Here is a 108,818-nt window from a genome sequence, read left to right as displayed (position 1 = left end):
GGCGGTGCCACCCGAGGTCAGGGGTCAGGTCATCCAGAATTCTCCAGAGGGTCGTGGGGGGGGGGGGGGGCGGGGAGGGAAGCACGTGCAAAGACACTGAGGCCCGGGATCAGGCTGGGGCTATGGTGGCTCCAGGCAGCGGGGGGAGCTCCGTGTGGGGCCCAGGTGGGGGTGGGACTGGCGAGCTGGGCGACCCTCCGTGGTGGCTGTGGCTGTGTGGGGGTGGGGGGGGGGACACACGGGGTGCCCCGCTGAGCAGCTGTGGGCTGGTGGGGGATGGGGTGCAGAGCAGCTCCGTTCCCCCCCCACCCCAGGCCCCGAGTTAGAGGTGGCGGGGGAGGGGGGGACACCCCCATGGGAACACGGCCTGGAGTCCCCGCGAGTCCCCCAGAGCCCGGAGTAGGGCGCTGCTCGCGGGATCCCATTCGCTGACAAAAGCCGAGTTCACGCGAGCCGTTTGTTTTCCTTCCTGACAGTTTCCTGTTTATCCAGCGCGGTCTGAACACGTTCCGCACATGCGCGTTGTCAGGATCCGAGATGCGCTCCTCCCCTCCTGCTCCCTCCAAAGTCCGCTCGGGGAGCCCTCTCAGGCCCCCTGCTCATCCTGAGCATCTTCTGGCTTCCAGAACCTTCCTGCTGAAACAGGCTGACCTGTGGCCACACCCCTCCACACATGTTCCCCCACACAGACCCCTCCACACACACCCCTCCACACATAGCCCTCCATGCACACCCTTCCACACCGCACCCCTCCACACACACCCCTCCACATCCCACCCCTCCACGATGCACCCTTCCACACATGACCTTCCACATCCCACCCCTCCACACATACCCCTCCAAGCACACCCCTCCACACACACCCCTCCACCCCGCACCCCTCCACACACCCCCCTCCACATCCTACCCCTGCACACATGCCCATCCACACACACCCCTCCACATCGCACCCCCTCCACAAGTGCCCCCCCTCACACACCCCTCCATACATACCCCTCCATGCACACCCCTCCACACGCACCCTTCCACCCCGCACCCCTCCACATGTACCCCTCCACATCCCACCCTTCCACACATGCCCCTCCACACTGCACCCCTCCAAACAGGCCCTTCCAGACACACTGCCCCTCCACATCCCACCCCTCTACATAGCACCCCTCTACACCCCACCCCTCCACACACACCCCTCCACATCCCACCCCTCCACGCTGCACCCTTCCACACACGACCTTCCACATCCCACACCTCCACAAATGCCCCTCCACACACACCCCTCCATACATACCCCTCCACGCACACCCTTCCACCCCACACCCCTCCACACATGCCCCTCCACACTGCACCCCTCCAAACAGGCCCCTCCAGACACACCGCCCCTCCACATCCCACCCCTCTACATCGCACCCCTCCACACCCCACCCCTCCACACGCACCCCTCCACACCCGCTCACACGCACTGACAATTTAACACGTGCGCTGGGATTCCTCGATCAGAATAGGGTATGTCCGGAATCCAGGTCACGCGAGTGACGTTCAGAAGGGCCGAAGGTGCTCGCTGTGCAGAAGGCAAGCCGGGGAGGTGGAGACAAGCCGGGCCGGCCGCCTCATGGGGGACTCCCACCGTCTCCTCAGTGTTCGGTTCTGAGGGATCCACAGGGACTGATGGGCAGCTGTTACCGGAAAGTAGGGGCGGCTCAGCCAACCCGTCTCTAGCAGGTCGTCGAGTCCCGCAGAGGAAGGAGGCGGCGAGTCCTGGTCACTGGAGGAGTTACATGGAAGCTTCCTGACCACTTACCTGCGAGACGGTGGAGGTGGTCACAGAGAAGGGCGTCATGCCCTTGAGATTTCGTGGTTCCTCAGGAGAGCCGTTTAGGAAGTGATTTTCAGTCCACACACACGCTTGTTTTTCAAAAATTTTAAATGATTTTTATTTATTTTTTGGGGGGGGCGGGGGCAGAGAGAGAGAGGGAGACCCAGAATCCGAAGCAGGCCCCGGGCTCCGAGCTGTCAGCGCAGAGCCCGACGCGGGGCTCGAACCCACGAACCGTGAGATCATCACCTGAGCCGAAGTCGGATGCTTAACCGACTGAGCCCCCCCCCCCACCGGGCGCCCCAGAATCTTCCAGAATGTTTTAATGGACACATGATGGCTCCCACGGTGAAAAGGAGCCCAAGTTTACTGTATCAGATTCTGCAAAACCAGACGGGCCGCCGGGGTCTTGAGGAGGGGAGACCGGCCGCAGAACTGATGGGAAATGAGCCTGGAAAGCGAGCTGGGGGGCTGGAGGGCGTCGACCCTCCCCACCGCGTCAGACCAGACTACTGTGGGCTGGAGAGAGAACCTGAGATTGACTCTGACCGCACGCTCGGGGCAGGGGTCCCCGCCGGGGCAGGCCAGCCAGAGTCCCTCACCTCCAGCCCCCACGGTTGAGGGAGGAACCTTTGCAGGCCGGACCTGGAGGCCGAGGAGGCAGGGAGGCCCACGCTCACGGTCCTGGCGTCTCTGCGAGGTGCGGCTCGGGCACAGCCCTGCCCCCCCTCCCCCGAACCACGTGGGGCCCCAGGACTCGGGGACCACCACGTGGCCACACCAAACAACGCCTCTTGAAGTCAGAGCTGAGCGGGAAGTGAAAAGCTTTCACGGAACTCGCGAGGCGCTCTGGAACCCCGTCGAGCCTCCGAAGTCCCGCCACCCCTGCTGAGGTTTGATGCTCATTTTTCCAAGCGTTGCTCTCTTTCTGCCCGGCTGGCTTCTCTCCGATCTGAAATCCTTCGAGCCCGCAGGCCTGTCGGCTCAGGCTTCTTTGCGCGGCTAAGCAACCAACCCTCCAGACGGGCCGGAAGCCAACGGAAACAAATCCTGCCTCTGCACTGGGTGCGGAGGACTCACTGCATAAAACAGTTTCCATTTTAGGTAGGAGGGGGCAGGTGCACTCCGTTAGCCGCTTACCACGTCGAATTCCACCCTTCCTGCGCCAAGAGGTTTGCCTGGAACGGGACCCGGGTGGCACAAGAGAAAGAAAAGCGTTAAAGGACCCTGCACGATGTGGAGGAGGCGTCTCGTGTCTGAGAAACCTGGTTCCCTCTGTCAAGGGACTTGGGCCTTGCTGTGCGGCCGGTCCGGCAGGTCTGGGCGGCTGGACGCCCCGAGGATCCCGGATGGCGGAGAATTCATGCAAGGACTTCAGACCGCCAACCTCTGGGTGCGGTTTTTCACGTGGGCTCAGAAAGGAGACACTGATCCTGGTCCTGGGACCCCAGCCCTGGTTTCGTACGCTGTAACTGACCCTCATTAAACAGGCGGTGCCCCCAGCCCGCTGAGATGTCCTGCCTGGCCCTCACCCGCCTGGACATCCACACGTGCCGTCAGCTCGATGGGAAAAGAAAGGATTTGTACATGTGGCTTAACATTTTCTGGACCTTTTGTTTATTTACTTGGAGAGAGACAGAGAAAGCTTGAGTCAGGGAGGGGCAGAGAGAGAGAGAGAGACAGAGACACAGAATCCCAAGCAGGCTCCAGGCTCCGAGCTGTCAGCACAGAGCCCGATGCGGGGCTCGAACGCACGAGCTGTGAGATCATGACCTGAGCCAAAGTCGCTCAACAGACTGAGCCACCCAGGCGCCCCAACTTTTTCTTTACGTATTGTGACCTTTACAGGAGGGGATGGTGGAGCGGGAGGTGGGTGGTGCCAGCGGGGACAGAAGCCTGTGTTACATCAACGCGAAAGGCTTCGCCGATCACCTGCCCGGGCCTGGCGCGTGTGCATGCGAACGTGCGTCCGCGGTTGGTGAAGGCCAGGGCTCCTTTTGTTATTAGTGAGAGAAGCTCAACTTGAGCCGGTTCACAGGAAGGAAGGAGCATCAAGAGAGGCAGGAAGGGCGGGGAGCACCGTGGCCCGGGATGGGAGGGGCGAGGCTAGCACCGGCCTTGGGGACCCCCTCCTCCGTCTCCCTGCGTGCCGCTGTCTAGTCCAGCCTCAGGCCCGATGTGGCTTCAGGCTTGCAAACACAGCCTCAGGACCAAGGAGGAAAGATCCCAAGGATCTCAGGAAAGACCCTCGATCGTTGCAGGTTAGCTGAGCAGGAGGGCTGGGTGGGCTGAGTGGAGGGACGGGCGGCCTCCCCCTGCATCACGTGGGTGGTGTGGGTTGTGGGGGGGAACGGCTGGCCCGGGAGCAGAGGGGTGGAGGGCAGGGCCACAGGACCAGTCTGGTCTCACTCGGCGGTTACAGTTCTGGAGCTGGGCCTGGGGCGCCAGGGAGGATTTGGATGGGGGTGGGGGGAAGCTTCTGAGTGTTTGCAAAGTGCTTGCCTCCTCCACCAACGACATCCCCAGTTTTAAAAGTTTCTTTGCTTTCTAGAGGGGTGTGTGTGCGTGTGTGTGTGTTAAGCGTGGCTATTTTTGGGGAAAAGAGAAACGTGCGCCGCTCTGACCGCTCGTCTCAGAGCCTGATCCCTTCTGGGGTCCCAAACCTAGTCAGTGGAAAGAGGAATGGCCCACCCAGGGGCCATTCAGGCCGCCCGTCTCCGCAAGGACACGGGCCCCGGAGCCGCGGTGTCTTGATGGGATGGGGACGCCCAAGCTCCCCCAGGCCCCGGAGGTCCCGCTGCCCGGGAGGCTGTCAAAGTGTGCCCCATTCACACGAGCGGCCACTGCCCCGTCCCCGCTTCTCCTCGGCAATTCCTGGTTTCTGTCACTGTGTGAGGTCTCAGCGACCCGGCTGGCCAGGCCCGGTCCACAAACCCCAGCGCGGCCCTTCTCGTGCCCGGGCCCTGTGTGTCCCTCCCTGTGACGGGCCTCTCCCAGAGGCTGGGGGCTGGGGATGTGGGGCATTCTGGGGCACAGACGCCTTCACGTGGCCCAACGTGCCCCCCCACGCCCGGAAGGGGGTCCCTCTGATGCTGCACTGCTCCGCGGGGCCTTCCCGGCGTGATCTGAGCCCAGTGAGTATTTGGAAGATGCACCTGATCAGGAAAGGCTCCCTGGGGTGTATCTCGGGTCATCGCCAGCCTTAGGCCCGGGTTTAGCAGAGACTGAGCCAACCCGAGGCCCATTTCTGGGGCCTTGGAGGGTCGCCCCGCTTGAGCCCGGAGTCTCACGGACTGACGGGACTTTGAAGCAGTCCCGTCCTAAACACTCAAGGGCACTGTGGCCGACAGGCCAGAGAAGCCCCAGCACGCGACACCTGGAGACTCGCCTTCCCCGGTGCCGGGCGCTGCCTGCGACTCTACAGACGAGGCATTCCAGAACCCCCTCCTGCTCCTAGTGCACCTGACTCACGGCGTGAGGGACGGCGAGGGGCGCTCGCTCCCCGGGACAGCTCTGTCGCTGAGCCCTTAGCGTCAGCTCACAGATCTGGGGCCTGCCCGTCAGGGGCTTTCTGAATCCCGGTTTGTTCGTCCGCTTGCTCCTCTTCGTCCACAAACTCGATAAGCTCTCCAGGCCTTGACCCCGTCGGTGAAGAAAATGCCGGCGGGGCCCTGGACCGTGCCCTGCCCTTCCTCCCAAGTAGTTCAACCGGTCCCTTGTTAGGGCTGAACAGCTCATTAGAAGTGTTCCTAACCGCTTCCGAACACGCCCCCGAACGTCTACGTCACACACGTTTCCCCCACCAGGCGTCTATAGGGATGAATCCCGTCTGTACCTTATTCCTGGAGATCCCGGGGGTGGGGGGGGGGGCGATGCCCAGGGTGGCGGGTGAATTCCCAGTTCCAAAGGGATCAGATCACCAAAGATCTACCCCCAGGAGAAGGGGAGGGTGGGAAACGAAGCCCTGCCCTCAGAAGGACAGACAGCCTTCGTGCCGAGAGAACAGCATCAGCAGGTTTGGCGGAGCGAGCGCGGGAGGCACTGGGGACCAAGTCTGGGTCCATCCAGCCGGAAAAATGAGAGCACACGGGGTTGAGAAGCCACCAGAAAGGTCACATGAACGTTTATTACATAGAAAAGAGAAACAGGAAGAAAAGGTGTCTAAAGTTGTATTTCCAGGATTTAAAAAAAACACAGATTTGGAATGCCAAAGGATTGCCATGCTTTGTGTATTTATAATAGGAATATATAAATATGTACACGGGGCTATGTATACAGGTTCCTAGCGTCATGCACGCTGTCTGCCATGACGTATACGGCATGGCGTTTGGGCTGTGACTTCTGAAGCTGGCGGGGCGCTGGGGAAGTCGGGGCCCTGCTCGGCGCCTCGAGGGGCGTGGGGCCCCGGGCAGCAGAGGGGCCTCGGGCAGTGGCGGGCGGGCCTGCCGAGGGCTCCATCCTGAGGACACTGGGAAGGCAAAGCTGCAGGCCTGGGCCCCAGGCTGCAAGTCTGGAAGCTTCCCCAGGTCCCCAACCTGAGACTTTCTCCCTCTCGTAGAACCGAGGAAGGCTCCCGTCCACGGAATGCGCCGGAAAACCCCCTTGGCAGGCTCGTAGGACCCCAAGGGAAGTGGCCGCGGGTGGGGTGAAGCCGCTGTGGGTCTAGGCAGGAGTAGAAAGAAAGAGCCCTGGGAGACCGGGCAGCAGGTCTTGCCAGAGAACCACGGAAACGAACAGGGATTCGCTTAACAGAAGGAAGAGAGACCCAAACAGTCAATCACGGGTCAAAAACTCCAAGTCTCAACACAGCACTCGTCCAAATATAAATTCGGCTAATATGCACACACCCAGGCTTGTGTTTATGTATGTTGTTTAAAAAAGTTTGGCACCAGCTACGACAGGCCTATCACTCGGCCTGTGCAGAGGGCCAGCCAAGTGCTCCCACAGGGTGCCCGGGCCAGTTACGGCCACCATCGCCTGCTCCCCGGTGGGGACGCCCAGCCAGGCGCTGACCCAGAAGGTGGGGTGGGCCTGACCTCCGTCCCCTTCTCTCCCCGCTGCGTCCCGTCCTGGGGCCGGTGGGAGGGTTGTGGGAAAAGGAGCCTCAGAGGAGAGGACCGTCTAGCCCCAGAAGGGCCCAGAAAGGGATCACGGTCCCCGCCGCTCTGGGCAGACCCACGCTGTCCCTCCCACAAGCCAGGCGTGGGGGACGAGCACAGCTGGGTTTGGTGGGTGGGGGTATTGAGCCAAGGGTCCCCAGGAGGAAGAGCTCCAGGCCCAGGGCCCTGCAAATGATAAAAGGGAACTGCGCCCGCCAGAGCCACGCTGGAGGGACGGCTCCCGGGGGGTGTGAGAGGCCCCTCTGCGGACGTGAAGCACCCAGTCCTAAGTCCCCAGACAGTCCTGTCCTCACCCAGCAGCCAAAGGGGCTGTGAGCACACGTGTATGTGCGTGGGGTGTTGCACGCATGTGTGACAGAGCGTGCATGTGTCTGTGCGCCTCACCTACGGTGACAGTGGCCCGGGCTGGACTGCGGGTGGCTGGCATTTTGGCAAATCCAGGCAGGAAGGGAGGGGGCGGGGATCAAATCCGAGGAGAGAGACAAGCTGTACTGGAAACAGGACCCGTACTCGTGCGACCCTGTCCTCTGCCTCCCGCTGTGACAGGATCGGGACGGGACCGTGGAATCGAGGGTCGCCCGGGCTGGGCTCATCCTCCAGGCCCTTGGCTCGGAGAGAAAAGGGACCGACCGGCGTTGGCTGCCCAGCCCCTCCTTGTCCCCAGCCTACAGATGGTCAAACGGAGGCACGAGCCGGGAGGAGAGACGAACGGCACGGAAGCTGGAAGTCACCCCCGAGGTGCCCCACGCATCACCACAGGGAGGGTCCCACGTGGCTTGCACGCCTGCGACCCCGTGAGCGTTCTGAAGCCCTAGGAGCCCGGCGGGTGAAGAACGCGGGAGCCCGAACATGGCCTACCTGCTCAGGCCGCTCCCGGCCTCCCCTCCCACTGCCTGGCCTCCTCGCCATCCCGACACACACACAGCGCCCTCCGCGGAAAGAGGCGCCCCTCCTGCCTCCACTCACTTTGCTGTTCCCCCCCGAGGGCGGGAAGGGCAGGGCGTGGCAGCCAGGGCACCGGGAGACCCCTGTCAGTCCACACCAGCGTCCACGGAGTGCTCTCTGGATACAAACGCAGGGCAGGGAGCCCCGCCTTCGAGAACCGCCTGCCGCCAGCACAGGGGGGACCGTTGAGAAGAAGGAAGCCCGTCTCTGCTCAGCCCCGGGGCAGGTTCGCAGTCAGCAGCGGCTCCAGACGGCTCCCGCACGTGCAAAGTCACAGTCTCCAGGGAGGGTCACAGTGCAGCTGGGACCCACCTGCGGTCCCTCTGAGGAAAGCCCTCCGAACCAACCACCAAGCGGGAGTAATAAATACGCTGAACAAGGTCTGCGGCCACCACCTGGGGGGCTTGGGTCTAAGTTCCGGGTCCCTAAGCGGTTGACGCGACACACACGGGCTTTCTTTGCCAATGCCACCAACGGGGTGAAAACAGCGAGTGTCGTGGCAGCCGGAGGGGCTCGGGGCGCAGGATCCAGGCAAAACCAAAGTAACCCTTGCAAACTCACCCCTCTGTGCAGGGATGGGGGTTCGGGAAGAAAGCATTTGAGACTTACTTTTGCATTTTAAAGAGCTGAGCTGTGGCAAAAGGGACAGCCTTCCCCCTGGAGAGCCCCAGGCCTCCGGAAGGCCTTCTCTCTTCCTGGGGACTCAGCCCCACCTTGCGCTGGCCTCAGGGCTCAGTGTTGGGATTTTCCTTCTGACGCCTGGGTCCCTGTTCTTCCTGGGCGAATGGTGACCGTGTGGCTTCCGCCACTGTCTCTGCATGTCCTGCCCGCTGCTCCTCGGCCCTCGGGGCGTCTGCATGAAGCTGAAGTCACGGCCCTGCCTCTGGGAGTGGTGGTCAGAGCGCCCGGAGCCCCCAGGCGGGGACAGCGGGGGGCCTGGTCCTCCGTGTTAGGACCAGGCAGCTCCCCCGTCGTCGGGGCTGACACACGGCTCTGGGGCCACACAGGGAAGGCATCTTGCTCCTGGTCCCTTCTTTACGCCCCCTCAAGTGCAGCCGGGGACCGGCTCCAAGGCCAGGCCTGCCGCTTCTGAAGCCGGGGCAGAGGGGCAGCTGGAGCGTGTCGGCCCCACCATGGCCCCCGCCCCACAGCGGCCAGAAGGGTGCAGGGACCGGGGCCCGACGTCCCCCGTCCCCCGCCGCTCCCACGGGGCCTGGGCCTCCCGGCCGGAGGTCCTCGGCTCTACCGCGGACTCGGAACTGAACAGTCTCCACCATGCACGGGACGCCCCCAGGTCCCGGTGGCTCCTTCTTGCCCCAGGAACTGCCGCTCAGGTCCGAGGGCCACCGCAGGGTCCTGGGTGTATCCCGTGTGCTGCGACCTTCTCTGCGTGCCTGAAGTCCCTGCCCCAGACACCCGCGGCTGGGGGGCATCCTGCAGAAGCGTGAGCACCGAGAGGCCGCACCTGGGGTGAGCCCGGGACCTCGGGGCCATCGCCCGTGTGCCGCGTCACTTGCTCACGGGAACCCTACTTTGCAGCTGGCTGCCGTTTAATGAATCGGCTGAACTTCCAACAGCCCGAGCGGCCACCTCAGACTCCTTGGAGGCCACTGGCCACTGGCCATCACCTGATGACGGTGACACTCAGGCCACAGTGGGCTGCTCCCCGGTGAGGCGATCCTCACGGACTCTCCAGTTCGGAAGCAGGTGGCCGCGGAGGGGAGCCTCGGAGGCGGGGGTGCCCAGGGGAATGGGCCTTCCGAGCCCACCGAGCCCTGTAGTAGGCCGCCCCCACCGGGCTCAGGGTGACACTTGTCACCCAGGCAAACCCCGCCTGTGTCTGGACTGCCACTAAACGTGCCACAGAGACTGCTCTTTCCTCTCTGCCCCTCCGCAGCCGGAAGGCAAGATCCTCTGCTCCCAGCAGCCTCCTGGTCTCTTCCTGGCCCAGACGACCCCGTCTTCACCCACCGGAAGGTTCTGCCTTTCTGCAGAAAACCAAGCCTGGTCCCACGCGTTGAAAACACACAGGATCGCAAACACGGAAGCAGCAGCAGAGAGGCCTGGCTGGGTCAGGGGGGAAAGGACAGGAAGACGGATACAGCCAGGGGTTTAGGAAGTGCAGCCCGGCCCCGGGCGGCCACGGGAGCGGACCGGGTGTTGGTCAAAGCCAAGCGGCTGGCAGAGGGGCCGGATCGGGCCACCTCCGACTCGGGGCTGGGGGTGGTGGGTAGGGGCTGCGGCCGGGGGGTGGGGGGTTCCACTTCTCCACGGGGAGCCCCAGGCCCGCAAACAGCTTGGAGCCAGACCCGCGGTTTAGCAATTCCCGCGAGACGAAAACAGGCATGCAGATGTCCACCTGTCACATGACCTTGGATCTCCTTTCTCTTAACCTCAGATCAACACTCGACCCGCAGTGGCCCGAACAACTTCCGTGAGCTCCTGCCCCCCTCCCCCTCCAGGATCCAACTCACAATCTTTACGCAGGTGCCGCAAAGGCCCCGACTGTCCCTTTGCAGTGGGAGGAACCCCCGTCACAACAGCAACGTCCCCAGGGACTCGTGCGCAAGAGGGGTTTCCGGAGAGAAGGGCACGACTCCTACGGTTTTCTTTTTTTTGCCACTCTATATCCCTGAACGCTCTCGAATGCTGGGTTCCCTTCCGTCGCTTCCTGAGGCCCAAATCTAACCTGAACCAACAAGGTGACGCTATTTGGCGTTTTTATTGATCCCAATCGGCCCGACTGTTCACACGTCTCTCCGCAGAAACGGTCCTGTGCTTGACGGTGGGGAGCTGGTCCCAACTGGGCAGCAGGAAACGGGCGGTAAACGTCTCTCGTTCTTTCTCGGATCCGGGTTTTTGGAATTCCGAGACCCGTCCAGCCCCGAGGATTTCCGGAGGGCCGCGGGCCAGAAGCGGAGTTAAGTGTAACGAGAAAGCTTCTGGCCTTCGTTGGGGATTCTGGTCTGGGGGGGTGGGGGTCACTGGCCTCCTTCCAGGGAAGCAAAGATCGAAACACAACCAGGCCCAGAGATTTCAGGCGTGAGGAAGGGAGTGGGCGAAGCATGGGCTGCAGAAGGGAGAGGCAGGGTCAGGAGACGCTTAGGGGGACCCAGGGAGCCGTGCAAGGCAGGGGTGAGCCCAGAATGCCAGCTTCGCTGTCAGCAACCCTGACCCCACTCCCTACCCCACTTGAGATGCTCGGGGCTCCCGCATCTTTCTGGAGCAGGGGGAGGGGTGGGCAGCCTCACAGCCTGCCAAGAAAAGCAGATGTGTTTTCGAAATAAATATCTTTCTAAATCGCCCCGACTTGGCGCTCCAAACCCAGGACACGGCAGAAGAGAAGACGTAAGGGTCCTTGTGCCCGCCGCTGCCTGGTGTGCCCCTCACGGACCACCCCGGAGTTCTTGGCGGCTCCTTCGGGCTCACAGCTGCTGTGGGATGCCCTGCTCCTTGTAGCCTGCGAGGAAGAAGCAGAGAGACGGGGTGAGACGCTAGCTTCCTCCGGGATTTCCCCAGGAGGTGCCTGCGAACCGGAATATGTTCGTGAGGTCTTATTCTCACTGAAGTAGAAATGACTGCTATGCTTGAGGGAGGCGGGGGGTCCGACTTTTCCCAGGGGCATGCACTTTTTAATGGGAAACAGAAGGATGAATGGAGAGCCATGGAAATTTGGGTTTACTGGGGGTATCGGAGAGGGGGGTGTCCGGGTGGGGGCGGTAAGGTATTCAACGAATTCAAGGTATTCAAGCCACACCCCAGAAGTCACTGCCTGGTGTGACTTCCCAGGGCAGAGCCGTGGGAGGCAGTGGCAGTGTGACAGGCACCTGGGACGTGTGGATGGACAGGAGGACGGAAAGCAAAACAGAAGACAGGACGCAAAAGACCGTCACCGCATGTGTGAGCTCAAGCAGCCGGACGTGTGGGACACAAAGGGCTCCAAGCCTTTAAAACACCGTTAATCATTTTGAGGCCGTTGGGAAAATTCAGCCACTGGAATCTGCTGAAAGGTTCCCCCCGTTAGCTGGTCACTCAGCCCCCAGAGGCAACGTCTGTGGACTTGACTGCTTTTTGTCTATTTCCCAAATTATTCACCAATTTTGAGTCCTAATTATGGGGGGGGAGGGCGGAAATGTAGGAAAGAGAGAAGACGTCCCAGATGACACAGGAGTGACCGTGAGTTGGCAGCTGTTGAAGCCGGTGTGGGCGCTGAGGGGCTCAGTATACCAGGCCCTCGGCTTTTGTCTATGTTTCAACGTTGTCCAAAGCAAAAAGCTAAAAATCGAAACAAAGAGAAAACAAAAGCAAAACCCGGGATACACAAAAGACGCAAAAATAAATACAAACAGATCTAAAAAACAAAAACAAAATAAAAGCCTGATGGCCAAGTTGGTGGCGGGGGGGGGGGTTGCGGGGAGCATCCGTGTTCTGGGGACGGTGAGGCCAGTGGCGGGTTCGAGGCCGCCCATCGCCCATCGGCAGACTCACCTTGGGAAACTTGGGGGCGACACAAGATGTGAGGCCGCAGGAGGGAGCGGAGAGAAAGAAAGAAAGAAAACAGGGTGAAAACAGGGTAAAAACAGAGGCCACGGGGGCTGAGGAGGAGGCTGTAGAAGGACTGTGCCCCGGTCCAGGGACCAGCAGGTGCGTGCTGGGCTGCAGGGGCTCACGGGAGGCTCCCATGGGGCCACCCCCAGCCCCACAGCTCAACCAAGCCCACTCCTCCGTCCGGGACCACCCCCTGCCCCTCACTCTCTCCTCGCCGCCCCGCATGGGCGCCTGGAGATGAATTCCAGGTGGGCCCAAGGAGAGATGCCTGCAGGACAGACTGAAGATTTGGAAGCGACCCATCCTGGCCCCAGCCTGGCTACGCCTGAGCCACACGGTCACCCTTTATAGGGACAGGAGCCACACGCAGAAAACCTAGCGCCTCGGGAAAGCCCGAGGCCGGGTGGGGGGATGGCCAACAGATTTTGTCTTGTCGACTCTCCGGATCAGCGGGCAGCGGTTGTCCAAAGCCGTGTATCGAGAACACACACGACTCATCAGCAGGAAGCGTCCTGAATCCGATCCGCAGCGTCTGCCGCGGGTGCAGCGGCAGAGGGAGAATGCCAGAGAACTGCCGAGGACGAATGGACCCGCGACCAGGACGGGCTGTCGTGGGCCGTACTTTGTCGTTATTCACATCAGCAGAGCAGCAAGCTCCTACGTCCTCGGTTTTAACGTCTACTTAGATCCGGGTTTAACCTGGTGGTCCTCTTGCTGGGGGGGTGTCTCTTGGGGGTATGTTTGTCGACGACGCTCTGGACAGGGCTGTGTGAAAATCATCCTGCTCTGTTCCGACCGAGAAGTTTCCTTCTTTTTTGCGGCGAGGGGCGGGATGACCCCAGAAAGGACAGCCCCCGTCCACCTGTTGATTCGGGCAGACAAGCCAACTGTGGGTCCTCCCCTCAGAGTGTCCATCCTGGGTGGTTTCCTCCTGCAGCCAAGTCTAAAGACTCTGGCGCAAAACGAGCATCCCCAGAGCCAGTGTGGGGACATCCAAGGAGCCGAGTGACCACAGCGAAGGCCTGGGGAGGGGTGGAAATGGGGGCTCTCGCACTGGTATCCCGTGGCCCACCCAGAGCGGCCACCCGGACATGGGAGGGGTTTCCGGCTAAGACCACAGTCTGGGGTGATGGAAAGAGAGGATGTGACCAGGTTTCCCCCCATCTTCTTGGGGTCTGGGCGGGGGGTGGGGCTTTCAATTATGTCTGAGATACAGACCCCGTGGTCCCTGGATTTTAAGGGTGACCCAGATAAAAATAACCAGAAAGCTCTAGGGATTAGGCGCCACCTCACTTTTACTGAGACAGGCCGGTGACACGACACGTTCCGCTCCAGTGGAAGGTTTCCTTCCTAGATGCCCAAGTGCCCCGCCGGCCATCGGCGCGATGGCAAAAAAGGCAGTCGAGGGGTCAGGCTTTGCCACTGAGGCTGAGGACGCTTCCCAGAGCAGACACACCTCCCAGGTCCCAACTGGGGAAGGGTCAGGAGCCTGTGGGCCGTCCCATAGGCCCCTAGGGAAGCGGCCAGTTCCCTCTGGGGAACCGTCAGCCTCGCTGCACCGCCTACGATCGATCGATCGATCGATCGCACCCTCCCCCCGAATGCCTGCGATGGCCCGCACCCTCCCCCGAGCACACAGGGGGAGGCTCCCATGACGGGCCTGCCTCGGTCTCTGTCTCCTTGCCCACCTCCACCCTGACTTCCTGAGGGGGGCGGTGTCTGCCCTGAGAACGGCCCTCCCCAGCCTCCCGACCACTCCCCTGCTCATCCCTCCCACTGCTGGCCTGGCTTGGTGCTCCCCTCCTGTTTCTCTGGCTGTCCCTGTCTGCCAGGGTCTGCCTGGTTTGCCCTGACTCTGGGACCCCCTGGCAGAACAGCCACCCCACGTCTTCCCTGGCCTCTGCTGCCGGACGACCTCCTTCCCGGAAGCCAGTCTGACCGATCAACCACTGGTTCTGCTGAATCCCACTCGGGCTCCGGTGCCTGCATTTTCTCTGGCCGGGTGGCCTGCCCGGTCGCTGACCCACGGCCCCGCCTGGCCCCAGCATGTATGTGTGCCCCAGAGCCTGGACCCTCGGGGGACCCCGAACCCAGGCACGACAGTTGTTCCCGATCCTTCTAGGGCTCCCGAATTCCCCTCCTGCCTCTGCCGTCCCTACCTCTGACACTGAGAGTCGCACCCACGAATGGTTTGCTGTGTGCAGGACACCACGAGGAGCCTAGGGTGTGAAGAGAGGGGCAAGGTGGCGCCTTGTCCTCGAGAATCCGTGGCCCCAGTGAGGTAGACGGAACGCGTGGAAACAGCAAACCCGCACGGGGGCACCCGGCGACGAGTGTGGCTGCTTTCAGGCACGCGCGGTGTCTGTTCTGAGGTCTCGCTAAGGTGATTATTATTCTTTAATCCTTTCACTTTTCAGGGTGATGGAATTTCAGATTTTGGGCGGTTTGCAAAAATAGCACAAAAACATTCCTAGGTACCCTTGAGCCATGTTCTCCCAATGTTAGCCTCACACATAAGCACGGGGCAGTTATCAGGGAAACTGTGCGATCCGCGGACTTCGTTCTGTTTTCACGAACTGGTCTCCTAATGCCCCTTGACTGTCCAAGGATCCAGTGCCCGAGCACAGACCGCACTTAGTGAATGCGTCTCTTTCGCCCAAACCGGTCCAGTCTGGAAGTTCTCCACTCTTTCCTCCTGAGCCGAAATCAAGAGTCAGGCGCTCAACGGACTGAGCCACCCCGGCGCTGTGAGAACAGCTAGTTTTAAATTGAAAAGTGTGAAAGAGAATTCCCCTCTGATACACATTAAAAGTAAAGTCGTTTCAGGGGCGCCTGGGTGGCGCAGTCGGTTAAGCGTCCGACTTCAGCCAGGTCACGATCTCGCGGTCCGTGAGTTCGAGCCCCGCGTCAGGCTCTGGGCTGATGGCTCGGAGCCTGGAGCCTGTTTCCGATTCTGTGTCTCCCTCTCTCTCTGCCCCTCCCCCGTTCATGCTCTGTCTCTCTCTGTCCCAAAAATAAAAAAAAAAAAAAAAAAAAAAAGTTGAAAAAAAAAGTAAAGTCGTTTCCCCTTGAAGTGATGGCCAAGGAAACTGAACAGAAGCGCAAACTCAGATTTTAACGGCGGCCTTTCCTGGTTTCAAGGTCAACAACAGCCCCCCCCCACCCCCCCGGAGTGGGAACCCAGCGGGGAACCCACCGCAGGGACGGACGGACAGGTGCCCTTCTCCCACCGGTGGTTTTCGTCACCAGAAAGCGTTTATCGAACATCTAGTTGCAAAAGGTTTTTTCAACTATGTTCTGCAAAGGGAAAAACTTAATCGTGACATCCAAAGGAGATCCTGAAAGTAATTAAAATTCCATATATTTCTAGACATGGAAATGCGAAACAAACAAACAAAAAAAACCTCACCAAATTTCAAACACGAACGATATCCATAAAATAATCCAAATTTTAAAAACTGCGTAAGATACATTTGAATATATTCTGTAAAGGCTCTGGAATGATGACCCAAATGTTGCCAGGGGTTCCTTCTGAATATCTTTAAATATTTCCTTATTCGTGCTGCTATTTTTTTTTCACTCTCTTCCTCATTTTCTGCATTTTTTTAAATAATAATAAGCAGTGGTTTTACGCTTAGAGAACATTAAGCCATTTTCATTTTACTGAAAAAATTTCCCCTGAGGATGTTTTGTACTTCTGAGAAGTATTAGTCACTAAGGTTACTAACACGGTTCCACATAGAACTTTTTTTTTTTAATTGCCCTGGACGTCTTTGCAAGAAAGTCGCAAATATCTGGAGGCCTGCTTGTGTTCTTACCTTGAGGGGATATTTGTGAAACCACTGGAAACACGCCAAAGCGTTCTTAAATGAAACAAAATGGCTCCCTCCATGTCTCTGCAGAAAGACCCCGCGTGAAACCTCAGTAACACCTTCTCCTGCTCTGTCCAAACCACGACAGGAGACGCCTAGAGCTTAAAACACATCATGCTATTCTGCACTCGTGAGAATTCCTTAATGCACCGAGGGCGGTCGGCCTCGTAGAGATCTCTCCTCTACTTGGCCAAAACCGTCTGCTTAGAAAGTTCAGGAAAGTCCCGGGAAAAGCAGACGTTGGGTGTTACCACCTCACCCTTCAGTCCATTTTTGGCAAGTATGGTTGTTGTTTCTTTACAAGTCATTTTGGAAGATCTCTTTTTATCGTTGTAGAGCCAAACAGCGGTGAGTGGTTTTAGTTCTTTGTGTGTGGGGGGGGGAGGGGGGGATGTTATCATTTATTTACTTATTTATTTTTAATCAAAATATCTTTTTTTTCCAGGAATAGAATAGTGATTCATCACTTCCACAGAACACCCAGTGCTCATCCCAACCAGTGCCCCTCCCTAACACCCATCACATCACCCCTCAGCCCTTCTCCTCGCTCAACACCCCACCGGCAACCCTCAGTTTGTTCTCTGTATTTAAGAGTCTCTTACGGTTGGTCTCCTTCTCTGTTTTTATATTATTTTTGCTTCCCTTTCCCTTATGTTCATCTGTTGTGTATCTTAAATGCCACACGTGAGTGAAGTCACGATATTTGTCTTTCTCTGACTTATTTCACTTAGCATGATACCCTCTAATTCCATCCACGTAGTTGCAAATGGCAAGATTTCATTCTTTTTGATTGCCGAGTAATACTCCATTGTGTGTGTGTATATATATACTCCATTGTGTGTGTGTGTGTGTGTGTGTGTGTGTGTGTATACACACACACACACACCCCGCTTCTTTATCCATTCATCCACCGATGGACATTTGGGCTCTTTCCATACTTTGGCTCTTGTCGATAGTGCTGCTATAAACTTTGGGGGTGCATGTGCCCCTACAAATTACACATCTGTATCCCTTGGGTAAATTCCTAGCAGTGCTATTGCTGGGTCATAGGGTAGGGCTATTTTTAAGTTTTTGAGGAACCTCCACACTGTTTTCCAGAGTGGCTGCACCAGTTTGCATTTCCGCCAACAGTGCAAAAGAGACCCTCTTTCTCCGCATCCTCACCAACATCTGCTGTTCCTGAGTTGTTAACGTTAGCCATTCTGACAGGTGCCAGGTGATATCTCATTGTGGTTTTGATGTGTATTTCCCTGATGATGAGTGACGTTGAGCATTTTTTCATGGGTCGGTTGGCCATCTGGATGTCTCCTTGGAAGAAGTGCCTATTCATGTCTTTTGCCCGTTTCTTCACTGGATTCTTTGTTTTTTGGCTGTTGAGTTTGATAAGTTCTTTGTAGGTGTTGGATACTAACCCTTTATCTGATATGTCGTTTGCAAATATCTTCTCCCAGTCCGTCGGTTGCCTTTTAGTTTTGCTGATTGTTTCCTTCGCTGTGCAGAAGCCTTTTATTTCGATGAGGTCCCAGTAGTTCATTTTTGCTTTTGTTTCCCTTGCCTCCGGAGACGTGTTGAGTAAGAAGTTGCTGCGGCCAAGATCAAAGAGGTTTTTTGCCTGCTTTCTCCTCGAGGATTCTGATGGCTTTCTGTCTTACATTGAGGTCTTTCATCCATTTTGAGTTTATCATTGTGCATGATGTGAGAAAGTGGCCCAGGTTCATTTTTCTTTGTGTCGCTGTCCAGTTTTCCCAGCACCACTTGCTGAAGAGACTGTCTTTTTTCCATTGGATGTTCTTTCCTGCTTTGTCAAAGATTAGTTGGCCATAGGTTTGTGGGTTCGTTTCTGCGTTCTCTATTCTGTTCCACTGATCTGTGTGTCTCTTTTTGTGCCAGTGTCTTGATGATGACAGCTTTGTAACACAGCTTGAAGTCCGGGATTGTGATGCCTCCTGCTTTGGTTTTCTTTTTCAAGGTTGCTTTCTCTACTTGGGGTCTTTTCTGGTTCCATACACATTTTAGGATTGTTTGTTCTAGCTCTGTGCAGAATGCTGGTGTTACTTTGATAGGGATCGCATTGAATATGTAGATTGCTCTGGGGAGTATCGACATTTTAACAATATTTGTTCTTCTAATCCAGGAGCATGGAACGTTTTTCCATTTTGGGGGGGGTGTGTCGTTTTCGATTTCTTTCATAAGCTTTCTATAGTTTTCAGCATATCGATTTTTCACCTCTTCGGTTAGGTTTATCTCCAGGTATACTGCCAGGTTATTTTTTAAAGGTTCATCAAGTCATTTTTGGTAAACTTGACTTTGTAACATTAAGCACTCGCACAGAACAATTTTGTGTCTGCACCAAGTGTGGGCCAAATGATCGGCAAGGGTTCACGCAGCACAACGAACAACGTTGAGATCCCAAGGAGGAGGCAAATCGTGCTGTCCTGGCTGTCCAACGAAACAAAACACACGCCACAGTCACAGGGCGTCCCGTGGGCAGAGATACCAGTAGGCTTTCCTTCTTTCTGGAAAACTGCAGGATGGAGACAAGGGATGCCAGGCACGGGGACCTCAGCTCACGCGGGCCACGCCCCGGCCACTCAGGGTCCTCGGGGGCTGCCTCCTTGATAAAGAGGAGGCCGATGCGTCTGAGCTGATGAGCAGCTCTGTCTTTCTGGCTCATGCCCTCTGGTTCAGGTCTCTGCCTGTTTGCACTCAGGATTCCCTGCAGGCATTGGGCCGGGCGCGTGGGGAGGGTCCCCTGTGCCAAGGGGCTGCAGACTCCAGTGACGAGGACACCCGTGAGCCCTCCTGAGCCCCGGGCTCCAGGGAGGGGCGGGCCTGCCTGCAAAGCGCCAACACCCCGCAGGATCACAGCCGCCCAGACCATTCGGCGCCTGCCCCCTCCCCCCGAATCCCGGCCCCCGCCCCAGAAAGCAGGGTGCTGGCGGGCTACTCACTGGCGAGGATGACCATGTCCATGCCCCAGAAGATGCTCATGATCCAGCCCACCATGACGATGGCCGTGAGGGTCTGGATGAGGGCCGCCGCGATGTTCAGCCAGAAGACGCAGCACACGTGCCTGTCCGGGAGGTCGGTGCGGGCTCCGCAGAGGACGGCGAAGGCCGAGACGAACGTCCCTGTGAGAGGCCAGAGGGGACAGCTTTCGGAGGGTGCCGGGGACACGGTGGCCTGCGTGCTGACGGCCGGCCAGGGGCCCGGCTGCCCAACCCCCCAGGAGCTCGGAGAGGAGCGGCCGGCATCCAGCACCTTCCCACTCCGGCCCGGCCCGCCTCTTAGCCCCACGCCGGCGAGGCCCATGTGGCAGCCTGAGGGGGTGCACGGTCCTGGGGCCACGACGAGCCGTCCCTGCAAGTGGGGGAGGGGACGGGGAGCCTGAGATTTACCGAACATCCACGGGCACACAGAGCAAGGTTGTGCATGTGTCCAGGGCCCTTACCGGGTATGACTTCCCAGGTCCCTACGGGAAATGTCGCGACGCAGCTGTCATTTGCCTGGAGCCAGGCTGCCTTCCTACTGGGCCCTGGGCCTCGCGGCGGCCCACAGCAGGACGAGTGGCCGTCCCCTGTCTGCAGCAGCCACCACAACCTCAGCGGCTTCGAGCAGCGGGTACCTCTTACAGCTCGGGAGGTCGCGAGTCTGGAACGTCCTCAGGGCTGGGTCCTTCCGGAGGCTCTCCGGCTGCCGCGTTTATGGGCTCCCGGCCCCTCCCACACCAGCCCAGCCAGCGCCCACATCCCTCCTCTGCGACCCCTGCTCCCACACCCCACACCTTCACGTCTCTCCCTGACTCTGACCCTCCCGCCTCCCTCCTGTAAGACCCGTGATGACGCTGGGCCCACCCGATCAGCCAAGGAGACCCCCCACCCCCCCGTCGCAAGGTCCTGCCCGTAGTCACGTCTGCAGAGCCCCCTACGCTGTGGAAGGGAACATTTTCCCAGGCTCTGGGGGTCAGGGTGTGCACATCTCTGGGGGGCATCATTCCGCCTTCCACGCTAAGCAGGTGTCAGCCAGGAGTCCCTCGAGCTTTGACACCTGGTGTCCTGCCCCCTGCCCTGAGAGACTGCCCCCCCCCCCAGAGACTGCCCCTCCCCCCAGAGACTGCCCCCCCAGGGCCAGTGATGGACTTTCATCTGCAAACCAACCAGTCCACAGCCCACACGCCAATCCCCTCCTTCACAGGCTCTCACACTCCGGGCCACCAGGTTCACACCCAGCACGGAGCCCAAAGTGGGGCTCGATCCCATGACCCCGGGATCATGACCTGAGCCAAATTCAAGAGTTGGATGTGCAACTGACTGAGCCACCCAGGCCCCCCTAAAACCTAGGGGGTGTCTTTAAAGGGGCTGCCGACTCCCACTGCCTCGCAGGCGGGGGTGACGTGCCATAGCAGGTCCAGACGAGAGAGCAGGCCATTCCGGAAACGAGCCAGGAGACCGGTGAGCTCCCTCACCCCCTTCCTCCTCACGGTTCCCACGCCTCAGGGAAGCTTCCCCGGGGGCCCATTTCCTCCCTTTCTGCACCCTGGCTTCTGGCCTGTCCCTGCCCAATCTCGGTGGCCCACGCTGGCTTCCCGAGGTGGCCTTTCCCACGGGCCCGCCCCTTGGTGCCTCAGATCCAAGGCTGACCCGAGTCCACGTGCTGATTCCTGATCCCGACCCCTGCCCACGCTCCTCCTCTTAACAACTGCCACCGACTGTGTTTCTGCCGCCTGAAGGGCTGACAGTCCCTCTGGGACCCCAGGTGGCATCCCATTCACCTTACTGTCCCCAGCCCCCAGCGCAGCGCCTGAATACGGGAGGTGGAATTCGAGGGTCCAAATGCACCCAGCGTCCCGTGTGTGTGCTCTGTGTGCTAAACCTGCAGACGCCTGGAGGGAGTGACGTCACCAAGACGGCACCAGAGGTCCTTGCTGACGTCACTGCCTTTCCCCAAAAGGAGAGCCAACAAGTATTCATTAGCAAAACACCACCGAAGACTCCAAGAATGGGGGCATTGAGGCGAGAGCACCGTCACACCGCAGAGACCAACACAGGCCACGCCGGACGGATAAGAGCAGCGGCTACACCCTGACCCCCCAGCCCCTTCCCCGGGCCAGCGCGCCACCACCAGAGGTCCCCCCGAGTCCCTTCTGGGCGCCCTCCCTCTGATCTCCTTCCACGGGACTGCAGGCACATCTCCGGCTCTGACGGGGGCGCGGGCGATCCAAAGCACCCAGCACAGATCGGGGCACGCGGGCCACACCCACAGGGCCCACGTCGCAATCCCCAAAGCCGGTGACACACGCTCACCAGGGGTCGGTGCAGAATCAGATCTGCCTGCTCTGAATCCCCAAACAAAGGATTCTGCTGGCCTTACAGCCCGGCTTGCCCAGGGAGGGAGCTGCGTCCCAGCCCCACATGCTGTGCAGGGGACTTCCCAGCCACTTGGAACCCCGCAACCCTCCAGGCCAGAGGCCGGGCAGGCTAATCAACCCGGGGGGGGGGGGGGGGGGGCAAAGCCAGTCCCAACTGGAGGGTTTCCCTGCTGTGCATAGGCAAGAGGATTAATCCACAGCCAACCCCAAGGCCAGCTCCAGCCCCTCCCAATGGAAGGTGTGTTTGGAAAATTGAGAGTTGCTCTAAGCTGCCCTCCCTAGCCCCACCTGCTGCCCCATCTGATGAGCCCGGCCGGAGGCTCTGTGTGGGTGCTCCCGCCGGGACAAGGGCAGGCAAAGCCAGCAGAGGGAAACCAGTGCACCTGCTCACCCAGGGAACTAGGGACATGGCTTGGCCAGAGTTAAGACAACAAGGAATGAGTTTTACCAGCCTCAGAGCTGCTTCTCCCGCCACACCAGGCCAGGACACTAGTTTGTAGCCCCGCTCACTGTGGAACACGCCTCCAGCATGCCAGGTACACGGGACACTGTGCGGCCCACCCAACAGCCCCGCTTATGGCAGCACCTGGACACAGAGCACAGCCTGTGGCTCTGCCCATCTGCAAAGCAAAAGTGGTGACCTCAGCTGACCCGGGAACTCAGGGAAAGGAGAATGAAGTGGGAAGCGTCACACTTCCTGATTGCAAGCTGTACTGTAAAGCTACGATCGTCAAACCAATATGGTACCGGCATAAAAACAAACAGACCAATGGGACAGAACTGAGAGCCCAGAAAGGAACCCAGGCGTAGAGAGTCGACTGCTCTTTGACAAGGGAGCCAAGAATACTTGACAGGGAGAAGACAGTCTCTTCAATAAATGGCGCTGGGATAAGTGGATATTTGCATAGAAAATAACGAGACTAGACCCCTACCTCACACCACTCACAAAGAGTAACTTGAAATGGACCAAGAACTTAAATGTAAGATCTGAAACCAAGAAACTCCTGGAAGGAAACAGACACAGAGCTCTCTGACGTGGGGCTTGGTGATGGTTTCTCGGAGAGGACACTTAAAGCTCAAGTAACTAATGCAAAAATAAACACGTGGGGCTACATCCAACCTAAAGGCTTCTGCACAGCAAAGGAAACCATCGACAAAGCAAAAAGACCACCTGTGGAATGGGAGAAACTATCTGCACACCATACATCTGATAAGGGGTCAGTATCCAATATACATAAAGAACTCCTACGACTCAATAGCAGAAAAACAAGGGCACCTGGCTGGCTCAGTCAGTTAAGCGTCCGACTCTCGGTTTTGGCTCAGGTCGCCATCTCACGGTTTCTTGGGTTTGAGCCCTGCGTCGGGCTCTGTGCTGGCAATGTGGAGCCTGCTTTGGGATTCTTTCTCTCTTCCACTCTCTCTGCCCTTCCCCCACTTCAACTATCTTGGGGTCTCTCTCAAAATAAATAAATAAACCTAAATTTTTTTTTTTTAAATAGCAGAAAAACAAATAACTCAATTAAAAAATGGGCAAAGGCAGGGGCGCCTGGGTGGCTCCGTTGCTTAAGTGTCTGCCTTCGGCTCAGGCCATGAGCTCATGAGAGCCTTGCGTCGGGCTCTGTACTGACAGCTCAGAGTCTGGAACCTGCCTCAGATTCTGTGTCTCCCTTTCTCTCTGCCCCTCCCCCACTCGCACTCCATGCATCTCTCTCTCTCTCTCTCTCTCTCTCTCTCTCTCTCGCTCACTCTCAAAAATAAACATTAAATTTTTTTTTTAAATGGACAAAGGACCTGAACAGACACTTCTCCCAAGAAGACAACCAGATGGCCAACAGGCACATGAAAAGATGCTCAACACCGCCCATCATCAGGGAAATGCAAATCAAAACCACACTCAGATTCCACCTCACGCCCGTCAGAACGGCTAGAATCAAAAAGACAAGAAACAACAGGTGTGTTGGCGAGGACGTGGAGAAAAAGGGACCCCGTGCCCTGTTGGTGGGAAGGCAAACTGGTGCAGCCACTGTGGGAAACAGGAGGGAGCTTCTTCAAAGAGTTAAAAACAGAACGACCGTACGGTCCCGCATTTCCATTTTGATCCAAAGATACCTGCACCCCCACGTTCACTGCAGAATTTACCAAGCAGGTGGCCGAGATACGGAGGCAACCCACGTGTCCGTGGTGGATGAATGAAGAGGATGAGGTATACACACAATGGAATATTATTCAGCCTGAAAAAGCGAAGAAATTCTCCCATTTGTGCCAACGTGGGTGGACCCTGAAGGCACTGCGCTAAGTGAAACACGCCAGAGACAGAAAAAAGACAAATACCGCGTGATCTCATTTATGTGTGGGATCTAAAACGAAACGAAAGCCGAAATCGTAGAAAAAAGAGACCAGAGGAGGGGTGGGGGCGGGGGAGCTGGAGGGAGGGGTCAGAAGGTGCACACCCCAGGTCGAGGTGAGCCCTGGGGGCGTCCGTCCAGCCTGGTGACGGGAGCTGGCGCTGCTGTGGGTACGTAGGGAGGTTCAGGGTAAGTCCTGAGAGCTCAACACGGGGAGAGGAGTTTGTTCTCTCCCTGTATCGTCTCTGCAGGAGAAGCTGGATGTGAGCTGAACCCCCCCCCACACCCCCTCTCCCCCCACCCAGGCGATCACTTCACAGCAGATGTCAATCAAACCATCACGCCCCACGCCTCACGCTTACCCGGTGACGGGCGTCAGTTACTTCTCAGCAGAACTGGAAACAATGCAGATGCCTAGGTCCCCCCCCACCCCTGCCTTGGATCTGATTTTAGATCTGGGGGAGGGAGGCAGGCGAACCTGCATTTCTAAGCAAGTTCCTCGCTCTGCGCAAATGCCCACTGAAGTGTGACAACCGCGGACTTAAGATCAACCCAGGAAACGGCCCAGAGCGGGCAGACCCTCCTCTCTCAGCCAAGGACAGCCCGGCAGGGGGTGCCTTGCTGGACCCCCCACTTCTGTGGGATGTGGCCAGATACACTACTCAGGTCTCACAGCGGCTCATCCAGAAACCTGACTCAGTCCCTGCCCTTGGGAGCCCCCAGATGAGTGAGCAGGTCCCTCATCCTCCACCCCAACCCCCACCCCCGCCCCGGGTGTGCCCCAGTTTACAGAGGTAGGGCACTTGAACTCCAGCCTCCTCCCGCAGGCAGGAGCAGCGCGGGGTCCTGTGGGGGCAGGTGACATGGGGTGGGGGTGCTGCTGGGGCACTGGCCAAGGGCTTGGAATGCCTGGAGAGGGCGCACGCCCCTGAGCGGAGGGAAACAGAGCTCGGCCAGCACTGGGAGCAGGAGAGTGATCTAACGGGAGCAGTGATTCAGGACAATTAATGTCAGCAGGCGCTGTGGGTTGCGAGTGTCCAAGACCGGAAGGCAGCGGCTGAGGAGCGATGGGGACACAGACCCAGGGCTCGGCAGTGGACACAGGATGAGACGGGGGACTTAGGGACTCTCGGGAAGCGTGCGCCCCCAGCATGTGGCACGTGGTGGGAAATGAGACAGACCCGCGTGGACAGTAGGGAAAAGAGAACGCTACAGGAACAGCAAGAGAGCAGACGCTGAACATGGGCACGTGGGGGGAAAATCAGGGAAAAATGACACAGATGCCACCCCCCCACACACACACACGTACGGTGCGCTAGACCGCGCTACCCTCCCCCTGCCTACCGCACCTCTAACCCTTACAACCGTCGGAGGGAGTTATTACTAACCCCACGTCTCCGAGAGCCTAGGTGATTTGGCCACACAGCCGAGCCAAGATTTAAGCCCGGAGCTGTCTAGTTTAGAAGCCTGAGCTCTTTGTGTTACATCCTTAGGGTAAAAAAAAAAATAATAATAAGGTAAATTAGGTCAGCTGCTGTGGGAAACATACGGAGGCTTCCTCAAAAAATTAAAAATAGAATTACCACATAAGCCAGCCACTTCACTTCTGGGTATACACCCAAAAGAACTGAACGCAGAGTCACAAATAGATATTTGCACACCCATGGTCACGGCAGCGTTGTGCACAATGGCTAGAGCCTCGGACCCCTAGGGGCGCCTGGGTGGCGCAGTCGGTTAAGCGTCCGACTTCAGCTCAGGTCACGATCTCGCGGTCCGTGAGTTCGAGCCCCGCGTCGGGCTCTGGGCTGATGGCTCGGAGCCCGGAGCCTGCTTCGGATTCCGTGTCTCCCTCTCTCCCTGCCCCTCCCCCACTTGCTCTCTCTCTGTCTCAAAATAAATAAACACTTTTGGGGCCCTTGGGTGGCTCCGTCAGTTAAGCGTCGGACTTTGGCTCTGGTCACACAGTCTCACGTGGATCTCACAGTCCGTGGGTTCAAGCCCCACCTCAGGCTCTGTGCTGACAGCTCGGAGCCTGGAGCCTGCTTCGGATTCTGTGTCTCCCTCTCTCTCTGCCCCTCCCCTGCTCATGCTCTGTCTCTGTCTCTCTCTCAAAAATACACATTAAAAAAAAAATTTTTTTTAAACACGTGACTGCCCCAAGTGTCTACAGGTAGATGAATAGATAAGCAAACTGTGGTGCATAATACACTGGAATGTCATTCATCCTTAAAAAGGAATGAAATCTGACCCCTGCTACGACATGGATGAACCTGGAGGAGGTCATGCAGAGTGAAATAAGCCAGTCACAGAAGGACAAGGACTGTGTGACCCCATTTACGTGACCAGAACGCTCAAACTTCTAGAGACAGAAAATAGGATGGTGATGGCCAGGGCCTGGGGGAGAGGAGAAGGGGGCTTAGTGTTTAATGAGGACAGAGTTTCAGTTTTGCAGAACAACAAAAGTTCTGGGGACGGGTGGCGGTGGTGGCTAGGAAACAATTACGAACTCTCCTAATCCCACTGGACTGTGTGCTTAAAAACGGCTGGGGCGGTAAATTTCTTGCTGTGCGAATTTTAACGCAATAAAAAAAAAAAAAAAAACAAGTAAAGAACCCTCATCCTTCGTGATTTGCAAAATATCCTTGAAGCTCTCCCCACCACCACCCTGCCCGGGGCCAGAGTCCTTCATGGGAGACCCCGAAGCAGAGGGTCTCTGTGACCTGTGGCCGCAGTGCCCGGACTCGGTGGGATCTGGCTGAATTCCTGTGACCCTCTGTTCTGTAGCTGTGGCCAAGCCTCAGGCTCCTGGCCTGTTTTCCTTGGGCCAGACCACGTGAGATTACCACGTTCATGGGTCAAGAATAGCCGGGGAAGGGGCGCCTGGGTGGCGCAGTCGGTTAAGCGTCCGACTTCAACCAGGTCACGATCTCGCGGTCCGTGAGTTCGAGCCCCGCGTCAGGCTCTGGGCTGGCGGCTCAGAGCCTGGAGCCTGTTTCCGATTCTGTGTCTCCCTCTCTCTCTGCCCCTTCCCCCATTCATGCTCTGTCTCTCTCTGTCCCAAAAATAAATAAACGTTGAAAAATAAATTTTTTTTTTAAAAAATTTAAAAAAAAGAATAGCCGGGGAACAGCGATTTCATACGGCTCAGCCTGCTATATACACGGACGTCTTGAGCATCAGGCAACTGTCCCTGAGCTCAGAGGTTGTTAGAGTTCAAAAGGCACCCGTCCATCAGCTGCCCAAAGAGGGAACCTGGCCAGAATCACCAAGCCCATCAGAGGCCTCTGGGCCTCTACGTACCCCCACCCGCCCGCCACGGAACCGGCTGCTCCGTGGGCACGCGGGGCGGTGCGAAATGGCGACGCTGGCCAAGACACTGGCTCGTCTGCCAGGAGGAGACGGGCTGGCCACGTTTTGTCTGAAAGAGGAGGCGACCTTCCGTGCGTGAGGTGTGGGAGGGGCGCCCAGCCACTGCCCTCTGACCCGCGTTGACGTGCTCGCGATAACTCTTGGGCGCAAAAACACAAGCGCCTCGCGCACGCGCTGACTTGTACGACACGTTACGTATGTCACCAGCAGCTGCGTCCGTGTGGATAAATGAAGAATCCATCATTGGGGCGCCTGGGTGGCGCAGTCGGTTAAGCGTCCGACTTCAGCCAGGTCACGATCTCGCGGTCAGTGAGTTCGAGCCCCGCGTCGGGCTCTGGGCTGATGGCTCGGAGCCTGGAGCCTGTTTCCGATTCTGTGTCTCCCTCTCTCTCTGCCCCTCCCCCGTTCATGCTCTGTCTCTCTCTGTCCCAAAAATAAATAAAAAACGTTGAAAAAAAAATTAAAAAAAAAAAAAGAATCCATCATTGACTGGGACCAATAACTTCGCTAATTAGGAAATGACGGTCAGAGGTCCCTTTTGCCATTATAAGCTTACAGGTGCCACAGGAAGGTTAGGGGTAAGGGCCTAGCTTCACAGTATGAAAACATCGTTTTAATCTTTTCAGCAGTGAGTTTGAAAAACAGCTTTAGCACATTTTCGTACAAAGAGGTGTTAATCGTCTTCAATGAGTCTCACCCGCTAAATAAAGAGCGGTACCCAACGGTAACGTGTTAGTTCTAATTTATTCCACTTGAGCGCCAGCCGTGGGCCAGTGCCGGGTCCAGGGAATGTGGAGCCCAGGAGGGAGGGGGCTTGGCCCACCGCCGTCTGGGGAGCTCACACCCTCGCGGGCACACGGTGCCTCGAAAGGAGCGGCAACACAGGGTGCACACAGGGGAACGAGGGAGACAAGGCCGGCTCACGCTTCAGTAGAAAAAAAATAGCGGCGCCTGGGTGGCTCAGTCGGTTGAGCGTCTGACTCTTGATCTGGGCTCAGATCATAATCCCAGGGTCGTGGGATCGAGCCCCGAGGTGGGATCGAGCCCCGAGGTGGGATCGAGCCCCGAGTCGGGCTCTGCGCTGAGCGCAGAACCTGCTTGGGATTCTTTCTTTCTCTCTCCCTCTGCCCCTCCCCACTCTTGCACTCTCTCTCTCTCTAAAAAAAAAATAATAATAATTTAAAAATAATAGAGTGGGGCCCAGGGGGGCAGTGGTCAGACTGGAGAGGCCCTGAGGCCTGGCTTCCCTCTCCAGCCGCTGGCAGCTGCTGGGAAGGGATTCGACAGGGGACTGATTATACGGTCGGGTTTTAATTACAGAGCACACGCTGTGACCCCGAGGGGAGAACGGGGCGGAAGGGGTGAGGCAGGAGGCTGCGAGGAGAGAGGGTGCCAAGATCCCGGTGACGGGTCAGAGGCGGGAAGCCAGGGTGGCCGCGGGGACAAGGCAGGAAGACCCGAGGAGGTGGTGTCCCCGGGACCCAGTGAGCGGCTGCACAGAAGGAGGGGAAGAGGGCGCAGCCGGGCCTGGGTTCAGTTTTCCGCTCTACAAGGTGACCCGGGGACCCATGGTCGGGAGAGCGTAAACAGGGACTCGGGATGCTGGGCTGCGGGCCCAGGGACCGGGTGGGAGCAGGGGCGCATCCGGCCACGAGTGGCCTCTGCAGGGGGAGGTCTGACAGGGTGACAAGGCGGAAGCAGGGGGTCAGAGGTCTGGGAGAGAACGAGGTGCGGGATTGCGGGACAAGGGCGAGGACCACGCTTTCAACAAGCACATTCAAGAAACGTAAGCTTGTTTACCTGCTGAGAGGACGCTGCTTGGCGGGGCGGGAGTCGTGGGCCGTGGGGAGTGGGGGGGTGGAAGGAGGGGTGAGGGCACCCGATAAGATGAGGCGGGGAGCGCGGGGGAGGGGTCTATAGCAGTTTCCAAACCAATCTGCCCATCAGAATCCTCTAACTGACCATGAAAAGGCAGGTCAAGGGCCCCGCCTCCAGACCACCGACGGCACAGGGATCCAGCCAGGAATTTCTTGCTTAAAAAATGAAAACAAACACGCCCCATCGGGCGCTAACGTACAATCAGGTGTAAGAGCCCTTCTCTGAGGGGGCCCCCCGGGGGGGCTCAGTCGGTTGAGCGTCTGACTCCTGGTTTTCGGCTCAGGTCGCGATCTCACGGTTCGTGGGATGGAGCCCGGTGTCGGGCTCCGTGCTGATGGAGCAGAGCCTGCTTGGGATTCTCTGTCTCCCTCTCTCTCCTCCCCTGCCCCGCGCTCACTCTCTCTCTCTCTCTCTCTCTCTCAAAATAAATAAATTTGAAAAAAGAAAAAAGAACCCTCCCCCGAGGGGAGGAGAGGGCGGCCTCAGAGATACGGAACGAAAGCGTCACACACCCTGGTGGGAAACTAGCACAAGACTCTGATCAGCCCCCCACGACGCGGAGCTGGGGCGGGGAGGTCACCCTCTGCGGCACAGCCGGGGGACAGGAGCCTGGGGCCCGGCCCCGCTCCTGCCCAGAAGTGACTGGCACGTGCTCCCCACGAGGGGCGGCTCTGCTCCCTGCGGACAGGGTGCGGGGACAGAGAACGGGGGGCCAATGATCTGTTCCTGCAGCCCTACAGGTTCACCTGGGTGCTGCGGAGGGCGCTGGGTTTGGAGCGGGGTCCCAGGGCCTCTTGGAACTCGGAGAAGGCCAGGGCTGTCTTCCGAAGTAACTGCTCCTGACAAAGGTGACCCCCAGCCCTGGGCCGGCCGGTCAGGCAAGTCTGATCCCGGACGCGGGCTCTGCGGTCATCGGTCATCGAGCCGTGCTGCTGTCAGCGGCCGAGGCTCGCTCCCGGACACTCTCCGTCACCCTCCGGGGACGGCTGCCTGTGCACAGCCCTGTCAGGGGCACAACCTTGAACCTGAGCTTCGGGGAGCACGGGGGAATGTAAATGGGAGGGTGACCACACCCGAGGACAGAGGTCCCTCCTCACTGCGGTCTGGTCCGGCCGGAACCAGATGAATGGAAGGTCACAGTGGGCCCTAAGAAGCTGCGACTCTCAGGCCTCGGGGGCGGGGGGCATCAGAAGCAACAGAGAGGGTGCAAAAACACGGTCCAGGGTCCCAGCCCCAGAAAGGCCAAGACAGCTCGTCTGGCTGTCGGCTTCTCATTAACGTCACTAAGCCCACCCAGAAGCGGGAGGGAAGGTCTGCAGGTTCACAAACGATTCGGGCCAAAAGTCCTGGCAAGGAAGGTCAGGGAGGCTTGAACTAGGTGCCCGCGGCCTCGGTGAGCCAGGGGGCCGGGCCTCCACAGGGCTCGGCGCGTCCCTCCCTCACGCACACACCTCGCTTCTGGTTTCGGGGGGGACAGAAGCGGGGGACCTGGGCCACCTGCGTTCACACCCTTCCATCTGGTGACCCCAGAGCAGAGTGCAAGGTCACGGTAGGGGAAGCGGGAGAGGAAGGGGTGTCTGGACCGCATCCAGTGGGACCGTGTGTGTCGCGCAGGGTGAAGGCAGTCCCCAGGAGCCAGAGGACAGCCGCCCAGGGTTCGAGGCTGCGGAGGTCGGTGGGGACGCTGTGTCCTCGTGGGTCCCGTCAACCCAGCACCGGCCTGTGCCTCACACACTGCTCGACGGGGAACTTGCAAAGAGGTAGACTCTAAAAGCTTGAGACAGGAGAGCAGGGCAAACACAGTGCTCCAGCTCCCGACCACGCTCCACGTTCCGGAAAACCCACCCGCCGGCGGCTTCCACCCGTAAATGTCGGACCCGTGGTGAAGGGATCTGTGGACGGTTTTCCACACCCCGACAGCACACGAGCTCCTTAATGGGGGGCCCCGGCCCGTCGCACGCTGGAAACACGTCAGTGCGGTGATCAGGCTGTCGCCTGCGACCCTTCTGTCCCCCTCGACCACTCAGAGACGGGGAAGTGAATTCATCGTGACTTAAATCTTTCCGAGCACAGGTTTCAAAGGAGAAAAGGAATGAAGAGTGGCCGGGGTGCCTGTGTCCCTCCACAGGGACGGGGTGTCCTCGGCCTCAGCTGCTGCCTGCGCCCGGCGCCCTCCCCGCCGACCCCCGAGTCAGAAAGCGCCAGCTCGGGGTACATGCTCGTGTTCTCCCCTGGGACGCACGCACAACAGAGGGCGGCTGGGGGACCTGCGGGCGGGACGGCTTGGGGACAGGAGGGGGCTTACAGGTGAGACCCTGGGGATAACGGCCCTTAGCGGCTACCACTCCCTCCCAACAAGGAGGACAGCGAGCCCCCCCCCCCGCCCCGCCCCGGGCTGCCACAAAGAAATCTGGCGTCCTTCTCGAGGACAGAGAAAATGAGATCAGCTCCCTCTGTCCTTCTTTGTGCCCCCACCGTGACAGGCTGATCACCCCGCTGGAGGCGAGGAGGCGAGGTCGACCGGAACCGCTAATTGATTTTAGTGGCCCTGGTGCTGAATCGGCCTCCCCGGGCTTGTCCGCAAACCTCCTCTGCGAGCCCCCCAGATCCACGACACGCTCCCTGCCCTGGACGGACGGCGAACAGAACTGAACATTTTAGGTCTATCTGGGGGGGGGGGGGGGGGAGAGAGACCGGGAGGGGAGCCCGGGATCTCCCCAGGATGTTGAGCCTGAGCAGAAATTCAACCACATGGAATTCTGGGTTCCCCAGCTCTGAGCCCTAGTCACGACAGAGTCTGGGCTTAAATGCCAGAGGGTGAGCTGGGGGGTGGAGGGCGGGGGCAGGAAGGGGCTGCAAGGGCGCTGAGGCCCTGGGGGCTGGGCTTTGTCCTCCCCGCCTTCCAGCCGGCCCGGTGTTACAGCTGGCTGGTCAGGTGCAAGGGCAGCAGAGGACACGTGTTGGAGGGGACGGCACACTTCCGTCTGTTCAGGATCCGCAGCCTGACAAGATGAAGTTTCCACGGATGGGCAGACACGGCGATTGGAAACAGAGAGGGGCTCGGGGCCAAGGTCACAGCCGCCGGGAGCCTCTGTGAGATGAACGCAGTGAAAACTGAAACCCTCTTCTGGGGCCACTGGCCTCAGTGGCTCTTTTATCCACAGGGGCGCCGCTGAGACTTGCGGGCTCGTGGCCGAGCCTCATTCAACCACTCAAGCCCCCGGGGAACACCTGTCAGGTACGACACACCTACTGTGTGCTCAGCCCCCGGCTTGTGAAACGGGGTCACGGGCCCCGGTCCTCTCAAGCCGTGGAGGCAAGATGCCCTGGGCCTCCAGCGCCAAGTGTGAGTGGGGCCCGGCGTGCCACGCACCGGGGACCTTCACAGCCTGGCGGACCACTGCTGGGGGTCCAGGGGCGAGCGGTCCCCAGGCACCCCAAGTTGTGCCACACCCCCTGGCATCGGGAAGATGCTACACCCCGCATCCTGCCCCTGAGCCCCCGGCAGTGCAGGCCTGCTGAGCCTCCCACGTGCATCGCGGGCAGAGGAAACATTCGCAACCACACGGCCCGGGCCTGGAGGCCTGCACTTCTGGGCACGAAGCCGCCTCTTGCTTAAAATCGATACGATTCGTTTCGTCCATTCTGTTCCCCCTTGTATCCAGGTAGCACTTATGAAGCCCTTGCTGGGAGCCAAGACCTGAGCTGAAGCCACGTGTGCCCCCACAGAGAGGAAGCGTCCCGGCCCTCGAGACCCTCAGAGTAGTGACGGACGCATAAGCCACGGAACGCAGGGCCATGTGGTCAGTGCTGTGACGGGGGCGGCAGCAGGATGATGCTGTGGGTACAGAGGTGGCCGGGCACCAGAAGGCCAAGGGCCCGAACCCCAGCGTGACCACCCACAAGACACGAGGTCTGGACAAGTGATGTAACTTCTCCAGGCCTCAGTTTCCCCCTGTGCAATCACGGTAATGACAGCAGCCCCTCTCACGGACGTGCGGACCAGAGAACACAGGGTGCACTCGGTAAGGGGTATGTGGGAGCATGGGGGGGGGCTGCCACCCAGACTGCGGGGCGGGGGGGGGGGGGTCAGGTGACCCGAAAAGTCTTTCCCAGGGGCCAATGCCAGAGCAGAACCTTGAGGAATAAGGTTATTTGCTGGGAATTCGCTGGGATTTGACGATCCCAGTGAAGCCCGTTCTTACAGCGTTTTGTGGCCACTGGTGGTACCCCTCACCCTACCGTCGAAAGAAACGTATCCTAACTGCTAGGTTCAGGATGTCCCAGCCTCTCGAAGCCCGAGGCCCGGTGCCCATCCACGTGCCACGGCCTGAGGCAACCGGAAAAGTGGCAATCAGGAAGGCTACGCGGCCCGACACGCGAGTCTTTTCAGGACAGTTAGGACCACGGTGTGCGCGCTGTTCAGGGGACCATCCAACAGTGTGTTCACGCTTGCGGACAAGGACCGCAGGGTGTGACGCTGCTTTTCTTTCAAAACGAGATTCTCTTCCCACTTTGACGGAAGTGCCCGGCACCTGTCAAGTGCATCTCAGTGGCCACAGAGAGGCCCACACGGTGGCCAAGCAAGTCGGGGGACAGAAGCCCACAGGCACCCGACACAGAAAACAAAGGATGCCGTGTGACTGTCCTGCTGCCGTGACAAAAGCCCCCGAACTTCCAGGAAGGGCTCTGGGACGCGGCCCCCATCCAAGGGCATCCTTCCCACTTAACCAGACAAAGCGAGGCTCTCGGCTAAACAGACGGTCTGAGCTCACCTGCCGGGGCGGGGGAGGACGCCGAGGGTTCCTGTTTAGAAGCCAGGGAAGGACTCCAGTCCCCAGAAACCACGAGGAACCACCGCGTACCATCTAGATGGGCTCCAGCCCACACAACTAGAACCAGCGGCCTGGACAAGAGGGGCTGGGCCACTCCGACTTCCGTGCCTCCTGGACACAGAACCTCATCCCCTCGAGGGACGGCGGCTGGCTGGGGCGGGGGGGGGGGGCGCAGAGCAGGACTGCAGCAGACCTAGAGGCCGTGGGGAGGCAGGGGAGGGGCTCCCCGAGGACCCTTCTAGGTGCACAGGGACAGACTAATAAGCCACCGAGGTGGGAAAACAGAGACCGGCTTTACGCTGTCTTCTGGGCTGACCTGTGCACCTGTCAACCGCCAGTGCCATGGGGACCAGCGGCCCCGGGATTAGGACTACGAATCTGCGGGGTACGGAGCACTCAGGAGACGTCACTGTGTCACTGTGTGGCCCTGCCCGGTGGCCGCAGCAACCTCGTCTTTACTCCCCCTTCGAACAGACAAGACCCAGGACAAAAGGCGCCTCAGCCGGCGGAGCCGACTGCACAAGTGGCCCCAGTTCTGGAGAACTCTCCCTGCGCCCATGCCCTTCGACACGCGACTCCGCACGGCCTCTCGTTACAGGACGGGGTCTGGTTCCCCGCTCTTGGAATCTGGGCTGACCGCGACTCTCGCGGGCAGACGTAACGTGGCGAAAGAGGCATGCTCCGAGCCGAGGCCACCGGGACCACGCGGGCCTCCACCCGCTCTCGCCCTCTGTCCGGCCGCCACGCGACGAGTCCGGGCAGCTTTGCTGGAGGAGGAGGAGGCCACCCTGGCTGAGCCCAAATTTCAACCCGCAGCATGCGGACTAAATAAACGGCTGTTGTTCTAGGCCACGAAGCTTGAGAGGGGGGTGGTCGTTACACAGCAAAGCTGACTGAGACACCAGCACACGCCCATCTGCACAAACCCGTGGCCGCCAGCAAAGGGGAAGGAGAGGCTGGGCACTGGGGCTTCTGCCGGGACCCCTTACCCTGGGGCTGGAGGACGCCTTTCCGGAAAACAACAGCCCAACAAACTCAGTCCAGCTTCCCACGGACCCCCAAGGCCCCCTTGCTTGTTTCCTAAAGGGGCAAAGAACGGAACGGATTTGAGAACCCCTCTTCCCGCCCGGAAACTTCTGTCAGGAAAGGACTGAGAATTACAACCAGCTGTCCTGATGACGGAGGCCTTCCCTCCGCGAATCCAGGCAGCCCGGACTCGACCTCCACCGGCGCGGGGCCACGCGGCCATCCCAGTGCCGGCCTCGCCACCGCGGAGCTGTGGGCAGGACCCCCGGGACGGCAGCTTCCAAGGGGAGGCTGGAGGCGCTGGGGCCAACGAGGCTGCAGGGGGTAGGCCAAGGGACAAGGCCAGGCTGGCTCAGAAAGGGGCTCGCCAGTGGGGTGGCAGGGCAGCGGGCCCACAAGCACCAGCTACAAGTCCCTGAGGAATCTGAATTGACTCGAATCGCTGCGTGTCACCCATGTGAGGACAAGTGCCGGGTGGGAGGGGGCCCCAAGAGCTTACGCCTCGTCCTCTGCACAAGCCATGAGCCCCTTGAGGCTGTGCAGCCGAGGGCGGGGGTGCCCTGGGGGGCTCCGTCGGCTGACCGTCCGACTCTTGGTTTCAGCTCAGGTCACGATCTCACGGTTCGTGGGTTCGAGCCCCACGTCGGGCTCTGTGCTGACAGCACGGAGCCAGCTTGGGATTCTCTCTTTCTCTGCCCTCCCCTGCTCACTCTCTGTCTCTCAAGGTAAATATAAACATTAAAAAAAAAAAGAGGGGTGACTGGGTGGCTCAGCCGGTTAAGCATCCGACTTCGGCTCAGCTCACAATCTCACAGCTCTTGGGTTCGAGCCCCGTGTCGGGCTCTGTGCTGACAGATCAGAGCCTGGAACTTGCTTCAGATTCGGTGTCTCCCTCTCTCTCTGCCCCCCTCCCCTGCTTGTGCTCTGTCTCCCTCTCTGTCTTTCTCTCTCAAAAATAAAGAAATAAACATTAAAAAAAAAATTAAAGAAGAAAAGGATACAGACTCTGAACACAGGCTGCTTGGGGTTGAGCCCCAACCCTGCCACTCATCAGCGTCCTGTGTGACTCTGGACGGGTCACTTAACCTTCCCGTGCCTCGGTTTGCTCCCCTGAGAATGGCAGCAATCATGTCCACCTCTCCGCGTTGCCCTGAGCGGAAGAGGACGGGTAGGGGGTTAGACAGCACAGGGCACCGGTGCCCTCGCGGACCATCCCAGCTGAGAAGCCAAGGAGACTGATCGGCCCCTCCTGGTCCCTGCAGGAGAGGGACGGGCTGGGTCCCACCGAGACAAGCAGACTCCCTGCACACCCTCCAACCTCAGGGCTGCTTAGTGTCGGCCGCGCGGTAAAGGGACGTGGAGCCGTGATCCTGGCCTCCAGACCGCCTCGGGCCCCTGCCACCCAGGACCTCGGCCATCACTCCCCCTCCTGTATTTCTTAGCTAGATTTTGTTTTAAAGTTTATTTATTCATTTTGAGAGAGAGAGCATGAGCAGGGGGAGTGGCAGAGAGAGAGGGAGAGAGAGAATCCCGAGCAGGTTCCACACTGTCAGCACGGAGCCCGGCTGGGGCTCGACCTGTCATGAACCGTGAGACGGTGACCTGAGCCGACATCAAGACTGACGCTCAACGGACTGAGCCACCCAGGCGCCCCCACCATCACCCGCCCTCCTGAGCACCGCCTCCTGGGACGGTTATCACGGATGTCATTACTCCTGGCACCAGCAAAATTCAGTGAGGGGGGATGCTGGGCTGGGCATCACTTTGCCTTCTGACCATGAACGTGGCCGTGCAGGTCAGTAAGTAGGTTCCTCTCCCTCCCACAGGCCTGGCAGGGCCTGGGGAGGGGGCAGGAGAGGGACAGAAGCCTGACGAGACCCAAAAGCCCTGCAGAGAAGGGACTATGAACAGCGTAAGGACTTTATGTTCCAGAGCGTCACAAACAGACCCACACACAAATCAGGGGGAAGGTCCCCAAAGGGTCTGGGGACCAAGCCACAACCCCGCCCCCAGGGAGAGGTCAGAAACAACTCTGTGACCTGCCCCTCACATCGACAGGGGGCCGCACCGTAGGCAGATTCCCTCTCTGACCTGCTTCCTATTCACACTTGCTCGATCAGAACCCAAACCCCGCACAGCGGCCCCAGGACCCACGTCGGGATTCAGACGCGGGTCTGGGTCGAGGCTCTCCATCCACAGAAGTCAGATGACTCGGCTCGATCGCCACCGCGGTCACCTCGCTCGGCTGCAAACATCTTCGGCCGTTTCCAGAAATTAGTTTCCCCCTCCTTGGATGCATTCTGGAACAATCTAGAATTCTCAAAAGAAGGCGCTGCTGATCCTGACGGCGGATCCCCGGAGGGGGCTCAGCTTGCTCTGAGCCAACAGCGGCCCCGGCCGGGGCCAAGAACACTCAGGACAAGAGCATCTCCATAAATGTGCATCTCGTAAACGGGAGCAGATTTCATGCCTGAGTCACCCCTTCAAAGGTAACGGTGTTCAAAGGCAGTTCTGTTCTCTTTCGTGCCTTTCCTGGCGCATCAGCGGTGGGGATGGGCGCCCAGGAGGCCTGGAGGGGGGGTCAGCACGGAGTCAGGCCTCCCCATTGCTGCCAGACTCAGCACGTCACCTGCTGACGTGCCCCGGGCCACCTCCACGGGGCTTGAGAAGGTGCAGGGAGAGAGAGGCATCTGGCGTTCACGCTGTAAACCCGGGTGGGATGCCAGCTACGCCCACCGAGGTCCTGGCGATATAGGAGTGTATACGTAGCGACTGGCTGATGAACCAACCCAAACAGGTCATTTGTTCCATTTTGTCTATATTTACACTTACTGGCGGGTGTAGGTCAACATCGCGGCTGGTGAGTTGCCCCTGTTCTTACACACTCTTTCCAAAGATAACCCACGGAAGGATCCAGCCAAGGAATCTAGCTACTCAGGGATGAGATCTCTTAGGATGCTCTGGGCTGGACGGGACACAAAAGCAAGCCACACGAGCTTACCTGGCACGAGGCATTATGACCGGCAGCTCGGAAGTGGGCTCGTTGAGCAGTGCCACTGTCACCGAGGGTCCGTGTCTCTGTGCTGCCTCTCCTACAGACGGCCTCACCTTCGGGCTGGTCCCCAGATGGCTGCAGCCGTTCCGGGAGCCTCGATCCAGACGTGACGATGTCAGGAAGGCAGGGAACAGACACTTCCCTGATGAATGACAACCAGGTCACCTGTCCCACGTCCACACCGGTCACCCACGAGAGGGGTACGGTGACAAGACCGGTGTGGACGAGCCGTCTGGGTTGGGGAAGATGTCGACCTTCAATCTGGCTCCCGCCACCCAGGCCGCTTACCAGGGTGGGGCTCCCCTCTCTCTCCTCTGGGCACCCCCTCCCAGGCAACCAGATGTTCCAAGTCAACCCTGGAGCCACTGCACTGAGATGTCCCAGCTGGGTATCTGGAGGCCCTGAGAACAGCTGTTGCATTTTTTTTTTTTAAATACTTCCAGATCCTTTTTTAAATATTTATTTTGAGAGAGACAGAGAGCGTGCGCAAGTGGGGGAGGGGCAGAGAGCGAGAGCGAGAGCGAGAGAGAGAGAGAGAGAGAGAGAGAGAATCCCAAGCAGGCTCCGAGCTGTCAGCGCAGAATGCGAAGCGGGCCTCGAACCCACGAACCGTGAGATCGTGACCTGAGCTGAAACCAAGAGTCGGATGCTCAGCCGACGGAGCCCCCCAGGTGCCCCCGGCCACTTCATTTTAAAGACGCCCAAACGGCCATCAACAGATGAAGGGATGCGACGCAATACTCTTCAGCCTCAACAAGGAAAGAAATTCTGACACGTGCTACCACGTGTGTGAAGACCAAGTCAGAAAAAAATTCACCGCCGTGTGACTGCACTTGAGGAAGAGCCCAGAGGAGTCAGAATCACAGACACAGAAAGGGGAATGTGGTTGCCACAGGACAGGGAGGAGAGAACGGACAGCTGCTGCTTAACCATTCTAGAGCCCCTGTATGGGAGAGAAAGTTCCGGAATGGATGGCGGTGGTCGCACAGCGCTGTGCATGTGCTTAACCCCGCTGAGCCGCACGCTGAAGAATGTCGAGAACGGTAAGTTTCACGTCACGTAGATTTGACCACGGTATGAAAAGAGCCCTTCGGGGACATCCGCGGACTCGCCAGATCGTGGCAACCCCACTCTGGCCCCGGGACGCACACGCTGCCCTCAGCAGCCCTGGGGAGCCTTGCTCATGCGGGATCTCCCCACGACGGGATCCGGAATCCCCTCTTCTTCCCCGAACGCCAACCTGATCAGAGAGGCCCAATGTGTAGGGGCCGCGGGGTGTGCACGCCAAATCGGGGCGCCCGGCCGTCGAGGGGCACCCCAGCTGGGAAGCCCAGAACGCGCACTCGTGGCACCGTCCCTCTAACGCGGCTTCTGCAGCCATGCCGGCCAGCAGCTCCAGGAGACGGTGCGTCACCCGCTTTAACGAGGTCCCTGAGCCCCGGAGGAGGGACGAGCCATCCATCCACCTGCCAGGGAGCCACTGGGAAACGCCAGCTCCTCCTGGCCACCGTCCGATTACTGAGCTCAGCAGGGACTCACGGGGCCGCGGCGGCAGCCGACGGACGGGCTTCTCGAGGCAGAGCTCATCAGGTGCAGGCAGACGAATCTGGGGCCCTGCAACCCCGGGCAGTACATTCTGGAGCCGGGGGGGCAGGACTCGGCCCCGGGCCGGGCGCCAAGGCAGGCCCTGGGGAGCCGCTCACCAGCAGACATTTCCTATTAGGGCAAGAAGACTCTGCAGCGTGACAGGTTGAATTTGTGTGCGGAGCGTGGCTCCCTTTGATGTTCTGGGAGTGGAAACCAGCCACCGCAGGCTCCAGGCCGCCGAAAGCGGGGCTGAAACACCGCTGCCGTTTCTTCCTCTCGGAGGTGGCCCCGGGACGTCCTGTCCCCTGCCGGCCTCCCGGGGGCACCCCCAAGTTTTCCCCGGCGGCCACGGTGTAGGCGGAGGCTGGCCCATTCACCGCCCCCCACCGTCCCTGCCATCCCCTGGACGCTTCCCCTGAGCTCCCCACCCCCGGACCCCAGCCTGGTCCACCCGCCAGGCTTGGGGACCTGCTCTCCGGCGTCCTGCCTGCCTCTCAACGTCACCCACCCGGCCACCCCCCCCCCCCCCCCCGCTGCCCGTCTTTCCAGGAGCCCTCGGCACCCCGCTGGGGGTGGTTCCAACCGCGGCCCCCTTGCTTCGTGCCCACGTCCTCAGGTGCCCAGGAGAGCAGAGCGACCGTGCTCACTGCCACCGCTGGCTGGCTCGGTGCTGGGCCTGGTCACGTGCTCTGCCTCGTTCAGGCCTCAAAGCCCAAGAGCCGGATGCCGCTTGCAAGGGAGCAGGGCGTCCGTGTCGACCTGGCTCTGCCCCCCTCTGACCCGGAGCGGGTCGATCGGGGGCTCGGCATCTCCGGTCCTCCTTCCGCACGACGGGGCTGACGTCACTGGCACCTGCTTCACGGGGCACCCGACGGGCCCGTTAAACAACAGCCATTCATATCTCACGGTTCTGGAAGCTGAAAGCCCGTGATCGAGGCGCCAGCCGGTGCGGTGTCTGGGGGGAGCTCTCATCTGGCCTGGTAGACGACTTCTCCGTGGGCTCCCATCTGGCAGAGCGAGGGAGCGAGCGAGCCGTCTGTGGTCTCTTCTGCCCGGGGCGCCGACCCCATCGGAGCAGAGCCCCGTACTTCTGACCTCCCGTAACCCTACTTCCTAAAAGCCTCGTCTCCAGACACAGACACACGGAAGGCTAAGGCGTCAACATGCGACCCTGATGGAGACACAGTTCAGTCCGCGGCAATGGGGCTGGTGTGACAAACGAGGGAGTGAATACACGCAGGGCTCCTGCCATGGAGCTGGACACACGGCCAGCGGGGCCTCCAGGCGTGGGACCCGGACCCCTGCCCTTCACCATGATACTGGGGTCACCCAGTCTCGTAACTGAGGATGGGGACAGGAGCAGTGGTCCACACCTGCTCTCTCTGCTCGTCCCCCGTGAGTGCTGGACACGACTTTCCCTGGGGGGTTGTGAGACCCTCCGCCCTGGGCCCCTGAGCCCTGGCCCGTGCCCCGTTCCATTCCTCTGGCTCGGTCACTCGCACCCCCTTCTGGGGCCCGGCCGCAGCCCTGGGGACGCTGAGATTCCTCCACAAGGAGTCCCACACCTCCTCCCTCAGAACGGCACCAGCTGCTCACACACAGCGAAGACCGGTGGCCAGGAACCAGGCTCACGGGCCCAGGTCTGTTACCTGACGTAAGTCCCCAAGGAAACTCCTCAGTGGTGCCCTGGGTGTGTCAGGGATGGACAGTCTGTCCAATACCGTGTTCCCATTCCAGGCCTGCGGGACAGTCACCTCGTCCCTCTCCTGTGCTCTGCTCTCTCCTGAGAGCTGCTAACAGGGACACTGGCACCCTTGGCTCCCCGAGATGTGCATTCTGTGATGCCACCACAACCCCGTGCCCTGTCTGGTCATCTGTTACTTCTCTCCAACTCCTAAGGTGGGCACTTCGGTCCCTGGGCCACAGTGACCGGCTCAGAGATGGGCTGAGGACCAAAGCCAGGTCAGTGTCAGCAGTTTCGCTGAACCAATGGGGCGGGGGGTGGGGGGAAAGGGGGGAAGCTCTCTTTTCACTGGGATTGCTCATTTAAAAGACAGAGTCACCACGGAGCACCTGGGAGCCACCACGTACAGGGAACTCAAACCACATACGGGACTGAAAGTAGGGTCAAGAGCTGGGAAGAGAAACTGAGTCCTGAGGACATCCCTGAGCGCCTGGATCCAGCAAGACCTGAAATCCAGCAGATCAGTGAAGCAATACATTCCCTTGTCTTTTTTTTTTTTTCCAACATTTATTTATTTTTGAGAGACAGAGAGAGATAGAGCATGAGTGGGATAGGAGCAGAGAGAGAGGGAGACACAGAATCTGAGCAGGCTCCAGGCTCCGAGCTGTCAGCACAGAGCCCGACGCGGGGCTCGAACTCAAGAACCGCGAGATCGTGACCTGAGCCCGAGTTGGACGCTCAACCGCCTGAGCCCCGCGGGCGCCCGTCCCTCTTCGGTTTAAGACGGTAGAGCTGGTGTCCTCATGCTCCTACCGGAAAGACGCTCAGCGGGCACCTCCGAGAGTTCCGCGTGCATTAACTCGCATGTGGTGAAAAGCCTGTGAAGTCGGTACAGCAGCTGCAAAGAGCCTACCCGGCCTGGCTGAGGTTAAAACGGGCGGCACCAAGTACCCGGCTCCGGAAACCAGACGCGTGTAGTGCCTCACCTGTGTGGGCACCCGGGTCACCGGCGCCGGGACTGCCCGGATGACACCTGTGGTTGCCGGACTGACTCAGCCGCTTGTATGTAACACGCGACCCGCACCTGGCCCAGGCCTCGGGCGCGACCTCCAGCCCGCCTCCCCGGCTCTCGCCCGGTGACCTGGCAGCTCCTCTCTTGCCTCTGAGCCTGGCCGCCCACGTCTGTGAAACGAGACACGTGGATGGCACGTTCCCCAAGAAGCCTCCCAGCTCTAAGCTCCTGTGACCCTGGTCCCGCAGGACAGAAGAAAGCCGTTCGGGCAGAACCAGAGCCGGGGGGGGGGGGGGGGGGGGTCCTCGACCTTCCTGCTCAGCGACGCACGTGCCCAGAGGCCGTCCCAGCAGCCCGCAGGTGGTCGTGCCCCAGGGCAGGCAGCCAGGGAGCCTGGTTCCCAGACCCAGGGACTGCGGGCACTCCGGGCGGCTTGTCCCCATCCACCTGACCCGCCTGCAGGAGAAGGGCACCGTGGCCCGGACTTAGCCCAGCACCCACTGGAGGCACTTCATGAAACGCTTACCAAGAGCTGTTCGTGAATATAGTAGACGTTAGAACAACAGGGGGGTCTGGGGGGCTCGGGCGGTTACATGTCCAACTCCAGGTTTCGGTTCATGTCACGATCTCTCAGCTTCGTGGCTTTGAGCCCCACGTCGGGCTCTGAGCTGACAGCGTGGAGCCCGCATGGGATTCTCCCTCTCCCCCCTCTCCCTCTGCCGTTCCCCACTCAACCTGTCCCTGTCTCTCTCAAAATAAATAAACTTAAAAAAATAAATATTAAAAAGAAAGGAAAGGAAAGGGAAGGGAAAGGGAAAGGGAAAGGGAAAGGGAAAGGGAAAGGAAGGGAAGGGAAGGGAAGGGAAGGGAAGGGAAGGGAAGGGAAGGGAAGGGAAGGGAAGGGAAGGGAAGGGAAGGGAAGGGAAGGGAAGGAAAGGAAAGGAAAGGAAAGGAAAGGAAAGGAAAGGAAAGGAAAGGAAAGGAAAGGAAAGGAAAGGAAAGGAAAGCAAAGCAAAGGAAAGGAAAGCTGACCGAGGAAGGCCCCCATTCATGCTTCCCGAGGAACTCACAGGTAAGGGCTCTCATGCTTCCAAGATCGAAGGACATCGCGATGGCCCTGACCTTGGACATCTGTGCCGTAAATGTCCCTCTGTGGAGGGAGGCAGGCGACTGCACGGGCCTCTCTGCCAACCGGGGTCACCGGGTCTCACAGCAGCACGACACCACGCTGTCCCGTAGTCTTTACACATTGGCCGTGCTCGTTCAGGAGTGCCTCACTGTCTCTCTGTTCTGCCCGTCTGTCTGTCCGTGCCCGCGTAGCAGCTCCAACAACGTGGGTTTTTAAGCAACTTTGTTAACAGGCCTCGGGGGCCACAGAAGTAGGATAGAGCAGGGGGCTGCCCAAGGGACCTCTGGGTCAGGGTCTGACAGCACAGAGCCGGACGCGGGGCTTGAACCCACCAACCGCGAGATCACGACCTGAGCCCCTGGGGATCCGTGAGCTGGGACTGAAAACACTGCTTCCGTGTTTACACTAACCTCTAACTCAATTTCAGCATTTCCGTTCATTATCAGATGCAGGCAACAGCCACAATAACATTAGGAGAACCTGGCCTTCATCATCAGTAGAAATCACAGATATTTCCGGACCCCGGTGCAGCCGAAGAGCTTTCTCCAAACATCATCGACACTAATCTCTAAAACATTTCAAAGTTAAGGCACTTGTGAGACCCACTGCTGGATCTTATTTAACGCATGAATACAGAAACAGAGCATCTCTGCGCACAAAGCTGGCTTTTAAATATGTCGATGATTATTTTTTAGTATCTTTGGTGGTCTTTGTGAGTCTGTATTAAAGGCATTTATATATGTTTAAGTTTATTTACTTTAAGAGAGAGAGAGAGAGAGCAGGCAGCAGGGCGGAAAGAGAGAGAATCCAAAGCAGGCTCTGAGCTGTCAGCACGGAGCCCGAGGCGGGGCTCGAACTCACGAACCGTGAGATCACGACCTGCGCCGAAATCAAGAGTCAGATGCTTAACCGACTGAACCACCCGGGCACCCCCGTATCAAAAGCATTTAAGAGGGGTGCCCAAGTGGCTCAGTCGGTTAAGCGTCCGACTTCAGCTCAGGTCGTGATCTCACGGTTCGTGAGTTCGAGCCCCGCCTCGGGCTCTGTGCTGACAGCTCAGAGCCTGCTTTGGATTCTCTCTCTCCCTCTCTCTGACCCTCCCTGCTGGTTCTCTCTCTCTTTCTCTCTCCAAGAAATGAGTAAAATTTAAAAAAAAAAAAATCTTAGTATCAATTTAAAAATAAATAAAGTTTTAATAATAAAGGCATGTAAGATGCATTTTTAAGAAACCCAGTATTCTGGGAAGGGGTCCGACTCCATCAGACAGCTAACGGGTCCAACGGCACCACAACAAGGTTTGGAACCTCTGGGTCAGGGCCTGATGTCTCCTCCGGGGCTCAAGCCTGCCATCTTCCAGCTGAGGCTCGGGAGGGAGGAGGCGTGACCAGGGCAGAGCCCCCCAGGGATGCTGGTCGGAGAACGGGAGCCCCGTGGGGGCAGGTGGCTTAGCAGGTGGGTTGGGCCACTCTGGTCTACACCCCGTCTCTGGTCTACACCTGTGGCTGCTACCTCTGCTCCGGGCTCTGAGCATCCCTCCCGCCGGAGGCACTCTGCTTCGGTCTCTCCCCCTCTCCGGATTTTGTCGCATTTTACAGGGTGCTGGCGGGCACGGCCGGATGTCCCGACGCTGCTGGCATGCTTGGCGGGAGCCCCGCTGCTAAGACGCAAACCCCAGCTGTACCTCCAAGCACGGCGCCCCATCAAAGCCCATTCCTCCCCCCTCAGCGGCACTCTGTCCCGTCCTGGGGCCACTTGGGTTAACCCGGCAGCTGTTCTCCGAAAGGTCTCACTCGGAGCCTTCAGGAAAACCCGATGCACTGCTCTAAGTATCCAGAGAGGCCACTCGCGGAGCTCAGGGTGACGGCCACGGCAGAAAGGATGCCACCGTCCTGGCCCCAGCCGCCTGCAGACTCCAGGCAGGGGAGCTCGTGAGGGATGGCCCCCCCCCAGAAGGGGCCCGCCTGGGCAGAGGGGGCAGGAGGGGGCCCTGAGACGTGGGGGGCCACCTCAAGGGACCAGCGAGCCACCGCCCTGTCCCGGGCTGTCCTGTCCTTTCAGTAGTTCCAGGAGCCACTGGCCTCACTGCTCCCTGCTGCAGAAGGTTTCAAGTTAAACATGCTTTAGACCAAATCCGACCACAGCCTCTCTCCCTGGGAGGCCCCAGTCTTCCCTGCTGTTTCTTTTCTCTTCTTTAAATATTTTAAAAAATGTTTACTTATTTTTTGAGAGAGACAGAGACCGAGAGACAGAGCGCGAGCGGGGGAGGGGCAGAGAGAGAGGGAGACACAGAACCCGAAGGAGGCTCCGGGCTCCGAGCTGTGGGCACAGAGCCCGATGCGGGGCTCGAACTCACGGACCGCGAGATCGTGACCTGAGCCGAAGCTGGACGCTCAACCGGCTGAGACCCCAGGCGCCCCTTCCCTGGTGTTTCTACCAGATCGCCCCAGGCATGGGCCACCCCACTCCCCTCCCAGCCCCTCAGGGCTGGCCCTGCCACCCTGGTTTCCTCCTCCTCCCCCGGCCAGGCTTCAGCAGCATGTTAGGGTGCCATGGACTGAGGCTCCCCAGCAGTATTTCTCAAATGGGGTTCTTCTCCAGAAATGCAAGTTCCTCGGCCCCTCCCCGCTCCTCCTCCTACTAAATCAGACCCTCTGAGGGCGGCAGCTGGAATGTGACATCTCACAAGCTTCCCCAGGGGATTCGGAGGCGCCTTGAGGTTAGAAAACCACGGTGAGGGACCACACCCATATTGGCCACGTCCCCAACCGGTTACTCTGTTCCAGAATTTCTGAGCACCCGCCGGGAGCCAGGCAGTGTCCCATGTCCCTGGTGGAACAGAGGTGAGTGTGCCCACGGCCCACCGTCCAGGGGCCCTGGTGGCTCACACGGCATCCGTTCTCTTACAGCTAGACCCCCCCCCCAACATGTTCCAAGATGACAATAATATTTAATCGGGAAAAAAAATAATCATACAACGGGCAGAGGACCTGAACGGACACCTCTCCAGAGAGGACACACAAGTGGCCAACAGGTGCTCAACATCACTCATCCCCGGGGAAACGCAAATCGAAACCACAGGAGGCGTCAGAACGGCCATCGGGCGACAGACGACAGGTGTCGGCGAGGATGCGGCGGGCGGGGAACCCTGGTGCACCCTTGGTGGGAACAGCGTGGAGCCTCCTGAAAAAAGAGAACCGTGATCCCGCGATTTCGCTCCTGGGTACGGATCCACAGGAAACAAAAATCACGGTCCCAAAGAGACACCTGCACCCCCACGCGCATCGCCACATGATAGCCGAGATCTGGAAACAACCTACATGCCCCTCGATGGACGGATGGACGGATGGACGGACGGGCAGATAAAGAAAACGCGGTCTGTGCACCGTGGAACGTTATTCCGCCTGAACACTGGAATGGAACCTTGCCATTTGCCAACGACGTGAATGAAACTTGAGGAAGTAACGCTAAGTGAAATAAGCCAGACGCGAAAGGACACACGCCGCACGATCTCACATGCCACAGCTTAAAAAAAAAAAAAAAAAAAAAAAAAACCCTCCAAGCTCAGAGTAACGGCCGGTAGAACGGTGGTTGCCAGAGGCTGGGGCATGGGGCGGGGAAAGGGGAGGCAAAAATAAATTCCTTTAGAGCCTGGAAAGGAAATGTGACCCTCCCCGTGTGCCAAGCACTATTCCGGGCGGTTTGTGGAACAGCCTGTTTAACCTTCCAAAGAGCCCCGCGAGGCAGGTACTATCGGTATCCCCACTCTGCAGACGAAGAAGCATCCACAGGCGTGAGGCTTGAGGACAAGACCATGCGGGGTGCAGCTGGCACTCTGCGCCTTTCCGGCGAACCTGAGAGCACACCCTTGCCCAGTGCACATGCCGGGCAACGGCGTGCCGGCCCACACGCGCACAACACACTCTCCCGGACACCTCGGCTTGGCTTTCAAGGAACCAAGATCAGCCCTCTGCCAGGCAGAGGAGTCTGGCACATTCTCCTCTGGGGGGCCCTATTCGGGTTTCTGGTCTTACGTGAATAAAAACAGTCAACACAAGGGCTTTCTAGTAATTCATAATTCCTTATGATTCATGGTTCCGTAGGATTCAAACCCTTCGGCTGCGCCCCGACTCTCAGTTAGGCAGCGCCTGCCATCACGTGCCCGGCGTGACACTGGAGAGCCTCGTGGATCATCTCGTGCTGACACGTTTCCACCTGTAGCTCCTTTTACCGGCTGTTGCTTTCCCAAAACATTCTGCGTTGTTAGGAATTTCTCTCTTATTTATTCTGCTTCTCCCTTGATCTCTCCGTATATTCCTTTCTCCGTGAAATAAAGCTTAATGGCGAAGCCTCCCCGTGAGCCGAAACAAATGTCCAGCGTCATTGATAAAAAGTTTGGTGCCACTGGGACCATCTAACTCTTCTTCTAATTAAACCGGCTCCTTCTCAACTGCTGGCATTCAAGAGGAACTTAACACAAGAATTTCTCACACAATGTCTTCTTGTTTTAACAGCTAACATTTGTTACGTTTTCACTTGCTATTATCTTCCGTTGCAAACGTTCAGCATTTCAGCAGTACCGTGCATGATGTGGGAAGTTGTTTTTTCTTTTTGGATGAATCTGGTTCAAAGGCAAAAAGAGGCGTCAGGCTCTTTACCACCCCTCGGGCAGCTCCGAGGTCGGATCCCCGCCAAAGCTTTGTGGGTTGCTCTGACCTGGGCAGAACCACTGATAAGCCAAGGGGATGCCCGTGACCCATCAGCCAGCCGGCTGGGCCCCTTGTCCCCTGACCAGGCCCACTCCCCAGAAGCCTTGGGTGTTAGGTTTAGGGGCTCGGGGCTCTGCCGGGGTGCGGATCCTTGGAATCAGATTTGCAGTGTTTGAGGGAGGCAGCACTGGACCGACTGCTAGATTCGCCACCTACCTCCCCCCTCCCCCCACCAACACTGCCTTCAGTATCAACCTCAGCCTTCAATGTGCAAAAACCCCCACCAAAATCATGTTTATGGAAATTATATCACCATGGCAACCGTAAAGGTCTCACAAGTATTTTTAAAATAGCAAGTTAACAAAACCCACTTACAAAAACCTAAAATCTGTTCCTTGATGAGCATTAGCGAACATACGGATGGAACAAACACAAAATGCGTTTCGTGGCCCGAGGGCCCAGCCGTCCGTAAAAAAGGGCTCCTGTCCTGGGGGGGGGGGGGGGGGGCGGGCAGGGGGTTTGAATCTGGGAAAGCAAAGTTTTATTTTCCTAATGAGAGACTGCACTTTGGAGTTATTCTGGAAAATGACACCAAGATCTTCTGGTGCCGAAAAATGCGGGTAAGAGACCTGAACGGCTGAAAAGACTAATTTCTTACTTTCTATTTTCACATCACTGATATTATTACCTTCTCCACTCTGCAAGACAATTCCATTTTTAACTCACAGGCTCTTAGCAATTGCATAAGCTTCTGCCGCTGCGATTTAGCCTGGCTGAATCTCTATTATAAAACCCGCTTCTCAGAAGTCTGCACACAAATCACACAGGAGGGGGAGAAAGCCGGATTCCGAAGTACCCGACTAGAACCTTTCTGCTTTTTCAAAACGTAATTGGCATGGCTATCGCAGGGGATCCTTTCAAGCAGACGACGCACCGCTTTGGGGCGTCTTTTGTGAAGACTTAAAACATAATAAGCGTGTTTTGATGACTCTGCTCCTAACAAGGAATCACCGGGGGCTTTAGACAACTCAAACAGCGGAGGCTCTCGCTGTGCATGGAGGAAGAAAAATCAAGCCACGCGATGACGATTTCACGGTGTTCCTGGCCCCGGGCTCCGAAGGGGGCGGGTGGGCGACAGAAGGGAAGCGGGGGGCTAGAGAGCAAAATGGTGGGTCTTTGGGAGTGGACAGTGCACCGGACGGAGGAGGTGACTGGCTTTTAATGGCCCGTGGTTATCTCAGGGAGCCAAAGAGGAGTAGCTGTGCCAGGCACGAACAGGGGCCAGACGGTGGCTCTTCCAAAGTGATGACAAAGCTGGAGAAGTGTCCCTGAGGATTGCCGATGGACGGGGAGTTGGCGAAAGGCGGACGTCTGCGGACTATGGGGAAGGGGAGAGGCGGAGCGGGTGGTGGCCCAGAGGCAAAGGCAGGAGGAGGGGAGGGTGCTCCCGGCACAGCGGAGCCTCCAGAGCCCAGCTTCTCTGGGAGGAGAGGTCGGCCCTGAGCTCCGTGAGCCGAGCGCCGGGCCCAGAGCCCCCCCAGGGAGCCCGGCCGGGGCTGGCGGCAAAACAAGAAGGCGAAAACCGTGGAGGAAACCCAGAAGGGGACCCCTGATGTGCAAGCCGGGGAGTCACGCTGCCCTGTGCCCCCCCCCCCCCCCGGCCCACTTGGGAGCATGGCATCTCACGAGCACGGGAGCCGTTTGGCAGCCGGACGCCCACGACCGTCCACGGGCAGGAGGCTCCGGCTCAGGGTACTGGCTGTTCCAGAACTTCCACGAGGAAGACCGTGTTAGAACCGGCTTCTGCAGGACCACGGGGGAAGTGGGGGGGCGGTGGTGGGGCCAAGCTGGCGGGCCAGGATCCCCCTGCCCGGTGGAGGGGGACGCGCTGGAAACAGCCATCTCTGCGCCAGAGGGTCCCAGCAGGAAACAGGCTGGGGCTGGGGTGGCAGAAGGGGGCTGCGGGGCAGAAGCCACGGCCACAGGAGGAGCTGACAGCCAGCCTCCGTCCCTCTCTTCCGTCCCCTGCCAGTGCCTCCCAGTGCCCAACACCCCTGGTGAGGCAGGCCACGGAGGCCAGCGCCCCGGGGCCCAGAGCAAGTCAGAGAAGGGATGGGGCGCCAGGGAGACAGGCGGTGGAGGCCTCCCCTCCTGCCCCCACCTCCGCAAGGGCAGGGCTCACCCCTTCGGGAAACAAAAGCACAAAACCAACCAGGGCCAGCAGGACAGGCAGCCGGAGTGGGGCCCCCATTCGCCTCCTGACAAAGGTACAGGCTGCCGTGGTCCTGCTCGGAGATCTTCGTCGAAGATCTCAGCATAAACATCTCAGCATAAACACAGAGGCGGGACTGCTCGCCACCCGGGCTGTGGACAGGCACACGGTGGGGCCCAGACGGGGGCGGTGAGCACCATTCAGGGCCCGGGGCCCTCATGGCGGGGCTGGAAGGAGAGGCTGGGAGGCGGGCTGTCGTGATAAACGGAAGCAGAGTGGCAGGTAGGCCAGAGAGCCCAAGACAACGGCTGCTCGGTTTTAAGGGACGTTCTGCCCATCGGTCCGCCTCCCACCCCCGGTCAGCGTTCGCGATCTTCAGACTTGTGTTGACAGTCACGTGCACTTCCCCTCCCAGGCGGTGACAGTGCCCGTCCCCCCCGGCGGCCGGGAGCCCCAAACGGAACACGAAATGACAGGAGGCAGACAGCACTGCGGAGACCCGCCTGCCTTTCCCCTGGTCTCTCCGAGCATCCCCGAGTCCCCGCGTCCTGACACAGGGGAGAGCTGGCCCTGGGTCCTCGGGGGGCCCCACACGGGGAGATCCAGAACATCCCGTGACGTGAGCTGCATTGAGCTGAGGTGAGAGCTGGCGGGGAAAATAAAGCGCACGGCGGAGGGTCGTCCAAGAGCGGGCCCAAGCCACGGGCCCCTGTGGCTTCTCCCCGCTTTCGTTAAAATCATTTCTGAAGCACCGAGGCCCCGCTCCTTGACGTGCGTCAGACTCAGAGTCAAGCCACGGACGCTGAAGCCCAAGACCAACCGAACCTTCTGACCTCAGAACCCCAGCTCTCTGGGCCAAAGACGGTTACGTTTCCATCCGCTTCCGAGCCGGGCCACAGAGTGATTCCTGGGAAGATTCCATTTGTACGTTCAACCCCAGGGCCCCCCTCCCCGCCGGAGCAGCCAAGGCCGAGGGGAAGTTCTGTGCTTGGCGTGATGACGTGATGCGCTCACTGGCCGTTGGCTGGAGGTTGGTTTCTCTGAGGTCCACGGAGGATTCTCTGACTCCACACGGAGATGCCAAACAGGAATAAACAAGAAAAGACCTCTCCAAAATAGATCTGGAGCCCTGGGATCCGCTCCAGCTCTGGCTGGGGCGTTCAGATTCTTGGTGCGCCCCAAAGGCAGGCTGCACACGCAGCGGGTTTAGTCCCAGCCGGCCGCTGCAGAGGAAGCTGCCTATGTCGCCCGGCCTCCTGGGAAACTCATTTCTGTGACGCTCAAGCCTGCGCGGATCACACACGCCCACAGGACTGCGCCAAACTTGCGTGTGACCTCGGGGGTTTCAACAGGGGGAGTTCCTGGGAAAATCTCTTAAGGGCGTCTGGGCCCTACAGGCCAATGCCACCTGCACCACGACTCCCCTCCTGTGGCCCCAGACGGCCCCCGAGTCGGTCAGAACTGGTAATAGACCTTAGGGGAGAAGAAAGAGCCTACTCAGAGTATCCTACTTTGCATTTAGTTGAACCCTAGGAGTATATTTGATTTTTAACCATATATTTTTTAAATTCTTCTTTTAATGTTTATTTCTTTTTAAGAGAGAGAGAGAGAGAGAGAGAGACCAGGAGAGGGACAGAGAGAGAAGGAGACAGAATCCGAAGCAGGCTCCAGGTTCTGAGCTGTCAGCACAGAGCCCGACGCGGGCTCGAACCCACAAACCGTGAGATCATGACCTGAGCCAAAGTTGGACACTTAACCGACTGAGCCACTCAAGCGCCCCTTTAACCATATTTTTTAACTTTTAAAATACTCCCAACCTTGCAGAGAAGTTTCAAGAACAATCCAGGGCACTCCCATCTATGCTCTACCCATCACCGATTCTTGCTACTTTGCTAATTTAGCGACTTTCTTTCGCTCTGTGTTATGATTCCTTTTTCCCGACCCATTTGTGAACAGGCTGCATACGTCATGGCTCTTGCGTCCCTTAATCGTGTATCTAACAACAAAGCTGTGTTCTTACACAGTTGCCGATTTGAGGAAACGTGACAGCAGATACGGTAACGTATCTAATTGAGAGCCCAATATTCCGGCTTTGCCACTTTGCTTCGATAATGTCCATCTTGGTACTTGTTTTCCCTTCAGTAGAGGATCCGATCCAAGATTATGCTCTGTACCCGGCTGTCGTGTTTCTTCAGTCTTCTTCAATCTTTCACGACACTGATATTTTGGAAGAACGCTGCCCAGCTATGTTGCAGAAGAATCCCCCTCACTTTGGGCTTCCTGGTGTTTCTTCAGAGTAGGTTCAGATCACGCACCCCCCAACGCGACACAAGTGTTGCTATGACCCCCCCCCCAACCCAGGAGATCCCACCAAGAAGCCCGCCATATCTTTGCGTCCCGCCTCAGCGATGTAAATTTTTAACAGCTTAACTGAGAGGTAATTCATGTGCCGTCACATTCACCCATTTAATAATTGAGTGGCTTCTGGTATATTCAGAGTCGTGCAAAGCAGCACATCCAATTTGAGGACGTCTCTGCCACCCGGGAAGAACCCCCGTATGTATCCGCAGGTCTCCCCGTGTTCTCCGAGCCATGCCCCTCGGCCACACTGTCTTCCACCTCTGTGCACCTGCCCCTTCCAGACAGTCCATAGAAATGCGCCCGTACAGTGTGTGGCCATAATTCTTTCAAGGTCTAGGCGATATTACTCGGTTCACCCGGCGAGATGCTGTATGACTTTTCCCTTTGCAGGTTTTTTTTTAAGTTTCTTTATTTATTTTGAGAGACAGAGAAACAGAGACAGAGAGTGAGAGCAGGTGAGGGATGGGGGCGGGGGGAGAAAAATCCCAAACAGGCTCCACCCTGTCAGTGCAGTCCGATGCGGGGCTCGAACTCATGAGCCGCGAGATCACGACCTGAGTCGAAGTCAAGAGTCAGACGCTTAACCGACTGAGCCCCCCAGGCGCCCGCCCCCACCGCAAGTCATAAGCATTCTGTGGAGACACTTTGAGGTCACGCAAACATCCTGCTCTCCATCAAAACTCCCCCCTAGATGTAATGTGATGGCTACTGCCCAAGCCAATCTTGATTAAAACAGTTTACTAAGATCGATCACCTCCCCTGTCGGCCTCCTCTACTTATCAGCCATTAGCTGCATAACTCGAACAGACGGATGGAGGCCCGGTTCTTCTCAGTAACCTCGTGACTGTCCCCAGCGAAGCTCCCGCAGAGCAGGCCCTCTGCCCCAGCGAAGGGACAGCCAACATCCCTCCCCGGAGCGGCCGGGACACCAAGGACCCCTCAGAGGCGCACATGCTCCGGTACAGCAAGCCCTCCACTCCGCCTGCAGCCGGAGAAGGCGGTCCCCCTACCTCCAGCTGAGCTGGGAAGGCGGGGGGGAGACACGAAAGCCTGTGTCCCTTGGGTTGGGGTTCGGCAGATGAAAGGAACAAGGCGCCCTCCACCCTGCTTTGCCACAGGAAATCAACGTGCGTTTCATTCCACCTGCCCGGACCAGCGGTGGGAGGCCCCACCAGCAGGTGACAGACACTTAGCCCGCACCGCCACGGGAAGGACACTCTAGATTTAAACAGAAAAAGCAGGATTTCAAGGGAGCAAGAGGAACACGGAGGTGGCCGGACGGTGCCGGAAGGAGGAGCGCCCCCACGGAAGTGGTCAGGAGGCCACGTGAGACGGGCCTGGACGGCTGGGCATCCCGCCCGTGACGGGGGGGCAGACGTGCGACAGGGGCCAGGGCCCAGGCGGCACCCTGGGAAACCAAGCGGCCCCGCTGGACTAAACAAACCACTGAAGCAGCGTGGGTAACAGTTCACGGGTCCCGTGGGCCCAGCGTGGCGTCCGAACTGAGCCCGTGCATGGACGGCGGGGAGCTGCCGAGGGCTTCGGAGCAGAAGAGGAAGTGGTCAGAGCGGGGACAGGGGCACAGATGTGATCTGGGGACACAGAAGCCCCGTTGGCACAGCAACGTCACGGCCCGGCCACACCACGCGGTGACCCTGGAGGGGCCGCGGCCACGCAGCCCGGCCCACGGGGGACGCTTCCCACACACGCCAGCGTGGCCAGAGCCGGCCTGTCCCGCAGGGCAGCGCTCTCTCCACCCCAGAAAGGCCCCAGGGTTCAGCTTCCGCACTGGTGCCGGGCTGTCGCGTCTTCCCTGGGGGGGTTGGCCTTCCGCGCCGGACGCGTCTTGTCACCATCCGCCACAGCGACCCGGGCCCGGCCTGCCCGGACTCGCATGCCTGCGCCAGCTGACCCCGAGGCGGCCACGCCAGAAGCTTCCTCGGAGGCACCTGTGTTGGCGCGTTCCCGTCGCATGGCGCTTCGGAGGTTCTGAGAGAACGCGGTCAAATAGCGAGACCAGAAGACAGGACGGGGGAAGGCACAGAAGACGATGGATTTGCTAATGAACAACAAACACGGAATCACACACTTTGAAAGGTGCACGCGGTACGTACAGGTGGACCTCAGGGGCACTGCGGGTCTGGCTCCAGAACGCCGCAGCAAAGCGACGGTTACAATAAAACAAGTCAAGGGGGCGCCTGCACGGCTCAGTCGGTTCAGCGTCCGACTTCGGCTCAGGTCATGATCTCACAGCTCTTGGGTTCGAGCCCCGCGTCGGGCTCTGTGCTGACGGTCGGAGCCTGGGGCCGGCTTCGGATTCTGCGTCTCCTTCTCTCTGCCCCACTCACGCTCTGTCTCTCCCCAAAATAAATAAACATTAAAAAATTTTTTTAAAAAACAAGTCAAGCGAACGCCAGCCATCTGTGCGTCGGAATCATAAACGCCGACGACAGACCACTATAGCAACTGTAATAACGAGAAAGTCAGAAATATCGCGAGAGTTAGCCGAACGTGACACGGAGACAGGAAGTGAGCAGATGCGCTGGGAAAACGGCCCCCAGAGACTTGCTGCCACGAACCTTCCATCCGTGGGAGATCACTATCCACAATGCGCACGACAGGCCTGCGAATTCACCTCCACGAGGCCGTCAGGAGGGGCGCAGAGGCTGGCAGTGATGAGGAGGCCCTGGCGGCGGGTCACACGCCGTCCCCCGCACCCTTCAGTACATCTCTGCAGGGCCCGTGCGCACGTTCGATTTGACAAGTGGCAATCGGGCGCCCACTACGAGCGGCACCAAGGTGGCGGGAGGGTCACTGCCGGAGTCTGCGGGGACAGACCCAGGGCAGGCCCCCCAGGCAGAGGCGGCCCCTCTTGGGTAAAGCTCCCGGCCCTGGGAAGGCCGGACCATTTCCTTTGTCCAGGTTCTAGGACAGGCTGTTCTCTACAGACACCGGATTATTCTTGGCATCGAAGTCAAGCTTCTCTGTAAACGACCAAAGCCGACGGGGTGCTCGGCTCCACAGGCGAACCCCGGCCGTGCCCAACCCCGCATTCTGGGCTCTGGGACGGCCCTGGCCTCAACGTCATCTTACTCCGTCCAGGAGAGCAACCTCTCCAATGGAATTTAAGGCCTTTTCTAAAGGAAATGCAGAACAGGTCCCTGTGTTTTGCCATTTGAATAAACGTTGCCCCCACGCTGTCGCCTCGGCGTCCCCTCGAAAGGTCGTCCCGGGTGCGCACGGCTCAGACTGGGGCACGGAGACCCAGCACTCAGTTCTCGCGGGGAAGTTCCCACGCTGGAGACGCACCTGCCCGACGTACGGCCAAGGCCACCCCCACCTTGCCTAGGTGACGGGGCTTCACGGGGCACCACACAGGCCTAGGAACCGCCTCTGCCTACGGTAAAATAACTCGAGGTAAAGGCTGGGGTGGGATTCGTGTGTGCACATGCATATGTGTCCCCCCCCCCCCCCCCAACACACACACACACATTACCAGTCGGATGCTCCCACGGCCTCTTAGAAAACTGTAAAGTCAGCCTCAGGCCCTGGGTATGGGGTGTGAACCATCAACACCCCCCCACCCCAGAGACCTCACACTCACCCCCCAGCGCATGGGGCCTGAATGCTCCTGGTGTCCTGCCCCCGAGCCCGGAGCCTCTGCCAGAATGGCCCCAGAGATCACCTTGAGAACCCATGAAATTTTCCTGATGTCAACTCATAACAAAAAAAGACAATGACCTTGACAATGACCTTGTGAGGCGTCTGGGCGGGAATTATGTCCATTTCACAGATGGAGACACAGAGGCTCGGAGAGGTCACAGGGCCTGCTCCGGGTCTCACGCTCTTGAGATCCGGAACGAGCTCCGAGGCCTCCTGACGTCTGTGACACTTGCGGCTTCGGGACTCTGATGCACAACCAGAAATGTCACTTCATTCCGTGCCCCCCTCCCCTCTGGGTCATTGTTTTTTTGGTTTTTTTTTTAATATTTATTTTTGAAAGAGAGACAGAACACGAGCAGGGGAGGGGCAGAGAGAGAGAGAGACACAGAATCCCAAGCAGGCTCCAGGCTCTGAGATGTCAGCACAGAGCCCGACGTGGGGCTCGAACCCTCGAGCCGCGAGATCATGACCTGAGCCGAAGTTGGACGCTTAACTGACCGAGCCACCCAGGTGCCCCCCTGCCCCGGGTCATTCTGTTCAGCCCATGGCTCGTTTTCCCTGAGGCCAGTTTTGCCGACACGCATTCCCTCACCTCTGTGCACAGCATTAGTTGGGCCCAGAACATTCTTCCATTAACACACATGCCCGTTGCTCCGGCCCCCCTCCCCGACAGCCAGCCAGCTCCTAGAGGGCGGGGCCTTGTCTTCTCTGACTCCGTTCCTCAGCTCGAGTACAGACCTGGAACACAGTAGGGGCATACTGCATGCCCAGCAAGTGACACGCTGCTGGGGGCACCCGGAATTCACTGTCCCCTGCTCAGCACTGGGGCCACGCTTCTCTGAAACACAAACTTCTTCCGTATCCCCTGCTGACCAACCACTTCCAACAGCTCGGGCCCTCGAAACATCTCAGAAGAAATGGGGAGGCCAGCTGCGTTACTGAACTGGACCCAGTCACCCCTGACCCAACCCATAACGGGACACATCCCACGGGAGAGTTACTGAGCGCATCATACAGCTCGCGAGAGTGACGGGGAGCCTCTGACCCCCTGGCCACACCTGACACGGTGGCAGGTGAACACCGGAGTTCAACGATCCTGCAGCGTATACCTAGACAGAAAGAGTCACCACGTGGGGTGTAGACACAGAGGCCCCGTTGCCATCGTCCAAACTCTGCCACATTTGCATCGGAGCATCGTAACCCGATGAGAAGGATGTTTGCTCAAGACGATGTTTATTCAGCTTCTCCAGTTAGAAAAGTAATACACAGGGGCGCCTGGGTGGCTCAGTCGGTTAAGCGTCCGACTTCGGCTCAGGTCACGATCTCGCGGTCCGTGAGTTTGAGCCCCGCGTCGGGCTCTGGGCTGATGGCTCGGAGCCTGGGGCCTGCTTCAGATTCTGTGCCTCCCTCTCTCTCTGACCCTCCGTCGTTCATGCTCTGTCTCTCTCTGTCTCAAAAATAAACATTAAAAAAAATTTTTTTTAAAAAGTAATACACAGGGAAGCCTGGGGGGCTCAGTCGGTTGAGTGTCTGACTTCAGCTCGAGTCATGATCTCACGGTTCGTGGGTTCGAGCCCTGCGTCGGGCTCTGTGCTGACAGCCTGGAGCCTGCTTCAGATTCTGTGTCTCCCTCTCTCTCCCTGCCCGAACCCCGCCTGTGCTCTGTCTCTCTCAAAAATGAATAAACCTTAAAAAAAAATAAGTAATACATTTTATGTTCATTTTAGAAAATTTGGAAAATACAGAAGAGTATAAGGAAGAAAAATAATCCCCCAGGCTCTCGCCACCTGTTAGCATCTCAATGTGCCTTCTTCTGGTTCTTTCTACCCATCTGTCTATTTACCTAGCTACGTTCCACCTTGCGTCGTCTGGATTTTAAGAGTCTGTCGATCATAAGACACGCTGCTAATCTGGCAACTTTTTAGGAAAGAAAGGAAAAAGATCATGGCTCTTGGTATCAGTCTCCTGTTTAGAAACATCCCAAATGTCGGGAAAGGAGGTACGTTGGAATCAAGCAAACAACAAAGATTTGAGATCCTCCTGATGGCACAATTTCAACCTACTTTTTCCCCCTTCTGCCACATCATCAGAAACTTTGTAAACACTATTTTCATAGGTATGTAATATTCTACCATAAAGACAGCCGCGATTTATTTAACCTTTCTTCCATTGTTGTCACCTGGGTTTATTTATAACACCATTTCTTAAATTTTTTTAATGTTTTATTTTTGAGAGAGAGAGAGGGAGCACAAGCAGGGGAGGGGCAGAGAGAGAGGGAGACACAGAATCCGAAGCAGGCTCCAGGCTCCGAACTGTCAGCACCGAGCCTGATGCGGGGCTCAAACTAAAGGACCGCGAGATCATGACCTGAGCCGAAGTCGGAGGCTCAACCCACTAGGCCACCCAGGTGCCCAACACCATTTTTTTTTTTTTTTGGGGGGACAGAGAGAGACAGAGCATGAACGGGGGAGGGGCAGAGAGAGAGGGAGACACAGAATCGGAAACAGGCTCCAGGCTCCGAGCCATCAGCCCAGAGCCTGATGCGGGGCTCGAACTCACGGACCGCGAGATCGTGACCTGGCTGAAGTCGGACGCTTAACCGACTGCGCCACCCAGGCGCCCCCCAACACCATTTTTTAAAGTAATCTCTGTGCCCAACGTGGGGCTCAAACTCACAATCCTAAGATCAAGTAGTCACACGCTCCACTGACTGAGCCAGCCAGGTGCCGAGTTTGTTTATGATTTTCGAGGTTATAAATAATGCTTCGTGGCACATTTTTATGCATAACTTTTTGTCCCTGTTTTTGGTTGTCTCCTTAGGATGAATTCCTGAAAGCAGAATTACTGAATTAAAGGTCATGAACGTCTTAAGACTCTTAATACGTAAGGGCCAAACCGGCTTCCAGAAAAGATATCCCAATTTACGTTCCTATTGACAGGGTATAAAAGTCCCTTCTCTTTCCATAGCGTTGATTCTTTTTTTTTTTTAATTTTTTTTTTCCAACGTTTTTTATTTATTTTTGGGACAGAGAGAGACAGAGCATGAACGGGGGAGGAGCAGAGAGAGAGGGAGACACAGAATCCGAAACAGGCTCCAGGCTCCGAGCCATCAGCCCAGAGCCCGACGCGGGGCTCGAACTCACGGACCGTGAGATCGTGACCTGGCCGAAGTCGGACGCTTAACCGACTGTGCCACCCAGGCGCCCCCATAGCGTTGATTCTTATCCTTAAAAAAAAAAAAAAAAAAAAAAGCAAGTAGGGTACCTGGTGGGGGCTCAGTCGGTTGAGCGTCTGACTCTCGATTTTGGCTCAGGTCATGATCTCATGGTTCATGGGTTCAAGCCCCACATCGGGCTCTGCACTGACAGCATGGTGCCTGCTTGGGATTTTCTCTCTCTCTCTCCTCCTTCCTCTGCCCCTCCCCCCCCAAAACAAATAAACTTAAAGAAAAAAATCAAGTAATACAGGTATATAGTTTTTTCAAAAAATCAAATAGGGAAAAAGGGGCTTTCAGGGGAAAGCAATTGTCCCCTACGTCACCTCTCCCTGCTCCGCGTCCAGCTTCCCAAGGGCAATCACTTCTTTTCTTTCGGGAGAGATCACGAGCCAGGGAGGGGCAGAGAGGGGGAGAGAGACAATCCCAAGCAGGCTCCGTGCTATCAGTGCCGAGCCCAACGCAGGGCTTGATCCCATCAACTGTGAGATCATGACCTGAGCTGAAATCAAGAGCCGGACGCTTGACCGATGGAGCCCCCCTGGGTGCCTCAAAAGGCAATCACTTCTATTTCTGGTTTTAGCATATATATCCACCACCCCCCCCCCAACCCATCATCCATCCAGCTTCTGTCTGTGGAGCCTCTGTTATAAACCAGGCTCTGTTCCAGGGTGCAGGGTTACAGCAATGAACAACGCAGACCAGAATCAAAACCAAACAAACAACAAACCCTGCCCTCCTCCAGGAGACAGACGGTAGGAAAAAATAGTGCTCTTAAGGAAAGCGGAGTAGGGAAAGGTAGGGGTGTGGGGAGGTGGGGAAGAGCTGCAGTCCCAAGTAACGTCCTCTGGGAAGGTGTCTGAGCTGCACTGCATCCCCTCAAAGTCCCCAAGTTGAAGTCCCCACCCCCAGCACCTCACGCCAGCCTCCGGAACTGTGAGAAAGATAAATTCCTGTCGCTCAAGCCGCCCGGTCTGTGGCGCTGGCTGTGGCCGCCCCGCCACACCAATACGTGGCCTTGCGGCATCGGCGACACGGGAGCAGAGATCTCAGGACGCGAATGAGCGAGCCACATAGATCTCTGTGGGACGAGGACGCCAGGCGTAAGGAACAGCAAATGTCAAAGCTCTAGGGTGAGAAGGTGCCTCTGAAATATTCAAGAAATGGCAAAGAGGCCGGTGGGACAGAGTGAGTGAGACGGAGAGGACGGAGAGAGACGATGTTCCAGGGCTAGAACAGAGTGAGTGAGACAGAGAGGAGGCGATGACCCGCAGGACCGTGGGAAACAGATGCGCTGGCCGTGTCTCAGTGGCCCGTGAGCCCCGGGGCGGGGCCGCTTCAAACTGCGACGTGTCGTAAGCGAGCGACGCACACCAGGTCTTGAACACTTAGCCCGCAAAACAAAAACACAGAACCTTCCACTGATCATTTTTATTTTTTTATTTTTGAGAGAGCGAGAGAGAGCAGGGGAGGCGCAGAGAGAGAGGGAGACACAGAATCGGAAGCAGGCTCCGGGCTCCGAGCTGTCAGCACAGAGCCCGACGTGGGGCTCAGACTCACAAACCGCGAGATCGTGACCCGAGCCGAAGTCGGTGCTCAACTGACTGAGCCACCCGGGCGCCCCAATAATTTTTATTGATACGAATCGGATGATAAGTACTTTGGACATATTGAGTTAAATATCTATTAAAGTCCATTCCTCCTGTTCTTTTTTATCTTGTATAACGTAGGTACTTAGAAAATCTTAGGTTATACCTGTGGCCCATGTTCTATCTCTTTGGGAAAGTTCGGGCCCAAGGCCTCGTGGGTTGTGACAAAAACTTGGGCTTTTGCCCCGAGCGACACGGAGCGATTGGAGGGTTTCCAGCTCAAAAATGACAAGACCTGACTCCATCCTATTTTCAAAGGATCGCTCTGGCGGTCACGGTGAGGGAGGACCACTAGGGACATCAATAGACGTGAGCAGGTCATTTACGGGGCCACTGAGATCATCCGGGAGAAGACGGGCTTGGGCCAGCAAGGCAGAAGCGGCATGGTAGGAAGTGGTCAGATGCCGAAGAGATTCTGAAAGCAGAGCCAGAAGTGTTTCCTGGCAGATTGGGCGTGGGGTGCAAGAAAAAGCAGTCAAGGATGAGTCCGGGTTTTTGGCCTGAGCTCCTGGAAGGATGCCATTTGCTGCGAGGTGGGGGGAAAGAAGGGAGAGGCAGGTCCAGGGAGGAACAGCAGGGGTTGGTTTTAGAGAGGTTACGCCTCGATGTCTTTTGGTTTCTGGGTGGAGATGTTAGGAAGTCAGTGGGGTACGAGATCTTGGAATCCGGGGAGAGCTCTGAAACCAAGATCTGGCTTTGGGAGTTGTTATTATAAGGACGTAATCGAGGGGCGCCTGGGGGGGGGGGCTCCGTCGGTTCAGCCCCCGACTCTTGATTTAGGCTCAGATCGTGATCTCAGGGTTTCAGGAGTTGGAGCCCCGTGTCAGGCTCTGTGCTGACAGCGAGGGGCCTGCTTGGGATTCTCTCTCTCTCCGCCCCTCCCCTGCTTGTGCTCTGTCTCTCTCAAAATAAATACATAAACTTAAAAAAAAATTTTTTTTTTTTGGGGGCGCCTGGGTGGCGCAGTCGGTGAAGCGTCCGACTTCAGCCAGGTCACGATCTCGCGGTCCGTGAGTTCGAGCCCCGCGTCAGGCTCTGGGCTGATGGCTCGGAGCCTGGAGCCTGTTTCCGATTCTGTGTCTCCCTCTCTCTCTGCCCCTCCCCCGTTCATGCTCTGTCTCTCTCTGTCCCAAAAATAAATAAAAAACGTTGAAAAAAAAAATTAAAAAAAAAAAAAAATTTTTTCTTAAGGATGCAACTGAAGGCCAGGAAACAGCAGGAACATCAAAGGAGCAAGCGTAGGTGGGAAAAAGAACAAGGTCAAAGAGAAGGCGGAGACTGAGAGCCTCAAGTGCCCCGGGGACCCTCAAGTTTGGAGGCTGCCGAGACGACCACGGGAGACAGAGAAGGAGCTGTGAGGTGCAGAGAAAACCAGGACGGGAGGTGTTCCGGGAGAAGATAGTGTTTCAAGGGGGAGGGAGCGGGGACGCCGTCCAATGCTACCGAACGTTCCAGAAGACGGAGACAGAGACCTGACCGCTGGATTTAGCAACCTGGAGGTGCCGGCGATCCCGACAAGCACAATTCAGGTGAGTGATGGAGGCAGAGGCCAGTGGGTTCGAGGGGAGGTGAGAGAAGAGGGGTGGGTGACCGCCAACCCACATACTTCCTGCGGGAGCCGAGAGAGAGGGCCGTGGCCGTGGTGCGGGGAATGGTGTAGGACCGAGAGAGGCTAGTTTTAAAAGGCGGGGCACGATTTCAGCAGGTACACGCACCACTGGGAACGAGCCAGTCGACACAGAAACCTTGGTGATGTCAGAAAAGGGCGGGAACTCTTCTGGTGTTTTCCTGATCTCCAGAGCACACTGGTATTGCTTGTTCCTAGTTCATCAGCATTGGCCCTTGACTTTCTGCTAGGCTAGGTGGGATTAGTTTACTGACATCACCCCTCATCTTCCTGCCGTCCCCTCCAAAATTATCCCAGGAGATCACTACTGCCCCACTGTCCCTATAACTCTAGCTCAGTTCGACTGATCACCTTGGCAACCTTTATGATCACCTTGGTAACCTTTATTTCTCGGTCTGCCAACTACATACAGCATCTCGCTTTATAGGAGTAGGGCATTCACACCCTCTACCCTACCCCCCTCGCCAATGCTTAACAACGACAACAAAACCTCAGCGACTCATGCTTCCTTCTCATTCACATGACACGCGGTGCCCGGCCTCTGATGTCCTCTTTATTCTGGGAGGCAGACTGCCGAGCAGACCCCACCGGCCATTCTCACGGGAGAAAGAGAAGAACGATGCCAGAAATTCACAATGCCTCTCTAAGTGTCTGCTCGGTCACCGCCACTCGCATTCAACTGGCTGAAGCCAGTCACACGGCCAAGCCCGTTATCAGTGGGCAGGGAAGGAAGTACTCTCCTCCCACAGGAAGCATGGCAAGCCATATGGCATCAGGTGGGTAAGTGCCATCCTCTTTCAGGGAGGACATTGAAGAATCGGGAACGATAATTTAATCTACCACAATCCACTTGCCAAGTTCTACGAGCTATGGTTTTCATTTTACGTCGCCCGGATGGAAAATCTTTACATCTTCCGTTATAGCTGTTATTAAGCAGTCTTCGGGGCTTTGTCTGCGGTTGCGTTGAAGAGTTGAAAACTACCGAGCAGCATTTATATTATTATGACTAAGCAAGTATTCTTTGCTGCAGAGTCAAAGAGGAGCTGAGAGCCCATAGTGTGGGCCACTGTTCCAATGAGACAGGCCCTACGCACTTAAAAGAGCCTTTCTTATATTTCACCATCTGCTCAGTATCAGGCCACATTTTGATTTGTTTCCTATCTGAGTTATGCCTTTCATGAAAAAGGTTTGGTTTTTCTGAAGTCGCTGATTACGTCTCTTTTTTCTATTGTTGGTAGAGGAAACGTGTGCTGCACTGTATCCCCACTCCCCTCCAAATTCTGTCTCACTCCATTTATCGTGTGGAATATTTTTCTTCTTCTTTTTCGAAGCCTGCTGACCTCCTGATCTAACTGGGAGGGCTGCTTCATTTTTGGATCCTGATGCTTTTGCACAGCTTTTTGTCTTTACTGCAGTTACTGATTGCTTTCTGTTTTTTAACAAAGCTTTTATTTCTGGCAGTCCCAATGACACTCTTAACTCTATGGAATGTCCCCTTCTCACATCATCCTCAGAAAACGCTTCCCCTGTGCCTTCATCCTCCCCCTCTAAAGAAGACTGACTGCTCTCAGACCCGCTGAACAATTTTTCCTCCGGTGGATGTTCATGGCTGCCCTGAATTGGATCCGTTGTTTCCTGGATCTCATATCTTCTCTCTTGGTTTACTCTCTGGTTTTGCTGAAATACGTACTCAAATAACTTCCTTAAGAAGGCTGAATGGGATGTAAACTTCCTTGGTTCTTGAATCCTCAGGACTGCCAGACTTAAATATAAAATAAAGGCATCGGACCGGATGATCTCTAGTCCCTATTCCAGGAGTATGCTTCTAAGTCCATATTCATTCATAAATAGCATAAATAGCATAGCATATTCACAGCATAATTAGCATAAATATCAAGGAGAAATTTAAAATGGTTGCTGCTTTCAAGGAACTTATGTTTAGAGTGGCAAAAAGTAAACTCTTAAAACAGTGACAAAAAGCCAACAGTACAAAGGATGCCACAAGAGAGGGCAATATTCGTCATCGGTTTGAGCCTCAGGGCTACGGGGAATTAAGACAGAAGCGGAGCCGGCCTGGCCTGCGGTGCTCTTATTAGGGAAGCGAGACTTCAGCTGAGTGTCAAAGAGTTAGGCAGTGTATCAGAGAGAGATTAAATATTTCTGAATGTCCAACCACGGATGGATGGCCAACAGGATTCTGACAGAATGGCTAACCGTCAGTAGAGGCTCTCCTCCCCACCACTCCCCTGTAACCAACGTTTTCGTCTCACCAAGTCAATGGAGACAGATAAAATCTTCAAATACAAAAGTGTGATGTTGCCCCTGACCAACAGACAAACCCTCCGTCCATGCTGGGTCCTAACAATGAACTTTCGCGACACATATGAATAATTGTATAGAAACTTAAAAATGCCCTACTTTTTGGACCGTGAAGTTACCCACGATGGTCTTGATGAGTAGCACTTCACCGAACGGGACAGGGGGACATGGGGGGGGGGGCTGCCGGGAGGCACTCTCTTTACCACCATCCGTTTTTGAATTTCTTTTTAACATTTATTTATTTTTGAGAGAGAGAAACGGAGTGCGAGCAGGGGAGGGGCAGAGAGAGGGAGACACAGAATCGGAAGCAGGCTCCAGGCTGTAAGCTGTCAGCCCAGAGCCCGATGACGCGGGGCTCGAACACACGAACCACGAGATCATGACCTGGGCCGAAGTCGGACACTTAACTGACTGAGCTCCCCGGGCGTCCCACCATCACATCCATTTTTATTTTTTTTTTTTATTTTTTTTTTTTTTAAATTTTTTTTTTTTCCAACGTTTTTTATTTATTTTTGGGACAGAGAGAGACAGAGCATGAACGGGGGAGGGGCAGAGAGAGAGGGAGACACAGAATCCGAAACAGGCTCCAGGCTCCGAGCCATCAGCCCAGAGCCCGACGCGGGGCTCGAACTCACGGACCGCGAGATCGTGACCTGGCTGAAGTCGGACGCTTAACCGACTGCGCCACCCAGGCGCCCCCATCACATCCATTTTTAAAATTTGTTTTGTTTTGTTCCCATGAGGAGTCAGAGTGATCACAGATCACTGCTCCTTCCCTTCCTTTCCCCAGGGGAGGAAGCATCCCTCTGACATCCTAACAGCACGGACACTTGCATCGAGAAGGCCCGGGGATTATAAGGACTCGGCATCTCACGCAGACCCTGCACACTGGGTGAGCCGGAGACACCTGCATTAGAGGAAAAACATGGCCTCATTCAGCCCCCCACTTGCTCTCTCATTCGATTTGCAAATGAGGAGAGGACTTGCGGAGAAAGGCATTTCCAGAAAAAAAGAAAAGATCTTTGGGCCAACGGTCTGACCGGTTTCCAAAGAGTCCCGGGTAAAATGAGGACCCCAAATGCTTGGGGCCATGGGGTTGATTTCCTCGGCAGGGTCTAACCTACTACTGCACCCCTGGGAGCCTTTCTCTGAACCCCACTTCCACACAGGAAGAATTAACTAACTGCGCTCAAACGCTCTGTTCTTGCTGCCAAGACAGCATTCACCAAATTCAAAGTTTGCATCAATCTTCCCCAACAGTCTATGATGCCTTGACTGACGTATTCATCGTCAGACCCAGTGGCTGGCTTGTGGTGGTCGCTCTGCGTTTGTGGAATGAATGACAGCGTGTGGACTGAAACAGGCTGCGTGTCACAAAAGGGCAGAGCCAGACATAAATATTCAGTTAATATTCACAAATATTCAGATAAGCCAGAAGGACCTGGAGAAGAGGGTCTCGGCCAAGGAGAGGATTTCCAGGCGCTGGGACCACCGACACCAGTCATGGAGGACAGAACAAAACCACCTGTACGTTTCACCGGGACTGCTCTGCTATTGGGGCTGCCCTGCGGGTCGAGGGGAGCAGAGAGAGCCACAGGACTCAAAGGCCCCAAAGAGCACCCCACACATCCAGAGGTGGGGGCAGGGCTCGCTCTGCAGAAAGGCCAAGGGCAAGAGGAACCCACCACCCCCGGAGCACCGCCCCTGCGCCCCACCCCGGAGCTTTCTATCATTTAATTCGATCCTCTCAAGGACCCAGAGTGACAGGCATCCCCGACTAACAGAGGAGAAACACCACCCAGGATCAGGAACCCCTCCCGCAGCACGGAGAAGGGGGGGGCTGTGCGCCCAGTGAACTAGACAAGGCAACCCAAACGAAATGGAAAAAAAAAAAAAAAACGCCCGGATTCAGTTGCTGAAAATTCAGACATCTGCACCCCCCCGGCTCACCGGTTTTAGCCCTTTGGCGGTTTGCTTATTTTTCTCTTTATTCTCTCCTGCGTTCCCAGGAAGGTTCCTTACAAAAATCCCGTGGGATTCGGGTCTAACAAAGGGAAGCGTGAAGAGCTGGACCCCTCGGGCAGGAGAGCAGGGGCCCAGGAGGAGCGGCAGGCAGGACCGGGTGGGAAAGGTACCTGGGGAGGTGAGACCCAGGGAGGCCTGCAGGTGCCCTGGTGGGCAGCTGCCCCTCCTGGAGGTGATCCCCTCAGCCGGCCCCAGCCTGGTACAGCATCTCCTACCCGGCCACATGGATCTGTTTCCTCAAAGGACCATATCGGGTGATACTGACTTCATCACATGGAAAAAGTGAAGACACGCGATCTTCACATCCTGGAGAGATGCCTGGGCGGTGCTCTGTACTCCAGCAGGTGGGAATCTCCGACGCAATTCACATCGGCCAGGCTTCCTCCCGGAGTCTACACTTGCAGAGAGCCGGCCTGATGACCCCCCACTCCACCCCGGGGCAGGGCGGTGCAGGGCGGTGCAGGCTGCTGGAGGTGCCGCGGAGGGGACCCCTAACTGCCTGCTCGGACAGCTCCACGACCCTGGCCAGGCGGCCGCCCAGCACAGAAGCACCAGTAGGCGCGAAAGGGAACGTGAATCCGACCCGAGTGGGTGGGTGGCTGGGTGGGTGTGACCTTCGCTATCACAGCCACGGCCAGAGGCCGGGCTGAGCGCGCTGAGCCCGAGGCCGTGAGAAAGGCCAAAGTAAAACAGAAAAGCACTTCCAGCTGACCTCTTTGGGAACTTGGAGCCTTATACGCTGGCAGCCGACTCGCTCCTGGGGAGGGCTCAGAGGCGCCTGTCGCTCCAGTCCCGCAGGCATTTGGGGGGTGGGAGGGGGTCCCGGGCAGGCAAGCTGGGGGTTGGGGGAGGGCAGATTGGGGTGGGGTAAGGAGACGCAGGGTGGGGAAACTTCTCATTCCCTCCCGCTACGCACCCTTCGGCACCCGTACCTCTAGGAAGGGGCTTTGTTTTAAAATTTGGGACACTGGGAACCTCAGGGCCCCCGCGGGCAGCCAGGGTCCGACACAGAATTGCCCCGGCGCGCTCCCCACTCCGTCAGGAACAGAAGGGCTGGGAAGGAGCCACGGGGTCCCCTCCGGCCGGCCGGGAGCGCTGGAACTAGCGAGATGGTCCCCCCAACCCCCGGGAGCTAACGGGCGCTGGCGGAACCGAGGGCACCCGGGAAGGAGGCGGAGGACGCGCGCCCCCGCACGGTCCGCACCCCGCGAAGGCAGGCGGGCTCGCGGGGTGTCCCTTTTGCCCCGCTCGGCCGCGGTCTGTCGCCGCCGCGCTCCCCCCGCCCCCCACGCCGGGCCCCGCGACCCTCCAAGGAAGGGGCTCGCGGGAGGGCGCGCGCGGCGGCGAGCAGGGGCAGAGGGTCTCGGGGCGTCTGGAGCGGCGCCTCGCCGGAGCCGGGGGAGCCTTTCCGCGCCGCCGCCCGCCGGCCCCCGGTCTCCCGGACAAGTTCGGGCTCTCGGGGCCGGACCCCCGCGCTCACAGGTGGGGGGAGGCGCAGGGCGGGTTGGGGGGGGGGGTGCCGCGCGGCGCCTCCCCCGGGGCGCCCACCCCACGCGCCGCGGCCACCTGCCAGGGGGCGCCGGGAGCGCGGGGGCCGGCGCGCGGGGGCGCCCCCCGGGGGTGACCCCGTGCCCTCCGCGGCGGGACCCGGGGGCGCCAGGGCCGCGGCCGCCGCGTCTTACCCAGTCCCGGCACGAAGGTGTTGAGGAAGAGGCAGATGACCGCCACGGGGAAGGGCATGTAGGGGATGGCGGCGCGCAGGGGGCCCTTCTTCTCGCGGACCTGCACCACCACCCCGCTGGACGCGGACGCCGCGCGGGGGTCCGCCGCCGCCGCCGCCGCCGCCGTCTCGGCGTCTTTGTGCGAGGGCTCCATGGCGGGGCGCGCCCAGGGGCGGGTGGCGGCGGCTCCGGGCCCCGGGCTCCGCGCCGAGCTCAGGCGGCCAGCGTGCTCCCGCGCCGCGCGGCTCGCCCAGAAGCCCGCACTCCCGCGTCCCCACGCGGCCGGCGCTGCGCCGCGCCCACACCACGGCGCGGGGCGGAGGGGGCGGCGCCACACGCGGCGGCCGCGCTCCGACGCCCCTCCCTCTCCCCCTCCCCCGCGGAGAAATGCCACTTACGGGTGGGGGCGGAGGGAGCCGCTGGTCCGCCCCCCCCCCCCGGGAGGGATGGACGCCCCGGCCCCCCCCCCCCCCCAGCCCCGACAGCCGAGCCGACGCGAGCCTCGGCCCCGGGACGCCGCCAAGGGGGCCGGTGTGCTCGGCGGGCCCTGCCGCGAAAGCCGGGAGTTGGGTCCTTTAATCTGGAGGATGCACACGACGCGGCGCAGGTGGGGGGCCGGGGACGCTCGGCGCCTGGTGCCTAGTAGGCCAACAACTCCTTCCGATTCTCCTGGATTTGGTTCCGGTCGGTAATAGGGCTGCAGGCAGGAGACAGCTTTCCGAACAGGTTCAAGTCTGCTTAAGATGGGACCCTCCCCTGCACGCACGTGCGCACGCCCTCGCACTCGGATGCGGAAGGCCTGCACCTGCTGCCGGGAAGCGGGGATGTTGGGATCCAACCCGTGGACCGTCGTCCGGGAGGAAGACTTGGCCTTGTGCGCGCTCGACGTGGTGGTTAAAAAGCCAGCGAGGGCACAGCGCCGTCTGGTGTTGACAGTGCGGCAGTTGGTGGAAGCGAGGAGAAGGTTCGGCCTCAGGGTCCAAGCCGAGGCATGAGGCCCCCTACGGAGTTAGGGGGGGTTTGGTTTGGTTTTGGTTTTGATTTTTTTTTTTTTTGGAAAAATGCCGTCCTCACCTCCACACCTGGAAAAAATGAACGGACAAAAGCATCCGCCTCTTTTTCAATGCGGCGAACTGTCCGAATAATCGGAAAAATCAAGTTCTCCGTCTTCAGGAATAAGAGTTATTTGCATGACCCTAAAACAGCCCAGGGGTCAGAGGGAGGACGCTATAAGACCATAGGGTATTTTATGCGGATCTTCATAAAATTTAAAGGCAGATGCTCAGCAGGGGGTAGTGGTGATACCCTGGACACAGACTCGTGCACACACACACACACACACACACACACACACAATAACTAGCTCGGACCTGGCAGTCAGAGTGAACAAGACTGAGCGTTTCAGTCTCTTCTTAGCCGCTAATTACCTGTGTGGCTGAGAAGAACTCACATGAGCCTTTTCTGGGCTTGAGTTAGTGCGATTGTCATATCAAAGCCGGGTTCGACACACGTTTGTTGGAGGTCTCAGAAGACTCAGGTTCTGGGGACAGAGGAAGGAGTAAAGCCCAGGCTCTCGCATCATGGGTCTAATAGATAAACTGAGTCAGGGTGATAGAGTCAGACAGTGACAGAAGCCAGGGCTGAGGGTGCTGAGCAAACGTGGGCCTGTCCCAGAAGCTGCTACCGGCCAGAGCCAGAAATGGCTTTAGCCAGCTGCTTGCAGGAGATGTGTCATGTTTTTAATTCTTTTTTTAATGTTTACTTATTTGTGAGAGAATGCAAGCAGGGGAGGGGCAGAGAGAGGGGGACGGAACATCCAAAGCAGGCTCCACACTGACGGTAGTGAGCCCAATACGGGCCTCGAACTCATGAACCACGAGATTGTGACCTGAGCCGAACTCAGACGCTCAGCAACTGAGCCACCCCGGTGCCCCTGTGTTTTATTTTAAAGAAACACTTCTTTATCCAAATACTCTCTGCCAGGCACTGTACTAAGCACCTTACCCATTTTAATTCATTTAATCCCCCGCTCCGTAACTCTGTGGGGTAAGTATTCTTTATGCCCTAGTTTACAGATGGGGAAAGGGGGGCACAGAGAAGTGGAGTATCTTGCACAAAAGTCACCCGCTAATAAGTAATAGAGCTGGGATTGGAATGTGGGCAGTGTGGCTCCAGAATCCGAATGGATGACTGTTATTTTACTCAGAAACCTAGGAGATAACCCACGTTATTTGAATATTCTTTTGAACGATTTTAGGGCCGTGCAAACACTATTATTCCTGGCGGGGGTGGGGGGTGGATTTCAGGGAAGAAAGTGGATTTACATCCCTCAATGTGCCAGAGGATTCACTTAATATCTGGATGTCAGAAAGATATCCAGACAGAGCAACAGCACAGATGAAGCATGGAAGTCAAGAAAAGTAGGGAACATTCCAGGGATTACAGTGTGTTTGGGACCCCGTCTCAGGCACGAGGGGTAGGAGCTGGCTCTGGTGGTGGGCAGGAACCCAGGAAGGAAGGGCAAAGGAATTCGGGCTTTACCCTGGCGGCAATGCGAAATCACGGGGAACATTCTAAGCAGGGGTGTGGCCTGGCGTGAGTGTTCCGTTTACTATTACTATGTGACAAACTACCCCAGAATTTCATGGCCTGACCCAACCATTTTGTAATGATCACAAATTCTGTGGGTCTGGAAACATCTGGAGCCTCAGCTTAGAAGACACAGGTGGTGGTGGCCAGAGCAGCTGGGGTCGAGGACTCGCTTCCAAAATGATTCTCCCATCCGTACCTGGACTGGGATAACTTGAGAGCTGGCTCAACCGGGACCATGCCCCCAGGGCGCCTACACATGGCCTGACCACGTGACTCGGACTTGTCACAATATGGCGGCTGGCCTCCAAGAGGAAACCCCGCCCAGAGGGGCCCCCAACGAGAGCATGGGCAGGGCCAGTAGAGGCTGCGTGGACTTCCTGCCCTGACCTCAGCTGTCACCCAGTGTCACTTACGCGGACCCTGTTGGCAAAGCAGTCACAAACCTGCTTAGGGGACAGCCCACCTCTCAATGCAGCAATGTCCAAGAACTTGGGCCCCTGGCTCTAAAACCATGAGGTTTGGTTTGGGGGACCAGAGGGTCCCTAGCACCATGGAATGAGGCAGAAGGAAAGATGGGGGGAGAAGGAAGTTTAAAAGGACAAACACTAAGAGTGTCTCATGGAGGCCAGATCTTTAAGCAGTGTCAAATGCGTGGGGGGTTGGTAAGACCCCAAAAGCACCCGCAGGATGTTTTGTCTAGTTTTAAAATATCCACCTTATTCCATATAATACTTAAGGAGGTATCATTTACAGCGGAGTCTCAGCGCAAAAGTCTCTCCCACCGTGTCCTGTGGGCTTTCTCTCTTTTCTCCGTCGTTCCCGCGAGGGGTTTCTACTATGTCCACACAACAGGGCAAACGTCTCAAACGGTTACATCGGCCAAAGAACAACATATCCAGGCTGGGCACTGGGTCACGAAGATAAAAATATGAAAAATAAAATAAACTATAAAATAAAACAAAACCGAACAAAACAAAATAAAAGAGGTGCCCGGGTGGCTCAGTAATTTAAGCGTCCCACTTCAGCTCAGGTCACGATCTCATGGTCCGTGAGTTCGACCCCTGCATCAGGCTCTGTGCTGACAGCTCAGATCCTGCTTAGGATTCTCTCTCTCTCTCTCTCTCTCTCTGCCCCTTCCCCACTTCTGTTCCCTCTCTCTCTCTCTCTCTCAAAATAAATAAACTTAAAAAAAAAAAGCTTTAAAGTACACTTAAAAATGTCGTTTGGCCTTGTTCTGTCAGCAGAATAAAGTACCTCCACTTTGGAACTCTCTTTAGCTGAAAAACAAAATTATTTTGCTGAGATCAGCTTCCAAACTGTACAAGAAATTCATTCGCCACTGGGGTGGCCCCTTGGGCAAAGACGAGCATCGTAGCATTGGCAGTAGAGAGACTTTGTCGGAGCTCTGTGTCTCTGAATGACTTCTTAACCCTGCTGAGCCTCGGTCTCCGAAATTAGAAATAATCCCCGTCTCCTCCGCGTCGGAGTGAGGATTAAGTGAGAGAACATACGTAAGGCACGTGAGACACAGCACCGGAATGAGGAGCTTTTTTCATCCCAAATGGTAGAAAGCCAACCTCAATTTACCTTTCAGGATACAAAAAGAAAAAAGAAAAAAAAAGAATTTATGGATATGATGGCGAGGCCGAACTACAGTCCCCAGAACCGCTTCCATTCGGGGTGGGCTACAAGTGACGATCTCTGCAAAGGGCTGGAGGACAGAGGGGGGGGTGTGGCCATTCCATGCACCCTCCCCAAGGCGTTCAATCAAATACGAATAATGTAGGTGCTGCAGCGAGGGAGTTCTGCAGGTGTGTTAAAACCCCTAGCCGGTTGACTTTAAGTTAGTCAATGGAAGGTTGTCCTGGGTGGGCCTGACTTAATCAGGCGTCAAGCGGGGGCACAGGCCTTCTCTGAGGGAGACTCTGAGCCGCCCAGCTACTCCCTTCCCCCTGGGTCTTCCTTTCTCACTGCAGCCTGTGGACACCTAGCTTTGACCTTGCCATTGGGTTCCAGCCTGCTTGTGAACTTCCCACCCTGAGGGCCTGGCTTGTGGGCCTCAGATTTGCTCAGCCGCCCCTATGTGGACAAATCCATCCCTCTGTCGTCTGTCTGTCTAATCTACATGATTCTGCTAGTTCTGCTTCTCCAGTTGAACCCTAGCTGACACAATATGCTCGTGTGGCCGGGAGGCCCAGAGAAGCCCCGGGTTACATCAACAAGCTACCTAATGGACGAATGCCTCTCTCTCTGTCGCTTTCTGTGTCTCTCTCAAACGATCTCCACTCTGTGTGGCTTCATTCGGCCGACTGGGTCTCCCCATGCGGTGAGGAAGATGGCCTCTGAATGCCCCGGACTCACATCTTCCCAAACAAGCCCAGCAGAGAGAGAGGTCTCTCGGGGCGGGTTGAGCGTCCGACTTCGGCTCGGGGCACGATCTCCTGGTTGGTGAGTTCGAGCCCCGCGTCGGGCTCTGTGCAGACAGCTCAGAGCCTGGAGCCTGCTTCGGATTCTGGGTCTCCCTCTCTCTCTTTGCCCCTCCCTCCCACCCCCCCCCCAAAATAAACATTAAAAATTTGGAAAGAAAGGAAGGAAGGAAACGTCTCTCTCCAGGGGCTCTTGGCTCAGTCACTGTGGCCGGGTACTAAACGTGGCCAGGCCCGTGATGAGGGGTTTTCAGGGACCGACAGCCCCCTCCGCCCTCAAGGAGTGGGTAGAAGGGCCCCCAGAGAAATCAGTGGCACCATAGCCAGAGCAGGGGTGTGGGGAGGCGTGCTGGACACACAGCTGTAGTAGTGACCTCTGTCTGCGACGACGACAGCAACTGGGCTTCTTGATCATTAACCTTCTAGGTCACGGATCTCGACCTGCGGGAGCCACGTGTTTGGACTCTTCCCACCCCGTGCTGACTTCCGTGGACACGGCCTCCGGTCGTCTTTCCCAGACGCACCTACTCCCGGGAAGCGTGAGCTCAAAGAGAGCCCAGCGCGGCTCGTGCCCCCCTCTCACGCCACCCCTACCCAGCCGTGCGACCCCGATCAGAGCGCGTCGTCTCCCTCTGCCTCCACTTGCCTGTTTGCTGAACGGGAACGTCCACACCCAGCCTTCCCCTTCCGGGAGACCGAGTGTGGACTCAGCTCACAAGTTACGAGAGGAGGGTTATTTCAGGCCTTTGGACCAGGTGGCCCCCGTCCCTGCTATCTCCGTGGAGGCAACTTCTCCCCCCACCGCCCCGTAAGGACGTCTGCCCTCCGCACTGCCCCCCTGGAGCCAACGTGCTGTGCTGGGCTCGGAGCGGGCCCCTGTCCCGACGGAGGGGCGCTGCCCCTCTGGGTCTCCTGTGTTCTCACGGAATGGGGTAAGCGTAAGAGTAACGCTGGCGAAGGAGCGGTAATCAGGCCCGGCTGTCGAGATTTGGACACCAGCTGTTTACGGAAGCGTCTGGAGAGCCAGTGCTCGCAGGAAGGCACGCTCAGAGGCACAGGTGCCGGTGCAGAAGCTAATCCACGCTGCAGGAAGCTGGGCTGGCGGGGACGGGCCGGGGTGGCCGTCCAACAGGCTTGCTCCTTGCCCTGCCTGGTCTTTGAGGACGGAGGGGAGAATCGTCATCACACGGAAACTAACTCACCAGTCTCGAAAGACCCGAGGGAGACATGCGTAGGCACGGGCTCTAGCGAGGCCTGGGAGAAGGAGACCGCCGTCTCCTTCAGGGCCCCCCAGCAGCCCCTCAGAGCTGGCACTGCCCTTGGGGAGCCCTGCTTCGGACGCAAGAGTTTTCCGTGTTTCTAAGGTTGGGAAGGCTGCGGCCGTGGACCACGTCGCCAAGGAGAGCGTCAGATGCCCTTAAAAGGATGGGAGAGCCAGGGCCTTTCCGATCTGTTGCAACGGGGCGGACGTGCACTCTCTGAGGATCCGAGGACTCCTAGACCCTGCGCGCTGGCGCCTGGACCCAAGTCCATTTACCATCTGGTTCCCCACCGCAGGCCCCAGTTCAAGCGCTCCGTGGCCACACGGGCCCCAGCAGCTGCCGTGCCCAGCTGTTTCACACACACACACACACACACACACACACACACACACACACTCTCACTGCAGGGGAGGTGTTCCTTATGCCCATTTCACAGATGAACGCCTTGCAGCTCAGCAAAGTTGAACAGTGAGCGGGGCCAGACGGGTTCCAGAGCCTTGGGCCCCCTTCCTCTCTGCCTGCCCCAGCCCCCCCTCCTCCATCCCCCGTCCCCGGGTCCTCCTGCGTCTCTCCCTCTCTCTCCCCTCACCCCCTGCTCCCCCTCCCCCGCCTCCCCAGCTTTCATTCTTTTTTTTTTTTTAATTTTAATTTATTTATTTTTTCAACATTTTTTATTTATTTTTGGGATAGAGAGAGACAGAGCATGAACGGGGGAGGGGCAGAGAGAGAGGGAGACACAGAATCGGAAACAGGCTCCAGGCTCCGAGCCATCAGCCCAGAGCCCGACGCGGGGCTCGAACTCACGGACCGCGAGATCGTGACCTGGCTGAAGTCGGACGCTTAACCGACTGCACCACCCAGGCGCCCCCCAGCTTTCATTCTTTCCTCCCTCCGAACACAGCAGGCAGGCAGGCCTCACTCGGCCTACTCCCCATGGGGCCTGCACAGCCCCTAATAAATCTATTAAGTTGTATCAATCTATAAGTCAGCTCTCCTGATTAAATCTGGTGGGCATCGGGGTTTGCGTTTCCCAGTAATTACAGCTGAAGATCCAGGCAATAAAGCAAAGTGACTGACAAGAAAAAAAATGAGGTGACCTCAAAATACCTTTCCTCTTCTCTGCAGTGGTCTGTGGCCACCAACTACGGGCTCCCTGCTGTCCTATTCCCCACCTGTCCCTGAGGCTAAGGGTGTGGGGGACAGACCTCTGGCCTCGAGCCTGAAGGTCATAGAGAAAAACGTCTCCAAGGGGGACAAGAGACCCCCCAAGGGCCCTCATCCCCTCCACTCAGGAGAACCTCTCCTCCTCCGGGTCTCAGGTGATAATTCTTTCCCTTCACTCGGGGAGGGAAAGAGGCGGACGGGACCGTCTGAGAACTGGCTGTCCCCTCTGGGCTATTCCCAGCAAAACAAAAGGGGGACTGCAGGAAAGCAGGGGGCAAGCAGAGGGGACCAGATATGGGGAAGGCGGAGCCAGGAGCACAGGGGAGGGAGGTACCCCGGAACCTGAGAATTAATCTCCCTCTCTTCTCCCTCCCCAGAAACCCAAGTAGGGGTGGGGCCACTCGGTTGGGGCAGGGCCGCAGACCATTCATCCCCCACTCCCCTCCTGTGAGGTTCCTGGCTGGCCAGCTTGGGCTTCTGGAACCTTCTGCCCCACCGCCACCCCCACCCCCCTCGCTGCAACACTCCCACACCCGGGCTTCGCACAGAGGCTGCACATCCCGGGTGTTCGATCAGTGTGGACTGACTTCGCCCACTTGTGCAGGCACCAATCAATTCCTGTCTCCCCGCGCAATTTTCTCGTTCGGCTTCCCCGCGCGCCCCCCCCCCACCCCCCACCCCCAGCCACTGATGTCTTCTCGGAAGCAGTGGGTGTCCTAGAACGAGATGAGTCGTTGGGGGACGAGAGAAGCCAGGAGAAGGAAGGAGAGGAGTGGGTCTGGGTGGGGGAAGGGGAGAGACGGACGGGACGGAGGGAGCTTGCCTCTTACCCTAAAGGTGATGGGTGCCAGGACGCAGGGCGGCTCGTGCACCATTGTACTCACGACTCCTGGCATTTCACTAAGAAGGTGACAGCGTGACATAGGCAACGGGGATTAAGAGCGCGCTTGTCGCACTGAGCACTGCGTGGTGTATAAACTTGTTGAATCACTGTATTGTGCAACTGGGACGAATATAACACCGTGTGTTAACTCTGCTGGGATTAAGTAGAAAGGAAGGGAGGAGGGAAGGAGGGAGGAAGGAAGAAGGAGGGAGGGAGGGCAGGAGGGAGGGCAGGAGGGAGGGAGGCAGGAGAGAGGAGGGAGGGAGGGAGGGAGGAAGGAGGGAGGGGAGGGAGGGAGGAAGGAAGGAGCTGGAAAAGGAAACAAAGACCAGCAACCCCAAGTCCCGCAGCCTGGACATGCCCCATCGCTGACCATGGGTCGCGCAGAGACCCAGTGTCCCCCCCACTGACCTGTGTCCGAGTCCATCAGCTGAACCCCTAACACTGACCTCTGGCCCTAACGCTGGGGGTCCTGGCCTGGTGGCCCTCCCCCAGGCGACCCCCTCCAGCACCCGGGAGGGAGGAGGGGGGACAGCAGGCAGGGCGGGGCTGCTTCACCCACTTGTGGGGCTCACGTTTCCCCGTGATGACACATGGGGGACACAGAGCTCTGGGGACTCTGGGCAGTTAGCTCTGGGGGGGGGGGGGGGGTTGGGGGGGGGCAGTGGTGGTTCCCTCCTGAGCGGCCAGCTCAGGCCTGTGCCCTGGGCAGCCCTCCTGCCCCGTTCCACCCCCCCGCCCTCCCGGGGCCCCCCAGGGGCTGCCTCAGAGACCCCACGTGTGGCCACACTCCAGGGAGGAGCCAGGCACACGCTCAGGGAAAACCAGGTGCTCCGGCCGGTGAGGAACAGCGGGATGTGTGACATGCCATGAGGGCTCCTGCCTCTCAGCCACCATGAGACCCTGAGCAAGACACTGAGACTCAGTTTCCACACCTTTAAAATGGGACAATAACACGGGGCGCCTGGGCGGCTCAGTTGGCTCAGCATCCGACTTCGGCTCAGGTCACGATCTCGCGTTCCGTGGGTTCGAGCCCCGCATCGGGCTCTGTGCTGACGGCTCGGAGCCTGGAGGCCCGCTTCGGATTCTGTGTCTCCCTCTCTCTCTGCCCCTCCCCTGCTCGTGCTCTCTCTCTCTCTCTCTCTCAAAAAGAATAAACAGTAAAAATAAAATAAGATAAAATAAATGAAACTAAATAAAGGGAGATTGTCCCGGGGTGAGCCTGACCTAATCAGGCGAATGCCCTTAAAGCAGAACCGGGCCCTCCCCGAGGTGGCAGGCTCTGGCCATAGTCTGAGGCTGTGCTGACGAGGCCCACGTGGCAGGGAGCCAGGGACAGCCCTCGCGGTCACGAAGCCAGCCAAAAGCACAGCTCGCATTCCAGAGCTGCAAGGAGAGAATTTCCAGAGTGAGCCTGGAAATGGGGTCTTCCAGGGAGAGCCTCCAGAGAGAACGAGGCGGGCTAACGCGGGGTTCGCAGCCTGGTGACAACCCCGAGCAGAGGACCCGGGCAGGCCGCGCCCGGCTCCTGCCCCACCCGTGCGGCGAGAGAACAATGTGTGTTGTCCCCTTATGCTGGCATCCTGCGGGACAGTAACAGAAAACTAATGACAGCAGAGCGCCCTGGGGCAGGGGGTGGGGGTGCCGCACATGGGGGGGTCAACTGTGGTGTGGGGGGGGACCCACCTGGTTTCTATCTCCCGGTGGAAAGGGCCCTGTTGCTCCCTGAAAGCTTTTGCCTGGAGCTGCCCTGAGGAGGGGGTCATTCCTGAGTCACGCAGGGCTATAGGGGAAGGACCAATCAGATCTGGCTCCGGAGCCGCGCCCCCCTCTCCCTCGGTGCCCCCAGGGTGGCCCTCTCATGACAGCCCTCTCCCCACCTCTGGGCGGACAGGGCCACTCCTGGGGAAGCAGGCCCATCACCCCGGGACCGGACCCGCACGCTGTAGGTGCAGCCCTGTGCGGGATGCTGGAGCCGCGGGACCCTGGCCGCCCCGCTCACCTCCCTCGGCCCTGCGTCCCTCCCCCGACCCCGTGCGCGTCCCCACCACAGGTGACCCGACACGGGGACCTGCTATCTGGGGGACCCTGCACTTGGCCCGCTGCAAAGGGCATCAAACCCGGCTGGAAGGAGATTATGGTCCCGGCTTGGTCCATCCCCACCGAGAGGTGGTCCAGGCTCTCTTTGGATGCTTCCCGTGGTGAGGAACTCACTCTCTTACAAAGCAGACATCTTACCGAGCAGCTGCTGTGAAGCTGTCCTCAGTCTCCCTCCAACGCTCACCCGCTGGCCCTGCGTCCGGACTCAAGGAGTAAGTCACGTGTGGCCTGGACTAAGAGGGATGCAGAGTCCCCAGGCCACTCCCCTCAGAGGCCACTTGTGTAGACTGTTACCCCGGGGGCCCAAGGACCCGCGGCTTCCAGGATCCGTGCGTTCCCCTGCGTGTTCCCCTGTCTCGTGACTCTCGGATCGGCCATGTGACTTGCTGTGACCAATCGGATATTCACTGTCAGGAGGCCTGACCGGACCTTGCAAGTTGGGGGTTCCTCCCTTAGAAAGTCGCTTTCTGGGGGCGCCTGGGTGACTCAGTCGGTTAACCGTCCGACTCTTGGTTTCGGCTCAAGGTCACGATCTCACGGTGTGTGTGTTTGAGTCCCAGGTCAGGCTCTGGGTTGACGGCCCGGAGCCTACTTGGGATTCTGTCTCTCCCTCCCTCTCTGCCCCTCCCCTGCTCACTCGCTCTCTCTCTCAAAAATAAATAAATAAACTTTAAAAAAAGAAAGCCCCTTTTGAAAGCCAGCTGCCGTGCTGAACAAAGCTCAAGTTAGGTACCAAACAGGGGAGGACGGGGGGGGGGGGGGGAGGGGGTGGCGGTGGGTGGACACAACAGGCCCCTGCGCGTGTGCTGGCCACAGGTGGGCCCCCGCATGGGTGACCGAAGCCGGTCACCTTCTCCGCAAGGCACCGGCCCAGAGACAATAGTCATTTCAAGCCACCGCATTTCGGAGCGAGTTGTCCTGCTGCGATAGAAATGGCCGAAAACCACTGATAGACTTTCCGCCAGCGAGGTTCCGGGATGGTTCTGGGATGGGACGGCCCAGAGTGTTTGTTCCAGGCCGGCCACCCGCCAGGAGGCCAGACCAGCCGGCTCAGCTGAGAGGGAGAAAACATCTTTACCGGGGACACCGGGAGCCCGCCGCTTAGAATCGCATTAGAAGAAGCGAGTCAGGAGAGGTTGGCTTGAGACAGTCACAGAGGCCTGGCCGGCTGACAAATTGTGCAGAACAGCTTGGCTCTCGGCACAAAACGGGACTGTGCTTCAGTTCAAGTTCTTGGCCGCTTCCAAATTACTTCTTATTTTATTACCCTGCAGACTGGCAGCCAAACAGGCGCGAACGCCGTTCGGGGTTCGCCAGTCGTTCCCCAAAGCCGCGAGGGTGCCAGTCGGGCACCGTCCCCAGGGGTTGGGGAGGAGATGCTTTTTCTTTCAAAAAAATAGAAAGAGGAGACTTGGGTACACGTTTGTGGTGATGACTCAGATGCAAAAACCAGCAAGATCAACTGGGGGTTCTAACAGCATCCCGAACGCGGAGAATTGGCGTGAAATGTTCCAGAACGTTCCTGCCCCAGCCTCCATGAGCACGAGGGGAGCGCCTACGGCCCCTGCCTTCCTGGAGCTCACTGGTGAAGAGGAGAGTCAGACCAGTGAGCCGGCAGGTGCAAGACTGGGTGAACACCAGCAAGTCTGGGGCCGGGGAAGCTTCTAGAAGAAGCAGTGTCTAAACGGGGAGCGGAAAGGTCGGCAGAGCAATCCGGAAGGTGGGAAAGGATGCTGAGTGGCCGAGGTCACCCGCTCCCGCCAGGTACACGTCCATCTCTCTTATGGTTAGGTACCATTTTTGGCAGTGGGCAGTGTCCGGCTGAGCAACGGCATTTCCCAGACCCCCTTGTGGCTGCTGGTGAGTAATGTGGTCTGAATGGAAGTGCCCAGGGCTTCTTAGAAGGAGTCCCATCTCCCCTGCAGCCTGGTGTCCCCGCCTGGAATATGGACTCGATGGCTGCAATCCCAGCAGCCATTCTGTGCCATAAAGCAGGCGTCAGGAGGGAAGCTGTGAAGCATGGCGGGAGGGGGTCAACAGAAGCCTGGCTCCCCGACAGCTGTGGCGCAGCTAGACCAGCCCTGGAGAGCCTTCCTTCCGGCTCCTTCCACACGCGAGAGGGACGAACGGCATATTCAAACCCCTCGTGTGTCACCCTTGTCAAGGGCAACCGCCATCTCACCTGAACTGACTCGGCCGCGGTGCCAAGGCCCAGAGGCGACAGAGCCCCAGGCATGGTCCTCCACCTGCAGGGTGTGTGGTGGGGAGGGGTGGGGAGGGCCGCAGGGGTGAGACTGGAGTTCTCGGGGCAACAGGGCGTAGGGGGGCCTCCACGTCGCTGCACTGATGGAGGGTCTTAAAGAGAACTCCTCCCCTTCCTGTCATCCACATCTGGAGAACGGACAGCCTCCCATCCCCAGAGCCTCGGGACCAGGGAACAAAGTGTCCCAATCAGCGGGTGTCAGCACTGGGGACCCAGTCACAGACGACAGCCCTCGTGTGTGACAGTGGCCTCTGGGCCGTGTCAGATTCAGCCTCCCCTCCTTGAGCTGTGCGAGATTAGAGGACAGAACTCGTAGGAAAACCAGGAAAGGTCTCCAGCCTGCCCTCACGGGTGGCTCCTGAGAGTCCCGAGGCCCAGGCTGGCATGGCCCACGAGCTACGCCCGGGAACAGGGACTCTGGAGCGGCCCAAGCCCGCGGCTCGGTTGGCCTCCCACACCCACCGGCTGCCCCAGCAAAGGTCTGACACCCCCGGGCTCCAAGGGGGACATGGCCCCCCTGAGGAGCCCCCACGCCCAGACTTTCACCTTTCTTGGGGAAACCTCCCCACCCTGTCCTGGGTCGGCCCCCAGCCCAGAGGAACTCAGCCCAAACCTCCTGAGCAAGACTGAAACCCAGCACAGACTTAACCCCACCTCTGTCGCCTGCCCCCCCCACCACCACCACCATGGGGAAAGGGACATCAGAGGGAGCTCCTCGAAAACAAGTTAGGCCTCTCCCACCATCGCTGACAGATGGGCCCCTGAAAATGACGAGGCGGACCAAGCTGTCGCTCCAGATAGCGAGGACGCCACCCAAGACCCCCGGGGGGCAGGTCAGAAGGACTCCGGAGCCAGCGCAAAGAGGCTGTCCCTGCCAGAGACAGGACGGTGTGTGGCAGTAAGGACAGGGGCGTCAGGAGACTGAAGCAGGTCAAGCGTATTTAAGTCTGTGCACCTGCAGTGGCATTATAAAAAATAGAAAGAGGGGCGCCAGGGTGGCTGAGCCTTGAGCGTCCAGCTCTTGATTCGGGCTCAGGATCTCGCCGTTCATGGGACGGAGCCCTGTGTCGGGCTCCGTGCCGTGTGCAGAGCCGCTGGGGGATTCGGTCTCTCCCCCTCTCTCTGCCCGTCCCCACACTCTCAAAATAAATAAATAAACTTGAAAAAAGAAAGAAAGAAAGAAAGAAAGAAAGAAAGAAAGAAAGAAAGAAAGAAAGAAAGAAAGAAAGAAAAAAGAAAGAAAGAAAGAAAGAAACTAATCGGTTATCAGTTAAGGATGCTAATAAACTAATTCGTTATTTTGCAAACTGACAAATGAAAGGGAAAGCATCAAGTGAGAAGCAAGGACAGAAAGGAACCAGTCTGTTCTGAGTAAATATATCCCAAGATGTTAACGGAGGAGGAGGAAGAGGGGAGGAGGGGGTGGAGGAGGGCCAAGGGGGGAGGAAGAGGGAGAAGGAAGGGGAGGGAGAAGGGGGCAGGGGGAGGGGGGAGGAGGGGAGAGTTTAGCCTGCAATGACTCTGAAGTCCTGGAAACAGGACTGTGCCCTGCAGGGTCAACGGACGGAGTCCCCGGGGCCAACAGGCAGGGGTCCCGGGACATGGTCCTGGACAGAAAGTCCCGCGAGCAGGGACGCGGGACCTTCTCTTTTTAGCCCTTTTTAAAAAAAAAATAGAGACAAAACACAGCAGTGGCGGAGATCAGCCCTCCCGGGAGCAGACTGGCCTGGCGTGAGTCCCAGCTCCGCCAGGCGCCAGCCGCATGAACTTGGACAACTCACCTCCCCTGTGCCTCGGTTTCCCCCGCTGTGAACGGGGACAACACCGTGGGAAAGGCTGGCGCAGCTCCGATCGCAGAGCGGACGGACGAGTCGCGAGCAGCGGTGACCGTAGTGGCAGAAAGTGGATCCCTTTCCTCGGCGTGCTCTCCTCTGCGGGGGTCTCTCCGCGGCTGGGGTCACCCGGGGCGCCCTCCTGCCCCCATCCTCCCCGAAGCCTGCCCCCTCGCGGGGAGGGCGCCTAGAAGCCGGGCTCCAGACACAGGCTTTTCGCTGGTTGCCCCCTCGGTGTCTTCTTGTTAAATCCCCGCTTAGACAGCGGGGGACGGAGGTGTCATGGGGTGTTTTACAGGGGAAGGGAGTCAGGGGGTCAGGGCCACGCAGGGCTGTGGCGAGAGCCAGCAGTGAGAGCCCAGCTCACGGCGGTCCCGGCACCCCCAGCCCACCGGGCTCCAAATGGCCTTTGCAAGGTGGGCTTCCCGCCCCCACCCCCAAATCTGGTCTCCCGGCCAAGCTTTAAGCCTGCCCCGAGCAGGGGACCCCAGTTACCAGGAAATGCCATCCAGCACGCCAGGCGCAGGGCTAGGTCCTGCGAGCTGGTGGCCAGCACCAGGGCCTGTGGGCGACGGCTGTGACAGGAGGTCACGGGAAAGAGGCAAGAGAAAGGGGGGCTGCTGAGTCGCAGCTGGGGGTGGGGGGTACCTCCTAGTCTGGCGGACAACCAGGCAGGTACAGCCCGGCCCATTCACCTGCCTCCCCTCCCCTCCCCTCTTCATCCAAGCGCGGATCCAAATGAGGACCTCGTGGCAGAGGGACCAGGAGGGCAGAGGGCAGAGCCGGGAGGTCTGAGGCAGCCCGGAGCCTGCTCAGGATTCCCTCTCTCCCTTCTCTCTCTGCCCCTCCCCCGCTTGAGCTCCCTCTCGCAATAAATAAACTTAAAAAATTGTTTTAAATTTATCACAGATAAATCTATTGCGTCTACTGAGGTGGTTAGACAGCTTTTCCCTTTTAATCCGTTAAATAAGGCAAAGGTAGGGGCGCCTGGGTGGCTCAGTCGGTTGAGCGTCTGACTTCGGCTCGGGTCACGATCTCGCGGTTCGTGAGTTCGAGCCCCATATCGGGCTCCGTGCTGACGGCTCGGAGCCCGGAGCCTGCTTCAGATTCTGTGTCTCCTTCTCTCTCTGCCCCTCCCCCGCTTGCACTCTCTCTGTCTCTCAAAAATAAATAAATATTAAAAAAATTAAAAAAAAAATAAGGCAAAGGTCCACCTGCAGTTCTCTTAGAGCAAACCATCCCAAACCTCCAGGATAGGCCTAACGTACACGTAGTATATTATTTTTTCATGCCGTGTTGGTGTCTTATTTGCTAATATTTTGTCTAGTGGTTTTGCATCTATATTCCTGAGTGCGATGGGCCCGTCTTTTTCCTTCTGATGAAGTCTTTGGGCTTAGGGTCAGCATTGGGAGAGGAAGGTACTAGAATCCAGCTTTCATCTCGGCACAGAAATCCCTGGAAGCTAATTGTTTTTTTCTTTTTGTTAATGTTTTTTATTTCTGAGAGAGAGAGGCAGACAGACAGAGCGCAATCGGGGAAGAACAGAGAGAGAGGGGGAGACACGGAATCCGAAGCAGGCTCCGGGCTCCGAGCCGTCAGCACGGAGCCCGACGCGGGGCTTGGACCCACGAACCGCGAGACAGTGACCTGAGCCGAAGTCGGACGCTTAACGGACTGGGCCACCCAGGCGCCCCTCTGAAAGCTCATTTTTAATAAACAATCAACGACAGCTGGTAAGGACGGCTTTGTTTCCCTAAGTCCCTAAAAATCAAGTACTGAAAACTTGTTTGGGGAGCATTTTCTTGGGGGTTGACATCACACTCGGCAAAATGCAGTCGTAAAGCGTGTCTTGTTTGTTTGCAAAGATCTGGACGCGTTTCCCCGGCTCTGTTCCCCCAGCACCTTTCCTAGCTGCCGTGATTCCTCCGAGTGGCCGGTGGTGTTCAACACACCCGTGGGACTTTGCCAGCCTGGCAGGGGTCCTGAGAAGTGCCAAGCTGGCTGGGTGTGACGTGCGGTTTTGGGCAGAGCACGGGACCCACCGCGTTCCTCGCAAGAAGTTAAGGGCACGGCGAAGTGATCGTAAGCTGTGGGCTCCCGGGTGAGGGCACTCTGGTCATCATTCAGATGGAAATTCCTAGATTTTCTTCCGGGCAGGCAATTCAGCGTGAGGGCATTTTGCCCCCCGGTGGCCCCACTCAGGAGCAAGGCGCCCTTGTCACCGCAGGCGGGGCCGGGGCCAGGTCTCCCGGGCAGGGCCCAGCAGGGCCCAGGCGCGGCCGTCTCTGCTGTCCCTGGGTCCCCAGTGCCCGAGATTCCAGGAAGCCTTCAGGGCAGGGAGGGGTGTAGCTGCGAAGTTCAAGCGAAGGAAGACACCTGACCTGTGTCACCCCCCCCACCCCCACCCCAGCTGTGCATCACATATCGCTGGCTTTTCTCCTTTCCTCTTGGCCGCACCCAGGCCAGGGCCAGACAGGCACCCTAATCACCAGATGGAGCCCTGCCTGGGAGGCCCCCGTGATGGCAAAGCCCCGTCAGGCTCCACTTTGCATGAAACGCAGGGCACCCTGAGGGGTTCCTGGAGGCCGAGGGGGCACCTCATGAGGTGGCCGACTGCCTACAGAGAACGGGTCCACGCTTTCTCCTCTCGCCCCCTCTCCTTCCTTCCCCACTGGAAGGAGAGAAGAGAAGAAAGTAGGAAGCGAGAGAGGAAGGGAGGGAGGGAAGGAAATCCGACGGAAGAGAGAAATGTGGACGCATACAGGCAAGTTTTAAAGAGAGGGGCGCCTGGGTGGCTCAGTCGGTTGAGCGTCCGACTTCGGCTCAGGTCACGATCTCGCGGTCCGTGAGTTCGAGCCCTGCGTCGGGCTCTGTGCTGACAGCTCAGAGCCTGGAGCCTGTTTCAGATTCTGTGTCTCCCTCTCTCTCTGACCCTCCCCCGTTCATGCTCTGTCTCTCTCTGTCTCAAAAATAAATAAACGTTAAAAAATTTTGAAAAAAAAAAGAGAGAAATGGGGCGCCTGGCGGGCTCAGTCGGTTGAGCATCCGTCGTCGGCTCAGGTCACGATCTTGCAGTTTGTGGGTTCGAGCCCCGTGTCGGGCTCTGTCCTGACGGCTCGGAGCCTGGAGCCTGCTTCGGATTCCGTGTCTCCCTCTCTCTCGCTGCCCCTCTCCTGCTCTCATTCTGTCTGTCTCTCTCTCAAAACTAAATAAACATTAAAAAAAAAAAAATAGGCCTTTTGATTTTTTGATTTTCTACTGCTGCAAAAATGAACCATCCCAAAACTTAGTGGCTTGAGCCCATCAACAAAGAAACACTCCCTCTCGTGAATCTGTGGGTTGATTGAGCAGTTCTGCTGGGTTTTCTTCCGCTGCAGTGCGGTGGGGGGGCTGGGCTGGACGATCCGAGGTGACTCACTCACACGTCTGGTGCCTTGGTTGGGGGTGGAGGGAGGCTAGTGTGGGCTTTTATTTTGAGAGAGAAAGAGAGAGTGTGTGTGCGTGTGAGGAGGGGAGGGGCAGAGCTAGAGAGAGGGAGACCCAGAATCCCAAGCAGTCTCCAAGCTTCGAGCCGTCAGCCCAGAGCCCGACGCGGGGCTCGATCTCCCAAACCGCGAGCCCGTGATCTGAGGCGAAATCAAGAGTCAGACCGTTAACCGACTGAGCCACCCAGGTGCCCCTAGGTGGGTGCTCTCGCCTGCACACAGCTGGACCCCCTCCACCCAGGCAGCTGAGTCCTAAATTCCAAGAGCTCACCAAGGAGGGAAGGAAAGTCACCAGTTGGCTGCGTGCCCCGTCCCGTCCCCTGCCTCTTATTGGTGACAGCAGCCACAAGACCAACCTAGGTGGAAGGGGAAGAGAAAGAAACTTCACCGCTCAGTGGGGGAGAGTGACAAAAACCATGTTACCCTCATTAATCCACTACAAAACGTGAACATATACGTATTAGCTTCTGGTTTTTAAACTGATGAATGGATAAACCAAATATTAAAAGTCACCTCTGTTACAGGGCACCCGGGGTGGCTCGGTCAGTTGAGCGTCGACCCTTGATTTCGGCTCAGGTCACGATCTCACGGTTTGGGAGTTGGAGCCCCGCATCTGGCTCCTTGCGGACAGTGTAGAGCCGGCTTGGGATTCTCTCTCTCCCTCTCTCCCTGCCCCTCCCCTGCTCATTCTCTCGCTCTCTCTCTCTCCCTCAAAATAAATAAAGAAAGAAATTTTTAAATCACCTCTGTTAGTAAAAGTTACCTATGCAGGGAGAGAGAATGGAAGTCAGACTCTCCTGAATAGATCTGGTTATATAGTTTTGACTTTGAATCAATAATTTATAATAATAAACAGGCAATATACCTGAAACTCACATAACATTGTATGTTAATTTCGCTTGAATAAAAAGTAAAAACCAAAAGTTAAAAACAAAACATGGAAAAAAGGCAAGTCTTAACAATCGAAAGCAGGGGCTCCCGGCTGGCTCGGTCGGTGGAGCGTGTGACTCTTGATCTCAGGGTTAGGAGTTCGAGCCCCATGTGGGGTGTAGAGATCATTTTAAAAAAAATTTTCTTTGATGTTTACTTACTTATTTTTGAGAGAGAAAGCACGAGCAGGGGAGGGGCAGAGAGAGAGAGGGAGACACAGAATCCGAAGCAGGCTCCAGGCTCCGAGCTGTCAGCACAGAGCCTGATGCGGGCTCAAACCCACGAACCGTGGGATCATGACCTGAGCTGAAGTCGGACGCTCAACCGACTGAGCCACCCAAGTGCCCCTAGAAAACCTTTTTTAATTGAAGACAAAAGGAAAGAAATTCACCTAACTGCAAATCCAGTCACTAGCATAACAACAGAGAGAAAATAATTGCTTCCAATGACTTTCAAATACAGAATTTCGATTATACAGTCCTGGTAGGATATATTCTAAGACAAAACAAACCAGAAAGAAATGTTAGGCCCCACTCAGTAATCCTATTCTTAGCCCAATAGGCACACAGCTATTTTGAAACTATTATAGTTTTATTGTGGAACCAGGCAAATAAGGGATTGTGTTGAAGTCACTAAAAAACAAGTTTTCAGCAAAGAGAAAAGGAAGGAAAGCATAAATTCAACCAAGTTAAGTACAAACTCTGTAATCTTGCATGTGAATTGGAAATATCAGTATGAACTCATAATTCTTTGCCTTTCAAAAATATGAGCATAAAAACATCGCATTTTGTGACATTTGTATAAATTTCAAAACCAAACAAAGCCTCTGACGTTAGAAGTCAGCTGGGTGGTCTTCTTTGTGAGGGGTTAGTGCCTGGGATGGGAGATTAGGGGGCCTTCCAGGTGCTCCCATCCATTTCTCAATCCAGATACTGATTAGGAAGTGTCCTCGTTCTATGTGAAAATTCATCAAGCTGAACGTTTACGATCTATTCGCTTCCCTGTAATACGTGCTTGGTTTCAATGAAAAGCTTAATTAGAAACAAACAGGGGCGCCTGGGTGGTTCTGTCCGTTAAGCATCCGACTTCGGCTCAGGTCATGATCTCTCGGTTCACGGGTTCGAGCCCCATGTCGGGTTCCGTGCCGACAGCTCGGAACCTGGAGACTGCTTCAGATGCTGTCTCTCAATCTCTCTCTCTCGCTCTCGCTCTCACTTGCTCTCTCTCTGCCCCTCCCCCACTCGCACTCTGTCTCTCTCTCAACAGTAAATAAACATCTAAAAAAAACAGTCCTTTAAAACAAACAAACAAAACCCCCTGAGCTGAGTGCCATCAGGACTGCAGGTAAAGACAACCCCATAGCACTGAGCACGGCTAGTGACCAGATGCGGTTCTCTATGCACCATTTCCTCCCAGAGTAACCACGGCTCCTCGGAGAAATGGACAAGTCTAGGTCTGGGGCAGGAAATGCCTAAGAGGAGCGTGGGGTATCTTGCTGCACCAGAAAAAAAGGAAGGGCTGAGGTCACATCAAAAAGTCAGAGGAGCCAACCCTGAGACGTACCCACTGACCTAAGCAGAGACCATCTGAAGAACACAAAAGAATAGTAATTGCAGTAGATTGGAGGCATCGCACCGATAGAAATCTGTGTGCCCTAATGTTACCAAAAAGGGGCACCTCGGTGGTTCACTCAGTTGAACATCTGACTCTTGATTTCGGCCTAGATCGTGATCCCAGTGTCATGGGATCAAGCACCACATCTGGGCTGAGCGTGGAGCCTGCTTAAGATTCTGCCTCTCTCTCTCTCACACACTCTCTAAAAACATAAAATAAAAGTTACTAAAAACAATAAAAGCCACTGGTCAATATTCAAGGCTAGGGCATAACTCCTTACTCTGAATACTGACTAAAAGGAGAGGTATCCTTCTTTGTAAAAGGTAATCGTCAGACAACAAATCAGAAGAAATGATAGCCTGGAAAAATCACAAGTTTGCAACCTCTAAGGAAATCACGGATCTGAGCTGCTAAGCCCATCTCGCTGGTACGACCTGAACCCACCTGACAAGACAAACCAGACCCCGCGCCTCGTGCCAGACGAGGTAAAGAGCATGCAACACGACCCGTAAAAATCTTCTTGCCTGAAAAATGCAACTGGGACCCAGTGGCCAAGGAGGGGGTTGGGGGAGGCAGGGGTCCACCCGTGTGCAGGCGACAGAGAATTTTAAACCAATAATAAAACCAACACAAAGTCAGTTTGCTTTTTATTATCACCGGGCACCGGCCGCCCTGAGCGACGTCAGTGATAAAATTCCTCTTCCTCCAGGAGATCTGTCCCCGGTGGTTCTCCAGCCTTCACACACCTCTGCCTGAATAACAGCTTACAGAAAATATGGAACAGGGAGGAATAAGTCACCTGACATCATAAGGCAGCATTCATCGCAGTCCGGAAGACGGAGCATTCTACGGGGCAGACAGCCAGGGGTCTCCAAGTGGGGGAGGGAAAGGAATGGAGGGGTCCAAGGAGACAACCGATGAGCGAATATGCAGGCCTCAGGGGGCGCCGATTGGACAAACCAAGCTGGTTAAAGACCATCCGGTACAGGTCATTAAGTTAACACGCGCTAGGCGTGACAGTGACCTAACGGCTGCGTCTTACACGCGAACATATCAAACCAGTTCAAAATGACCCAGATTCGTTCTGACCCAAATGTCACGGCCTCTAGGATCGGCTTCAAAATTCTCCAGCAAACAAATGAACGCCAGCGAAAGCGGGCGGAACCGAGCGAACAAGATGGGCCGTGACTTGGGTGATGGATACACAGGGATTCCTCACAATCCTGTCTCTTTCTTTCTGGTTTCTGTTTTCTCATAAGCAAAGAGAAGCAACGTACGTACAGGAGTAAGTGCCGTGGTGTCCTCGCTGCCATCATCACCGTCAGACCCCGGGCTGAGGCTCGGATGCGAAGCAAGCGACATTTAATTGGGAGGGAGCGGCAAGAGCCAGCTCAGGTGTGGCCCGGTGGTCACCCCGGGGAGCTGAAGAAAATGTCACCGCAAACAGGTGGCACATGATCTAGGCACAGGGCTGGCGTCAGGAGCTAAGGCAACAGTCGGACATCCTTGGGGACGGCCACGTGGTCTCAGGCCTCAGGGGACAGAGGGACCCAGGGGGCTAGGGACAAAACAAGGGGCTGGTAATAGTGAGGAGAGCCTCCCTCCACGGGACCGTGACACGAGTCATAAACACATCATCACCGACTCAGGTTACAAGGGGGCCCTGAGCTCAGGAACAGGGGGCGGGTTCCTGGGTCTGGATCCAGGTTTGGTGGGGGGGGGGGGGGGGGGGGTCCCTGCAGTGACACCCAAAGTGGGGCTAAGCTCTTGGCATCTCCCCACCCGGGACACGACCGCGCAGGCCCAGAGGCCCGGGCACCGGGGGAGCCCACGGAGGGGGCGGCCTGAATACGATGGTTCTCGCCCGGAGACTGCAAAGGGGCCTAAAGGCAGATCTGTGTCGCCCAGCGCTGGGCAGGACGGCCAGCACCAAAGACACCCCCGCCCCCAGGCGCATGCTTGCCAACTGCAGGCGTATTTCAAAAGCAGTGATAAGGGGCCACCTGCTGCTCGGTTGCTCCAGCTTGAGTGATGGTTAGGGAGGGGGGTTCCTGTCACACGGCCCTCCATGCGCCCATCTCCCTCTCTTTTCTCACTCCTCCCGTCTGCCATCTGTATCTGAGAATGTGCGTGTGTGTATGTGTGTGTTCACGCGTGCGTGCCTGCACACGTGTGTGCGTGTGTGTGTGCACCCTCATGTGCACATGCGCTTGTCCCCTGTGCGCGCTCGTGTGCGTGTGTGCCATGCGTGTGTGCACGTGTATGGGCGTGCGTGTGCCATGCACTTGTGTGTGCATGCACACTCGTGTGCACACTTTGTGCACGCACTTATGTGCATGTGTGTGCGTGTGCATGCTGTGTGCGTGTGCACACTCGTGTGCATGTGTGAGTGTGCTTGTGTGTGCTCGCTGCGCACATGCACACTCGTGTGCATGCCGTGTGTGCGCACTTATGTGCATGTGTGTGCGTGTGCATGCTGTGTGTGCGTGCACACTCGTGTGCATGTGTGCGTGTGCGTGCATGCTGTGTGCACGTACACTCGTGTGCATGTGTGCATGCACACTCGTGTGAGTGCTGTGTGTGCTTGTGCGCGCTTGTGTGTGCATGCGTGCGTGCTTGCGTGTGTGTGCGTGCACACTCATGTGCACGCTGTGTGCGTGTGCACTTATGTGCATGTGTGTGCGCATGCATGCTGTGTGCGCGTGCACACTCGTGTACATGTGTGAGTGTGCTTGTGTGTGTATGCTGCGTGCATGCACACTCGTGTGCATGCTGTGTGTGTGCACTTATGTGCATGTGTGTGCGTGTGCATGCTGTGTGCGTGCACACTCGTGTGCGTGCTGTGGGTGCTTGTGCGCGCGCTTGTGTGCGCGCGCGTGCGTGCTTGCGTGTGTGTGCGTGCACGCGTGCGTGTGTGTGCTCATGCGTGTGTGCACACACGCTCACGTTGCTGTTGTGTGTGCACTTATGCACGTGCACGTGTCTGCGTGAAGGTGCGTGTCGGAGTCAGGGGAGGTAGCATGTCGGTCTCACGCGCCCTCTTCTTTCACCGGCCTGACCTTTTTATCACCATCCCCACTTCTGTGCCTTCAACTGTGCGAAAAGACTCTGCTGTCCCCTCCAAGAACCTTCCCGGTCCGGGCTTTGCCCGGGGCAGGAGCGGGTCAGGAAGCAGCGTATCTTGAGCTCACTGCTGGGGCTGAACCAGGGAGGAAAGGAGGGACCGGTGGGCTGGCCCAAGTGACACTCCTGTCCCCCGAGGTCCTTCTTCTCCGCGCCCCCCCCCCCCCCCCGCGTCCCCGGCCCCACCCCCACTCCCCGTGCAGGGCCAATGCCCTCCTCCGAGGAGGGCTTTATGCCGTCCCTCCGGCACAACAGCAGGGCGGGTGTCAGGAGCTGCCTGCCGTGTGAACGAAAGCCCACTTAGGAACCGCATCCTGCCGTCTCTCCCCCACCCCCCTGCACCCCAGCTGCCTGCACGGGCCAGCGAGGTCCTCTTCTTGGGGACAGAGGGGTGACCTTGCCCCAGCCTCTACGGAACCCTCCCCCCCACCCCCTTACAGCCCTCTCAGGATCTTTCTGAGACACCTCGGCGTCTCCACTCCATGGAGACGCTTTAATTCGTTCCAGAGCTGCTAATTAAAGGGAGAGCTGCTGTGCGTGGGTCGGGGGCTGGGGGGGGGGGGTTGCGGAGGGGACTCCCAGCAAGCTGGGGTCCGGGTGCTGTGTGAGCCGCGGCCAGGCCGTGCTGGGGGGGGGGGGGGGGGAGGGGTTAGGGACATGCCACGAAACAGACGCAGCTCCAAAGACCTCTCTGATGCTCACGTGTGGCTGTTTGGTTGTTCTGATGAGAAGACACCCGAGCCTCATCATGACTGGCGGGCCAGCTCGCAGACAAATGACGGACACGCTCCAGAGCTGGGGCGCACCGCGCTCTCTGTCCAGGGGACTGACTGATGTCTCTACGGAGATGCTTTCAGACTTCCATGCGGATTGAAGGATGGCCCCAGGGGACAGTGAAAGGCCAGCGGGGGACTGGCTGTGGCCCCGGTGGCATTAATTGGCCTTTTAAGACCCTGGTAGCTTTGGGCCCCTCTGCTCGCCAGCCCCGTGAGAGTCCCCAGTCTTAAACTTGCAGACTCACCCCAGCCTCTCAGCCTGCCCGGTTGGGGGTGGGGGTGGGGGGGGGGACATGCAGAAGGGGCTTTGGCGAGACAAGGGGCTGGAACTGAGGAGGGGAAACAGAAAGGGGTGGGGGAACCCGGGAAGGTGGCTCTGGTCACTTGGGCGGGGGCTCACCCGGAAACGCAAAGCCCTCCCCCCCCCGAGAACGTTCCCAAGGCCCCGGGACCTGCCCTCCCTCTCTGCCCACCTCCCTCGGGAAGGCCAACCTTCCAGCGAGCCGTGCCCACCCCCCCCCACCCCCATTCCCAGGCAGGAGCACCTGTATGGAGACCTGGAGTGAGTCACGGCCCCCCTCTCCGCGCACCTCTGGGCTGGTTGGGGGGTTGGGTGGAATAAGGTAACGGATCCCCTCGCAGGGCAGAGGGCCTCCTCCCTGCCCCCGGGGGTGCCCGCACGGCCCTCCCCAGCCAGCCGCCTTCCCTGCTCCCCCAGACACCTGGCTGGCCTGGCGGTGCCCTTCACGCCCGCTGCATTTGTTCTGCCCGCGGGCTCCGCCCGCGCACATCCAGGAGCAGAGATCATCAAAGCCTGCCTTTGCTCGCTGCCCTCCTCCACCTCCCCCTCCCCGACGGCAGGGGCGGGAGCCGATGTGCCCTGTTGGCTGCTGCACGCACACCGGGTACCCTCCAAAGAAGGGAGCGGGTGAATGTGCTGCCTCCCCGCCTGAGCACCCCAGCTTCCCCTGCCTGCACCCCCTTTCCTCCAAGGTCGTCAGCTCTCCAGAGTCCCCCCGCCTGCCTCTGGAGGCCTTCCCTGAGCCGCCCCGCCCCGCTCGGAGCCCCCCGCTTGGCTCTCACCCTGCGGGACCAGGGTTCAGTGGGCACGCTTCCCCGCGCGCATTCAGGACGTCAGCCCCAGGGCCCACGTTCCAGACACAGAGGTTCAAAGAAAAGCAAACGCCATGCACACAATTGGCGCAGAGGGGGGAAAACATCTCCTTCTCAAAGCCTCCAGCCCACAGAACTCCCCTAGTCCCTTCCGGGGACCACAGATGCTCGGCGACAGTCGAGATCCGTCTTCCAGAAGCAGGAACTGGGGAGTATTTCTGGCCCAATTAAGCTTTAGTGCTTGACAAGAAGCAAAGGCAGCCTGGTCTCTTTCCACGCCTAATGTGCGAAACATACGGGCTCCGCGCATCTGGGCGTCTCGCCCACCTTCCAGCACCTGCTGCCCGCCCGGGACCGAGCGTGCACACAGGTCACAGGTGGGCGTCCTGAAAGGGATGGGGTCTGCTGCGGCATCAGCGTCAGGCAGTGTATACAAATCCTGATGTACAAATTACCAGCGTTAGAAATCAAGGGGCGTCTGGGTGGCTCAGTTGGTTAAATGGCCCAGTTTGGTTCAAGTCACAGTCTTAAGGTTTGTGAATTCGAACCACGCATCGGGCTCTAAGCTGACAGTGCAGAGCCTACTTGGAATTCTCTCTCTCTGTCTCTCTACCCCTCCCCCATTTATTCTCTCTCTCTCTCTCTCTCTCACAAAAAAGAAAAACCATTAAAAAATTTTTAAGAAGAGGAAATCGAGCAATTATCTCCATTTCAAAGGTATGAGAACTCTAACTGCTTGTTATGGTCACCAGCGGCCTCTCGGGCTCGTGCGTGAGAACAGCGCTGCGGGGCTAAGGTGGAAACTTCCAGGCAGGACAGATCGTTCGTCATCAGTTTCGGCCGGGATTGGGGCTGGAGTCGTGATGTCTGGTGGAACAATGGATCGGAGGGTAGATGCGAAGACAGATTGGTACTTTAAGTACACACGCCTGCAAAGCTCTGAAAGAAGGCAGCCCGGATCTACCCGCTCTAATACAAGCGGCCCCTGAAACAGACCCCGTTTAGTGCCGTGAGCGTCTGGCTGTACTTAAAAAGGAAGCCTCTAGCAGGCGGCTGGTCCTCCCGGCTGGACCCACCCTGCCCTGATCCCCGGAGGCCTGACCCTCTGGAAGGGTGAGAGGCAGCTTGGACCATCAGAGCGAAGTTATTTAGAATAATATTAGGCTCCAGTGCCTAATTGAGCACTTTAATTAATTGAGTCACCATTAATTGAGCACTTACTGTATGCCAGGTGCTTTACAGACTTCCAACATACCGACCTCACAGATCCCCAGTGAGAAGTATGTTTAGCCTTATGTACCAGATGAGGCAACCAAGGCTCAGAGGGGGTAAGCAACTTTCCCAAGGTCACACAGCCCGTGACGCAGCCAGTTGTCAAACCAGGACAGTGCGATGTCAGAGCCTGAGGTCTTGACTGCTACCTCTCCCCTCCATTCCCCCCCACCTCCTCTCAGCAAGAGCAAACAGGGGGCGCCTGGGGGGCTCAGGCGGTTAAGCGGCTGACCCTCGATTTCAGCACAGGTCATGATCTCACAGTCTGTGAGTTCGAGCCCCTACGATCGAGACCTGTTTTTCTATCCAACCATCATTCGGTGGGACCAGCCGGGGCTGCTGACCAGCTGGTTTGCACTGTGCGGCTGTACCTGTGGATAAAATGCTGAAACCCGTTCCCACTGTGGGCAAGGATCTGCTGTCCTGATGCTTGCCTCCTCGGCCCCATCACCCCGACCTCTCAGGAGCCCCCCCGGTAGGGCAACACCCAAGCCTGCCTGGACCCCCGCGGGACCCTGGTGAAGCAGGCTGGCTGGAGGAAGGGCCCAGGGCCGGGGGGCCACTGTGGCCCAGAAGGGACCAGAAGCTCAGGAAGTCAACGCTGGAGAGTTGGCCCTGAGTGGAGTGGAGCGAGGTGAGGCCAGAGGGGGAGATGAGCCTCAAAGACAGAGGCTGGAAGAGTAAGGACGATGCGGTTAGAGGCTTAGGAGGGGGCCCGGAGCTGGGATTCCAGTCTAATGATGCCAATAGCATAAGGGAGACTGCGGCCTGTTTCCCAGGGGCCTAGTGTGCGGCCCGCGGGCCCTGAGACCGGGTGGGAGGAGGCCCAGGGCCGACCCGGGAGAAGCAGTTCTGTGGAGGCTTGACTGAGGAAAAGGAGGGCAGTGCCGGCCCCTCTCCTGCCCCCGAGCCCCCGCTGTGTCTGCGCGGGGCTCCCGTCCCCGTGCTCTGACTGTGGGCACGCGAGCCCATTGAGGACAACTCAGCCTGTAGCCTCCACCCTCCCGGGCCTCCCCTGCGCTGTGTGCGGTTCAGTGGGGTTTTTATTACAGTTGGAATCAAATAAGTCAGAGACAGCTCCAGAGGGCGGTGTGTCCAGCAGAGTCCAGTGGGGCCCAGGCACGACCCCTCTCGCCCCTTCTCTCTGAGCCTTCCTCCCTGCGGTGCCCACCCAGACAGCTTCACTGCTCTCAGGGCCGCCAGGGGGCTCAGCAGGGTTTAAACCCAGGGTCCCCTTCCCTCCCACCAAAGCATCGCGACGAGGTGGGGCTTGGGGTTCCGTGCCTGCTGCCTTAGAAGACTGAGCGAGGCCCAAGGAGGCTGAGAGCCAGAGCCTGGGGGGCTGGGCCCTGACCAAGCCATCGGGACCCCACCTTGTCTCCTCTCCAGCCCTGTATGGTCTGGTGAGTCGCCCCACTTTCTCCTCTGTAAACTGGGGATAAAAACTCCTGCAGGGGGGTGGCGGGAGGGTCGGATGAACTCAGTGAGGGGCCTCTGCTCGGGCTGAGTCCGTCCGCACTCGTGTGCCTGTTATGTTTTATTTCTACGTCTAGCGCGTGACCTCTCTGTCTCCATACATTTTCCCTTCTGTCGGAATCTCCTTCCGAGTCTGAGCTCAGACCCCTGCAAGGTGGGCCCAGGCAGCAGACTCGGGTTCAGGACCCGGGACACATCCGCACAGACCGGCTGGACCAGCCCTTCCCGGATAACACAGATGCTTCGTCAGGGCTCGCAATGCCCCAGACCCAATGAACACCGCAGACTTAGAGCAGGCTTGCAAATTAAATCCCGTTACTGGCTCCACAGGGCATATCCTGCCCCCAGGGCCGTGTGCCGGGAGAGGCAGACATCAGGCTTGTCTGGCACCTGGGGCTTCCGCGTGTGCTGCGTCAGGAGACAGGCACGCCCATAGGTTCATTCCAGCCTTGTTCGGCTTCAACGACAGCCTCGGTGTTTGCACAGGAGCCTGGCAGTCAAGGCATGGGACCCCACTCCTGCCATGAAGGAGCACGAGTCACTCCTCGGGAGGCAGCGAGGTGGCAGGTGACGTGGGGAGAGACTGAGGCGGGCCTGGCTCGGCCCTGGGTCTGCCGCTTACCAGCTGTGTGATCCTGGCCGACCCGGTCAGCCTCTCTGAGCCTTGGTTCGTCGTCTGCTTGATGGGGAAGACCCGCCTTGAGGGCCGATGGCGAGATGAAAGGAGATAATGTCTGCAACGCACCTGCTCGGCAGAGGCTTGTTCTCCCCCCCCTCCCCCCCAACCCCCCCCCCCCCCCCGCCCAGCTCATCCAGACGGTCAGTTACCAGCACGCGTGTCTGGTTCCCAGCGGACGACGGTGTGTGTCTCCCTCCAGAGCCGATGAGGGGTCAAAGCCAGTCCCTGCCCCAGGAAAGGTCCTGGGGGAGGCGGGGGGGACAATCTGAGTTCAAGCCCTGTTGGTGGAAGAGACTCTCTGGTATTCCTTGCCTCCAGGTCTTGTGTCCACCTGACGTCACCTCCGGGCCCTTGCGTGAGAATCAGTCCCTCCCCCTGCTGTCACAGGGGCCCTGACTGTCTGCCTTGCGGGTATTCCAGCTCAGATTCCAGGACACTCGGCTTGTCCCCGTGGCCCTCCCTCTTTCTGTAACTCAGTCCCCAGAACCGTATTGCCACAATCTGCCTCGGTATCCCCACCTGAGCCATGCCCTGGGACTAGGTATCTTACCTTCCCCAAAACTCAGACCCCAGTCATTGAGCCAAACCCCACTCCCGGAGGATGAAGGTCCCCAAGGTCAACTGCATGTGCTGTTGTCCGAGACGTCCACCTCCCTGGGACGGCGGGGTGCCTGCGGGCTGCCCGCTCCTCCTTCCCCCTCCCCCCAGAGCTGTCTGAGCTCAGCCCCTGCTCGGAGCCCTCAGGGGATGCCGGAGAGGCCCCGGAGCCCCAAACGGTAGCACAAGACGCGTCTACAGGTCCTTGTCCTCTCTTCCTCCAAATCCCTCCCACCAAGAGGAAAGCAAATGCATTCTTTGAAAGTAAACCCAAAGCCTAGGAGAAAATGAGACGCGATAATTATAGACAGGAGATTTCAACAAAGTTTAAAGAAGACAGAAAGCAGATGGAGAAGGAAAGTTGGCAGAGGGGGCTGTAAACTAAAGCTCCGGCGAGGCAGGTTCCAGATGAGAAGCGAACCCATTTGCCTGCGGAAAACCAGACACACTCGGGACGGGGAGGCAACAGGTGCAGAGAGTAGTGGTCCAGTGTGGGGTGGAGAAGGGGGGTGGGGGGCTCGCGTGGAAGCCTGCTCAAGCTGGACCCCAGAGTCCCTCCCCCGCCACGCACCGGGGTGAGAAGCCCAAAGCTTGTTCTCTGGAGAAGCTTGGGGATCCCAGGCCGAGCGTGGAGGGGAGGAAGGTTCAGGAATGCAGTCCTGAAACTTCACGGTGGATTTCCGATTCCCGTCCTCCGCTCCTGCCGAGGCACCCTGTCCCTGGGCAGGCAGATAGAGGATTCTCCTCTCTGGTAGTTGAAGTGCCCCCGGAGAGAAAGATCCCCGAAGACCAGCAGCCCCCACGCATTCAGAGCGTGCGGTGGCTTCACAGAGCTTCTCTGAAAGGTGAGCAGACAGTCAAGGGCTAACAGATATTCATCATCTCACAGTTTCGCTGGGTCAGGGGGCTGAGCATGGGCCGTCTGCAGCCCCATTAGGGCCCAGATCAAAGCAGCCGGGCTGTGTCCTCATCCGCAGGCTCGACCTAGGAAGAATCTTCTTCCAGACTCACTCAGGTTGTCAGCAGAAGCATCTCCCTGTGGTTGCGTGCCTGAGAGTCCCAGCTCCTTATTGCCGTCAGACCTACGGGCCACAGGAAGTCCCCAGAAGCCACCACGGTTCCCTGCCGCGTGGGCTTCTCCACCTCAGCCGTGGCCTCTGTCAAGCCCACGGGGACGGCCTCTGGTCCCAGTCCGCTAAGAAGGAGCCTCATCCAACAGTAAGGGGCAGTAACCCCCCATCGCCTTTGCCACACTCAAGGGGGGTGAACTCCAGGAGACCGGGATCAGTGGGGTCACCCTAAATTCTATCCGCTCACCCCCCTCAGGCCTCTGCCAGCGCTTGTCGTGGTCGGCGGGGACTTCCCCGAGCACTCTGGGACACTGGGACACACAAACACCTTTTTTCCCCCTGTTTTGATTACTGATAGCAAATGCCAGGCGGACTCATCTGCCCCTCATTTTTTTGCACTTAATAGATGCCGAGATCATTTTACATTGGTTCATAAAGAGATTTTTCATTGTTTTCCCGCCGCTGGGGAAGCCATTCCCAGCTCTTTCCTACTGCAAATATCTCCAGGGGAGGCCGTTGTGCAACTACAGCTGCCTCTGGGGAGTGGGACAGGAAAGGGCAGGATCCACTGTGACCATTATAAGCTTTTGTAAGTACTTGATCTTGACTCTGTACACACAGTACTTCGATAACTATAAGGACCATGGGATCTCCTCGGGGGCAGGGGGGGCGGGAAGGCTGGCTACACGGGGAGGCCCTCCTGCCCTCACCACCATTAGCACAGGCTTCCAAGTCACCGTGAACTGTCACCCGCCCCCCCCCCCACCCTCCCACCAAGCCTCTTTCTTCTCCAGGGCTCAACATTTATTGAGCATTAGCTATGTGCCAGGCGCTTGGAGGATGGGATGCGAAGGGGAAAGAATGCTTCTCTTTTTAGGCAAAATGTCCCACGTGTCCCTCTTAATATGTGAAGCCAAAACACTAACACAGCCCCCGAGTGTCCAAGGGGCGGGGGGGGAGGGGGGGCAAGACCCTGTGATCCTTGGCCTGCCGCCCAGCTCTGTCCCAGGTGGACGACAGACGGAGTGTAGTGTTTGTACCAGTGAGGCAGGTACACAGCATCTTCACTGGGTAACGACACGACGCCTTGCCGCTCAGTGTTCTGTCCCCGTCCTCCCACAGCAATGCTGCCTGATGTCACCGTCAGGGACGTTTACTGAGTGCCCTCCTGTGATTAGACCGTGTAATCCTCACAAGACAGCAACCCGACAAGACAGTATCGCTGCTATACCTTCTTTATAGATGAGGAAACTAGACCTCTGGACAGCGCCAGCGATCTGCCTGCAGTCACACAGCTAACGAGCGGCAGAGCTGGTATTTAAACCTGTGTCTGCTCATCTCCAGGCTCTTAATCTCAGCACCGTGGGGTTTGTCCTATAAATGCACAGCAAAAACATAGTTTCCATTTTCTTTCTGGCGAGCACTGGCCCTCTTGACGACCCACGCTGACGTCCATCCAATGACCACAACTGACTGGGTGTGGTCTCTCTACATGTACAGATCCACTCAATGCCGCTATCTGCCGGCCCACATTTTTTTCGGTGTGGCTGAAAGGACTTGAGACCATCCTCAAATGCCTTGCCCAAGTCAAGCAGGCAAGGCCACCTGAGATCCCATCAAGGCTTTCCCTCGAGAGCTTCCCGAGGGGACAAAGTATCGGGGAGCCCAGCAAGCTCCCTGCCCATCCTGTCCCCTGCTTCATCCTTGGCCGCTGGGGTTGGCCTTGCTCAGGGGGCTCTTCTGCCCTCCCAAAAGCCAGATCACAAAGGCAGCTGCTCGCTGGGAAGTGACAGGAGGAGGCAGAGGGTGAGATGAGGGGCATTGCCAAGTGGCGGAAGTGAGATTAAAATGTATCTAGAAGCATCTGGTGCTGGGGAGCCACGCTGGCTCGTTTATCAGCCCAGGACAGCAGCCCAGAGGACAGGCCATTGGGACCGGGGGTCCAGCTCTTATCACACCCTGACTGCTAGAGGCGCAGGCGTGGCTCAGGCCCCCACCCCAACAGCTTCTGTCCTTCAGTCAAGTGGACCCGTGACGCCAGATCTTTCTGTTTGTCAAAGAAGCTGCAACTCTGGACTTTTTTTTTTTTTTTTTTTTTACTGAAATCTCCCAGTTTTTCCATCCTGGCAAGGAATGCAGTGGAAAACACACACACACACACACACTCACACACACACACACACGTGGGTCTGATGGCATCAGCCCAGGGGCCACCCTCAGGCTGTACAACCTGCCCTGCACAGGGGTCCCTCTACCTCTGGGGCTTGGGAACCTGGCCTGGCAGTCTGCCAAGCCTCCCGCGCCCGCCCCCACACTCTCCAGGAACACAGACCCGGAAGCACCCCAGGGAGGCTGTCCCCTGCTCCCCAGATGAGCCCTCGCACCTACCCAGCTGGCAGAGGAAGAGCCAGGGAGCGGGACAGAGGCACAGCCCGTGCTTGGTGGACAGAGCAGGGGAGCCGGCTGCCCTGGGCCTCTGTCTCCCCTGAACAGAAAAAGGCTTGAGTCACCTTCTGTGATGGGAACCCCAGATCCTGGGCCCCTGGGCTGGGGCCACCTGCCTTTGACCGTGGCCGCACTGGCTGCCGTTATTACCCGGGATGCAGGGCGGGGGAGGGATGGCGGCAGTTACAAGGGATACGTCAAAGCATACACGAAGGACAAGACGCCCGGCTGTAAAGGAGCCCAGAGAAGTCCCACAGCTGTCGTCTGCCCGTCCACGGTCCCCGGGGCAATGGGACAGAAGTGACCCCCTGCCGGTCCCTGCACCCTGGCTGGACCGGGAGGGAACCTCTCCCTAGAGGCGCAGGTGTCCTCACTGAGGGGTGGGTGCGGCCTCCCAACAGCCTCCAGAACCTTCCCTGGGGGTCACTGCCCTCCAAAGCTCTTCCCTGCGAGGACCCTGGAGGCATCTTCCGGCCCTCCCTGCGGGGGGGGGGGGGACATCTCCGAGGGGCAGCGGTGTACCTCAGGTGTTGTTTCTGCGGGCTTCACCGGCCCTGGAGGGGAGGAGGTCAAAGGAAAGGGCAGGGGTGGGGGCGGCTGCAAGCCCGAGCCCCTCCCGCTTGCAGCCCCCGCCGTCTGCCTGCAGGAGGCTTTTCATAGACTCCACCTGGCTCTGTGCTGAGGCGGCACCGCTCGGGCGCCTATCAATAGAACGCGGCAGAGGGTGACCAGGCGACAGATTGAGGGGTGGGCGGAGCGGTTCCTCTTCGTGCTGGGGGGGGGGGAGGGAGGGCGGTGAGAGCCCGAGGCTGCGGGCGCCCCCGCCCCTGCTCTGCGCCCTTGCTCTCCCCGCACCCCAGCGCCCCCGCCCCTGCTCTCCCCCCCAGCGCCCCCGCTCCTGCTCTCCACCCCTGCTCTGCACCCTGAGCGCCCCTGCCCCCAGCTCTCCGCCCTGAGCGCCCCCACCCCTGCTCTCCCCACTGCTCTGCGCCCTGAGCGCCCAGCCCCTGCTCTCCACCCCTGCTCTGCGTCCTGAGCGCCCCCACCCCTGCCCTCTGCCCAGAGCGCCCCCTCCCCTGCTTTCCGCCCTGACTGCCCTTGCCACTGCTCTGCACCCCTGCTGTCTGCCCTGAGGGCCCCCTCCCTGCTGTCCGCCCTGTCTTTCCCAGGCCCCGCCAGGGGGACTGCGGAGCAGAGAAGCATGGAGATCCGGGAGACTCCCTGCTCCGGGACTCGCACCCCACCCCCCCGCAGTGCTGGAACTCGCCCTGTGGGCCAGGTGTCTGCAACCCTTCCCTCTCCCCTTGCGCCCTATTTTTGGACTGAGTTCTTCTTCCCAAAAAAGCCTTCTCTCAGGGGCGCCTGGGTGGTTCAGTCGGTTAAGCACCTGACTTCGGCTCAGGTCATGATCTCACGGTCTGTGAGTTCGAGCCCCGCATCCGGCTCTGTGCTGACAACTCAGAACCTGGAGCCTGCTTTGGATTCTGGGTCTCCCTCTCTCTCTGGCCCTTCCCCTGCTTGAGCTCTCTCTCTCTCTCTCTCTCTCTCTCTCTCTCTCTCACTCAAAAATAAACAAACATTTAAAAAAAAATTTTAAAGCCTTCTCCCGAACCTGCGTGCCCTCCACACGGCCGTTGCATGTGGCACTTCTTCACCATCAAACTTCATAAGTTACGCCCTCAGAAGGCCTCCCTGCCCCTCGATCTGGGTCAGTCTGCCCAGCAAGCCTCTCCCACGAGCCACGAGTCTCCTCCGAGCGCGCCCCTGCTGGGAACTGCCCACCAGGCTGTCCACGGGAAGGCGGGGTTCCCCCAGCGCCTGCACCCCCAGATGACTAAACCACTTTTTGAAATAAAAAAACTTGCCAAAGTAAACAATGTGTCATTTAGAGGCACAGAGGGACGTCTGGGTGGCTCAGGAGGTCAAGCACGAGTCCGAGTCTCGATTTCAGCTCAGGTCTCGATCTCCCCTCCCCGTTGGTGGGATGGACCCCTGCCTCGGGCTCCTGGCTGTTAGTGCAGGGCCTGCTTGGGATTCTCTCCCCCCGCCCCTGCCCTTCTCAAAAGAATTGAAAGCAGGGACTCGAACAGGTAGGTCTGGACAGCGATGTTCACAGCAGCATTATTCCCGGAAGTCCAAAGTTAGCAACCCGAATCCCCACCGGCAGGTGAACGCGGAACTCGGATGGTGTATCCATACAGGGCAAGATTGTTCGACTTTAAAAAGGAAGGGGGGGTGGGGGGCGCCTGGGTGGCTCAGTCGGTTGGGCGTCCGACTTCGGCTCAGGTCATGATCTCACGGTCCGTGAGTTCGAGCCCCGCGTCGGGCTCTGTGCTGACAGCTCAGGGCCTGGAGCCTGTTTCAGATTCTGTGTCTCCCTCTCTCTCTGACCCTCCCCTGTTCATGCTCTGTCTCTCTCTGTCTCAAAAATGAATAAACGTTAAAAAAAATAAAATAAAAATAAAAAGGAAGGAAATTCGGACACCTGCTACAACATGGACAAGCCCGGAGGATGTTATACTAGGTTAAAAAAAAAGAAAAAAGAAAAAACCCATGATGACGTCACAGCAGGGGGAGGGGGGGGATCCACAGAGGGCGCCGCTGTGCTGTGGGAAGTACGGGGGCTCGTTCTGTTAGACGCGTCTCGTTCACGGCCTGTGCCCACACCTGCCTCATCCGCAGCCACATACGGATGCCCTGTGTCCTCCTGGTTCTCAGACACGCATTTGTAACATGTAACCTCTCGGAAATCGGGCTGCATCTCACGATCGGTGGGCTAAGAACCAAAAAGCCTCGCGCCCTAACGTGTTTGGTAGGCCGCTTTCTCCGTGGCACCTGGAACCGCGATGCTTCTGGCGATCGATGATGCCTCAGAGGAGACGAAAGACGCCGCCCGTATCCGTAAGGAGAAATATTTCCGAATAAGTGTTTCCAGAACCGCTTTATTGAGAGGTGAGGCACCTACAACACGATTCACCCGTCGAACGCGTACCGTTCATTGGCTTCCAGCATATTCACAGAGCTGTGCAACCACAGCCAACCGGAGATCACGTTCATCACCCCCACGAGGGTTCCCTGCACCCCGACATCGCTGCCCATTGCTCTGCACACTCTCGGTGCCCGACAGCCACCAACCCACTTTCTGTCTGCACTGATCTGCCTTTTCTGGACGTCTCGTATCGACAGACTCAGGCACCAGACGCGGGGACCGGTGTCCCGTCACCAGCTTCTTTCACACCCAGGGAGTTTTCAGGGTTCATCCCCGTGGTAGCATTTTGCCTCATTTCCCAAGCGGTCCCATCAGCCCCCAGCTCACTGGAATCCGGCTGCTGAACCCACCACCGCCTTGACCTTGCCTGTGTGCTCCCTGGCTCCTCCTCCCCGGCCCTCCTCGCTCTGAGTACAGGAATCTCGAGAGGCTGGCCCTGACGCTCGTCCCCTCCGCGGTTCCCCCCCCCCCCCGCCCCCGCGGTCCCCAGCAGCCTGGCGTCCTCAGTGTCAGGACCAAGTTGCGTCTTCAGCCCCGACCTGTTTGCAGCTGCCTGCACTAGACGTTTCTCTCTGGGTGCTTCACCCACGGTGTGAAATCTCTCCGCTGGGTGACCCTGTCCTTCCGGCTTCTCTGAAGCCACTCCGGTTCGGCCTGGTACTCGGTCATTCGGCACCAGCTTGCGAGCCGTGCACCTGCCGGAGGCAGGTTAAGAGGAGGAACTGAAGCCCCTTCTCCCGGGAAGCTTCCACTCTGGGGCGAGAGACAGACGCTAAGATCCACACGCGGGGGGTGATGGGGTCCGTGAAACAAAGCAGGCTGGACGGGTAAAGCGTGACAGGTGCGCGTGCCGGCTGTCCCCCGCCAGCTGCTCTTCTCCCCCCGACCGTCCGCTCTTTCTCCTCCGTGTCCTGTGCCCCCGGAGGCCGACCCGTAAGTGATTCCTTCACCCGCGCTCCTTTCCTCTGACTCCCGGTCGGATGAGGCAGAAGGAAGAGATGCCAGGGACACCGGGGTGGCTCAATTGCTTAAGCGACTGACTCATCCAGCTCAGTTGGCTAAGCGACTGACTCATCCAGCTTCAGGCCCAGGGCTGGGAATGGCTTCTCAGCGATGCCTGGGCGGGGGGGGGGGGGGGGGGGGGGGGGGTCTCACTACCCTAGTCAGGTGCTTTCCCTGCCTCTGACTCATTGGGGCCCCTCAAGATTCCCATAGAATGCACCCTGTTTCCCGCGGGGCCTGGAGTCACACTGGAAAGCTGCCCTTTCTCACAGAGCGCGCAGGGACGACCTTTCGGACGCATCCACACTGAGGCAGAGGAGGGTGGGGTGTCGCTTGGGTGCTGTTCTCATCCCCCCCCAGGTCCTCCGCCCCCCTCACCCCCAGCCCGGTAACCACCGCTCTCCTGCTCGCTGTCCTGCGATTCCAACCCCAGCCGGCTGCACGTGTCCGAAGCGCACGGCTGGACCGTTCAGCATCAGGACCTTCTATCACTTCTCCTCTGCTCACTAAGAAGTGTTCCTCGTTCCCCCGAACGGTCTCGATGCTTCGTCCCCCGTTGGAATCTTCCGCGGGGCCCGTGCCAGTGAGCCGATGCTGGCAGGAGCTGGAACAGAGTCCCCCTCCAGAAATCGCAGTCCTCCAGGAACACCCCATCGTCCTCTTACACAAATTCCTGGATCTGGGACCAGAAAGGGTGATTTACATACACTTAGCAGATGAATTCAAAAGCCACTAAACCCGAGCCAGTGAAGGTAGAACTCAGCGCAATTCACTACGGTCGCACTTAAAGTCAACGGGAAGGTGACGTATTGTGAACGTTCTCCTCGTACAGCGAACGCCACTGGCCACCACACGCCTGGGGGGCCAGGGGCTGAGCAGACACCACGCCTACTGTGGTTCTGCTGCCCAACCACCACCACCCCCGCCCCCCCCCCCCAGCCGGCTGGTAACCCCTCTGTGATTTTGAGTAAAGCAGATTGTCCTCCACGGTGTGGGTGGGCCTCGTCCAAGCAGTTGAAGGCCTACATACAACAAAAGACTGACCTCCCCTGAGCAAGAGGGGATTCTGCAGCGGTGGCCCTCACACCAGACCTGCAGCATCGGCTCCTGCCGGATCTCTGCAACCAGGTGAGCCGACTCCTTCGACACGCTTTTGTGTGGACACACCCACTTGGTTCTGTTGCTGAGAAGGACCCATCACAAGGCTGCGGTGGTGACTGGGTTCAGGGGCAGGTTCCCTTAGGTGGGGCTTAGGGTTCAGGCCAAGAATTCGGGTGGGGTGGTGTTGCGGTGGGAGCCGGGGTCAGGGTCAGTGTGGGGGTAAGGTCAGGGCTCATCCTAGAGGGGGGTTAGCGTCAGGGTTGGGTTCAAGTTACGGCTAGATCGGGGTTAGGGTTAAAACGATACAAGTGCTGTGGACGGACACGGATGGGATATTAAGCGGGGTGCGGCTGGAGGCTAGCCGGGGAAACTGAGTCCGAAGGTGAGCTGGAGGAGTATCGCGGCCGCTGGAGAGCCTGCTCTCCCTCCTTCCCCCCTTCCCAACGATCGCCTAGACCTACCTCCTTGGCTTGCAGCCCTGGGCGTCAGGTCCCTTCTGGGGAAATCCCAGGATGTGGTAGTGGTAGCCTCACCCCTGCTGGGACATTTCACCCGACTCCTCGTGACCAGAGCTGCTCGCCCAACACACATTCTCCCTCCTTCCGAAAACCGACTCCCAGATTTGCTCTGCGTTTCTAGCAGTGCTCTCGGCGAAACCTCCGTTGCCAGAGCCTCATAGCTCCCGGGGTGGCCTGGTGACCACAGCCTGGACTGTGAGAAGGGCGGGGAGCAGCTGGAGGGACCCGTAGGACGTCTTCAAGAGGAGGCCGTGTGCCTCCCTCCCCCCAGACCTCACAGCATCGGCTCCCAGCTCGCGCGTAGCCTGGTCGGCACCCGTCGGAAGGTCCGTAGAGAGCGCCCTTGTCCTTACTGTCAAACGGGGGGTCTTGGCTTCCTCGGTCCCCGTGTCTGGCTTTGAGCACCCAGTGCCCTCGCGTCCCCAGTGCACCTGGGGACAGAGCCGCCCTCTGGCCACGCAGTATCTTACAGAGTGTGATGCCGTGCCTCTCCGTCTGGGGCGACCCACCAGGACGACAACGACGCAGTGGGCAGATCCCGCCTGTGGCGAGACTCCTTCTACAATGCGGTGACCACAGTCACGTGTGCGGTGCCCTGAGAAGCCACCGAGACGCGAGGCCGTCTGGCCACCTGCCCGAGCAGTGCTCACATTCTGGCTCCCGGCTGCCCGTCCATAGACAGCAACGATGAGATGGACAGTAGACAGTAGACTGTCCATAGACAGTTAACGATGGAGATGATTATAACTGAAGCTGAGAGTAGGACAGACTCTGTTGTAAATGCTCGGCCTGGATCGTCCAGTGCAATCCTTACACTAACCCCCTTTCCACAGGTGACTGTGGCACCTAACGTGCCGGGGGTCACGGAGCTGGGAGGGGGTAGGGCGTGTTTGAAGAAACAAAGACAGATGAACGTAGGGGACGGGAAGGAAAAATAAGATCAAACCAGAGAGGGAGGCAAACCGTAAGAGACTCTTAAGTACAGCGAACAGGGGCGCCCGGGTGGCTCAGTCGGCGAAGCGTCCG

The 108,818-nt window shown here is 58.0% G+C and overlaps 1 protein-coding gene and 1 long non-coding RNA gene across 4 annotated transcripts; both read right to left on the bottom strand.

Annotated features, from left to right (window-relative positions):
• Positions 1-5,902: 5,902 nt before the first annotated feature.
• Positions 5,903-69,408, bottom strand: STUM (stum, mechanosensory transduction mediator homolog). Of its 2 annotated transcripts, none has more exons than XM_058699985.1 (3): positions 69,042-69,406; positions 19,247-19,426; positions 5,903-11,335 (listed from the first exon to the last, which is right to left on the bottom strand). In XM_058699985.1, the coding sequence occupies exons 1-3, from the start codon at positions 69,232-69,234 to the stop codon at positions 11,301-11,303; spliced, it is 408 nt and encodes a 135-aa protein (XP_058555968.1). In that variant the 5' UTR covers positions 69,235-69,406; the 3' UTR covers positions 5,903-11,300. The 2 variants fall into 2 exon arrangements, with proteins under 2 accessions (XP_058555968.1, XP_058555970.1); XM_058699987.1 differs by lacking the exon at positions 5,903-11,335 and adding an exon at positions 18,872-18,909 and having other exon boundaries at positions 69,042-69,408.
• Positions 69,409-90,265: 20,857 nt separating this feature from the next.
• On the bottom strand, positions 90,266-94,486 carry LOC131495841 (uncharacterized). Of its 2 annotated transcripts, none has more exons than XR_009254152.1 (2): positions 94,253-94,486; positions 90,266-91,189 (listed from the first exon to the last, which is right to left on the bottom strand). It is a non-coding gene; the product is annotated as an uncharacterized LOC131495841 (long non-coding RNA). The 2 variants fall into 2 exon arrangements; XR_009254151.1 differs by lacking the exon at positions 94,253-94,486 and adding an exon at positions 92,691-92,856.
• Between the last annotated feature and the right edge of the window lie 14,332 nt (positions 94,487-108,818).

The sequence above is a fragment of the Neofelis nebulosa genome, chromosome 15 (genome assembly GCF_028018385.1).
Source record: "Neofelis nebulosa isolate mNeoNeb1 chromosome 15, mNeoNeb1.pri, whole genome shotgun sequence".
Classification (NCBI taxonomy): Eukaryota; Metazoa; Chordata; class Mammalia; order Carnivora; family Felidae; genus Neofelis; species Neofelis nebulosa.
This window is presented reverse-complemented; position numbering and strand designations above follow the sequence as displayed.

Coding starts and splice junctions, on each gene's coding strand:
- STUM (XM_058699985.1), bottom strand. CDS start 69,234: ATGGAGCCCTCGCACAAAGACGCCGAGACGGCGGCGGCGGCGGCGGCG. Junction 19,427..69,041: donor CACCTTCGTGCCGGGACTGG/GTAAGACGCGGC, acceptor GGCCTCTCACAG/GGACGTTCGTCTCGGCCTTC. Junction 11,336..19,246: donor GGACATGGTCATCCTCGCCA/GTGAGTAGCCCG, acceptor TCTTCCTCGCAG/GCTACAAGGAGCAGGGCATC.